Below are 144,179 nucleotides of genomic sequence, written 5' to 3' on the forward strand. Positions count from 1 at the left end.
CATCTTCAAACTCTACAATTGTCATCCAGAAGCTCTTAAGGAGCCAATGATTCTCCCCACCTAATCAGCTTTCATTTTTAGAGTGTAATTCTAAAATATACTTAAACTTAAAGGATAAGAGGTCTCATCAAGAGCCGGCTTACCATGATCATAAGGTTATAACTAGTTGACATTACCAATAATGCATATAAAAACAGGATAATGGCTTGAGATTGTATTAATCAGAAAGACAAGGGGTCCCATTACGAGCCATCTTGTTTAGTTAAGTTATAAATCAAGTGAATGGCATTGTCAATTTTGGTCACCAAACCAAGACATTGTCCTTTAAGGGTTAAAAGATAAAAAGAGTTGAAGAAAAAAAAGTATTTCAGAAAATAAAAAGGCAATAAGTATATAAATCTGAGCTTATCTCTAAAATTGCATTCTGACCAAGGTGGGATACTGAATCATTGTTGGCTAAAAGGTAACCCTATCGAGGCTATGAACGCCTACTGGCAGCAGAGGCTCTACCTATGACAACTAAGTATACCAAAAAATGATCTGAAAAGAGCCTCCTTGTTTTTATCTTTAAAACCAAGTAATGACTAATGTAGACAAAGTAACTTTCTTATGAGCTGAGGATAATCAAAAGGATGATGATTAAGTGGATATTGTTTAAATATTCAAAGAGCAGTATGAATTATCTTATATTTCATGTAAATTCTATTTTCTAAATCATCTTTATTTTGGAAGTTTTAGAAATTTCAAAAAACTCTCAGAGATAACTGGTTCTTCCAAGTGAATCGCCAATTGTTGTGCTATTCAACAACCCCCCATTTGTTAATAGTAGTAGTCAATATTACATTAATAAATGGGGACCCTTTAAAAAATATTTCCAAAAATAAGTTTAGCATTTAGGTATTTTCTTTATTAATTTTGGAATAAAACAAGATATCAATCAAACCCCTTTTCAAAAGAACTAGTAAATGCTTGCCTTTCCCGCATATTGCATGATTAAGCATGATTGAAAGCCTTGCTAACCCACCAAATCTAGTGAAAAGCAATCAAAGAAGGACTTCGTGCTAAAACGCTTTGAAACTACTAAGTTTCTTATATAAACTAGGTCCTTAGGTATTTCTCATCAAAACTAAGTCTCACATTGCATATCGCTATTCGTAGAAGGCACGCCTTAATAAGTTACCTCAAAAACAAGCGAAATGTGAAATTGTGATCACATCATTTCCCTTACCGCATCGCATTTCGAGCATTTAAAAGAACACCACAAACTTACCACCCATCGAAATTGCGAAATGTGATCAAGACCCGAACCCACTCCCTACATACATTACAAAAAAATGTTTAGGTACGTCGCTTAGTAAAAAGGTATTTACATAGAAAACCTAACAAATGAGCTATCTCTTAGAAATCATAAATGAGTGGCTCGCATCTCGCAGAAACATAAGAGATGATAAGAAAATAAAAAAGGGATAATGCAATAATGCGATCTGCGATATTGCTTCGCAAATCACAAAATTGGCATTATCGCAATTTGAAGGCCCGCCAACCTAGAAGCTTTCTTCGCAACTTACGATGCATAAATTTATGAGCATTAAATCTAAGAGATAATGAACATTAGTGGGCATTTAGTGAAGGTTAATGGAATTTATGTGTGAAAAGCCATTTAACGTGATATGATATCTTCTTACGTGCGTTCAAATAAAACTCCTTTTATCACCTTTACAAGTTATCTGTATCATTCCATTTCACGTTCATTATTATCTCTGTATATCCAATAGTTGTTGTTTTTCTCCACTTTCAGGAACAATCCACAAAACAAATCTTCGGGAGCGATGGTGAAGAAAGGCAAGGCAGTCACGTCTGAGAAATCAGAAATGACTCCCCTATTTTTGGATACTACATGCAGCAGAGATGGAGGAACCTCTACATGGGAAACCATGTATAATATCTTAGAAGAAGAGGAACCAAGACTTCTGGAAACAAAGATCACATTTGACGGTCGTGATTCCTCAGATGCCTCCATTTTTGAGACGGCATGCTTATTTTTACATCGCATAGCTGCGTGCCCAAAGATAATCCCTTATACAGATATGATTAAATGGGTTATTAATGAGGCTGATATCTCAGACAAAGAATTTAGGACAAGAAGCCAAGAGGTTATGGGATATTTTTCACCATATAACCTACGGCTTATGTATCACCTACCAGAGCCACAAGTCATCTACAACAAACAGTTCATTGAGAAGTTTTCCAAAGAGAATGAGGACCCAGTAGACTACACCCAGACCTAGTCAAATAATGAGGGAAAAATCAAAAAGGACAAAAACGGTATGTACTCTACTGCGTCTATTTATGTCCCTCATAGTTTTGCAGTGGCCATGCTATGTAGGATGTTTGGCAAGCCCAGTAGCACTAAATTTTCCCAAGAATGGTTGCCATTAAAATATGCAGCCGTAAACGCAACTATAATGAATTAGGCCTAAATTTTGTTTGATAATTTAGCAAAGGCAATAATCGATTATAGGAGGAAAAGGAGTGTCTCAACGAGGGTTTACCCTCCATTTTTTATGAGTGCCTATGTAATGGATGCAATTTGTTTTGGTTCAAAGTTTCTTGTCATGGGATGGAAGTGGACTGTCCAAGATCCACTTCCCATTCATATATACCATAAAGACATGTGGGAATCTCAGTTTCAACCACATTTTTACAAAATTTGTCATGGAGTCATGCTCCCTATCCATAAACAGATTTACAACTGAGATTCCCCCAGATTTTCCAAGGAAGTCCAGGTAGATATCCTCCCAGTGGCCAGATGGTTTGGAGAGGAAACATTCACATATATCAGGGTATTTGGCAGCATTACCCCACCACATGTCCTCCCATACTATGTTCCTGACAAATTGATGGCTAGAGAGATAACCTATCAAACAGCGAATGAGGGTGAGCTGAGCAAAGCATTGAAGGAAGCAAAAAAGGCAATTTTGCCTACATTCCCTTTGTAATGTGGAGCATTTGCACTACATGATTTGGGGCATGCATTTAAAGAAGCAGAAATCATGTTATCTCTACAATTACCTAAATTCCCAGGTAGGCAGTATGACCCATTTGGCACTGCTAAAGACTTCACTACCATGGTAAAAGTGAAGGTATTCAATCACGAGGAAGATCCATTTTATGACATCTTCCTACAGAAAGAGACATTCACAAAAGTGAAGCACATGTCATCACTACTTTTTGACCAAGAAGAGCTTGAGGCCTTTCATCAATACAGATTGTCAAAGGTCCCATTGGACCAATTGCAAATTGAACCAATAAAGGAGCCGACTCCGAGCATAAGCCTAGAAGGAAGTTCCATAGGAAACTCTAGAGATGACTCCCAAGCAGAATCCCAAGAGAAATCTCCCAGGGAGTTAGAGCACTCAGAACAAAAATCACAGAATGGGAGAATCATAAGTAAGGAGTCAGAAAGATATACAGCCCAGTCTACAGAAAAGACAGCTGATCAAACTTAAGATAAAAAACAGGCTGAAATTCATTCCACCTCCACCCAGCCAATAAAACCCCTGGTGATTGATTTAAACAAAGAATGGCAGCACTTTAATAAAAAGCTCCAGGCAGAGAAACAAACACTAGAGCTACAGACTCCACAGCACAGAACAACTCAAGAAATTATAGTAGAGAAAACTGTAAATACTCAAGAGGTAGAGCACATTCCTGTCACTCCTACCTCTTAAATTATTTTGTGGATTGAGGAGATTCCTCCTTTATATGTATTCTACAATCCTACCCACAAAGTCTTTGTTAAAAGACAAAGTAAGAAAAGGAAGTCGGATGCTACAGTTGCTACTACTCCCGATAATGAACTGATGGATATTTTCTGAAAAGACTCACCCATCGACCCATCTGCCAACCTTACGAGGCTATCACAGTTTGTTGGAGCCTATGCTACAACAACTATCAATAAAGCAACAGAGGTGCAAATGTTGCTAAAGGAAAGGGAAAATAAAATCTTGTTGTTAGAACAACAACTACAGCAAGAAAAATCTAACCAGCAAGCAGAATCACAGTTAGCTAAGCTCCAGCAAGAATTCGAGCAGATGCAAATAAAATATCAAGCTAGCTTAGCAGAGAAGGAAGCGCAAATACAAGGAATAATTGATCTGCATAAAGATGATCCAAAAATTGTTTAGTTTATTACTAAAGCGCTTAGCCTTAACTCCCAGCTTATGCACCAAAAGGAACTATTATGCCAGAAGATCTCGCAATGGAATTCCTATTGCAAGACAAGTGACAAATTGACGAGTCAAGTCATTGAGATGAGACTCAGATCTGATGAAATATTCAAAAGAGTTTCTGACTTCATTACCTGGCAGAATTCAGAAGATGGGAGAAAGGTCGACTTGCCTAAACTGGAAGAATCACACAAGCAAATTTTATTTGCACACTGGGATGCTAGGCTTAGACAGGTAAAAAAGGCAACAGCAGACACAACAGCAGCAGTAAACAGTGTTATCAATAACATCAATGAAAATTTACATAGCGCAAACCTGGTAGCAGAGTCCATTCCAAGTTTTCTTCCAAATGTCAAACAACTCGAACAACAGTGGAAGCAAGCAACAGAGGAAAAAGGAGAAGTAATTAGACAAATAACTAGGTTAAACTGGGAAGCATACTGGTGACATTTAGTGAAGCCTCATAGCTAGTGGATGACCTTGCGATGCCTAACCACTTCTAAGGATAAAATGGTGTCAGCACTGACTGACGCCGAGTTCACTCGGCAGTTGAAATCTGAAATCGGCCGACCATCACAGCGTAAGCTCATGACGGACATTTGTGATCTTAAGGATCAAACGTAAAGGAGTTAGTCACCATGTTCATTTCTATTTTTGTTTTATTTTGCATAATTTGAGGAAGGTCGTTTAAACCTCCTTAACTATTTTTGTAATAATCTATTTTTAGTTTTGTAGTTTAGTATTTAAACCCCTCTCATGCATTTAGAGAGAGGTCCAGAAAATTTATCAGAAACAATCTTCAAAACATGCACTTCTATCCCTTTGAGGAAGTTTTGGTGAAATGAATGGAACAAGATTTATTTTTATCTTATCTAGCATCTTAAACTGAAATTGCACTTTTGTACTCTTAGATGGTGTTGGATTTATTGGAAGTAGATCAATATTGTTGAATCACATGAGTAGGACTCATTACAAATGGTACTTTTATCTCGTAATTGTGTTTTACTTATGTATTAATCAATAACTTCTCTTCAAGTTGTTTATGTATGAAAGTTTGAATCTTGGTTATCATTTATTGCACTTTTGTATGGTGATGGCCTAGTTTTTATGTTGAATTACATGAATAATTTCTTATGTGATATATCTTTCACAATCGTTTCAGCTAACTATTTATCTGAAATGATTATTGTTAAAACGATTTCATTTCTTATTGCAATTGAATAATATTTATTACCAATTGCTTTCAGACATTATTGTAGATCGCGTACTTCAAATTTATTCCCGGGTATAGTCATAGCTAGATAGTGTTTAAATTAGGATATATACATGTGATTATTAGTTTAGATTAAATTACTTTTAGCTTAAACATTACTCCAAATATCACATATCACCCCATCATCACTATCATAAATTAGATTGGGAAACTAGTCCCATTATCCCAAGTTGAAGCCACTACACCAAACGGAAAAGGAACTGCCAACCAAGGATCGGACCGGCTGGTTTTCCCCCATGTTGTAAGCAACGAATTTCGAGGCTTCAACAGAACCATGGTGGGATTTTTAGCAACATCATCAAGATCAAATAACTATTCCAAAGGTATGAGACCTCATGGACTGTTATTGTCTTTCAGCTGCAATATTTCAATCTTCGTTGCTTCAATTTACAGATCATTCTCATTAGATGCATCATCAATATGGGAATTTAGAAATTCATCTTCCATCTGTAGAAAATTATTGATTTGTTTGTCATCCCAAAACACTTACCAATATCTCATATTATCAGGGACAGTTGGGCAGTGTTTAACATGAATTGAATACTTCTGATTGGAGTGAATGGGAATCTTCACCATACTAGCTGCAGTAGCAAGAGAATCAGCTATAATATTCTGAGTTATAGGAATCAAAGACAAATTATATTCTGAAATAAAAATAAAAATAAAAATAAAAATAAAAAATGTCAAGGATAGCATTGCAATAAGCTCTCATTCTTGGATGCCTGGCCTGGTATTCCCCTTTGACTTGTTTAATTACCAACTCGGAGTTTCCATAAACTGAAATTTTCTTTGCTCCCAACTTTTTCAGAATTTTAAGGCCAGCAATCAGTGCTTCGTATTCTGCCTCATTGTTTGAGCAATCAAAGGCCAACTTATAAGAACTCATTCTTACATTGCATGGAATTTTACATGAATGATGCAATGGACCATGAATCCACATGCCAATCCCAACTCCTTCTTTCCCCAACACACCATCAAACTCCATGGTCCAAAGACCATTTTCTTCATCCGGAAAAAGAACTTCTGAAGGCTGAACTATTTGATTTTTTGGATGACTTGTTGTCTCAATAATCTCTATTTTCTGCACTGACTCAACAATCTTTTCAAGAGAATTTTCTGGCTAAAAACACTCTTCATTATTTTCCTTTTCTTCAGCAATCAAAACTTTCTGTACACTACTTATAACATCTGAAACTTCTGAAATTTCTACAAGCTGACTATCATCATCTACTGAATTCATATCACTATACAAAATGAAAGAGTCTAGATCAATATGTACAGCATGGATGGGGTGATTAATTGGTTTTTATTTGCTACTAATCATGAATTTCATCTTCTTCTCTCGATAGAGTTTTCTAAGCTGCCCAAATACCGGTATAGTAGCATATGAAAAATCAAGCTGCAAGGTTCCTTTCAACTTTTCTCCCCAATACCGTGAGAGCAACATACCAAACCAAGGAGAAATATCGGCAACCACTACATCCATCAACACATTCTTGGCCGGAATTTGGTCCAGGGACACTACTAAGTCTTTGATAAGGCCAAGTCATTTCACTCTTCCCGGATCAAATGAATAGAGGCCATGATAATGTCGGGTGATACTCAATCCTAGTTTTTCCATAATAACTTTTGGCGTAAGGTTATGCGAGGCACCAGAATCTAGCATGGCATTATGGAGGATAAAATCATGAAGTTTCAGACAAAGATGAAAAGGTGGAATTTCACTATCTTTGGGACTTCCCTCTAAGGCTGGACCAAACGGGATTACAGGCCCATCATCGTCAATATTAACTGTGTCTGACATCTAGTCTATCTTGAACATTTTAACAATCTGAAACTTGTACTTATCATTTATTACTAATTCAGTGAGAGGAATTGAAACTTTCAATTTGGAAATTTCATTCTCTAAACTAAATAGATTTGATTGCTTGTCTACCTCTTTTGCAATGATGTCCTTCTTTTCAATCTACCCTTTAGCTTGAGACTCCTTCTTATGACTTTCACTTTGAACCTCCTTATCCTTCCTCACATTGCTAGTAGAGGCTTCATTGGTTTTATCCTGACTCAATATGACAATCTCCTTTTCTTTATTTTGATTTGCAGGGGCTGTTTCTTTTCTTTGTGTATCTTTTTGTGCATTCTGCCTTTTCAGATTCAATGTGATAGGTACATTTATGTTTATTAAATTTTACTGCTTCTACAAATGGTTGAGCACATTTTGATATCCTCTTTGGTATTCTTCTGTTTGCACTACCCATAGATCATCACTTTCAAGTAGAAGTTGTTGATCACTTGGTATAAAAGACTCGTGAGAAAACTGATCTTCCTCGGTCAGAAAAGTAGGTAGCTCATCTTCCTCAAAGAAATGATTTGCTTCAATAATTTTTTTCTTTAAAGACAACTTTCTTCTTAGGTTTCTCAGGTTTTGTTTTAGATTTCTTGATGAGCAGATTTTCTTCGACACTTACTGCATTTTGTTGCATTTCTTCTAGAGTTGTAGGGTCTCTCTCCTTGAGTTGATATGCCATGTCTGGGTCGAAGGCATCAGGATAGTGGAGTGCTAAACCAGGAGGAGGTTTCATATAGTCAAGAATGGAATTATACACCATATTAAACCTTGTTGTGAATTCCTACATTGTCTCATTTGGGTTTCTTTTCATGGAATTGTACTCAGCCAAAATTTGTAGTGGGTTTTTCTTTTCTTGCCATCGTTCTAAGAATAACTCTATCAACGCTGAGAGCTATTGATAGAATTAGTAGTTGAACTGCAAAACCATTTCTTGACATCTATAGAAAAACTCTGAGCTATGATTCTCATCTTTGCGTCTTCTTCATCAATCTCTTCAAGATCAATAAAATCTACCAATCTATCAACATGTTGTTGGGCTGTGATTTCTGAACTTCCATCAAATAGATGGAGTCTTTGGCCATAGTTTTGAGGTAGAGTAGCAAGTTGAGCAGGTAAGATTAGAGGGGAAAATCGTGCCATGACTACTGGAAGATGTAGTATAGGTACTACAATGGGCTGTGTAGATAAAGATGATGACACTAATGGAGGTGTTGTAAAAAGAGATGAAGTAGCTGACGAATTTAGAGGTGTAGTAGAGGATGAAGCAATAGTTAGGTTTTCAAGCTAATATTGGATTTAAGCTTTTTCAGTAGTGATTTGAAGTTGGTCAGCTAGACTCTGGAGTTTATCAAATTTTAACCGTAGTTCGTGATCTTAGAAAAGAGGGATTTAGAAGAAAGGAGGTGAGAATCAAATTGAAAAGGATCAAGTACCACTTCAAAAAGGCAAGAATCGGATTTTGATCTGAAAAGTGATATCTCAAACTGAATAAAAGAAATATTCTCAACAGTGAATAAATTTTCAGGCAAAGAAGTAGTCCTTTCTAATTTTTGAGTTGTACTTTCAAGAATAGGTGACTTGAGTTTCCTAAGTAGTTTTTCTGGGTCATCAACAATAGAAGGTGGATTTGGGTCAGGATTTGACCTAGTATGTCTTTTAGGAGCCAGAATTTTTACACCTTAAACTTGATATAATTTCTTAAATCAACCTTTCTTTAGATACTCGAAGCTTTCACCTACAGAACCAGCCTTGAATGCTCTAATACAACGAATCCCAGGAATGATATATCAGTCATTTCCCTAGAAACGGCACCAAAAGTTATGCTTTACAATGTCCCAGGCTAAGGAGGAGATCGAAAGAAGTAACTTCAAACCACTTACAGTTCAGTAGTTAGCCCCGCTAAACCAGAGAGGGATCTCTCTAAGGATTTCACAGTCAATGACTGGAAGAAAAACGAATTTTAGGCTAGATATAATAATTTTATATGAGTTTTTGAAAATTTAGGGTTTTTGGATTGTTGGACCAAGGATGAGAAAAAGCAACTAGGTCAAGGCCCCAAAGGGTTGCAGTAGTAGGCACAAGGAGGAGCAAAATAGCAGTGCCTTGTGATGAATCTGAGAGTTTGGTCAATGTAGTGTAGGGTCTGAAAAGATTAGAAGGTCTTAATGAGAATGTGTACCATGAATTCATTAATCTAGAAGAAGAAATACATAGAAATGATTTTCCACATAAATGGAGCTTTAAATATAAATAATTATGCCTATATAATTGTAAGGAAAATCATTGAGGAAAGCAAAACATTTCATTCATAAGAAATTGAAATAGAAAGAAAACAACATCACAAACTCACTGCACATGATATCCTAAAAAATAGTTGTAACTATTCCTGTGATTAGCTGAGTGAAAGCATTAGATACAAATTATCTCCTGTGATTAGCTAGGGTTTGTAAGAAGGTGAAGTAAATTGAAGGGAAATGATTTGTTTGGTGGATGGGATGGTGATTTGTATGCAAACAGAGGTCTAAGGATCGAAATTTCTAGGGTTTGAATGTTCCAGATGATCATTTACAAGCTTTAAAACATGAAATTCATACAAACCCTAGATGACTAAACTCACCATCGTTTATTTATTTTTCCAAAGGAAAAGAGGGAGTGAAATGAGTGTACTTACTTGCTAAATGGCTTAGATCAACAAGAAACTGGAATGCAAGATTAAAATTTTTATTTGGGTGATTTTCTGTGAGTTTTGGGAGGCTCTGTCATGTGCATAGCACAGTTCATCGGTGTGTGGTGTAGTGTTTGTAAGCGCAGTGCCTCTCCTAGAAACGCAACACAACGCCAAGCAAAATTTGCTAATTTGAGCTGAAAAACCCGTGTTTTCTCACCTAAGGAGGAATGAGTTGGATAACCAAATGATGTAAGGATGAAAATGAAATGTGTATGAGAATTTTTGGGCTTTTATAGACATGGAATGATTCTCCTTTGAGTGATAATGGGCCCTACATGTCTTTTTCAAACATGAATTTCATTCTTTTTGAACTTGACAACCTTGGAGATTTGTAACCTAGACTTCTTTTTATCTTTTCTAAACAGTGAACCTTCTTTATTTTGGAACCTTGAAATTGTAGCCATGAAGTACTTATGATATTACATCAGAATTTATTGAAAAGTGTTGCTTATCAAAACTCATCCTTTTGCTGGATTTTTATGCATGAAATGAAAGTGTTAGTGACCTTGAAACCCTAATGACCTAATGGAGACATTAGACTGAGTGAAATCATGATGTAGATGACTGACATGATGATGATATTCTCTTTATGATGAAACACTCATCTGAGAGATGTAAGCGACCGGCATGTGAAATTTTTGAGAGAATAGAGATAATCCTAGACAAACTAACCAGTGACCAAATTTTATTTTGAAAACCTAGTGACATGATAAAATTTGACCTTGAGACCCCTAACGAAACATGGTAAAAGCATATTTGATCACTGGTGACAGGTAGAATTGGCTGACACTAACGGAACCAATCCTCAAGGAGCTCCTATTGGGCTTGATGCGTAAATACACATGCTCCCCAACCTGAAACTCCTTGAATGCTCTATGTTGATCTACATAACTCTTATGCCTATCCTGTGATGCCTTCAAATTCCTTTTAATAACCAACATCTCTTGCTCCATCTCAACCAACGTATCTTTTCCAATCAACACCATGTTCACTAGATCACTCCAATAGATAGGAGTATTACAACTCCACCCATAGAGAGCCTCGAATGGTCTCATCTTCAAGGATTCCTGATAGCCATTGTTATTGGAAAACTCTACTAGTGGAAGATACTCCTCCCACTTCCTTTGTTGATGCATGACATACATCCTCAACATATCCTCAAGAATCCTTTTAACCCTCTCTGTTTTCCATCTATTTATGGATGATAAGTTGTGCTAAAGGCTAACTTTGTCCCCAAGCATGCAAACAACTCCTTCCAAAGCCTGGAAGTGAACTTGGCATCTCTATCTGATATAATCATCTTGGGAACTCCATGCAACCTCCTTATCTCCCTAATGAATATTTGAGCCACTTCACTGGCTGAATTAGTAGACTTCACCGTAATGAAGTGGGCTACTTTACTCGATCTGTCAATCACAACCATGATGGAATCATGCTGCCTCAATGTCTTGGGAAACTGTGTAATAAAGTCCATGGAAATGACCTCCCATTTCCATTATAGAATTGGAATAGGTTGCAATAGATCGGTTGGATTCTTGCATTCTACTTTCACCTTTTGATAGTCCAAACGCCTTGCAACAAACTCAACCACCTCTTTCTTCAAATTCGACTAATAGTAGAAATCTTTAAAATTATCAAAATCTTCTGGTATTGTAAGTGGCCTGAATTGATAGGAAACTCTCTAAAGATAAGCTTCTTCAACTCATTGATATCTGGCACATAAATCCTGCTCCTTAACCTAACCAAGCCTTCTACTGTGAGGTGATACTCCTCATCCCTATCACCTTCACCCTATTGTTGCAATCTTTGCTTTAGTTGTTGATACTTGTCATCATGTTGCCCTACATGAAAGATCCACTCATGTAAATTTGTCCCATAAAATATCACAAATGAAATATGATTCACTTACATTCTCCTACTAAGAGCATCTACAACCCTGTGCTCCTTACCCTTGATATTGTACTTGATCTCAAAATCAAAATCATTGAGGGTATCCAACCATCTATCTTGCCTTATGTTCATATTAGGTTGGTCAAACAAATAGCTCAGTAAACTATGATCGTTCATCAAGATGAACCTCCTGCTAAGGAGATCATGTATTGACATATTTAATGCATTAATGATAGTTTCCAACTCAAGATCATGAGTCACATATTTCTGCTTGTGCTCATTCAGCTTTCTTGATTCATAGAAAACCACCTGCCCTTCCTGCATTAGGACTCAACCAAGTCCTTCCTTGCAAGCATCTATACAAACCACAAACTCCTTATTAGGATCTACAATATTCAAAACTAAAGCATTAGGAAGAAACTACTTCAACTACTCAAAACTAGTTGCACACTCCTTTGTCTTTTCAAACTTCTTCCCTTTCTCCTACAAAGATGTAATAGGATATTTGATCTTTGAGAATTTCCTAACGAACCTCCTGTAATAACTTGTTAGTCCCATGAATGAAATGACCTCATCCACATTCCTCGGAGTTGGCCACTCGATGATAGCCTTAATATTTTATGGATCCACTGCTATCCCTTCCTTGGAAACAACATGTCCAAGGTAATGAATCTAAGATTGAAATAAACTCCACTTGTTGAGCTTGGCATACAACTTATTCTCTCTCAACAATCTCAACATTGTTGCTAGGTACTCTACATGCTCCTCCTCATTCTTTGAATATACCAATATGTCATCAAAAAATATTATCACAAATTTATCCAGATAAGTGTGCAACACATTTTTCGTCAAATACATGAAGGTGGTTGGAGCATTGGTAAGACAAAAAGGAACCACCACAAACTCATAGTGCCCATACCTTGTATAGAGTGCAGTCTTGTAGATGTATTCTTCCTTGATGTGCACCTGATGATATCTTGATCTCAAATCAATCTTTGAAAACACTACTACTCCCTTCAATTGATCAAACAAATCATCAATTTGCGGCAATGGATACATGTTCTTGATAGTCACCTTGTTGAACTACATGTAATAAATGCATCTTATGAGAGTACCATCCTTCTTCCTTACAAAAAACATTGGTGCACCCCAAGGTGACACACTTGGCCTTATGTATCCCTTATCAAGCATCTGTTTAAGCTAACTTCAGTTCCACCAACTCTGAAGTGCTCATCCTTTATGGTGCCTTAGACGGTGGTACTACTCCTAGCATCAACTCAATATAAAATTCCACCTCCATATGAGGCGGAAGCTCTGGAATCTCTGTAGGAAACACATCCTAAAATTACTGCAAGATAGTATACTTTCTCAAGACTTCATCATCCTCACCCTCTTTCCCTTTTTCATTGTAAACATGAACTGTAAACAATACACATCCCTTCCTACAATTGTACTTGGCCTACATAGTTGTAACCATTCTCACTGATGTAGGCTTCTTCTTTCCCTACAAGGTTCTCTTTTCTCCATCATCATCCAGACACTCAATGGCCTTGCCATAATAGTCTACCTTGGCCCTATGAATGAACAACCAGTCCATGCCCAAAAGTTATATGAACCCAAAGGAATCACATTTAGATGTGTTGATGTAGGCATGTCATTAAGCTCAAATGCACAAGATCTCACCCAGTGATGAACTCTTCTCTTGGTTCTTGTAGCCAACTGCACCAACCAAGATTTTGCATGCACTTCTTTATTCAATCAACATTGATCCACCAAGTTAAGACTAATATATCTATAATTCGATCCAAGATCAATCAAAATGAAAACAACTTGGTCATAAAGCTTACCTTCCATCTCGATAATATATGTTTGATGATCTACCTACCCATTATCCGCAGTTGCATAGATATGGGGAATTCTATGACGAACATTCACAACTGTCTGCGCCTCCTGATCATTGTAAATATGAGGCCTACCACACAGATGAGATGGGCACTATCTCCTATGATGTTCTCCACCATAGGTCGAACACCTCAAAGGTTTTATTCCATCTCCTTTATTCTATTTCTCCTCATTCTGAGACCCATGTCCTCTCTCAACTACATTGAACTTCTTATGAGGTCCCACATTTTCCTTGTCACCTACATCTTGAGATCTTCCTCGCTTCTTCGTTCATTTTCCTTTAGTCTTCTCATTACCTTTCCAGTCCCACTTGAACCCAAGCTTGTGGTTTGACTGCTCATAACAATGCTTCAAATTTATAATGGCTTCCTCCAATGAATGAGGCTCATCAAACTCAATCTGGTCTTTGAATGTTACTGGCATCCCACTGATGAACCTTATAATCTTTGCTTTATCATCCTTAAGATAGGGCATGTTATCACTCAGAATTTTCTCTAGAAGTTATCAGAAGAAAGAAAATGACCAAGGTAACCTCAAACCAACTTTTAAGCATAGGCTCTAGCCAACCTATGGCTCAGAGAGGGCTCTCTCTATATGATTTAGCTTTGTTTGCTGAGATTTTGGGCTAGTTCTAAAGGTTCAAGGGGATTTTTTATTTGTATTGAAGATTCGGTGGTGGGGTTATTTAAACAGATGGATAGAATGATGACTCTAGACCATTGGGCTATGGATTCAATAGAAGGGTAGCAGAACTAGATCAAATCACTAAAGGGAATGTTCAAAGGGAAAGATAGCAGAGTAGAGTGCAGGTCTTTGGGCCAGAGGGGTGAAAAGGTTTTAACCAGGGTGAGAGAGAAATTAAGAATTCTCAGACCAGGATTGAAATGAGGAACAAAGGGTAATCAGAAATAAAGGGCAATTAAGAATCCTTTGCTATAGATTATAAAGAAACAACCTAAACTAAGGAGCAATTAAGAATTCATTAACTTAGATATCAGTAGAAAACATGTATTTGCCTAACTGTTAAAATAGAGTGTAATTAAACAAATTCTGAGATAATACTCCAGTTATAGCATTCAGATTCAGATATACATTATGGAAAAACTTTAAGAAAGATAACAACAACATGAGAAAATACTTGTCTGCACTTCGCTCAACACATGAATCCTGTGAAATATCTTTTCTCTATTCATTAATCCAGCTTGATGGTCCAGTCAGTGATACAATAGCTTTACAGTCTTTTGATCAAAAGGTCTATAGAAATGTCTAAGAATCCACCCTACATACTTCAAATTGTGAAGTATTTATACAAAATTTTATTACAAAATATCTCAAACTAACTTGAGATTTAATCTAGGAAATACAAATATCTTCTTGCAAGAAGATAGAGACAGCTATTGAACTGTTTTCATGTTGTCCCTTTTATTGTGGTGTTGTTGGCCTTTATAGTTTGGTTTGTAGCCCTTTATGCTGGCTTTCTGTTGTGGTCTTTTACGCTGGAATCTTCTTTAACTTTTAACTTTCACCTGATACTCTTTGGCATGCTGACCTGTTTTCATCTTTTTACCTAGTTGTTATACTTTTACTGTACAGTAACCTTTTTACTGTAAATTTCTTACAGTAAATTAGTCATCATTTCCCACCATTTATTATTAGGTAACTTGACATTCATCATTCACCTATATATCTCATCAGCCTCGGTATACTTGGAAAAATTGGGCTTGGTGATGAACAAGTGTTTTATCTCATGTTGGAGAAAAAACAAGTTCTCAAATGTATTATACAAAACTTTGCCTGTTGGCAGTGCTTTTATTGCTGAAGTGCTAGCTTGTTCTTTAGCCAACTGCCTGAGTCTCTTATCATAGTCCTGCTATTTCACAAGTTTGTCATTAATTACTAATGGACTGGTCAATCCTTTCTCCCTCAAAATTTGGAATTATCCATGAATCTATCAATAGCCACCTGCATGTTATGGCACTTTTCTTCCAAGTTTAGCATGAGGTTTCTCTTGGAAAGGACCTTCCTTATTTCCAAAATGGTTTCAGTTCTATCTTCTATATCCAGCTTATGAAGCTCATACCTGTTTTTGCTATTGAGGAAGTGGATGAGACTATTGGCATCCTCAGGCATGTCTCCCAATTCCTCCTTGATTTTTTGGATAGCTTTTGTAGCTATCTTTATCAATTTTGTCTGCCCAAAAATAACTTGAATAGATGGCCAAATATCCTTGACAGAGTCAATGATATTGGCCCATAACAGTTCCTTGGCTTGCCCAAGGGGTTTCTCCAATGTTAAGTTTTTCTCCATAAGTTTGACTCTTTCACTCATTATATTGGCCTTTTGTGCCTCTTCCTTTTGCATAATTTGGGCAAGTTTGTAGTCAGTTTCTAAACTTGCCACCTTTTCTTTCAGTTTGTTCATTTCTGTAGCCTGAATAGACATTTCCTCCATGGCTCTGACCAACTCTGCTGCTTTTTCTCCTGATGTACCTGCTGCTAATGTAGACTCTGTTGTGACTGGAAATGTTGTGGCAGGTGGAGCTGTAGGTGCTAGTGAAGCTGCTAGTGTGGAAGGGACTGCTGTAGATATTGTTGGGATGACATTTGTCAATGTAGTGGCAATATCACTTTGCTTCAATTGAATTAAAGTGTCTAATTCCTTCTCTGTCTCCCTTAACTGATCATTAAGCTTTAGGACCAAGTCCATCAACTCTTCATGTCTGGTTTGGCTCTCTAAGACCTCCTATGTTTGGGGATGTTGTAGCTGAGGTATCTTCAATTATTTCTTCAATGCAGCAATATCATCGTTTTTCTTCTTTATGAGCTGCTTTGTAGCTTTAATATCTTTGGGATCATGTCCCAACTCAATAACTAAGTCTTCCAAAGACTTAATCCTGGTATCCTTGGCCTATGAGGAGGCCTTCTCCAACTGAAATTGTGCCGAGATATTATTCAATGAGTTTTGTAGCTGATGGGCAGCTATGGCTTTACCTGTAAGGGTGGAGTATATCATCTCTCCAGCCTATTTATGCAGTTCTATTTGGTCTATGGGATGAATATCCCTTGCCAATACTTCAAAGTCAACCCTCTTGAAGTCTGATGATGTCTTGGGCTGTTGTGTTGTAGGTTTGATAAAGGACATTTGAAGCTTTCCCTCCTTGATGTCAAAAGCTGACATCAACCTTGTTTGATTTGTGGGAGTGATTTTCAGATATTGAGCATATGTTTGAGCTTTGAGCTTCTCATTTCTCATTTTGATTTCTTTATATCTATCCTTTATGTCTTGGTCCTTGTCAGCAGGCCTACTAAACGAAGACACTTCCACACTTAGCTGCCTTTCCAACATCTGAGTTTGTGATGTGGATGGTTCTTGTGTCTCCCCAGATGGGGTTGTGCCCTTGCTTCTATCCAAATCAGTGTTGGTCACCTATGTTGATCCTTTTGTATCTTCCTGTTCAGAAATAGGATTGAGCCTTTGCCTTTTGTTGTGACTGGTTTCACACTGTACATTAGATGTATCCATGCCTGAAGTGGAAGCTACCTCTTTGTTCGTCTTAGGATTTCTTACCTCATTCTGAGGAATCTGCATGATAGGAGGGGTGCTCATGGCTGGCTCTTGTTGTTTAGGTACCTGTAGAAACAAGCTCTCATCAAACTGTCTTTCTAAGTCACACAAGGTATTCTCTACATCTACCTTTGTATTGTCTCTATCTACAAGAGTGTTTTCCACCCACTTATATTGATTTGCATATCTTTCTATATGGGGTGGTGGATATAAGGTCCCAACTTGGCCTTTTTTCTCAATCTGGTCATGAATTTTTGAGGGTCATACCTCCACATGAAACTCTGTTGGAACTTCATTTGCTGCAAAATTTGGTCTGCTTCCTTCCCTGCCTCTCTAGAATTGCAGATGAAGGGGCCTAACTAGTTTTTTACTTTGAATTGAGATCTTTTCTTAGCCGAGACAAAATTTATCTCATCAAAGTTCATTATTTTCCTATAGTACTATAGAGCAAATAACCTCATGGGGAGGTACTTGGGTAGTTTATATGGTGCAAGCTGGCAACCATAAATCCTTATCTCTGTGTGGTTTTGGTAAAGGTATCAATCTCCCACTTTTCTTTGTTTAGACAACTGAAGGAACCTTTTGATCTTTGGACTTATCCTGGGAGGACGGCTTCCTTTTAGCATAGTCATGACTGGGTGAACAAAATAATATATGAAATCTGAATAGGTATCTGGTGAGTCATACTTATGGAACAGTGAGGTCCAAAAAATGACAGACCTGGGCTGGCCTTTGGTATGCAACTTCTGGAGGGGAAAAGGAAATCTGTCTGCATAATAATATAAGAACATATGGTAGAGGACAGATGAGTATTTGAACACTCTTTCATTGTTCATCATGGTGAATTGTTCATGCATTCTCTCAGCTATGAACTTAGCATAATTGTACACAACAGCAGGAGGTTGTCCTGGGGTATAGATTGACATGACAACCAGGACAAGTTCATCAACAAATTCATCAGCGGAGCAACCTAGGACACATGATATCATGGTGATGATTTGTTTTCCCCTTTCAGATAACATGGCATAAAGATATGGGGGGGGGGGGATTTTTAGGAATATACTGCGCTTCAACAACGAAATCTTGGAACAATTTGGCCAGTCTGGAGGGACTTAGTTTGGAATATTGGTGTAACAAATCTCTAATTGAGAGTGGAGTTAGGTTTGGTCCTGGTTGGAGTTGTAACATTTAATTGATGGATTCAGCTGTGATAGTAAACAACACCTTTTGGTCATGAGACATTATGGCTCTATGGCTAGGAATGTAGCATGCATGGCACATATGGACAATTTTTGGGAAGATATGTAATTGGGGCAGCTGATATTTGGGAAAATCTGACTCCTAAAGGCCAATATCATCAGCATGGTTGAGGTATATGTCCCTACTTTGACAATGGATTTTAAGCAGGTGGCCCTGGGTAGATGTATCCTTAATTTGGAAGTCCCTGTCAGCCAAGGGAAGGTGGTCAAGGTCCAAATGGGGAGTTGTGATAGGTCTAACGTCCAAGGCAACAGGGGCAGCCATTATTCAGTTCTTGTGGATTTGAATTAGGCGTTGGGGGTTTATTCAAAGGTTTTAAATGGAAATTGGAAACTTATCAGAGGGTTTGGCCACAAGTTTTTAAATTTAAGCTATTTTTCAATTAATTTTACTTAATGAAAATACTTGACAGGCTGAACGTTTCCAATTTTGAACGGGGAGTGGTATTCTATGGTGAAATACCTGGAATTGGGCGAATTGGCTTCAAGTTGATGGTTCACGGCAGCTACAGAGGTTTGTACGGTTCTAGTACGAATTGAGAGGTCAGTTGGGTTGTCTGCAGCATCTTCTGGAGTGAATTTGGAGGTCTATGGCAAGTTCGACATTTGCAGGAGTCGCAAAGGTTTTCAGAGTTTATAGAGAAAAATGAGTGAAAAGGGTGAAAAGAGGGCTTCGCAACCTTTTATAAAAAAACAATTATTTTTGGTGGGTTCATTTATGAATGAATAGTTGGCAATTTTTTTGGTTAAGCGGGGAAGTGGTTTTGCTTGGCCATCGCACTGCTTTTGTGGCGAGAGTGGTTTTTAGGAGGGATCGCCCAATCTACCTTAGAGCGCGACACATAGCATTCGGGGGGTTGGGAAAACCACCTTCTCGAGCAGGTAAAGGTTGGTGATCGAGTTCGGCTGATATGGATGTAGGCCATTAGATTTGGGCACTTGTGATCTGACGGTAGTCGAGCAGAGAAGATGCGCGAAGAAAATGAACGGGGGTTGAGGGTGGGGGCTCAGGGGTTTTAATCACAGCGGTTTTGGATTAATTTGGGATTTTATCTTGGGTTAAGGATTGGGCGGGGCTTAATCACGGGATTAGGGAATCGGGTGATGTTAATGACGGGATTAACTTAGGTTTACCGAGATTAGGTAAACTAAGTAAGGTTGTATCAGGATATGGGTAATTTATATAGTTTTTATTAAAACTAAGGGTTGGGATATTTAATTTAGGGGTTTAATTAATATACGGGAAAAAGGTAATTATAGGGGATTTATACAATAAAATTAGAAATTAATATGAAATGAATGGAGTGACTATTCCTTAAGCATAATGTAGCATGTAATATTTGCGCACTTTACATACACTTAATACTTAGGATAAAATTATTTTTGTGGGTTTTGGAATGAAATAGAATTTACATGGTGGTTTTTACTTTCCCTAGGCAAATGAAGTTTTTCCTTAGGAAAAGGGATTTTATTAAGCTAATGAGGGGAAATGAATGGAGATGGATTTTATGAATGGGATTCTAGCACTTGTGTCCATTAGTCATTAAGTCGAGGGTCCGGTCCCTCCAAAAGTTAGAGAAATGCTTTGAGCCTCTTTGACTTAAAGGATTTAAGTACTTAGAACTTATTTATGGGAAATTAGTAAGTAGAGGGGTGAAATGACTAAGGGGATGTTAAATAAACCAAGTTGTAAACCATTGTCCTTGCTTTGTTTACTACTTATGCACATTTGAAAGATGTATTTAAACATGACATAAGTGCTTTTGTGTAATCACTTGATATTTCTACAACCTTTCTTCTACTTACCCATTTACTCACCCTACCATTTTTTCTTCATTTTATTTGGGTGCATTTAGGCTAGCAAACCCTTATCAATCCTTTTCTTTTACAAAGTAGACTATCTAATTCTAACCTTATATCATCCAAGGGCTCAGATTAAACTAATGAGCTCCTTTTATTTTCTCTACCTATCTAATGATCTGCCAAGATTAAACTGTTTGGTCAGATTTTATTCTCTAACTATAAACATAAAATTCAAAGCATGGTATAATCAAGATTAAACAGTTTGATTACCATGGATTGTGGCATGAATAACAAGTTGCACACAATCATTATTATGCATAAAAGTAAATAGTAGTGGCATTTTGACTTGCACACTTTCATGGTCTCTTTTTGTTTTTGGGGTTCATATATTTTCATTTTTTTGACCTTTTTCATTCTTTTTGTCCTTTGATTTTTCTTTTAGGACATACCCTCTTTACATTTTTTATTTTTTAATATGGAAAACATTTGTAGAAAGCAAAGGTATGTACAATATTACAAGGCTTAACCTTAGTCATTCAAAATTATGACTCCTATTGGTATAGGAACCTAACAGGGCACATGTCTCAATAGCTCTATAAATTTGGTTGAGTACTCTTCATATGTCATGGAACCCATCCTAAGATCATAGAAGTCCTTGACCTTCCCATCATAATATGTCTCAAACATGTACTTCTTCCTAAAGAGTCTTTCAAAATCATCCCAAATTAGATCCTCTTCCCTGATGCCTTTGATGTGCTTAACATCTTCCCACTAGATATATGATTTTCCCTTGAGATTGAGGTATCTATCTTGGCTTTCATGTTCTCTGAATAATCACGCAATCTAAATAACTTATTCATCGCAAGAATCTTCTAATTTCTTCATTTCTTCTTCAAAAGTAGGAGGTTTGTATTTCTTGAACTCTTTTGGAAAATATCCCCTCTCACTCCTCTTATAAGGATTTTGGCGGTGATAGCAATGATGTCTCTCAAAACCAGAGCTAGACTAAAATCCATTAGTGCTAGCCCTCATTTCAGGTGCATCCAAGGATTTCCCACCCCTTACTTGTATCATCTTTTTCCATCTTGTACTCTTTTTGAGACCTACTTCCATCTGCACCATTAGTCTTTTCTTCCTGTCTATGACTAATCTCCAGTTGTCCCTACTTCAACAAATTTGAAAGGCTCTGAAGAATGATTGCATTAACCTCGGCTTGCTTTTCTTGAGCTCTAGCAAGACTTTCATGTGCCTCAATAAACCACTCATTGTTTTCCTTACAACTCAAAATTTATGCCTTCAAAATTCTCAATGTGTCTGCCAAACTAGGAGAATGTCCCTCTCCCTACTAGTCAAATGATCTCTCTTATCCTGCCAATGTCTCTTCAGGCTTGTATGGAGAGTCATATGAAATGTACTCAACTATTGTGCTCTTCATATCTTGGCCTTCTATTTCCTGCAATATGCAATTGTTAGCTATTTAAACATAATCAAAATCATACCTCAATGTATTTCAGGGGAGGCTATTTCATTTGCATAGGCCAATACAAATTAGCATGATACAACATCTCAAGCATACCATCTCATACATGGATATCATAATCATAACAATAATTAACATGCATGAATGACAAACAGATAGACAATTGACATTTAAGCATAACAATTTGCATTTACCTTGAGGTCTAGTGTTGCAACCTTGCTATAATACCACCCTGTAATAACCCCATCCCACATTTACCCACTTTCACAAGAGCTATAGGGTAAACATGAGTTTAGAGTTACTATGACATGACCCAACATCCAATTTCTAGTGATGGAAATGGGATATACTAACTGGAAACATATTGACACCTCCCGGGAGCATCACATCACCCAGATACCAGACAACATTTTTTTATGAGCTTTTCCTGGGCTACAACTTTATTTTTCCAAAGCCATACACCCTAGTCGCATGCATGCCAAGTTTTTCATGCGATTGGAAGGCTCCAGCCACACGCACAGGCCTTCCTCCGTGTGGTTGCAGCTAAAATATCTCAGTTCAAATGGTGCAACTAGCAAACTAGATCTGGATTTTCAAGGCTAGCTCCAGACTGGCTACCCAGAACAACTGAGAACTCTCCAGAACTTAGTCTAAGATGATAGTAAGTAAGAATGATAAGTACTAAGGCTAGATCTTGCTCAGGTTTTGCTAAACACATAGGAAACATTTCATCAAACACATGGTAAACATGATAATCTACAAGTCATGAATGCATATATGTTCAATGCCTTCTTAACTTCGTCAAAGAACCATCAAGAAGGATCCCATACATTCATATAACCATTCAATAACTTATCAAATCATGAATAAGATCCATAACAATAGAACAACATTTAACCAATCTTATAACCAACATATAACTAGAATGAATCCATGATAAACCAATCATAAAATCAAAACAATAACCAGTACATGTGCTCATTGATCACGATAATTAAATAACTCATATTAACTTATGTAAATGCCAACCAAGTCAGGGACTTCCATGTGCCACTTGACCATAGGTTGGGGTGAACCAAATCTCTCTTTCAGCTAATCAACCATGTGCCATATTCCAAGCATGAATGTGGTATCTCATGGGATAAATCAAAACAAAACCAACCAGGACTTCCAAAGGCCAAACCACCTCAACCCTAAACTACAATGATTTCACCTGAACCGGTCCAGAAATCACTAACACCAAACAAGCTTGGATGCCTCCAACTTTATTCACCGTACCTAGAGGAATTTTCCTATCTCTACCCATCCGTTGTTAGAATAATGTAGAAATGGAAGTGTCTAGAAATGTGATAGGTTTGTTGAGTTGTCTTCCTAATTGTCAGGAAATGATGTCGATCTATGTGAATTACGGGATGTTGTTCTGGAAGTTATTGTTTTCTAATGTAACTGAGTTTTAGTTGAGTCAAAGTGTGTGTCCTCCATATTGTTATGCCCATCAAGTCTAGTGATACCATCATTATATAATGGGACATATGGTGATGTATTTGAAGTAAGAAAGTGTGGATGCTTACACATGAATTAATAAAGTGTTATGTTGTGCTAATCTTTGTGTTTTCTATTATGGTATCAGAGCTAGAGAGGGAGATCTAGTGAGGCTTTAGATCTGGGAACAAGAGCGAGATATCGGTGAGGGTCATGAGACCATTTTGTGCTTCATGTCTGTAAGGTTGAGTTGGTGTTTGTATCACGACTTTAGTGAAATCCTAGTATGGCGTGCCTGAAGTGAAAATCTGTTTATTGAAGGAGTAGATCTGAAGCTATATCAAAATCGCTGGTAGGATATCTTTGATTAAGGAGTTAGTGTAACAATTTCGAAAGGGCTCCTTAGATGACTCAATCGATGGCCTCATCCAAGTTGATTTGGCAATGTTGATATAGATCGACTGCTGACTGCATCTTGTGATTAGAGGCATGCCATTTGAGACTTCTCAAAGCGTTTAGATAGTATATTGTTGGCACCCAATTCAGTTCGAATAAAAGGCATAAAATCTTCAAATGCTGAGTACAATGCTCACTTACATCATCTGTTGTATATATGTACAGATCTCCAAGTTTTTCGTTAATATATATTCAAGGGCCATGGACCAGAGGCAGAAGGGTTGTCTGAGTCAGCGCAAGAAGAGGATTTTTTTCATGAAAGAATCGGATCAGTGAATTGGTTGCGTCATTGTTTTCAAACCAAAGGAGAAGCTGCAGTGTGTAATCCTTTTCGTTGGAGGGCTTGCATTACAATTCACTTGAAAGTGAATATTTGTCCACCAGTGAATTTTGTTCACGACTGTCATTTCCACAATGTTGCCTGAGTTCAAAGGTATGATTTGATTTTTAAAGGAAGCCAAGCCAAGCCAACTTTCATGGTTTTTCTTTTTATGGAGTAAAATTAAGTTTTGTTTTTTATGAAGAATAAATTACGAATGGGTTAATGGAGACATAAGGACTTAAAACTTTTACGATGAAAAAATGTTTTTTTTATTGGTGAGAAGTATTTCTATCCATTCTTTTTGGGTGAAGAGAGTTAAAAATCAAATAAGAAAAGTGTCGGAGGTTTTTAATGGTGGAAGTAATTTTCATGAGGTCGTTTTTTTTTAATGAAGGGTAAATAGTAAAAAGGATTTTGTGTGAGAGATACAGATTTTTTTAAGATTTGGCTTGAAAAAAGAAAATGTTAAGAAAAGGGTTTAGTGGTTTTTTAATTAAAAAACAAAAGTGTAGCCTACCAAAAGAATAGGAAGCATGGTATGTTTTTATTTTAGGTACTGGTTGGTATCAGTTTATTATTTGAAATATTGCAGAGATTTGGCTCAAATCTTGTGTAGTGTTAAAGGAAGGAAATTTGTTGTCATTGGTGATTGTCATGAATTTTTAGTTGATTATGGTCAAATAAATTGTAGAAGAATGGAGAAAGGATAGCGGTGATGTGTTAGCAAAGGAGAATTAAATAGTTTCGGAGAGAACTAAAATAGCCGAAGCGAAAGAAGCAAAGGGCAAAATCTGTAGAAGAATATGGAATGTTTCCAGCTATGGAACCAATGACTAATGAAGACATGAATCAGCCTGAATAATATCAAGAAACCGGTGCAATATTGAAGCGATTAATGCCATTTTTCCATCTTTCTCAGGTAAAAAATTTAAGCTTTGGGAAATTGAAATGGAGGGATTGCTTAGCTTAGTAGATTTATGGGAATTTGTTCAAGAAAGTTATATAATTTCTGAAGATAATAGTAGAGGTGTAGTAGCATTGTTTCTTATTATATCAGCAGTGGATGAAAACATCTTGTCTAGTATTTTGCATGAATATGGTGAAGTAAACAATGCAAAAATATTTTGGGACATTCTTGAAACAAAGTACAGTGAGAAAAATGATGAAGATGAAGGTGAAAATTTAGTAGCAGATCTACAACTAGGTGCAGAGATTGCAGAGGAAAAAGTTGTGGATGACTCAGCAGCAACTGATGAATTGAAGAAAGAGGAATTTGCAGCAAAATTTGATGATGGATATTTGTGTTATGAAAATGAATTTCAGGTGATCTCTGAAAAGAAATTAGTTGATAAATTGTTGTTTTCTTTTGATGATCAAGTGGAATAACATGAACAGGAAATTGTAGTAGTAGTTAGAGGAACAAACAAGTTTGAAGATGTCAAGCTTGATTATGATGCAGAGATAAAGCTTATTGAAGAATGGCTTCAAAATTCCTTTGAACAAATTGATGAAGGTCTAAAAGATGCAGCTGACATTACATGCTTAAAGGTGAAGGCTCTTGAAAATGAGAAAAATGGTAAATCAATGAATGATTTAGATGATATGGAAATGGAAACAGTGGTGGATACATTTGAAGCATTTCATGGTATTTTGATGCATTGGATCCCAGAGGAAATAAGATATTATTATGAACTGATGAGGCAACGGTCAAGTAAAAAAGAAACTATTGATGATGAAAATGAACCTGTTGAAAAAAAAGTTGAATGGATTGGGATCATCCTAGTTACAATAAGAAGAAATATCTAGAGTTCATGATTTGGAGTAGGAAGAAGACTGAAAAGGTTGAAAGTGTCAGAGTTTGGAGTAGGAAGTCCAAGAAGAAATTCCATCAACATGTTGAAGCAAAGAAATTCAAGATGAAATATTTGAATCATATTTGTAAACCTAACTGAAACTAAGACCAATAGGCATTTTTATTTATGTTAAAGGAAATCCATTTCTCCATTAAGGGGGGGTGTTAGAATGTAGAAATGGAAGTGTCTAGAAATGTGATAGGTTTGTTGAGTTGTCTTCCTAGTTGTCAGGAAATGATGTCGATCTATGTGAGTTACGAGATGTAGTTAAGTCAGAGTGTGTATCCTCCATGTTGCTATGTCCATCAAGTCTAGTGATCCCATCATTATATAATGGGACACATTGTGATGTATTTGAAGTAAGCAAGTGTGGAAGCTTACACCTAAATTAATAAAGTGTTTTGTTGCATTAATCTATATGTTTTTCTATTATCCATAAAGAGTTCCAGGATAAAGCCCATCTCCACCCTTGACCCTTGGGAACTTTCCTGAGACCATCTCACTAGGATACAAATTCTGACAATCATCCAAAGCTTAAACCAAAATAAGGAACCCACAACACCATGGATACCTAGGAAATGGAAAGGCAAGGCTGAAAACCACTATTAATCCAGGAAATTCCCATGCTAATGATAGCAAGCAACCAATAACCAAATGCATGTACCATACATCCAAATCTCAACAATGACTTCACATATCCAACTTGTTACCTACAATGTCTTCTTGTTGTAGCTACTCGATTTGGACTTATTCAAGAACACAACATAATACAAATATAAACATAAACATAGAGATGCAACAAAAATAAATCTTCATTTCATTAATATCAAGGAACTGAAAGATGCTTAGATATAGAATGGAAATAAACTAGCTCGGACAACGGTAGCTTATCTCTAAGGAGAGATGTCGTGGATAAATGCCTCTGAATAGTGTTACAATGAGGCTCAAGGGCCTTTTTATTTTTGAATAACAAAGGAAAACTCTAAAAAACCAAAACCCTAACCCTAAGAGATGGAACACCAAGAGTTTGTGGGCCCCATTGGGGTTAGTTGGAGAGCCAACTTCCTAGGGCCGTAACTTGGTCACATGATCTCTGTTTTGCGCATACGATACCTCATTAGAAAGGTCTCTAAGTGCTATAGGATTTGTGATAGGCCTCTACCTATGGCTATGAGCCTATTGTGGACATTAAAAAAAAACATCGTTTAGGAGGTCAAAATCTATGGAAATGGTTTCCTAGGGCCGAATTTGAGCCAGCAGAGGATTATACATGCCTTGCTTCTTGATTGTAGGTTTAGAAATGGCATAGGAAGTGTAGGATCTGATGTACTTCCCAACATCCTGTCAAAGGTTCGGCCAATAAAAATGCTTCTGCAGCACTGCCACTATCTTTTCTACCAAAAAATGTCAAACAACCCAACTGTAATGTGCCTGCCAAATCATCTTGGCACACTCACTTGAAAGAACATGGAGGAGTCCCATGTGGCATAACAGTGTGTCCTAGAGATGAAAATATGGGACTTTCTTACCTTCCAAGAGAATATTCTATTTGATACTGAATTATGGATCACTCTTGTAAAGATGTGACCATCCAAAGTCTCGTGTCCATAAGAGTCGAGCACAGTGGTCACACCATAATCGGTAGTTGGCTGAGGCAATCTACAGCAATATTGGTGTTTACATTCTTGTACTTAATGTTCAAATGGAATTGTTGCATATTTGTGGACCATTTCTGATGGCAATCATTCTGCAACTTTCCTTGTGTATGTATGAAGTGCAAGGGTTGGTGGTTTGTGTGGATGACCATTTCCTCCCCCATAATGTAATGATTCCATTTTTAGCAGGCCTACACAATGGAATACATCTCCTTATCATAGGTGGGATACTTTCGAACTATATTTGAAAGTGTCTCAATGTGATATGCCACTAGATGCCCCTACTGGGTAAAAACTGCACCAATAGCATAGTCATAGGCATATGTCTCAATTTCAAATGGTTGTTGCAGGTTTGTTAATGTGAGCATTGGTGCAAAGTAGAGGAGATGCTTCAACTTGGAAAACACCTTCTATTGGGATTCAGACCAAAATAACTTTGCTTTCGCTCTGCCCTTGGTGACTTGACTCGAAGGCCAAGTGATATGAGAGAATCCCAACACGAACCTGCGATAAAAATTTGCAAGACCCAAAATGTTGCAGAGCTCTATTAGAGTGGTTGGGGTTGGCCAATCATGAATAAATTGTATATTGGTTGGGTCCACATGTACACCCCACTCATCAATGATGCACACTAGATATTGCACCTAGGTCATACCAAAATTGCATTTCTCCAAATTTGCACACAATTTTTGTTGTTGTAGGGTTTGAAGGACTCGTTGAATATGGTGTATGTGCTCTTCCCAACTTCGCTAAAGATCAGGATGTCGTACAAGTACACTACCACGAACGACTTGGTGAAGGGACACAAGATGTCGTCTAACACTTGTATGAAGGTTTTGGGTGCATTCGTCAAACCGAAAGGCATGACCATCCATTTGAAAAGGCCCTCCTTCGATTTAAAGGTAGTCTTCCACACTTCGGAAGGTTCAATCGGTACCTGGTGATAACCAAAATTCAAGTAATTATTGCTGAAAAATATTTGGCCCCCTTGTGCTAGTCTGGAAGGTCATCAATCTATGGGATTAGAAACCTATTTTGGATAGTGATCTTATTCAACACCTGATAGTCAATACAGAGCCTCCAAGTTCTGTCCTTCTTTTCTACTAACATGATCAAGCTCCCATAAGGTGATGAACTTGGCCTGATGTGCCCTTTCTGCAACAATTCCTGAATCTACCCTTTGATCTCATTGTTCTCCAGAATAGAGTTTCGGTAGATTGGTCTATTGGGTAATGATACACCTAGGGTCAGATCGATGGAGTGCTTGGCCTGACAGTGTAGGGGTACCCCTGTGAATTAGGTGAGGATTTCCTTGTACTCCTCCATGATCTATTGTTGCCATGTGGAGGAGCCATGTCTAGGGGTTGTGGATATGGCCACACTCTTCCTCTTGTTCTTAGAGTGAATCATAAGGAAGACAAATTTATGGGTCTAGGAAATGGTCTTACTGTATTGTTTAGTAGAGATAAAAGAAAGGGTGGTAGGCAGTGCTACTTCTAGTATCTTGTACAATTTCTAACCCAAAGTAATAATAACAAAACGAGGTCTAGATTCATATATAAAATGATGCTTCCATAGGTATGGATGACATAATAAAGCATCACAGACTTCCAAATGGGCAACATCGCACAATACCTCATATACAAGGGCTTGATACTATAAGGCAAGCAGCACTGTTGGCTGACACAGAGATCTCGCCCTTGGTGGAGCCACCCGATTGTGTACAGATGTGGGTGCAGCATTGTTTGCAGCTTCAATCTCTTAACAACCTCGGTTGAGATCAGGTTCTTCTAGCTCCCATTGTCAACATGAACTGCACCGGCAAACCCTTTACCCACATCTGCGAGTCGAATATCCACCCCCTCTCCTTTGGATCCTTAGGTTCCACCTTTTGGAGCTTGTTGGTGGCTACCACCGCAGTGGGTTCAATGTCAATGATCTGCTTTCCCTTGTCAGTTCCCTTGTCGGGTTTTGGCTCAGAGTCAGAGCATGCATCCATCTCTAGGTCTTTCAACTCAACCACCATCTCCTACTTCATGCAACATTCTTTCATGTTGTGAGTGGGAGTTTTATGGAAATCACACCACTTGTTGGTGTCTTTCTTCGCCTTCCCATTATTCTTGGCATGCGGCTTCAAGGAGTTTTTTTGAGGGGTCACAGCTTGACTCTTCCCTTTTCTCTATGGCTTGGGGGTGCCTTTGCTCTACTTTAGGTTAGCAGATCCAAAGTCTCACTTCTTCTCCTTGAATTTCTGCTCAATCTTGGCAGCATATCGGTATACTGCATCAAATGAGGAGATGTCCAAGAACTCCATTTCCTCTTGAATTTTTTTTTTGCAAACAACTGCGGTACTTGAGCACTACATGTTTATTAGAATATTTGATGCCCAACTTTGTGCACAAGGTATCGAAAATATTCATCATCTCATGCACATATTGATCCCTTTGCTGCCGCGATGTAGTCCATCATATATACTTGTCCTCATAGCTCCCCACAGGGTAATATTGTTCCTTGATGGCGTCTCAAAAATAATTCCAAGTGGGTGCGATGGAAAAAAGTGACAGTTCTCTCTCATCCCTCTATTCATAGTAGGTTTCCGACCATTCCTTGACATGGGGGTGGCTTTGAGGAGTGCAAAAGTAATCTTTTCCCTATTGGAAATATTATGAACTGAAAAATATCCTTCCAACAAATTTAACCATCTATCTATGGTATCTACATCTATATGGCCTTCAAACATGGATATGTCAAAGTTGTCTTGTACCTTGAAGGGAGTGGCGCCTCCAGAGTGGTTGTCGGGTGAATATTTGTCACTTGGCGGCATCTGTCGAAGGATCTAGTCAAAGTTATCCATCGTCGTGTTACTTTGTCGCTCGAGGGCTTCTTCAAGCAATCTTTTGAAGGGATATCTTGCTCCCTAGTCTTTCTTTTCTTCCACCATGGGAGGTCATTGGGGTTTGTGAGGCTGGCCTTGTAAAGGTTCAACCAATTCAAGCCCTAACTCCTTATACCCCGACCTTGTTAGGGACATGAAAACAAAAGCAAAGAAAGAGTAGACCGCTTTGACACCATTGATCCGGACTTATGCTAGAACGAAATCAAATATAGATATAAAAATAAACAGAGAGATGCAGCATAAATAAATCTTCATTTCATTAATATCAAAGAACTAAAATATGCTTAGATATAGAATGGAAATGAACTAGCACGAGCGATGGTAGCTTATCTCTCAGAAGAGATAAGGAGGCTACATGCCTCTGAACTATTTTACAATGAAGCTCAAGGGATTTTTTATTAGTGAAAAACCTAACCCTGGGATATGGAACACCAAGAGTTTGTGGGCCCCATTTGGGTTAGTTGGGCAACCAACTTCCTGGGGCCATAATTTGGTCATATGAGTTTCTTTTGGTGCATACGATACCTCATTAGAAAGGTCTCTCTGAGTACTATAGGATTCGATACAAGCTCCTAACTATGGCTATGGGTCTACTGCAGACCTCAAAAAAACATCGTTTAGGGGGTCAAAACAACTCTAGAAGTTTAGGACCCGAAAAACTGCTAAAAATAGTAAATGTTGCTATCATCAAGGAAATTAATGAAACAGATTGGAGGTCTAGGTGGAATAGGCGAGTGGTCACCAATATCCACCTGGATCACTACTCTTCGAACCTTTCCTTGTGCTCTCTTTCTTTCCTTTGCTTGCTTGCTTGTCCAAGTGCTTCCTCTTTCTTCTCTTAGAGCTCTATTTGTGAAAGTGATCAAAAGCTAGAACTGGTCAAAGCTGCCAATTGTTTCTCTGGTGCCTTTTTATCATTTATGTATAGCGTCTCTTCCTTTCCTTTTTTTATTTTTCTTCATTTTTCTTATTTTCTCTCTAATTTCCCTTACATGCATATTTGTGTCCCTTTGTCTTCCTTTACACCTATTTCCTTTATTTCTCATATTAAATTTCCATTTATTGTCTCTTTGCCTTTGCCAATTTCCTTGGCCATTAACTAACCACAAGTAATTTCCACTATAGTGTTTTTCCCTCCATTCAACTTGGAATATGTGTCCCATGACCTTGGTCTTATTTTATTTAAATGGAAAATCAACTTGGGGCTGTTACAGTTTCCATAGGTTGGAATACCCCCCATGGCTTCAATGACTTGGCCTTAAGTGAAAGGGAAACCATACTAAGGTGAAAATGTTGCATTTTTCAAGTGTGCTTACCTCTATAGCCCCTTGGTTGGGATTTTCATAAGTGTGTTAATTGGGTGATAATACTATCCCTTTAACCTCTAGAGAAGATATAGGCCTTTTATAATTTCCTCTATGATTTATTAAGGTAGTCTTGGAGTTTTTCTAATGCCATCTATTGGACCTCGTTACTCTCATAGTGATTGTTTAAGAGTTGCATCATATGAACATAGTTTATGAGCATAATTCGATATTACATAGTGATCAACTCAAATATCATGTTTATATTGATGGTAGACCATGGATAAATGAAAAATTACAATATTTATTAATAGTTCTAAATGAATGTGATTTCAACCAAATTACATATTTATGGTAGTTGAAAATGATAAAGAGTATTTTATGTCCAAAACATTTTCATGAACATAGATTGTTTTGTTGTTGAACATAATTTAAATCATGAGATGAGTTATTCATTAGATATAATTTTTCTATAAGTAAAATGCCTTCTCGCTTACAATGATAGGAAAGTGTTTTTAACACTAATATCCCTATGCAAGGAAAGAGAAAGATGCCATAGTTTGTTGGAACAATAGGTTCATATCACCTTTAGTTCTATTGGATACATTCATTTAATAGTCAATTTTTGACTTGGTGGTTGAGAGACAACTAGCTTAAATTTGGCATGATGCGTGCCTCGGGACTATTTTGGCTTGTAGAAGGTAAACTTTAGTAGCTAAGTGTGATTAACAAACTACTATATTCCATCAAATGCATTCGATCATATGGTAGAGTAAGTGCACAACAAATACAATGATTTTACTTCAAACTTGAAGTAAATGGGTGTAAGGACTGAAGTGTTATGAAAAGGCCAAGCTTGGCAAGATATTAATACTGAGTTGCATAAGGTTGGGCATATTTCACTTTCATCAATTTAAAAGATATGTCGCCCCAGCCAAACTCCCCACCTGACAATGTCTTCCACCCGTATTGACTCGCCAAAACATGCCTTAAGGCCAAAAACAGGGGCGATGCCTTGTCTCTGCCCCATCGAATAAGTAAAATAACATTAAAAATGGTGGTATTTCACTTGCACCAATTTAATTGACGATTAACATATTCAATTATTATTATTATTTTGTGTGGTTCACTATAAATGCACACGTGTCTAAGTGAGCTAGTTATCTTTTATGTAGAAATTACTCCCAAAGATCAATCTCGGTGGGACTAGAACCCAAGTGGGGGGAGAGAGAGAGAACAATGTTAGGCCAACCAACATATCATAAGAGTAGGAATTTAGAAATTTTACTTATATTCGGAAAGTTAATGCTACTTATTTGAGGAGCATCCCCTGTGAAGGAATCTGTGTTTTGATTTGAGGGCTTGTGTGGTGTCCAATTGGACAATGATAAGGGACTAGAGCATGTATCTTGAAGCCCTCTTTCCCACACTTTAAGATTTCATATGATGATTCGGTGGAGAAAAGAGAATGGTTCAAGGGCCTTTCAAGGATGGATTCTATGCCAAATCCCTTGTATACCCACACATTTATGGAGATAGGCCAAGTTTGAAGCCTTGTGCCCCTTATTTTTGTACAAGTGAATTCAAGAAGCCTTTCTTTTTTATATTTTAGATTAATTAATGGTTGAAGAGGGCCTTTTTTTCCCTCCATAAACTAGATTATGGAATTTTAGCCTTAAAAATGGATATTTTAATGTAAGGGAGGTTAAGAACATCCTCCATAAATGGAGATGCATTTCCTCTCATTTTCTCATGGTTGGATTAAGGGAGAAATTCCTTAGTAAGTCTAAAATTTATGATATTTTATGTTTCCTCTTAATTTTTGGATATGGAGGAATAAGTATAGCAAACTCTTAGAGGATTTTGTTGATGTGGATGGTTTTCTCTTCTTAAAGGATACTAGTAGATCTTGATGAGAAGGCCCTATTGACATGGATAGCTTTCTTTTGATGGATGATTATTGGTGAACTTTGATTATATGTGTTATTCAATGTGAGTTATCTTCTTCTAATATTGTTTATGGTTGATGGATAAGGGTTATTATATATTCACCAAGGTTTTTTTGATATTTTTATCTCTTTACTCTCCTTTGAACAAGGTTTTTCATTAAGTTTTATTTAGGTTACCTGAGTTAAGCTCCCTCCCTTATTTATCCTTGAAAATCACAAGATTCCTAACCCAAGCATTCAAGGTACATGAGTTATTATGCCCTAGTCCTTGAGACTAAACCTACCACAAGCCTCTTTGAACCTCTCATCAAGATATTTTTAAATTACCTAAGCAAAGCTTGCTCCCTTATCCCATCTTTGAAGATTGAAGGACATTACGGTTAAAGGTCTAAGGGATGCAAATTAGTCTCCTTTAGTTCTTTAAACCAACATCCAATTCCTTATTCTTTAATTATGTTGTTGCTTGACCCCATTTCCCTAAAAATATATTGTAAAGCTAACACATTGATATTCTATCCTTCATCACTTTATTTTATTTAAAATCCTTTAAATTGTTTTGTTGGGGTTTACTCTAAAATATCACATGGTAATCCCTTGATTGTGTGTGTTTGGGGAGCCTACCTTTTAACTCAAATCTTACAACTACTAAACCCTGGAAATCCTACCCTTGGGAGAATTCCCATTAAGATGAAAGAGAGTTAGCCAGTATTGAGAAGAGGTTACTGAGGTGATAGTGACCCCTTGAGGTATACAAGGTCTCACACTTGAGAATTTTGACTTTATCTCAAGAAGTGTGATATTTTCTGTAATATTGTTTGCATCATTATAGGGGATAAATCCATTTGACAGAACATGACATTAGATGAAGCTCAATCTTGAATATCTTTCCATCCAACTAACTCCATTTGAAGAATGAATCCCTTATTCTTATGGATTTTGAAGACTTGGTGCTTGTGTGGTGAGATGAGCACCATTGTGAAGGAATTTTATGGCTCACCTTGGAAACTTCATTATGATAAAGTATTAAAAATACCATTCGTTGTTGATATTTCATGTCAAAATTTGCATATGGTCAAAGATGTCTCCTTGGTATTTGCATATATTGTATCCTTCTTTTATATTTGGAATATTTTATTATACCCAAATTAGCCTCCTCCAAAATTATATGAGAAGCTTCCAAAATTTGGAGATTGATTCCTTTGTCGTTGTCCCATATTCTTGGCATTTATGAAGCATCTTACAAAGTTCAAGGAAACACTTGAACATGCCATGATGGGACTATTCATTTTTTCTTTGGGACAAGGTAATAATGTCTTGCTCAAACACTCATGCAAACCAAAGAGTATACCTTCTCTCAAAGATTTGATAGAAATTTTTCTCAAGCATTGTGGCCAAAGATTCTATAAATTTGAAGACTTGTATTAGGACCTATTCATAAAACTATTTCAGGAGAATTTTCTTGAAATTTTTAAAGATCATGAAGATCTTATTGAAGATGATACTCTATTTCAAGAAAATCAGTCCCATGCTTCTATTGTGGGAGTTTATCAAAGGGGAATTCTAGATTATATATGTGGGGAAGAGCTTTAACTCATGAGAGGGTTACATTCTTCAAACCCAATATCGATTGATGATGAGATTTTGACTATACAGGAGGCCCCATAAACTCTAAATGTAAAGGTAATCTCCTTGAATGAAAGCACAAAGGAAGAAAATAAGTCAAATATGGAGCTTTCTCACAATTACTGGTTTGAAAAATAGGCGGACTTTCAAATCATGTAATTTTGATGATTTTGATTTGACTAACTCTAGAAAAGGCCCATTTTGGCATTTGTTAGTGATGAGTTGTATTATGAGATGAGAAAGAAAAGAATTAAAATGAATGGCATGAATGTTAACAGCCTGAAAATTATGAAGTGTGTGGTATAAGTTTGAGATTTGTTAATGATGGGATCTTCATTTTCCCAAGGAAACATACCATATTAGGTTTACCTCCATATATGAAACAAAATAGTAATGAAACCATTACTTTTTATAACTATGATTGAGTGAGTAGGCATTAATTGACTTCTTTCCAGTGATATCAATGATCAATTGAGGGAACCTGCAAAGGAAATGGCTCTCACCTGTGCCTGTCAAACCTCTGGAGTTTCCCAAAGTAAGAAGTCTGAACCAGCTCGACAGTTATTGATCAACTCTGCACGGCCGAGAGCAAGGGTATCACGTTTTTCGCTGCAGTCAAAGGTTAAAAGAAGTGTTGAAGTGCAAATCCGGACGGATCTGCTACAAAAGACGGCGAATACTGCTGATAAACCCCCGATAGGCCCAACAGGGACGGCTCTGCCTACGAAATCCAGAAGGATCGAGCCATTGAAAGTCCGCTCTGTGGCAGCAACTGCATCGGAGGGTGCTGTCTCGAGTAAGAATGGAGATCTCAGGACGGTAGATCGCCGACAAAGCAAAAGGTATGAAGAAATTATTAATCCCTTTTCAGGTCAGAACTCCGATTTGAACTATCATGCAGATCGTGTCTTCCATAGGTCCAAACCACCGCCACTGAGCCCAGATTGGGCATCATATTCATCGATCAGCAGCATTGTTCACAGATCGGGTCATGGGCCCTCCGATAGAGACCTTTGTAGAGCAGATCTACCCCTATTATAGTCAGATCTGGAAACACACTCACCGGAAAAGCTGATCGAAGATAGAAAAAGTTCTCTCTTTATTAGATCCATGGGAGGGAACACAATATGCATCGAAATAGGGAAATGGGAGGCAACAAAAACCCTCAAACAGAGGATACAAGAAAAGACTGGAATCCCACCATGCAAACAACTACTACTCTACACAGGGAAAGTACTGCAGGAGGAGTGCAAGCTAATGGAATACGGTATAGGAAATGACTCAACCATCTGTCTCAGCACAAGATTGCGCGGAGGCTGCTCCAGCTCAAGTTCAAAAGGACCTGCTTCCTTCAAAGATGCAGTCAAAGGGAAGATGGAACCACAAAAGAAACCAGAACAGCAAGCTACAACACCAGGGGCCTACATTGTTGAGCAGACAACACAGAACCCTGCATTAACAATCTCCATACCAGAGGTAAATGAAATACATGCTGATTATTCAACTAAAGCAGTGATATGCAGGTTCAATGGATTTTGGCCCAAACCGGAAGCCCTTCGTCAATGGATTTACTCCATATGGACAGAAAACTGTGATATCCATCTCTGTTCAAAGGGATTCTTTATTGTCAAATTTGACACCATAAAGGACAAAGAATATGCTTTGAACGAGGGACCATGGTTTTGGGGAAACGCTGGCCTTTTCATGAAATCTTGGTTCCCGGATTTCGATCCAAACAGCATGGTGGTCTCCAAAATTCCAGTCTAGGTAAAATTATTTAAATTACCTATACACTTTTGGCACTACAAAGTATTGGAAGGAATCAGCAACACCTTGGGGACATTTTTAAAAGTAGACAATGAGCGCCTATCCAAGGATATCTACACTTTTGCCAGGATCTGTGTGGAGGTAGACCTCAGTCAAGGCCTACCAGATCACATTCTCCTAATCCATAATGGAAAGCAATGGGCACAGCCACTGGATTATGAAAACACTGCCTTCCGCTGCCGCATATGTCGACAAACTGGTCATCTTCAGAGTGCATGCCCACAAAACAAAAAAGATAAGAAAAGGAGACAACCACCAAAGCCGAAAGGATGGCAATTTACAGCCACATGGGCAGAGGATATAGAAGAGGAAAAGAATGTAGAAACCAGCAGTATACTTCAAGAAGACGAAGACGGAAGGAAAAATCCAGAAATCAGCAAAGAAAGCTATGTGCACCACCTACAAAATAATGAAAATCTTATTGAAGATGCAACAAATCCAAATGCAAGCAACCCACAGCAGCAATATGAGAACCCCAGACAGGAAATTGGAGGCAGCAAGCGAGCATACTCTACAACAAGCTCAGATTCTAAAAAAGACATCATGGCTGCCACAAATGAAGCACAAATGATTATTGTAACAGCTCCGCCTAACAATGAAGGCTGGCGGAAAGTGGAAAAAAAGAAGGGTAGGAAAGCCTAGATAGACAGTTGATTGATTATTAGCTCCTGATCTTAGCAGGACAAGTTTTGTTACAACATATGCTATTACAGCATCTACAACATGTAATTTTACTCAAAATGAATAAAATTACGATTTTTCCAGTGGAAAAAAAAAACTATGATTGAGTGAGTGAAAAATACCAGTTTGAAGGACAAAGAGTTTTGGGTGAACCAGATTGTATCATTATATTGTTTGTCGTTCGTATTGATTCTTTCATGGTGGAAAAAGTGGAGGAATTAACTCTCAAGGCCATTTTTACTAGCAGGACTCAGTTTGGGAAATTGGGGTCTAAAACCTTCCAGAAGAGTTATGAGGCATAAAACAATGTTTTTTGGGGGTAAAATTTACCTCTTTTGCGTAGCACATTTTTTTCCTATTCTTTATGTAGAAACCTTTCCAACGATCCAACAATTGTGTCAACCAGAGTCTGTGTATGAACATTTTTCCACTCATAAGTTGACCTTCTTGTTTTCACCACCATAATTTAAGAGGATGCCATGTCAGCCCCCATTATTCATGAAAAAGGGGCTAGCCATGTGATTATGATGTATAAGACTCTAGAAGAGTCTATGTTGTAACTTTAGTTAAGAGTTGATGTAGTCAAACCTAACCACTATTAGGCTATCAAGTTGTGTCATAACCAAGCCACTGGGAGGAAAGCGGGTTTCATTATTTTGAGTGAATTTTGTTCCAGAGCTGAGAAAAAATAGCCAAGAGGGATAGCAGATAGAGCACAAATAGAGGATTTTTTCACTGTAGTAGACCACAAACCACATATCATTCTTCTCTGTACTTGTAGACATTTTATTCAGAGAAAGAGAGGAAACTAGCCTCACCTTCTCGCTGGGTTTTTCTCCTGAAAGTGTTTCCCAAGTCATATCTTATGCCAAATGTGGGTCTAAGCTTTTATTTCGTTGTTCTCTATATTATATATAATTTTTAATTTGCATGCATGCATTATTAACAATATACTACAAATCCAGAAATCTAAAAAGAAATAAAATTGTAATAATGTAGAATTCCATATTTTAAATATAATTTTACTAGATCTGTTGTGACGAACTGTCAAGTGGAATATCCATAGCAGTTTAAGAATCATTGTGTGTCAATCACTTTGAATCTATATACAAAAGTAGTAAGGGTGATGGTACTATGTGCAATCATAGTTACATGGTTAGCAGTCCAAAGTTATTATTTGAGTTTGAGTAAAGAATACACAAAACCTACACTTTGTAGTTTGATAGACTTCTTGTCTATGAAATTTATAATGATGAAGGAATTGTGTAAAACTAAATTGCAATGAATAGAGTCATGAAGGTGCTTTAGAAAATGGAGACAAGGAGTTTTGTTAATAGCTCAACCCCACTACAAAATTCAACCTTTTCTTTGGAATGGATGAAACCCTAATATAGAAGGAACACCAATATTATTTTGTAAATTTTAAAAACCCTATGGCATGTGATATTGAAGGAGAGGATTATATGGAGTTAGTTTTTGTTAAAATTACATAATAGAAAATTTATTGAGAGAAAAAATAAAACAACCAGCAACAAAATATAAAATGCACAAGTTTTATTCTGGAAAACCCTAATATGAGGAAAAACTAGATAATATAATTCTCTTATTCCCCTGGCCAAAACCCAACCAAACCAGCCAAGTGAGCCTTCATTTCTCACATCACTGGCCCATTACAATGAAGTTTTCTTGAGACTTTTAAAGGTTTCATTACATGCAATGCATGGGCACAAAACCATATGCCCAAAACCACCATTGTTGATCAAGTGACTTTGACTCATTCACCAAATCAAGTTTTACCTAATAATCCCCCCTTAAAACTTGACTTGGGATTTGCCTTGACCAAATCCAGCCAAACGTGCCAAGCGAGTTGACATTGCTCACCTCCAAGCCCTACTGCCCTCAAATTTTATATCCAATGTATCTGATAATTCGGCCTGCCCCCTTATCACCTAGGTCTAACTCCATACTTTACTAGTAATTTCACATGGGTACACATGCCTTACCAGGTTTTATAGTCGTATGCCCATTTACATGCAACTTACAGGTTTTGACTCCACTATAATATTTTATTAAAACTATTGTTGTTTTCCTGACCAATTCTCTCACCTTCACACTCTCTAAGCACCTTATCACCATGAGCAAGCCATAGGTTGTTTCCATCCTCTAAACTAATTCAATGAAACATTCTTTGTCACTAACATCACATTGCTAAGGATAGACCTAAAATACCATCACCATATCAATTTTTCTAGGTGGTACTTGAGATTTTCCATTACACCAAAACATGCAGGCATTAGTAAACTTCCAAACCCTTACCATTACCCAGAGTGGGTTCCCAAGGTGGTGGTTAGTCCACATGATCGATTCCCAGAGGTGCAACAATTAGTCCAACACCCTCCCTCTAATGTAACTTAAGGGAATATAACCCGAGATGTTAGAATTGCCAGAGAGAAAATTTATTGAGAGAAGAACTAAAACAACCAACAAAAAATGTAAAATTCACAAGTTTTATTATAAAAAAACCCTAATTTGGGGAAACCAGCTAACATAATTCTATTTTTCCCTTAGCCAAAACCCAAGCCCATTATAATGAAGTTTTTTCTAGCCCAATACAATGAAGTTTTCCCAAGCCTTTTAAATGCTTTATAACATCCAACCCATGGGCACAAAACCATGAGCAACCAAAACCACCATTGTTGACCAAGTAACTTTGACTCTTTCATCGAGTCAAGTTTTAGCTAACAATTTTGTGTTTGCTATGGATACTTTCTTCTTTGCTATTATTAAGTGCATCAAATTTAAAGAAGTCCACCATCATGAGAGGGTTGGCCATGGTATGTTGCATGATACAAGTTCATACTTATGGCCAAGGGAAGACTTTGTTTCTACCCTGAAAATTCAGTCATATAAGTATGGTTTTATAACAAATTTGTATGATGAATAAAAAATGAAAAGACATTATCCTTTAGTCATAGACATGCACTCGAAAGAAATTAGTATCGAAAAATCATGTCAAGGGAAGCAATAGATTAGTATAATGGAAATAGTTATTAATGAGTCACCACATAGAGTGATGTGTCATTTTCCAATGCATTTTCCAAGGAATGAGGAGAACAATCTCATTGTTAGCATGATGCCAGTTATGGTGGTGTAAATAATGAGTGTTATATCAAGGACATAATTGCATAGAATAACCTCTTTTTTTGCAAAAAGAGTTTTGATAGTACCCAAGTAGAAATATTGGAGTTATAGAGGGTACAAGAAGACATTGAGTGGTGTGATGGAATGTGTAGTGATCCTTTCCAAGGGTGGTAAAATAAAGCATATGGCAAAGAACATATGATATTACAACCAATTGAAGGTACTCTCAAATTGCAAAGACTCTAAATTTTTCCCAACCCATAGATGATGGATAAGTCATCATATGTACACCATTGTTTTGGAATATCATTGTTCTGGGTGATGGTTAAACATAGAAGTCATTGTATCTTGGAGATCTTGAGGTGGCTCCACTAGATTACAATCTTCACTTTACCAACCTCATGTTGAAGCTTTTGGATTTCTCAAGTATCCCAAAGAAGGAAACTTGCCCCAAAGTTGGAGCCAAATGTTACTCACCTTTTGTTTGGTATCAAAAAGTGATAAAAAATGCTTATACAAATTGTTTTTTATTAAGGCTTCAAAGATATTCTAAGCACATATTTTAAATTTGGTATGTGAAAGTGTTCCCTTCGATTCTATACATACTTGTGGAAAGTTGCTAATGAAGTGGGAAATAGGGGATCATGTACTAGTATTTGAGGATGTTGATAAGGTTTAAATGAAGTATAATTCTCTTATAAATGTTGATAACAATAACAAAGGGTCTGAGAATTGGTTGCATTTGTATATGTCAAAATCACTAAGTCAGTTAGATGGTAGTGAAGAAATGAAGCACTAAAATTCATCTTCTCAATTTGTTCAAGATATCGGATCAAATGGGTAGACTCTCACATGGTGTACTTATAGCTACAAATTCTAGAATTCATGTACATCTAGAGGCCAAGGAAAATAGTTTGGATTTGGCATGTTGAGTGCCTCTATACTATTTAACCTTATAGAGGGTAAGCTCCAATAGCTAAGTGTAATCAATAAATGACTACATTCCATAAAATGCATTCAAGCATATGGAAAAGTAAGTGCATAGAAAATACCATGAGCTTACTTCATACCTGAATTAAAAGGGTGTAGGGACCATAGTGTTATGACAAGGTCAAGCTAGACGAGCTATTGACACTAACCTTCATAACGTTGGGAGTAGGACAAACATTAGCATGATGCAAAGAGATATACCAAAAGTTTGAGTTCAAGCACATAAAGGTGGATCAAAGTTGCCTATATTCACTACAAGCGGCAATGATAAGTCAAGGTCAAATTATTCACATTCCACGACTGATGTTAATGCACAGAACTAGGAAAACATTACGGCCACAAATACGGTGTATGGTACATCCCTTTCTTGAGACAAATGAGGGTCATTTCTCCAATGAGCAAGAAGTTGTGGTTATACCTTGACTTCAGACTAAAGAGGAGATATTGCAAAACACATAGGTCATAAAATTGAAGAGAGTTGGGGTAGATGGAAATAATTTTTAGTAAATGTTGATCCAAGCCTTGGAACGATTGAAGATTTATTATTGGTCAAATTGAAAGGGGTGGCATTAGAGGATGGCTTCTTAATAATTAGTGTTTTTGGAAACTATGTAGTAGAATGGCACATCACTAGGTTCAGTGTTCATAATTGTCAATATACTTGTATCAATATGTATATCATGTAAAAATAAAATAAGAAAAAGAAATTATTATTATTATTTTGTAGCATGTTCTTCATGCTTTATTTTTGGTCAAAATAAAAATTCAAAGGGCATGTTCTTCGTGACCCTGTGAAAAGAAGAAAATTTGAATATTGTAAGTATCATTTGTCCCTCCAAGTTTCCAAGTTGACCCTCCAAGATGACAAGTCAGCCTACCCAAGAGTCGTGTCATTTCGCATGAGGAAGCAACTATATATTGGCACCTATCATCCACCATTTGGAAACCAATTTGATGATATTTTGTGGAAAAGTAACTCGAGTCTGAGGCATATACATTCTGAAACATGCAAGCAACATGTGGAAGACCATCTCCAAAATATGTGAGCTACCTGTGAAAGACTATCTCTAAAGTGATATAAATTCTCTTTGTGACAAATATATCTCTCTCTGATACGAACCTGTAACAAATCTCTATGATACTCTTTGTGGTGCAAGTCTATGACAAAACTCTATCTAATATGAAATCTCTTTGTAATGCGAGCATGTGTCATATGTAATGGTGTGGAGCATATGGATATTTGTGGTATGTGAAAGAACAAAGTTTGGAGGGTTGACTTGGCACTTGGAACCATGATTAGTTTGACTTGGATTTCTCTTACTGATGAAGAATCTATAAGGAAAGGATTGGCGAGTTTTCCCCTTATGGCTTTTGCCCTGACCTCTGGCCTAATATTTGGTGTCTTTTGTCTCTTTTATGCATTGTATTTTTTTAATTGATTGATGACCTAATGAATGAAGTAAAAACTAATAGAATTTGTATAATCAGTCATAAGTAATTACCATGATTAATAAATTTTCTATTACTCTTGAATTTCAACATGGTATTAGAACTAGGATCAAAGAGCGGTATCTGGTCATTAAATTTTCTCTCCTTGTTTTCTTATGTGAAGACCTAGAAGGAAGGAATCAAAGGCTAATCTAGCATAGGAAGTCTTCTATCTATTCTTTCTTTCAAGTCAGATTTGATCCAAGTGGAAGTCCAATTTTTTATAGCTACTTTTAAAGTCCAAATTCTATATTCTATACTTTTGTAAGGTCGTAACGGTCTATTTGTTGATCGAAATTTGTGATTATTGTTGGAGGATCTGAAGTTTGAAAATTTGTGGTTCAAAAGTCTGTTATATCATAATTCTTTGTGGTATGAGATCTACTTGTGCAAGTTTTCTTGTTATTTGATATTTGTCTTTAGGTCGAGACCTATAGGGGGTTTCTTATGATAATGCTATATATTCTAGGTTGCTTAAGATCTGAATTATTGATTGTGGATTACTCCAAATTCTTGAAAGTATATATCACGTGACCTAAGCCTATATCTTAGCCCCAATCCAACTGTGATATTACTCAAAGTTTGAGCTTTTGAAATCTGTTTTCCAAGCCTATTCTTTTGTGGTATGGTGAGAAGGTCAGCGTCTTGGTGGTGAGCTCAGTGGACATATTGTTGGAAAACTCATTTACATTGCGTTGTAAACACTTACCTAAGTGGAAATCTAGTCACCTATACTTTAAGAAAATATATAGAATTGGAATGTATCTAATTCTTTGTAGAAACTATATGAACTTGTGGTCATATATGAATGTGGTACTAAGTAAGTTATCACTATAATTAAAATCAAATCTGCTTGGCATTAGTAATTTGATTTTTGCATTGGTGTATAATGATCTAAGTTCTCTTTGATGATCAAGTTAATATGTTCAAATAGGATCTGAATTACATCATCTCTCAGTGACATAACCCATTGAACCAATGACAAGTATACATGAACATGATCCCTATATGAAAAGCTTAATCCCTATGGTAGATCCAAAGGTCTATAATTAAAATGGCATTGTTGCATCTCAACATTGTACAAGTATCCTCCTTACTCAATAAGTTTGAACTCTCTCATAGAATTTTCAAGTTCATGAACATTATCGAAATTATAGAACAATGACAAGATATGTTATGTACCATTGATGCATTTCTTTCCACAAAAATATATATATATATATATACCAGATTTTAGTTTTGAAGTTTGAGAAGATAAAAGTCTAATCCAAATCAAATGAATACTAGAGGTTTGTACTCTTAACTCATACAAATTACCGTGACACTTATGCGAGAATTAAAGAATTGCCTTCAATGATGAAAAGCTCGAAATAGCCCAAGGAAGTTATGATACTCAAATGCAAGAATGAAGAACAAGTAAGGTTGATCAGGTAAGGTTGAAAAAGGTTCGTATAATTTCTTTTTATCGTATCTCAGAATCTAGGCATAGATCTAGACTGTAAGTTCATCTAGAACGTGATCTTAAATATTTATAATTTTATAAGTCTATCATACTGCATGGTTATGGTTTTGTTCTACAATGCATGTGTCTCTTGTTTTGAGGACAAAGACATAATCAATACGACAAGTTCTCTATTCTCTCTTTGCATTTGTAGACCAAAGTAAGTCAATCAAAATATCTATGAGCTCCATATCTAATTTATAAGGCATATAAATAGCATTTCTAGGTTTGTAACTAACATGTTAGCATACTTGTAGAATTTGCATTTTGAAAGTTGACATGTCTTGAAATATTTGAGGCATCTAAGGTTTGTAAACCTTAGCAGAAGTTTGAAAACCCTAGGAACAATTATTTATGCTAAAATAAGAAGTGTTATAGAATGATAAAACTGATATAAGGACTAGGATGATTACAAAAAAAGTACTAGATTAAGAGGTAGTTGATTATCTTGTCAAAATATAAGCACTCTACATCTCCTTTCTTTGATTATTATTGTTATTATTGTATTTATTTTTGGATATTCTTTTGTACCTTGCTTGATTATATTTGTTCTTTCATAGACTTTTCCTAATAAATTTTGCAGTTCAATGATAGGACTTGATAGAAGATTTGGAAGAATGTAGCAAAGCACAAGGACTTTCCTGAATCATGAAGAACATGGATGCAAGAAGAAGAGAGAGTTTGAAGTATGCATTAGAGAATCCAAAATCCAATGACAAGCATGGAAGCAAGAATATTCTCCTAGTAAGAAGGAGAAGAGCATGTTAAGTCGATCACTTTAGTTAGAAGAGTTACCTTAGATTTTTGAAGAAGCCTCATGATTAAAGAAGACCTCGTACTTTGGTAATGATTCATGAGCCAAAGGAAGAAATATTGACTTCAGAGAGAGCTGAAGTAGAAGTTGACATGTAGGATCTTACACTACAACTTGGGACTTGAGGATACATCATTTGGTTTGGCAGAGATATTGCTAATGATTGGGATCTAATATGATTTCCTAGAAGAATATGAAGTAGAATTTGGTTTCACTGTAGACATAGAAGATGTGGTTGTTGGTATTATTTTTTTTTCTCTGCAAATACTAAATTCTATTAACTGAAAAGATGAATATTTTTACATGGAGTTGAGGCCTCAGAGATCAGAACTCGAGGGCACTCAACATAGCAGAACTGCCCCCTTACAAAAAGAAGCTAGGGAGACCAGTTACATATAGCTAGACAACAGATATAAAACCCAGAGGATGACTTGTATAGCGAAGATAGAGACATTAGCAGCAAAAATCTTAAATTCTTTGCAAACCAGCTGGTAAGTGACCCACCACTTCCCCAAAGGGATGCCAAAACAACAGGCCAAAAATGTTGAACCTTGACTGTGAGCGAAGATGCTTGGAGGTGGTCATATGAGCAGTAACAAAAAACAAAAAGGAAAGAAGCAGGCCCAGGTGGCACTAAACTTCCTTAACCTTACCAGGAGTCTTCTCCGCAACCAAACACGCACTGCCAATCCTCAGACTCTCATTGCCATCTGTCTCGCTGACAGGGTTCGCCATGGAGTGACTTGTGGTGCCAAGAGTCCCTTCCCCATCAACTGGGCTTATGTCTTCAAGGGGCGGAATACCTTTAGAAATTTCCTCCTGACTAGACTTATCACTCTTCCAATTCTCCGGGCTATCTTTATCCATGGAATGCTCACTGCTTTGGGAAGGATCAGGAGCGATGCATGCCAGAGGGGAGATTTGATTTTCTTCTTCCGAAAGGATTATAGTAATGTGAGCAGTAATCAGAGGCCTGTTCAAATTGCTTTGAAATTTGAAATGCGTGGTTTGGAAAGCGCTATTAGGAATTGGCCTGTGCCCAGAGCTCAAAGGTGGCACATCCTCATGAGAGGGGGGAAGATTAATAGGCGACTGCTCAGGTTCCACAGAGTGACCGGCGGTTGAGTGTTTGCCGCTTCCATGTCGCCCCCCGGAGCGACTCCTTTTGCCCTGTCGAACCATTATGAAAGACGAAGGGTAGGGCGCAGAGAGACCAGAGAGACCAGAGACAACAATAGAGGGAATTGAACACACAGAGAAAGCACAGGGAATTGAACACAGAGATCGAATTGAACGCACAGAGAAAGCCCAAGACGGAGACACAACACTTCCAATGCTAAAGTCAAGAACTGTGGAGAGCTTACCCCTTAAAGCCGTGCTGAACCTCTTCTGGAGATACAGAGAGTCGGCCTGGAGCTTGCCTCTGTTTGCAAGTATCAGCCTGTCACCATATACCACAGCTAACCAGGGCCCGGCACAGTAATACTGAGCACATGGTGTGAGGAAAACATACAAGATCGACATGATTATAACATCCATAATGTTGCGTTGAACAGCGCACTCCATAAATGCAGATATCCTACAGAATCCAGCCTTAATAACTCCATCCCTCTTGCACGAGGTGAAGTCCTGGGAAGCCACGCTGCTCTGCAACTGGCAGTACCAGGATTTACTGTTTTGCATGATGAACATTTAAAACAATTGTGCCACCCGCATCCGGGGGTGGTTGTTGGTATTATTAATGGTGAAGCAATTTTGCTTTGTAAAATGTTTGATGAACTATTTGATGATTTTTGGATTTGATCGTGATTATGTACAAAGATTGTCAAGAAATTAGTTTTTTATAGAATATGGAAGTGATTGATGATCTGAGAGTATGGTGCAGATAGGAGTCGAGAAGCTACAAACAAGATCTCCATGGATGAACAGGTATCTGATGTAAGGGAAGGATGAGTACTTCTATCACAAGATTGGGCTTGTAGTTATCTCCTCCCTGGTTGAGGAGTAAGGATGGACATTATGTTGTCCATGTGTCACGTACTATGTCCAAGAATAACAATTGTAAGCCTAGTGAATGAACATTGTAGGGAGAATGGTGGATTGGATAAGCATTAGGGATGTACATTCTTGAGTCATGTATTGTGGTTGACTATGATTAGCATCCTAAGTTGGATACATGGACTCGGTAAAGAATGGTTCGGAGGATGTACTTTTCCTTATATTAGGAAATGGTCCTATGAGTTCATACCTTGGGAAAACCTGGTGGGGTTTGTGCCTTGAGAGGTTGTGGTGTCCAAATTTATGCCTCCCAACATTGTGCTCTGATCTAGTGGAGAGATAGAGTGTGCTTGTCAAGGCCTTGGTATTTTGACAATGTTGGTTATGAGGATGTTATCATCATTGATGCTTATCAATCTAAATCCTTTCTTATAGAAGTTCTCAACTTGAGAATATCTTGATAAGTCATTATGAAAACCTCCCTATTTAAGAGGGATTTTTGAAATTTTAACTAGGTTTGGTCTTCATAATTGTCAATATACATGTATCAATATGTATTTCATGTAAAAACAAAACAAGAAAAATAAATTATTATTATTATTTTGTAACATGTTCTTTATGTTTTTTTTGGTCAAAAGAAAAGGTCAAAGGGCATGTTCTTCGTGACTCTGTGAAAAGAAGAAAATTTGAATTTTGTAAGTGTCATTTGTCCCTCCAAATTACCAAGTTGGCCCTCCAAGATGACAAGTCAGCATGCCCAAGAGCCATGTATTTTCGCATGAGGAAACAACTATATATTGGCACCTATCCTCCACCATTTGGAAACCAGTTCAGTGATAGTTTGTGGAAAAGTAACTCAAGCCTTAGGCACATATATTATGAAATATGCGAGATACCTATGGAATACTATCTCTAAAATATGTGACCTACATGTGAAACAATATCTCTTAAGTGATTTGAAGTCTCTTTGTGACATATCTCTCTCTCTTTGTGATATGAACCTGTAACATATCTTTAGGATACTCTCTGTGATGCGAGCCTGCGATAGAACTCTATATGATATAAAATCTCTCTATAATGCAACCTTGTGACAGATGTATTAGTGTGGAGCAGAAGGATATTTGTGGTATGGGACAAAACAAAGTTTGGAGGGTTGACTTGGCACTTGGAACCCTACTTAGTTTGACTTGGAATTCTCTTGTTCATGAAGAATATATAAGGAAAGGATTGATGGGTTTTCCCCTTGTGGGTTTTTCCCTAGCCTCTGGCCTAATATTTGGTGTCTCTTGTCTCTTTTGTGCATTGTATTTGTGTAATTTCTTGAGGACCTAATGAATGAAGTAAAAACTAAATAGAAGATATATGTATAATCAGTCATAAGTAATTACCGTGATTAAGAAATTCTCCATTGCTCTTGAATTTCAACAATACCTTGACTTGAGATTAAGGAGGAGATATTACATAACACATAGGTCACAAAATTGAAGAGAGTTGGGGTATATTGAAAGAATATTTAGCAAGTGTTGATCCAAGCCTTGGAATGATTTATTGGTGAAATTAAAAGGGGTGCATTTAGAGGATGGTTTCTTCATAATTAGTTTTTTTGGAAACTATTTGGTATAATGGCACATCACTAAGTTCACCTTTGTTTGGAACTTTTACTTACATTCAGAAAGGTTTTGGTCATAACAAACACACCTATTCACACATGGAAAGAGATGTAGGGAACTTTTGCATAATCCTTTAAGGAAAACAATATTGAAGGGCTATTTGTTTTGATTAGTAGCCCCTATTAACGGCTCTTTCTTATGTTTTGAGGGCTTGTGTGTCTACATGGATGATGACATGGGGCTAAAGCATGTATGTTGAAACCTTGTTCCCACACTTGAAGATTGAAATTTCTCAACTGGTGGATAAAAGAGAAGCGTTGAAGGGCCTGTCAAGGTTGGATGTTGTGCCAAGCCTCTTTATCCCCCTTTGTTTGTGGAGATAGGTCAAAATTGGGAGCTTGTGCCCCTTATTTTTGTACAAGTGGATTCAAGAAGCATTTCTTTTGTATATTTTAGATTAATTAATTATTGAAGAGAGCCTTTTTCGCTCAATGGACTAGACTATGGGGTTTTAGCCTTAAAAATGAATATTTTAATGTAAGTGAAGATGAGCACCCCCTATATAAATAGAGGTTTTCTTCCTCTCATTTTATCATGGTTGGATTGGTGGAGAAATCCATTAGCAAGTCTAAAAAAAATGTTTCTTAATTTTGGCTATGGTGGAATAAGTAGAGTGAACCCTTGGAGGATTTTGTTGATATGGATGGTTCTCTCTTCTGGAAGGATATTGGTAGATCTTGATGAGAAGGCCTTGTTGATGTGGATAGATTTCTTTTCATGGATGATTATTAGTGAGTTTTGATGATATTTATTATTCAATGTGAGTTATCTTATTCTAATTTTATTTATTGTTGATGGATAATGGTTATTAAATATTCGTCATGGTTTTGTTGGTGTTTTTTTCTTTTTAATCTCCTTGAACAAGGTTATTCATTAATTTCTCTTAGGGTGACCTAAGTTAAGCTCGCTCTGTTATTTATCCTTGAAAATTATAAGGTGCCTAGCCGAAGCCTCTAGGGTACATGAGTTGGTCTTCCTTATTCCTTGAGGCTAAATGTACTCCAAGCCTCTTTGAACCTTTCATAAATCTCTTTTAAGGTAACATATGCTAAGTTCACTCCCTAATCCTTAAGATAAGCCCTATCCCCTACTTGAAAGATTTAATGAACTTATGTTTGGAGGTCCAAGGCAGATAAGTTAGTCTTCCTTAGTTCATTAAACCCACACCCAATTCCTTACTCTATGGGCATGTTGCTTCTTGAGCCCATATGCCCCAAAATTATATTTTTTTTTAGCAGGAACGGTTATGTTGATATATTGATTCTTGGCTGGAAAGCCTTAATTTAGGTTACAATGAGGTGAACAGAGATCAGAATTCTCAGCTACAGGGCACCACATGGCTTCCTTTCTAATGAGCCTACGACTTTTGCTAGCTGTGATTCTTGTAGCTTTGTCTATTTTTCCTAAATTACAAAAGAGGCAATAAAACATTTTGAACAGCTGGTTAAGGGATGGAGTCCCAGCCTTCGTCTCCGTCTCTTAGAAGGACTCCAGGAGGGAGGAGAACAGCTTTGTTGGCTTCAGCATCGGCATCTTTATTGTTGTCTCTCTTTATATGAAGAAATTCCACATTCTGAAAGGTATTTGTCAGGAATCCGATTCTACTCAGAAGTCTTGATAATCTTAAATCTGTGGGAGAAGAATTATCCACCATGGCCTTAATAATGGATTGGGAGTCTCCAAAAATAGTTGCTTCTTTGATACCCAGAAAAAGGAGCAGCTTGAGGCCCTGGAGAAGAGCTAGAGCTTCGGCTTGGATGCTGGAATTGAACCCCACTCCCCAAGCATATCTGGATTCAATTTTGCCATCTGCGTTTTTAATAACACCCCCTACTCCGGAGCTGCCGGGGTTACCTTTAGCAGCATCGTCGAAGAATAGAGTTTTTCTTGCCTTCTTTTTGCAAAGATCAATGAGCTCTGCAGCATTGAGACGGATTTGCCAATTCTTAAGGATATGAGGGGGACTGACTTTTTCAATGAATTGGAGGCCCAAAGCATCGCCCCAGACAACATCCTGATCGCTAAGGTCTGCTCTGTCTAGCTGATTGCCCAAGCATTCTTTCAAATGACTTTTGATTTTTGCCTAGATTATCCTGAAGTCACTCTTTTTTCCATTGAAGATCCTATGGTTTCTTTCCAGCCATATGTGCCAGAAGATTATTTTAGGAATGGCGAGCCACGCTTGTTTGATGTGCAGGTTCTGGGGTGATCCACCTGGGTATATGCGCTTCCATATAGAGAACAATTCTGAGCAGTGAACAGGTGGGGCGAAGTCAGTGTTTAAAGGCTTTAACACTTCTTTCCATAGATCGGCTGCAAAACTATAGGAGAGCATCATGTGGGCGGAAGTTTCTTCGTGGCCTTCACATAGCGAACAGAACGAGGGACCAATTACGCCTCTTTTACGGAACCTGTCCTCAGTCAAGATCCTGTGATGACAGAGGAGCCAGCAAAAAATGTCAATCTTGGGAAATGTTGGCTGAGACCAGACCCCTTGCCATGGCTTTGGATCTGGTGGCGCATACGGTTTCTGAGAGAGCTGATTGTAACCTTTTGAAACCGTATAAATGCCCGGGACCGAACCCCATCCCCGCGTGTCTACCTTCCTGGTATTCAAAGGGGCTTTACCTTTTAAGTGAGTGAGGAGGGAGGCGTAATCATTGGATAAATGCGATGGCACCTCCAGATTTCTCCATCGCTGCCAGCTTCTGTTCTCCCACTGCGAGAGATCCCACAGCATTTTAACGCTTGCTCGATCCATCCATTCTTTTAACTGAGACAGGGAACTATCATCAGCAATGGGATCACTGCTCATAATACGGTCCTACCAAATATTAATGTGCTTTCCGTTGCCAGGTATCCAATGGACGTGCTGTTTGATTAAGGCTGAGGCTTTCTCGAACAGCTTATGTATCATGGTACCAGTGGAGGAAATAGGGTTGTCCAGGCAGCGTACTCTTTGCCCACGGAAGTATTTTTTCCAGAGCACACGCTGAGCCCAGCCTGGGTTTGGGGAAATTATCCTCCATAACAGCTTTGCGCCCAATGCTATATTTTGATTGCTGATATTCTTAAAATGCAGCCCGCCTTCCATTCTGGGCAAGGAGATTGTGTCCCAGCTTATTAACAGAATTCTCTTCTCATTTGCTTTGCCACCTTTCCAAAAGAAGTTTCTGATATATTCCTCCATTTTCCTCGTGATGCCAATGGGAGCCATCGTCACTGCAGCCTGGTAAATGGGAAGGCTATTCAGAACAGCCTTTATAAGCACTGTCTTGCTTGCTAAATTGAGCCAGTTGAAGCCCCATGAACGAATTTTAGATTTGAATTTTTCCATCAGAGGCAGCCAATCTCTGCTAAGGACTCTTTTTTGGAAGACCGGGAGGCCCAGGTACTTGAAGGATGACCAAGTAAAAGAGGCTGCAAAACCAAAACAGTTAGATATGGCTTGGATCGATCTGATCATTGCATTCCAACAGTAAATATGGCATTTGCCTTTGTTGAGGCTGCTTCCTGAGTCTTCGCAGTAGGCATCCACCACTTCTTTGAATCTTATAGCCAAGGGTAAGGTGGCAGCACCCAGCAGGAGAGTGTCATCCGCAAACAGTGCATGATTTATGCTTCTAACACCTCTTGCTATGTTTAGGCCCATTATTTCTTGTTCAGTCTGCCTTTTATTCAAGAGGAAGCTGAGGACAGAGGTTTGGAGAACAAAGAGCAAGGGGGATAGGGGACACCCTTGCCTCAGCCCTCTAGAAGCTTTGAAGAAGTCAGTGGCCCTCCCATTCACCAAGGGGGCGATCCATGGCTCACTGATGCATGCCTTGATCCAGCTGATGAATTTGGCCCCAAATCCAAACTTATGCAGAACATCAAACAGAAATCTGTGTCTCACCCTGTCAAAGGCGCTTTCCATATCTAATTTGACCACCATTCCTTTCTCTTTCCAGGTCAAGCTTGTGTGAATCGCCTCTTGGACCAGGATATAATTATCCACTATCTGTCTTCCTTGAATGAAACCTCCCTGGTTCTCTGGGATAATGGAAGGAAGGATAGTTTTCAACCTGTTGGCAATCACTTTTGTTATCAGTTTGTAGCCGATGTTACAAAGGGAGATGGGGCGGAACCTGGAGAAAGTATTGGCACCTTTTTCCTTAGGGATAAGAGCCAGGAAAGCCGAATTGGTGCTGCCCCCTAATTTCTGACAAGCTTGGGATTTCCGGATCATTCTGCACAACTCTTTTTCCACAATCTGCCAACAGTTCTGCAGGAACCTGGCAGTGAATCCATCTGGGCCCGGGGCCTTATCCGATTCCATGGCAAAAAGAGCGATTTTGATTTCTTCGTTGGTGACTTCTGCTTCCAAGGACTGATTCTTTCTAGTCGATATCAGAATGGGCACCTCATTGACTAAGGTGGAAGTCTGCCCCAGGGTCTCTTTCTCATTGTACAGATTTTTGAAATGAAGGAAGGCAGCCTTTTTTATGCTTTGCAGATCTCTATGATTGATATTCTCTACCTTAATTTATGAGATGGAGTTGACATTTTTCCGTGCTTGAGCTTGCTTGTGGAAGAAGGTAGAGTTTCTATCTCCTGCCTTGAGCCAAAGCCTCCGAGATTTAACCCTCCAGTACTCTTCCTCAGCCGAGCTTGCTTTGAGAAGTTTATGCAAAGGATCTGCCTCCTTATCAAGGATTTCTTTTGTGATCACTTCCTTTTCAGATTTCAGGTGATGGTTCTCAAGGCATTCTTGAATCTTTTTCCTTTCCATTACTGGGTTAGGAAGGGATTTTGCTTTGAGAAGTTTATGCAGAGGATCTGCCTCCTTATCAAGGATTTCTTTTGTGATCACTTCCTTTTCAGATTTCAGGTGATGGTTCTCAAGGCATTCTTGAATCTTTTTCCTTTCCATTGCTGGGTTAGGAAGGGATTTTGCCCAGGTTTTCAAGGCTGCTTTCACTCTCCTAAGCTTTTCTTCCCAAACGAAGAAGGCAGAGCCGTTAACAGGATACTTCCAAGTGTCTTTTACTAATTACGAAAAGGACTGTTCCTTGACCCAAAGGGAACTGAATTTAAAAGGGATGGGGCCTTGATCCATGTGGGCCACAAGATCAAGTTTGATGGGTCTGTGGTCAGAAACACTGCAAGGGAGAATATGCATTCTACATTCTAAACCAAGAAGAAGAAAGGAACTTTGAACAAGAAATCTGTCTAACCTTGCAGCTATGTGTCCCGGGCCGAGCCTTCTGTTGGTCCAAGTGTACTTGCCCGCCGAAGGCTTGATGTCGATCATATCCCAGTCCTGGAGCAGATCCTCCACCCATTCGCACGCCAGATCCCTTACTATGCTTCCTCCATGTTTTTCCGCTAGAGATAAAGTGAGGTTTAGATCTCCAGCAATGATGATATTTGCTAAATCTTCAGATTCTGCCAGTCCTCTGATGGAATCCCAACAGATCTTTTTCTCTCTTGCGCTGACTGGAACATACACATTAAAGAGGTAGAGGGTCTCCACTGAGTCTGCATGTTTCAGCTTAGTGAACAGCCAATGTGGGTTGGCGACCTCTTTAACCTTTGAGAATTTGTTTGCATTCCAGAGAGTGCCTAGGCCTCCTGAGGCCCCCCTGGCTGAGACTACTTGTCCTTCACTTATTTTCCATAAGTTTTTTCCGATATGGAGGAAGACCTTATCCTCCATTTTGATCTCCTGGATTAGGAGTATGTCGAGAGAGTCGGATCTTATCAGACTTTTGACGGCTTCTTCTTTTCTTTTGCTTCCCATACCCCTATAATTCCAGGAGATGATCTTCATCACTTACTTTTGGAGTGGGGAGCTCCTTTAGAGCTCTGGAGCTAATTTATGGTCATCTTCGGGGTTTTAGCCAATAGTTTCTCAAGGGTAGGTTGGCTTCCTTGCAATTTGTCCTTGTAAGTCTCTTGCTCCCTTTTTTCGTGGGCAGTTTTTCGGCCTCTCAATGATCTTCTGGCCTAGGATTGCGAGCCTGCTATTTCACCTTCTTCTTCTGAGTCCTCCGAGCTTTGCACTTCCTCAACTTCTTCTGAGGGTATCTCTTTCGTTTTGTCTGCATTGTTTTCGACTTGTTTTGGATCCAAGGGGGGCTCTTTGTGAGGCGATCCTTCATTCTGTATCTCTATACTTTGAGTGTCCTCTGTTACTGAGCTTAGCTGGATGTATTTGTTTCCTTGTTCTTCCATGTGAGGAGTTTGAAACCCAGGGCCTGTCTGGGGAGCCTTGGTATTATTGTTTCCATTTCTTGGGGCTTTGCTTTTGGATCTTTTGACCTGCGTCCATCCTTCCCCCTTGCTTTTCTCTGCTTCACTGTTTTTTGGACAGTCCCTAGCAAAATGGCCGTAGACCTGGCACTTCCTGCACTTGAACGGAAGCTGTTCATAGTCCAATTTTTGAACATGCGACCAGCTTCCAACCCTAATCTTTATTGCCTCAGGCAGACCGACCTCAAGGTCCACTTCGACGCAGATTCTAGCACAGTCAAATTGATCTCTGCTGTTGGCGCGGTCAATGAATTTGCCTAGGATATTTCCAATGTGTTTGAGGGATTCCCAGTTCCAGCAGTGCATTGGCAGATTGGGCAAACGAACCCACATAGGGACAGCTGAGGGGACGTCAATTGATGGATCAAAGTCGGGCGTCCACTTGTTGAGATACAGTCCCTGAGGGCCCATGAAATAGGGACCATTACGGAATATCAGCTCCTTATCTTCTTTTTCAGCAAACTCAAACAGGAAGAAACCCTTCCCCAGGAAATACGAGGTGACTCTATTTTTAATGAGCAGCGCCCAGTTCCTTGATACCCAGCTCTCCATGGTTTTGGGGGAGCCAGAACCCGATGAACTGCCCAACCAAGGCTCACTCTGCTAATGAAAGGGCGACCTGGATCGGCTTCTCAGGGGGAAGCGAGATCTCAGGGATGTCATCCAGCCGCTTTACAAATTTCGCGGCCTCGGTCGATTTCTTCTTTGGAAGAGAGTTCAGCAGGTTGACAAAAGCCTCGACTTCAGAAGAAGGGGGTGAGGGGGACCCCGATGAGGCATCCATAGCTCGATCAGATCGAGCTCACCCAGAACCTTCGATCATATCCCCCAGAGCCGCTCAGAAGGAGCCCCAGGAAGGAACAAGGGCCGATCCACCGATTAGAGTGACAGCCAACTCGCAGAATCGCAGAGGAGGGAGGCCCTCCAAAACGGCCTCAGGACCGAGATGGCTTCAGGCACAGGGTCAAGGCGGCTTCAGGCGCAGCAGCTCCAAACGCTCCCGACAGGAAATCTTGTATTTTGAAAATGGGACATATGCCCCAAAATTATATTACCAAGCTAAGGCATTGATATTCTATCATCCATCAATATCTTTCCTTTAAAATCCTTTAAACTATTTTCATGGGATTTACTCTCTAATATCACCTAGTAATCCATTAATTATGTGTGTTTGGGGAGCTTCCCTTTGAACTCAAATTTTATAATTACTAATCCCTTTAAATCCTATTCTTAGGAGAACTCCATTGAGCCAAAGGAGAGATTTTCATAAACAAGAAGAGGGTGGTGATGTGACATTGGCCCATTGTGAGGTGCAGAGTCTCACACTTGTGCTTTTGGACTTTATTTGAAGAAGTGTGAGATTTTTTTATAGAATTCTCCATTCTAAAGGAGTAGTTATACTTTGGGTTGTGTGTGTGTGTATGATCCTATGGATCAATCGATCATATATGGAATTTTTTGTGTGTTATCCATCATATGTTGAGATATGCTCACTAGTGACTTGGTGATGCAATGGTATCTTTAGACACCACCTCTTCTTGGAATTCATTGTTATTTGCTTCCATAATTCTATGGTTCTCTAGCATGCTATTATAGCCCTTGGTATGCCATCCATCTTATCATATAAAAATCATTTTGGAGGTTTAATCTCATAGTCTCCTATCAAGTTTCAAGGACTAAACTTGTAGAGTGTATCATTGTTTTGCAAAGTGATTATGAGTTCTAAGAAATAACTTGTGGTTTTTAATGGCTATAATTATGACACGTGGACACAAGATGTGGAATAGTATTAAAAAGTAAATTCCTTTTGCATTTTACAAAGATTGTAATTTGTAAGTTTTAAAACTTATATACACAAATTATTAATAAAATAGAAAAGTAAAAAAATAGCAATCACATATTACATAGAGATATACCTTGGAAACCCAAATCGAGAAAACCTACTAACCTTTTAGAGTTGCACCTATAATTTTTATCATCAATCCATTTCATTGTCTACAATAAAATATATATGATTCTACAACATTGAAAATCCCTAATCCATTTAATCATATTAGATTACAAGTATAATTCTTTAACCAAAATCATAAAATTGTCTTAAACCACAATGCACCACAAAATTGCTAAAAGTGAAAATTGTGTGTTGAAAACCATAAAAAATGGAAGAAAAAAGCCACCCAATTTTTTTTCAAGGGCTTTTCCTCCCCTACAACCCCTCTAAACAGCGGGGATGTCCTCCTTTTGACCCCCCTATTGTACCTAGTGTATATGAATCATGTGTGGGGTTAGTCATGCAAAGAGTATAGGACATATCCAACATTGTTCCCGACCACAAGGATGATCGATAGAAGTTTATCATTGATGGAAAGAGGAACAAGGCTATAATATTTATAATGAACTACATATCCAAGGAAATTCACCATTATATAAGCAAAAATGATTGTCTAAATTAAGTCTAGAAGAAGCTGAATATTCTAATAATTTGACAAGATCGAAGAAAGTCAAGTTATACATATTAAGAAATATTTGATCTCTATTAATCCTCTACTTTGATAGGGTTGAAGACTATTTTGATCAAGTGAAGGGGCTACAATTTAAATTAGGTGAATATGGAAAATGTTTTCCAAATGAAAATTATTCATCTTAAATAACTAATCTTGATAAATCTAAAAACACCATATGATGTGATTTTTTTAGAATTTAATGCTAGTTGGGTTTCTAGAAAAGAAGATGGTAAGATCTATATCTTTGATCCTTCGTATGATTTTCTAATAATGGAATAATAGAAGTTTCTTGATGAAGGTAAACTTGAGATTAAGAAACAATCTCATCTCCTTAAGGTTAAAAGTTTACAAAACTATAAAGAAAGAGATTGATAATAAAATCAAGGGAAAGATCATAGAGGTTATAGTGATAAGGATTGTGTCGACCAAATTGACCAAAAGAAGAATGGTGATCAACCATAATCTAAGAAAGTTAAGAAAAAGAAGACTTGTCAATACCATGGAAATTTAGAACATGTTCTTAAGACTTTATAGAAGAAGACTACTTGAAGGTGAAATGTAAACTAGTTAATTACTTGACGTACAACATCAATTTTTAGAAGGAAAGGGGGACAATTATACTTTATTCATTGACATGTTTGGGTAAACTTAACTCGGTAAAAAAGTCAAAGTTATTAGTTTAACAAGGGTGGTTTCAGGCACATGGTTTTGGTGGCCCATGGTATTAGAGCCCATGGATTACATGTGATAAAGCCTTTAAAAGGCTTGGAGATTCCTCATTGTAATGTGTCTGATCAAAGAAAAGGGCTCACTTGGTTGGGCTAGGATGTTGTTCAGCTTGGCTACTTTTAAGTCAAGGCATGGCTATGTTTAAGCCATATGATAATAATAGATCTATTGTTGATTTTTTTGGGGTTTTCTAAGGTAAATAATGGTGTGCATCATTTGTGTGGTATTATTGCTATGTATGTGATAATAATCATTATTTCTCTCCCATTGTCTTTATTTCTAACATTAGTATTAGATCCAAGGGATCATGGCCTAAATAAAGAGATGGTTGTTGCAAATGCCATCATTGAGATCAAAGTTGAGAGACGTGAACAAAATGACCATCTTGCATGGACCCACTGTGAGTTTATTATGGATGTGGCAATATGCATAGAGATTGAAATGTAAATAGCTTGAGAGGAATAGAGGTCCAACAAAGTGATATGCAACCACGAAAACAAGATATGAAGAGGAGAGATTAGGTGTGCCAAAGAGAGATGGTGGTGGAATAAGATTTGGGACAATAATAACAAAAGAAAATTACTTTGGAGATGAAATCGGTAAAAGGGAATACAACTGTAATACCTAGTTAGGCATGTATACCCCTATCGATAAAGTCATGGAGTAGACCTAGGTGATAGATGAAGAGAGCATGAAAAATTCCCTAGTAAAGTTTAACTTGGGGAATTTTGGGAAAACTTGACTTGGTAAAAGAGTCAAAGTTATTAGGTCCATAGTGGTGATTTTAGGTGCATCGCTTTAGTTTCTCGTAGTATTAGAGCCCATGGATTACTTTTGATAGAGCCTTTAAGAGGCTTGAATATTCTTCATTGTAATGTGCTTGAGTTGAGCATAGGGCTCACTTGGTCGAGCAAATATGTTGGTTGGCTTGGCTACTTTTAAGTCAAGGCATGGTTGTGTTTAAGCCATATGATAATAATAGATCTATTATTGTCTGGTTTTTTCCCCATTCCAAGATAAATCATGGTCTGGATGGTTTGTGTGTGATTTTTCTATGTATGTGATCGTAATCATTATTTATCTTGCATTGTCTTTATCTCTAACATGGAACTTATCAAGCAGTACATTCTCACCAATCAAAAAGTGAGTGGATAATTGAATTTAGTTGTATCCATCATATGGATAAGGATGCTTCTCTTTTCTTCGTGAAGTAAAGCTATAAGCATTACATTCTCACCAATCAAAAAGTGAGTGGATAATCGAATTTGGTTGTATCCATCATATGGATAAGGATGCTTCTCTTTTCTTCATGAAGTAAAGCTATGAAATGTTTGTTGCAAATGATTATGCACTTATTATTGCTAGTTGTGGGATGATTGAATGTTAGAATGGCATGACTATTGATGTGTATCATGTACCAATTTTGAATGCTAAATTATTGTTGGTACTTAGCTAACCTAAACTAGCAAGAAGGTTGAATTCTTTCCTAATAGGTTTGTTATGAAGGATATTTCATAGCCAACACTAATGATCAAACCAAAATTTCGCTTGAGTGACTCAAGCATTCGAATTTCCACGGTATGAAATTGACGGTGAAGATTAACATGGTTAAAATATTATCTAGGATAGTGCCTTATAATGGTGTATGTAGAGGTTATATGCTTGGAAAGCATCACTAGGCAGAAAATCAAGGAGAGCAAAAACTCAGTTGAAATTTATCCATAGTGATATCCATACAATTAACCATCCATCTTTAGCAAGTAGAAGGTAATTTTTTACCTTCATTTATGATATTTCAAGGTATATTTCTCAAGGAATAAGGATCGTGTATTTGAAAAGTTCAAGGAATTTAGGCTATCAGCTAAAAAGCAATGTGATTAACCCATGAAATCTTTAAATCTAATAATGGAAGAGAATTTATCAAGACTTTGAAAACTAATTTTCATGTATGGTATCTCATGGAAGAAATATGTATGTTACATACTTTAGCAAAATGATGTTGCTGGAGAATCAAACCTTAGTTGAAATAGGACAATTTTACTTCAAGCCAAATGCATGCCAACAAAGTTTTGGGCAGAGATTATCTACTACTCAAATAACCTTATGAACATGATTCTGACCAAAGTTGTGCAGGATGTGATTCTTCTTGAAAAATGGAGCAAGAGGAAACCATGATTAGGAAACCTTAGAATGTTTGGATGTATAGTGTGGCTTCATATTCCAAATTATAAGATAAATAAGCTCAATGAGATTCATTCTTGTATTATGGTAGGCTACTCTGGTGAGTCGAAAGCCTATATGTTGTTTTATTTAATCAAATGAGAATTTATTTGAAATAGGGATGTCTTTATGGGTAAACTTGAGGGATTACTCCATTGAAATTATCTTTTATATTGTTAAAATATGATACATGAAAAGTTGTGAGAATTTATAAATGAACTAACCTTTATACAAACATTGTTTAGTGTGTCAACTAACTTATCAACTATACAGTTGACCCACGTTGTAGATCTACCTTACAATTTATCTTCTACAGCAAAGATAGCTACAAGTTGTGGCTTGTCTTATCGTTTAACTATGAACTCTCATGGTGAATTTAATGCAATAACTCCCTCTATAAGGGGCATTCTTCTTTTATGGGTGACTAAGAAAATAGAGATTGTTAGTGTTGAGGTAAGAAATGTAAATGATTCAAGGAATAATAGAGGACATAAGCAACATGGAGTCTTTATTTCATGGCATTTATGCCATACGCTTGTGACCTTAATACATATGAAAATGCAGATGGCCAACCTAAATGGCAGAATGTTATGGTTGACAAGGAAAATTTATTGATGAAGAATAAAGTTGGGACTTAGATGCTCAACAAAAAGGAAAGAATATGGTGAAATGTTGACAGGTGCAGAAGATTATATTACATTTGAGGTATCATTGAGAGACATAAGGTGTCACTAGTGGAATAAGAATTTTCTCAGCACGAAGGTATCAACTACATTAATACTATTTCCTTTGCTACAAATATGAAACCATTTCAACTTATTATTTCACTAACTACTCATTTTGGATGGGAGGTACATTATACAAATATAAAGAGTGATTTCTTATGTGGTGATCTGTTTGAGGAGATTTATATGATAAATCCCCAAGCTTTGAGAAGGATGGAATTCTTTTGTGTTGACTAAATAAATCCTTATAAGGTTTGAAACAAGCGGCTAGGTATGGTATGAGAAGATCAACTAATTCTTTCTTAACTTTCATTTCAATTAAAGGATATCATTAAAATGAATGACCTTGGTCTTTTACATTTCCTTTTAGGAATAAATTTATTGTGAGTTAGTGATGATATCTTTATTTCTCAACCTAAATGTTTGTTGAGACTATTACACATGTTCAAGATGGAACACTATAAAGCACATGGTACACCTTATTGATTCAAAGTGAAACTAACACAAAGAGTGTGATTCTTCAAAAGTTAATGCTACTCTCTACATGAAACTTATCAGTAGCCTCATTTATTTAACTCATAGTCGACTTGATATATCCTTTAATGTTAGTGTGGTTTTTAGATTCATGCATGATGCAATGAGAGCCATGCAAAATTTGTGAAGAGGATTGCTCATGGAGATAATAAGAAGTCGACTTTAGGATAGATGTTTCATCTTAGATATATATCCATAGTTTGGTCTTGTAAAAAGAAGAAGGTAATTCCTCTTGTTATATTCCATTTTGTCGCATCTGGTCAACAGGTCTGCAAACTAGATCAATCATCATCCATGAACATGTTGTCATCATCCCTACACAAATCCCTAAGCATGACCTTTCCAAATAACTGAGTTTCTGGGTCTAACTACCAAAAATCAGAGCTTTTAAGCCCCAACGCACCCTGCCCCTTTAGAGACCTACGTTCAACAACATGTTGCTCCTTTCTACACCAGCACTAATCAACATCAGCTTGCTCCTTGTTGGGGGTGTGTTGATTCTAGAAATTCAGGAAAATTAAAAAGAATCTCGAAGCTTCCTCTTCTAGAAGCTTCCAAGGGTTGTTTTAACCATTTACCTTGGATAAGAAGCTTGAATCCTATCTAATCCTACCTTGGAGATATCACCTCTTGTCCCTCTTATCCCTTGAGTTCATCCTCCCATATTAAGTGTATATTAAGCCTAAATTGGTAAATGGATAAGAATTCCTTTACTACGATCCCTCTCCTATAAAGTTACTTCCATCTACAACATCAAGGTTGGCTTTTGGAGATTGATCATGCCCTCATGTTGCTGCCTTGAATCTAAGAGAGTCATCATCTTCATGCATTAGGGTGACATTAAGGTGGGATTTATGACAAGGAAGGACAAGTCAACTTGGGGAGATCTCTATAAGATCAACTACTATTCTCGGTTGTAAACTCTCTCTTATTTCTATTAATACAAAGAGAATATCGTTTTCCTATATGTGTTATGTTACATTTGCATTCATGTATTACAATGCTTCATTGATCCATTGAATAGGGTAATTGAATTATGCTACGTAGATTTTGTGGATCTTTGTCTTGTTGTGTGTATGTGAAAGGTCTATTTAAAGCAACCAGAGCTACAATTGGAGCTTACAAATCGGGAGGAAAGTAAAGATTACGACAGATTCCAAGTAAGCTTATCTCATATTCTTCAATTTCTCTAAGGGAAACTCTATATTCTTTGATTTTTTTTGTTTTAGACAAATCCATTAGGTATAGGGAAGATACTTTTGTTTGCAATCATAAATTTCCATGTCCCTATTTTTATTCTTCTTCGTAGTATAGCCAGGGTGGATTTCCAGGGCAGGAGATGGCCAGGTCAATGGAGCAAATTTATGTCATCAGGGGCCCCGATGGATTTTTGAGGAGTTTTTATGGGATTTGATGGAATTTCTTGGCATATTCCATCATCTGTACAGTTTGCCTTTCGTTCCGTCACATTCCAAAAACTTTCAGAAATCAGTGTTATTATTGGGCATAACTTAATTATTTATGCTCGAGGTGGAATTCCAGGAAGATTAATTAATGGAATGCCTCAATGTAATAGCTCGTTGGAACCGGAATGAGAAGATCTATAGGATGGGATGCTTAGAAGAGAATTCCAGTGGCTGAAGAGAGTATGGTGGGCGATTTTCCATTTTCCTTAATTAAAAATGACTTTAATTAGTCATTTAATTAAGGAAAAATAATTAATTGGAGAAAAAGGGCCAAAGTGACTTAACTGAAATAAAATAAACTTAAAGGTCACTTAATATAAATTCAATGGAGGAGCTTCAAGAATAATAATAAAATAATAAAATAAGATGCTTCTAGAGGCTTGGAGATCTATCCATCAAATCTATAAAAGGGGAGGAGGAGATCATTTGGAGACATCTTGGATTTGGTATTGTTTCTTCTATGAGAGGTTGAGAACCCGGTTCTCTACTCCAACAGTCGTCCTAGGACAGAAACCCTCGGGTGATTTAGAGAGATTGGTCAAGCACCCATCTCCCCTTGGTGGATTCATTCAAAATCCACGGGTGTAGTGATTGTTTTCCTGTTTAAATCTGGAGACCAGAGGGTCATTCCCAAATATTATATTGGCATATATCTATATATAATAAAGCTGGATTTTGTTGTTGCATTTCTCATTGTTCCTCATGTTGTGATCTTTTAGTGATACTTTCGTGCAATTTGTGTGTTTATGGTTTCAATCAACTTTCTGGTGTTTGGGTTTTTCATGGCAATTCTCTGTTAAGTGCTTGATAATTTGATTTGAAGGGTTTGTTCCAAATTTTTCTCATTTGGGACATTACAGTGGTATCAGAGCCAAGTTCTTGGCTCAGCCTGTGGGTTTGCAATTGCAAGGGTTTCTAATTATTTACAGTAATTCGCAAGATTAATTTAGCATGGACAATTAATTCAAATTGGAGCGACATTACTATGGAGCTAAAATTATTTTTGGGAGTCAATTATTCAACTAAGACACCATCTTAGAAATCTAAATTGAATGATCAAGACAGCGGCTTTAATTTCAGGAGGATTAACCCATTTTACAGAGTTTGGGCATAATTGCTACATAGCTAGCGTAATTGTCAAGATGGGTCATGGAAAAAAATAAAAGGACAGTCCAAAGTTTTGTGAAAAGGCTTCATGTTTGAAGGGATGCGTATGAATTTTGAAAGAGACGAGGGTCCATCTCATAGGTGGCCGTGGCAATTTCCATTAAACCTTGCCGACAAATTTACGTGGAGGCCTGTGATGTAGGAAATGTTCCCTCTACGAACAAAGGCAACCCCTCTAGCCCTAGAGTGGGTCTAGTTACAGCAAGACAAAACAACAATCAATTTCCTTAAACAGTCATTGTTGAAAGAGCCTACCTCAAACTGGTGTTCGATGGAGCTCTCGTTATACCGCTTTAGCTATCGTTTCCTTCTCCTCGATGAGCAATTTACCTGAAACAACATAAGAGAACAACAGAACACGTAACGAAAAAAAAATGATCTATTTATTTACAGAGTCAAGGAACCATAAGCTATCAAGTATATTTTACACAAGACATAGGAAATCATCATTGATTGTATTAAAATGAATCAAAAGCAAAGCTTACAACCAATCCTTGACGTCACAAGCCTTCTCGAAGGGTCCAGTCGGTATGTTTCTTTAAGCATTCACTCTCAAAAGGATCTCCCAAATGGATGATAACTCTCTCTCTCACTCACAAGCTCTAGTACAAAGCTAAGGCAATCCACAACCAATTGCTATACTATCAGCAATTCACACTGCAAACTCACACCACAGCTAGCTAATTTGCTCTGTTAGGTCCCTATAATACTAGTGATTACCCCATTACTATTGTAGTTGTATCCCTTATTAATATTTTTGTGCCCCTATTGTCCCCATATCGTTATTACTGTGCCCCATAGAATCCTTCTATTGTTATTTTTGTGCCTTTATATTATTATTGTTAGGTCGGCTGGGTTATATTATGACTCCTTAGACTCCTATATATAGAAAGGAGGTTTTGTCATTTGAATCATAAAAAGAATCATTCATTTGTGTAATGTAAAGGAGGTTGCCCCCTCGAAGAGGCTGAATTCTAAGGCGTTGATCTATCTTTTCTATCTTTTTGTGAGATGGTTTCATAACATTTGGTATCAAAGCTTTGGATTGTAGGGTTTTGCTGCTCCAAATAGGTCATCGTGGTATTTTCGCTATAACTTTTTTTCTGCGATGTTTCAGAAGTGAAAAAAAAAACCATTTGAGAGGAAATCGTACTAAACCTTGGGTCCAGATTTCAGAGATTTTCGCACTATATTTGAAGAGATATGATCTGAGGAAGTTGGTCTTTTTGCAGAATCCTGAATTACATTCCAAACAGGTGACCTAGGGAAAATCGTCATAACTTTCTCTCTGAGTATCGGATTGAAATTTCGTCAAAAGGCACAGAAAGAGGACAGACTGTAGTTTCTTATATATATTTTTCAGAGCCAAAGTTTGAAACAAGGAAACGTGGCACGTCATACAAGTTTGCTCCACTGAACTAGTCTATAATCAGGTCACTGTGGGAGATTTGGAATAACTTTTCCTTGGAGAATCCAATTTGGATCAAATTGGTGGCATTGGAAAGAGGACATAGAGGGATACTGTAGCTCACAATTTTAGAACTGGATGATCTGAAATTACAAAGATACATCAGAGGCAATATCGAGCTCCTACAAAGTGAAAAAAGGTGTGTAGATTTTTTTAAATTTTTGCTTAAGCTTGGTTTGAAAAATTATTTTGAAGGAATTCAAAGGGCATAGTAGAGAATTATTATTGGTAACTGATGCCCTGAGGAAAGAAAATGAAAACATCTGGTAAGAAACCTGAAATCTCTAGCATGACTGGTGAAGAAGAGGAAGAAATGCTACATGATATATCAAAATTACAAGACCAAGTGCAACAAATGTCACTCTCACAAAAGCTAACAGAAGCTAAGATAAATGCGTGGAATCTAAGATAAAGGTTGTGGAAGCTAAGATGAATGGTTTGGAAGCTAATATGGATGATTTGAAGATAGATTTGAAGACAGACTTGAAGACAGGCATGGCAGATTTGAAGACAAATTTGATAAAATTTTCTACAAGAAATACTTACTAATGGTGAAAGGGTAGTAAAGGAAACTCATGATGCGAACAAAAGAAATGTTAATCATGATTTCAAAGACTCTAATGTTGGATCGAAGACCCACCATATTCCAAAAATCAATATGAGGAAGTTTGATGGCAAGGATCCCACAACATGGATATTACAGATGGAGCAATTTTTCGATCTCAATAATGTGCAAAACACACAAAAGGTACGTATTGCAACTTTATATTTGGAAACAAATCAGTTTGTATGGTATCAATGGCTTTGCTCTCATAAACAAATTATCACTTGGGCAATTTTTACGGAAGAATTGACAGCACATTATGAGGATACAAAAAGCAACACTTCTTTTAGCCAATTGATAAGTCTCAAACAAAAGGGTTCAATAATGGAGCACGTTGAGGAGTTCCAAAAATTGAACATAAGGGTAAAAAATATTCCAGAGGAACATATGATTGATGTGTTCATAGGGACTTTAAAGGATAATATCCAACATGATGTTCACCTTTGGGAACCTGATTCATTAGAGAAGGCATTCAGATTAGCAAGAAAAATGGAAAGAAAAATTATGGCAACCAGGAAGCATACCACTCACAACTATAAAGATGGAAGTGTTGTTGCCCCTAGTCTTCCACAACCTATCAGGTTGACACCACATCAATTGGAAGAAAAAAGAGCAAAAGGGCTTTGTTACAGTTGTGATAGAAAATACACTAAAGGTCATAAGTGTGCTCAGAAGAAATTATTCTACATCGATTGTGAAGATGAAGAAGAAAAGAACCAAGAAAGGTCAAAAGAAGAGGATATACTCTAGGAACAAATCCTAGATAAAGAAGAAATGAATCCGACCATATCTTGTAATGCATTGGCTGGAATTACCACTCCTCAAACCATCAAGATAGAAGGACAAATCAAGAAGAAAAAGGTAATAGTGTTGATTGATTCAGGAAGTACCCACAATTTTATTCATTGTAAGGTAGCAAAAAAATTGAATTGCTTCCTATATCCAGCACCAGAGTGTCAAGTGATGGTTGCAAATGGAGGAACAATAAATTTCTCTATAAAGTGCCATAATATCAAGCTATCCATGGGAGAATATGTATTGACTAGCCCAATGCTTTCCATTCCAATGGGAGGTGTTGATGTTGTATTAGGAGTCTAATGGCTACAATCCTTGGGTACAATAGCTTTTAATTTTCAAGAACTTTTCCTGAAATTTTCTGCGGAAGGAAAGGAAGTTGAATTAAGGGGTCTTCCAGGGAAACAAGGAAAGATAATCAGCTCTAGCGGTATGACAAAGCTTCTAAAAAAGGAACAAAGAGGTGTAATTGCACAATTATGTTCGCTAAATGTTTCCACATCGAAATCATCTATTTCTCAAGATCTCCAAAAAGTCTTGGACAATCATTCCAAGGTATTTGAGACTCCCAAAGGTCTCCCACCTATTCGTGATCATGATCATGCTATTCATCTGATTCCAGGAAGTGTTCCTCCAAACATCAGGCCGTACAGATATCCCTATGCCTAAAAGAGTGAAATTGAACGTATGGTTGCAGAAATGCTAGAGGCTAGTATAATTCAACCGAGTCAAAGTTCTTTCTCTACTCCAGTAGTATTGGTGCACAAGAAGGATGGACCATGGCACATGTGTCTGGATTATAGGGAGCTCAACAAGCTCACTATTAAAGATAAGTATCCCATTCCTGTCATTGATGAATTATTGGATGAATTGCATGGATCAATTTACTTCACCAAGTTGGATCTTCATCCAGGATATCATCAAATCATCATGAAGACTGAAGACATTCCGAAAATAGCATTTAGAAATCATGAGGGTCATTATGAATTTTTGGTCATGCCTTTTGGCCTTACCAATGCACCTTCTACATTTCAAGTTTTGATGAATTCCATTTTCAAACCCTTCCATAGAAAATTTGTGTTAGTATTTTTTGATTATATACTAATCTACAACAAGTCTTGGAAGGATCATGTTGAACATGTTGATAGGGTTCTACAACTATTGGAGGAGAAACAATTATATGCAAAAAGATCCAAATGTTTCTTTGGAGTACAAGAGGTGGAATATCTGGGTCATATTGTATCTCATGAAGGAGTTAAGGTAGACCCTACCAAAGTTAAAGCCATTAAGGAATGGAAAATCCCCACATCCATAAAGCATTTGTGAGGATTTCTCGGGTTGACAGGGTATTATCGCAAGTTTGTTAAGAATTATGGGAGAATAGCAGCACCTCTAACAACATTATTAAAGAAATATGCATTTTCATGGACTCCAAAAGCAACAAAGGCCTTCAAACATCTTAAAGAGGCAATGTGCCAAGCACCGATCTTAGCTACACCGGACTTCACAAAAACCTTTATTGTGGAATGTGGTGCTTCGAGAAATGGAATTTGTGTTGTTTTAATGCAAGATGAAAGACCCATTGCTTTTGAAAGTTGTCCAATCAAGGGAAATTTTTTACACAAAGCTATTTATGAGAAGGAAATGTTGACAATACTACATGCACTTAAGAAATGGCGACCCTACCTAATGGGAAGACACTTCAAGGTAAAAACGGATCATGATAGCCTTAAATACATTTTAGAACAAATATTATCCTCTGAAGAGCAACAAAAGTGGGTCACAAAGATGTTGGGTTATGACTTTGAAATCATCTACAAAAAAGGGGAGCAAAATGTGGTGGCAGATGCACTCTCAAGAAAGGATGAGGATGTGGAAGCATTTTTGTGCGCCATTTCTATTATCCAACCAGATTGGATAAATGAAGCAAGGGAGGAATGGAAGAATGATGAAGAAGTGTGGGCACTTATTCGAAAGTTACAACAAGATTCCAGTACATCTGATACATTTAGCTGGCAAAATGATTCGTTATGGTACAAAGATCGCTTATACCTCTGTAAGAATTCCCAACTCAAACAAAATATTCTTATGGAATTGCACACTTCTCCCTTAGGAGGGCACTTAGGATTTTTAAAAACTTACCACAGGGTTAAGAAGGAATTTTTTTGGAATGGCCTTAAATCGGATATCCAAAAGTTTGTGGCGGAATTTTTGGTTTGCCAACAAAATAAAGTTGAAACAATTAAGACCCCGGGTCTATTACAACCTTTATCCATTCCAAGCCAACATTGGGAGGAGGTTTCAATGGATTTTATCACAGATTTATCCAATTCTGAGGGAAAGAGTGTCATCATGGTGGTAGTTGACAGACTTACCAAGTATGCACACTTTTGTGCATTATCACATCCATTTAAAGCCAGTACAGTTTCTACTGCATTTATGGAAACAATTCAAAAGCTACATGGAAACCCAAAGATTATTGTAAGTGACAGAGATCCCATTTTCACTAGAAATTTTTGGACATAATTATTTTCTTGTCTCGGTATTCAGTTAGCTCATAGCTCATCTTATCATCCTCAATCCGATGGGCAAACTGAGATAGTAAACAAATGTTTGGAAGGATATCTTCGTTTCTTTGTATCTGATAAACAAACACAATGGGTCAAATGGTTGCCTTTGGCTGAATGGTGGTATAACACTTCCTTCCATACAGCAACAAAAATGACCCCATTTATGGCACTTTATGGATATCAGCCACCATCCATCACATCATATTTAAGAGAAAATTCTAAGGTTTAAGCAGTGGAACATCACATCGAACATCAACAACAAGTCCTCCAACTCTTAAAGGATAACCTCGTGTTGGCGCAGAATAGAATGAAACAACAGGCAGATCAACATCACATCGAAAGAATTTTTGATGTAGGTGATTGGGTATTCCTATGGCTACAACCATATAAAAAAATGTCCCTCAAGTAAGCTAAGAAGGATAATAAATTATCACCAAAGTATTATGGTTTGTACAAGGTGTTGCAAAAGATTGGTACTATGGCATACAAATTGGAGCTTTCTGCAGCTTCTCGAGTGCACCCAGTTTTCCATGTTTCATGTTTAAAGAAGGTTATAGGCGACAAGCTCCCAATTCAAACAATATTTCCAGAACTTGAAAAGGAAGGAAAAATTATATTGGAACCGGAAGCAGTCACAGAAACAAGAACTTGACAGCTACGAAATCGATCAATTTCGGAGTATCTCATCAAGTGGAAGAACTTATCTACTGAAGATTCCACATGGGAGGATGAGAATTTTATACAGAAGCATCCAGAACTACTCAAGCGTTGAGGACAACACTTTTTTGAAGGAGAGGGGCATGTTAGGTCCCTATAATACTAGTGATTACCCCATTACTATTGCAGTTGTATCCCTTATTAATATTGTTGTGCCCCTATTGTCCCCATATTGTTATTACTGTGCCCCATAGAATCCCTCTATTGTCATTTTTGTGACTTTATATTATTATTCTTAGGTCAGCTGGGTTATATTGTGACTCCTTAGACTCCTATATATAGAAAGGAGGTTTTTTCATTTGAATCATAAAAAGAATCATTCATTTGTGTAATGTAAAGGAGGTTTCCCCCTCAAAGAGGCTGAATTCTAAGGCATTGATCTATATTTTCTATCTTTTTGTGAGCTGGTTTCATAACATGCTCCAACCCAAAAACCAAGAACCAGCTAATCATAGCAATAGGGAGTGTTTTTTATAGGAGGAGGAGCCTCCATGAAATGAGGGAGAAGGATCTTATCCTCAAGGGAGGTTTCTCAAAAGGTGGAACCACTGTCCGAGAGGAGGAAAGTCGAACCAACTTTACCCAACAACCAGTTCTATAATCACCCGGAAGGCCAACTGTTTGAACTAATTCGCCATATCTAGATCATCGCAAGTCATACACTAGGACTCGGCGACGACGTCTCAAGGAAACAGTGTATTCAGACAAATCATCGTAAGAATGATCTTGAGAATTTGCGTCGAGCCCTAAAATCTGACCGTCGTAGGAAACTAATGTACCCCTGCGATGATGGTGCAACCTTATAGTTCAACATATAGAATCGTCGTAAGAATAATGATGCTTACTTGCAACGATGCAGAAACATAGGTAATAGGGTCAATCTTCAGGATCATAGAGCATTTTCTTAGTCTTCTTGAATGAGTGGGAAGATATGGACATGTTTATTTGATGTATGACACAGCGGAGATGTCGCTCAGGGACTGACATGAGGTCAATGACAAATTACTATGTAACAGATGCCCCCTAAAGCCTGAAGCCCGAGAGAGTGGGAGGGGTGAAATGCTTTATGAAATCATAACCGAACCGAAACACCATAGTGGAGAGCTTGCAAGCGCAAATACAACTAATATCTCTGATAGTGAAACACATGTAGTCTAGGCATGGGCGCAGCCATCCAAAAGACATATGAAGCTTGGTCTGTGGTATGGACGCAGCCACCCAGTTGAGAAGACCATATATAAAGATAGAGGTATGGTCGCAGCCATCCAGGAAGACTCAGGTATGGTCACAGCCATCCGATCAAAGAGTCATATATGTAATCACGAACCAATCCACACAACCCGAACTTATGTAATCTTAGTCCAGGGTCTTGAATCCCAACTGATCATAGTACAATTTCTAACATCTGAATAGATGTGCTGATGTCGAGCATGGTAGAAAATCGCTTGATTAGCGTCAATGATGTAAACCGTTAACAAGCACGAGAGAGACCACAAGTAATGTCAATGGTTCTCAAGGTACTGCCACTACAACCAACGAAGTGTGAAAAATGAGCTGGAGTCGAACACTCGTGGAATCACCCGATCGAAGACCAATGATGTAAGTCTATCGTCGAGTGCGAAGAACTCGCCATTGAGGCATGCAAGCTCCAAGGTACCGAAAGGAATCTCTAGATCAACTCCCTGGATAATGAGTTGGTGTCGACAAGAAGCGATCCGTCGTAGGAGGGCCATAAGGTTTCCCTCATCAACAACATGAGATATGGAACAAGATGAACATGCATGAAACAGAGAAATAGAGGAGGAGGTAAGGGCGTGAACTGCAGAAGGATTATACTCTTGAACATATCGGCGACATGACTTCGGAATGCGACAGCATTTTGGTATCAAGGGACCGGAGGTCTGATGGAGCCAACAAGTGTTGTTGGGAAAAGTATCCAATACGGAATGACCCTATCCCACTCTAAGGGTGATAGTACCTCAGCAACAATCGAAGTAAAGCTATCTAAGATTTCTTCTTGATGAAAGTAAAACAGGGGAGAAAGGGATCCACTAACCGATGTCTTCCGCTAATGATTGATCCAATCTTCTCCCCTTACTGCTTGCTCCCAGCTCCTTGCTCTTTCACTGGCCCAGCTACACCAAGATCCTGCAAAATGACAAGAGAGGGAAACTACAAGAAGCATACATTCATAATTGATTTAAGGATTAGAATAAATCAAATACACAAGCATAACAATACATCATTGAACACATGCATATAGAAGAACCTCAAATGCTTTATTAATGGAAGAAGTAAAGTTCAGGAAGTGATACAACCATAAGAGGCCCAATCCAGCATCACCTCCCAGCAAAAACAAATCTCCTCTTCACCTCCTTCAAAGCAAATCACCCAATAGTTCTATATTCAAACCAACAGCACTTCCTTACATTCACAAGATTCCCGCCCCCCTAGACCTCATGAGAGAGCTCTATATATAGGAGTTTTGGAGAAAGGATGAGTCAGCTTGAGGCTGGCATGAAGCTGACTAGTGTCCTCTCCCACTTCAGTTATTCTTCAGTTCTTGAGTCCACTTGGAGGTTCTTGCTTCCACTTGGAGATCTAGACCCTCTTACTCATCACCAGTCGAATTCTCTGATCCAAGTGTCATTTTGGAAGCTTCCTGGGCATTGACACCTTGAGGAATGACTGTGCCACTTGGCCAAACTCGCCCAGCGCATGTAGCCTTCTTTGCAGTTGACATTCAGCGCAGGTACACAGTGCAGCAGTTGACATTCAGCGCAGATGCTCAGTGGAGCAGTTGACATGATCCAGAATTAGCTTGTTTTTGAGTGTTTTCAGGTGGAGAACTGATATTTAGTGTTGTGGTTTGCTGACCTTGTTCCTCTAGGGGTAGGAACAACATGTTTAGGGACTTTGGATCCCTTAGATTATGGACATTTCATGCTTCATGCTGTAAGGCACAAAAATGTCTATAACAGTTGCCCCCTAAAGTATGAGGTCGTTTATCGGGTGAAATGCTTTATCAGGAGGATCCGAAGTTCATTCAATCGCTGAGAGGTGACCTGTAATAAAATACAATACAATACATTATGATTCATTCTGCTTTCATGATCTAGCTGAGGCGGGCATTCCCATGCTCAGCTTTATAAATTCATTTTGGTACATAGAACAGACGATCGTCTGATGGTAGACTGATAATTCTCTGCTGAAATTATCATCCTTTGAATAGGATGATCATCTGCTGCAATGATGTACATGTCAAATGTCTTTATATTTCCTGAATATATCTCGCAGCCCGGATGGATGAAACTAGATCCGGGTCTTCAAACTCGTTCGATCTTCACTCTAAGTACAAGTCGATCCATGTGAGAATTGCGCTGAAGTCGAACATGGAAAGGCATCGCTTGATTACCGGTCAATGATGTAAACCGTTAACAAGCGCGAGAGGAATCACCGATAATGAAAATGACCCTCAAGGTACTGCAGTACAATTCACGTGGTGTGAATATAGGACTTGGCGTCGAACACCACGCAAAATCTTCTGGTCGAAGGTCATTGATGTATACCTGTCGCCGGAAGTGAGAAACTTGCCATTGAGGCATGCAAGTTTCAAAGTACTGAGGGGGGTGTTCCTAGATCAACTTCTTGGATAATGAGTTGAAGTCGACAAGAAGCGATCCGTCAAAGGAGGGCCTTAATGAATCCCACATCAGTGACACGGAACGGAGCTAATGATTTTAGTGGAGGTGAAAACAATCTGTGACATATGATTCAGGGTGGCGATCATGGGTGGATGAAGGATAATGTATGGCAGTGGATGGGACACGGTTGACTCTTTCTGAACAACATCTCTTGAACATATAATGACACTGATGCGATGGATCGGTAGCATTACCCCAAATGTGGATGGTTTGGCGAAGACCATGGTGATGAGACTGGTGAATGAAACAACCCAACCCGATGTGATACGGAGGAAAAGTGTCATGTTCAAGAGCGACTTGCTACCATTAAAGCTTTTGAGGTTCTCCCAATTTTTCCCCAGTCATTTCTGACCAGTACCTCTTTATTTTTGTCAAGCTTGAGGAGGATAACATATGCTTGTTCTATAACCTGCCCTTCGGGCAAGCCCATCGCTATGTTTTAACGAGCTTAGCGATAGGGAAACTCGTTCTCATCTAAAGACAAGTTTGTCGCTATTTAATCATTTTAACGAGTCTAACGACAAGGAAAACTCGGTCCTTTTCATTTTTAAAGAGTCTGAAAAGGTACCTAAAGTCAACTCCAAAATTCCTTTTTCGTCATCTAATCCCTTAAGTCCGAAAAAGTATAAAACAATACAAAAGGGATGAGTTTTCGATATCTTTAACGAGCCGAACAAAACAAGCGCTCGATCTTTTTGTGCAATAATCCCTCAGGTCCAAAAAGATTAAAATCTAGAGGAGGGATAGCTCTTCCGGTCCTTTAACGAGCTGGAAGGCCAAAACTCGGCAATCTTTTCACATTTTACGAGTCAGTTGAAAAGAGCTTAAAGAAGACTTGTCTTTTGAGGAACGAGTGATAAACAGGGATAGCAACTGATTCCAGGTACAGGTTGGAATTTTCCAATCAGGGCAGTGTTACAAGGATGGCTAGGTGAAATCACTCTTCACAGCTGTTCCTCAAAATGGGTAAACAATCATATGGAGGTGAACGATCGGCCAAATGGAAAGTGGAGGTGGCAAGTGCAAACACGACCAAGGCTTTTATGGCTGATTAATTTACGTACACAATGGTTATTTACCGAGATGGGTTCATTTTTTAATGAGCTTGAATGCACCAAAACACTGCTCAAGCTTATGTTTTATTTTTTAACGAGTATGAATTCCGCGTTAAAACTGCTCGGATCTTGCGTTTATTTTTTAACGAGCATGAACTTTATGCTAAAACTGCTCGTTTTGCGTTTATTTTTTAACGAGCATGAACTTTGCTAAAACTGCTCGTTGATAAGTTTGCATGCCCCCAGCATAATAACGCAAATCGAGGTGCATGCCCCCCAAGCTTCATTGCATTCAACTCGTTGGTTGGAATGAAGGTTTACCTTTGAGATTTGGAAAGGGGGTTTGTTTCATTTTTTAATGAGGTTGACACAGTAAAAGAACTATCCTCATGACTCCTTGTTTCATTTTTTAACGAGGTTGACACGAGATAAGAACCATCCTCGGAGCCCACTGTATTTACAGTATTTCTATTAGGGCGATGATCCATGCCGACAAAATATTTAGGAATCTTCCGAATCCATTAGATACAGAAGATTTCATTTTGTAGGTTTCCACCGTGGCCACTCCCGCCAGATTACTTGGAGGCGGTAGGGCGAAAGTACCCATTAAGGCAGGGTCTTTTAGGAGGCCTACCCCAATATTTTGAAGCGAATGATCGCTTCCATGGATCATTGGAACGCTTCCCGTAACTTGTGAACTGTCAGGGAGGAAAGTTTGTTGGTCGACGACTGTAATTCTTCCTTGAAAGGGAAATGCAATCTTCCTGAAGTAGGTCGACACAACTGCGGCCATGGCATATATCCAGGGCCTTCCCAGTAGGATGTTGTAATCGAGGTTTCCATCAATTACTTCAACATCAATTCCTACTGTTTTGCCCCCCAGTTCAACTTGCAAGTTACTTAAAATCCCGTATGGAGTGTATGATCGTCCATCAAATGCTTTTAACGTAGTTGATGATTTCGACAAGGGTGGTGAGCCTAAATTTTTCCAGCAACTCATTGACATAAGACATGTAGATGCCCCCTCATCAATAATTGTTCGATGAACAGTTTTGTTGAGGGCTTTCACTTGAATAAGGAAAGCTAGTTGAGCTGGTAACTGAGGGTCATATCCTTTATGATCAAAGGCCACAAGATTGGAATCCATTGGGCCGATCCCACCTATTGCTGATAATAAAGCTTGCTCTTGGGAGGGGCAATTTTGCGGTACCTCAAGTGTCGACATAGCGGACGACGATTGAGCCAGGTCCTCTATTATATTATAATTCTGTGCTATTTTCGCACAAGGATTAAATGTCGATTTGTGTACTGCTCCCTTTTGCGACTTTATCATTGGCTTAGGAACGATGGGTGGCACAACTTTGGTCAAAGTTGTTGTCGAACTACTAGGTTGTTCATTAGCCTTGTTGTTCGACAGCTTTGGATTCCTGTAATCTTTATTCCTTGTCAAAGCATCATTTTGCTGCTTCGATACAGACAACATAAGCACTTGGGATCGGGAAGCATTTTGATTAGCAACCAGATTTTGACCTGGGTTGGGAAACGGATCAGTCAATACTGCTGGGGTTTTTGAACTCTTAAAGAGTTTCTTAACTTCAGCTATATGTGGACAATCTTTCGTCCAATGATCCTCATCGCATATATGACACCCTGCCGGGGGTTTCCTTTTTCTCCCTTTCTTTTTCTTCTTGCCCCCTGGTTGCTTCAGTTGTTTGCCCTTGTCGGTCGACATGGCATTTACTTCTGAGGCAAGAAGTTCTTCATTTGCATTTTGACTAGAAATTTTGTGTTTTCTAATCACGCCATCGCTGGTGTGAGATTCATTGTTTGATTTAGGAGGAGGAGGAATTGAGAATTCCGGTCTAGGGGCGTCAGGTATTTTGTCATAGAGCGTGCCAGACTAAGTATAGACCAAGTCCAGATATTGCGCACGAGCGATAACCTGCTCTTCCGTTACGACTCCCCCCTTTGCCACATCTTCCGTGATGGCAGGAAGTAATGACTTGATAAACCATTCAGCTAATAGCTGATCGGGAACGTACGTTTTTACCATCCTACGACGACGTCGCCACTCATGTATATGATCAGATATGTGGGTGGTAGTCGTCTGTTTGAAGTTGGTAAGGAGTTCTGTTCCTGTCTCATACCTTATTGGTAATTGAAAATGGGTTAAAAAGGTTGTGGCTAAGGTACTGAAGTTGTCGAACGAAGCTCTAGGCAATTCAATGTACCATTTTGTCGCTGGACCCGTTAACGTCCTCTGAAAGAGGCAAAGTCTTATCGAATCATCATTCAGGGTGTTCGATGAACACCATAGATGGAATGTCATCACATGATTCGACGGGTCTTCACCCGGATTTCCATTAAATTTAGGAATATCTGACGGAAGTTTATGTGGAATCGCTGGCCACCAAGGGGCATAAGCAATTGGATCATTCGTCAGCCGGTTTAGATCTGGTAATTCTAGAGTTGCTAAAAAGGGGAACTGTTGGTTCAGGTTAGGCGAAGCATATCCAGGATAAGATGGTATCGCCTGAGCAATGGGTCTTTGCAGACCAGCATAATGCTCGCAACTTTGACAAGGTTGATGGGCATAACCATTATAGCATGGTTGCCCATTACTTACAAAGACTTGTTGCTCAGGTCCTTGATATGATTGCTGGAATGGCGGTTGTTGAGATTGAAGCAGCTCTGGTTGTTGGACCATTTGCTGTTGACCAATACTGGATGATTGACCAGGATGAGGAGTCACAGTACTTGTTTGAGCCTGAGTCGCTCCAGATAAGGAGGCACTACCCTGAGATTGTGATTGAGTCGTTGAGACAAGAGGTTGTTGTATTGCAACCTGAGAAACTTGGGGTTGACATACAACAGGTGGAGTTTGTACTTGCGACACATTCACTATAGCAGGTATGGTGGGAATATTCGACACAGGGTGTACTGGTTGCATTGAATATACAACCCCTGGTTGTTGAGGCAGTATTGGTACCCAACCGCTGGATGTAATTCCAGTTTGACCTGAACTATGTTGTAAACTCCCATATGGTTGTTCTCTGTGAAACAATGAAAGAGCATACTGCCCTCCATATGGTGGAAATCCAGTACTTAAAGGGTAAATTGGCCTTTGAAGACACATTGGATCAATTTGTTGAGTTTCAACATAAGAAATACCAGATGATAATCCGGATGAAGAAATAGGAACTAACCATGTCGTCGTCCCTGATTGGACTCTGGCTTGTTGTTGACAATTTGCCGGGACAGATGGTATACCAGCGAACATCGTTGGAATAACAGCAGGAGGCTCTGCTGCTGCTGTGTCGGACGACACAGTCCTAGATGTCGACGGTTGTTCTGACATATCTAGTCTATCCAAAAGATTTCTTAGCGATTCTACAAGAACTTACGATGCCAAAAGACTAACTTCGAAGATCAACGAGGGAATGGTGATGATTATCCCGTTTAAAATAAATTTTAACGACGCTTAGACGCAACTTGCTTTTTCACTTTTAAAGAGTCGAGAAAAAGCTAAAGATGACTCTAGTCTCCTTCGATGTTTTAACGAGCCCGAAGTGACAAATGCTCGGATGGACTTTTTCAGTTATAGAGTTTGAAAAAGGCCAAAAGAAACTGCTCTGGAGATCTAGGCAGAGGGTGTGCCAAACCTTTCGCAAAACCACAGAATACGTTTTACGGTACGGGTGGTCGATCTTCGTGAATGCTGTGTTCACTGCATTGCGATCAGTAGGGCGGCCGACACGGCTTCCTAAGGATAAAGGCTTTGTTCCTATAGGGGTCTCCCAATATATACGCGACGGTACGTGGGAGCACAAGTCCGTATTGATACTTATCGCTTCACCGTGGAGGAATCACCCAACCACTCAACGCTAAGATATCACGTTTAATGACGCCGGAACACGTCTCTAGCTTAGACCTCTATGTGTTTGCGTTATGTTTCAATGCGTTGTTATGTAAATTCAATTTATTTTAAGGTTGATCTTGTTTAGCATTTTGCCTTTATGGATCACCACGAGATGTATAATACAACTTCCTGAATGCAGTCTAAGATGATAAGCAAGCTTTTCAATCTTTCAACTTTGAAAATCTTAACTACTGAGGGAAAAGAAAGACATCATCTTTTCACACAGATCATAGAGCACACACTAATGCACTTTTTCCTAAATCAACATGCAAACTTATCAAAATGCACATGCACAATGCAGGTATTTCTTTTCTCTTTCTTAATGTTGATGTAATACAAAAAGAAAGCTATTGTATAACTTTGAATTCAATTTCAAGTGAAAGCAAACAAGCTTGTCCAAAATCAAAAGACACCTTAAGATTTACTTGTTTCGACACTAGAAATATATAAATTCAAACCATATGACGAAAGCAAAAGCTCAATCAGCTATGAACAGCAAACAAACTAACTCTTAAGATCAAAACGACACTTTATCACAGGTCTAGATCTAAGAGGTCACAGCAAGACTAGTTCACTTTCGTTATGGGAAACTGCAAATGATGTAAGAAATACACAAAGAACAAATACAGTTTCTTTATACAACTGAGGCGGAATAGTGGCAAGGAAAGTTGGTTTCAGATAGGTACATTGACTGATAACAGGCTGCAAAAACAAGGATGAAAACAGGGCAATAAACAGCAGGGAACCCCAGTAGCACAAGGCAAAACTGGTTCAGCGCAGGTGGTACACTGTCAGTTTGACATTCAATGCAGGTAGCCCCTTCGGGATCTGCGCTGAAATGCAGACTGCCTTCACAGTGCCTGCACTGAAGAGATAAACTTTCGTTTTTCTCAGTTTCTGGGTCACAGATTGCTCAAAAATTCACAGTTTTTGGCCAAATCAGAAGCTATCAATCAAGTACACACTAAAGGATGAAAAGGAGGATGAAAAGCTGTCACTAAGAGCTGTTCAGAGTCCTTGTGGATCAGCTCTTCAAATCATAAACATGCCCAGAAACTGAGCTAGAGTAGCTGCCCTCTACTTTGCATTTGAAAGCTCCAAATGCAGTTCGATTCGGTACTCCCTGTGTTTATGAAATGAATAGCAAAAACACAATCAACCAACAAGATACGATCCCCAGTGGAGTCACCAATTTGTTGTTGGGAAAAGTATCCAATACGGAATGACCCTATCCCACTCTAAGGGTGATAGTACCTCAGCAACAATCGAAGTAAAGCTATCTAAGATTTCTTCTTTATGAAAGTAAAACAGGGGAGAAAGGGATCCACTAACCGATGTCTTCTGCTAATGATTGATCCAATCTTCTCCCCTTACTGCTTGCTCCCAGCTCCTTGCTCTTTCACTGGCCCAGCTACACCAAGATCCTGCAAAATGACAAGAGAGGGAAACTACAAGAAGCATACATTCATAATTGATTTAAGGATTAGAATAAATCAAATACACAAGCATAACAATACATCATTGAACACATGCATATAGAAGAACCTCAAATGCTTTGTTAATGGAAGAAGTAAAGTTCAGGAAGTGATACAACCATAAGAGGCCCAATCCAGCATCACCTCCCAGCAGAAAGAAATCTCCTCTTCACCTCCTTCAAAGCAAATCACCCAATAGTTCTATATTCAAACCAACAGCACTTCCTTACATTCACAAGATTCCCGCCCCCCTAGACCTCATGAGAGAGCTCTATATATAGGAGTTTTGGAGAAAGGATGAGTCAGCTTGAGGCTGGCATGAAGCTGACTAGTGTCATCTCCCACTTCAGTTATTCTTCAGTTCTTGAGTCCACTTGGAGGTTCTTGCTTCCACTTGGAGATCTAGACCCTCTTACTCATCACCAGTCGAATTCTCTGATCCAAGTGTCACTTTGGAAGCTTCCTGGGCATTGACACCTTGAGGAATGACTGTGCCACTTGGCCAAACTCGCCCAGCGCAGGTAGCCTTCTTTGCAGTTGACATTCAGCGCAGGTACACAGTGGAGCAGTTGACATTCAACGCAGATGCTCAGTGGAGCAGTTGACATGATCCAGAATTAGCTTGTTTTTGAGTGTTTTCAGGTGGAGAACTAATATTTAGTGCTGTGGTTTGCTGACCTTGTTCCTCTAGGGGTAGGAACAACATGTTTAGGGACTTTGGATCCCTTAGATTATGGACATTTCATGCTTCATGCTGTAAGGCACAAAAATGTCTATAACAACAAGGATCAAATGGAATGAGGCAAAATGACAAACCCAAACCTGGAAGGCCAACAATGATGTGAGGATGTCCCAAACTCGGCGAGAAGAAAAAGTGTCGATGTTCAAGACTGACTAGCTGTCGTAAATAACCGATGAAGATTTCCAAATTTTTCCCCCACCATTGCTGGTGAGTACCCCGATTATTTTTAAAAAACAAGCTTGAAGGGGATAGCATATGCTTGTGGTATAAGTTCGTCCTTCGGACAAATCCAACCTAGTAACATTTTAACGAGCCCTAGGGAGGAGAAGCTCAAGTCTCATCATGGCAATGAATCCAATGTCGTCAAGGTTTAACGAGTTTGAAAAAGAAACGGAAAAGAAAACTCCAGGGGGGTCATTTTTCGTAAATTTGTGTCCCTAGAGCCTGAAAAAGTAGAAAACAATACTCGAGAGAACCGCTTGACCATTTCAATCAAGGAGTATTTTTCGTAATTAGTGTTCCCGATCCAAAAAAGTAAAAAAATTGATCGGAGACACGACGTTTCATAACCAAAAATGAGCTTGAAACGAAAAATCCTGGCCATCTTTTCGCGTTTTTACAGTCGGAAAAGAGCTGAAATTGGACCGCCTTTTTATTTTGTTTTAACGAGTTAAAACGGAAAAACTCGGCAACCGTTTCATTTTTTATATGTCAGAAAAGAGCTTAAATAATACTTGTGGAAAATTTCACGGTATAGACCAAGCATGTATTGACAAGAAACTGCATCCGTCACCGTTGGTCCTACACAGAAAACGAAGTGTAAGATCCATTCGACAAAAATATGCATCGTAATATTGAAAAACTAGGTCAAAAACCTAAAACCATAGGTAGAAATCAAAACATGTTGTAAAACCCAAGTCCTATAGTTTAAAAAACCCTAAATTTGCAAAAAATATCTATATAAGACCCATGGTAAATCATTTTTTACATTGCATTTTGAGTTTTAACCTTTGGTAATTTTTCAACTACGTACCTGTGCGATTTTTGGAGCTCAATTCCATCACCTATGATCAACCATCCCACAGGAGACTTTCACCAAGTAAGTACACCAATCTTATCCCTGCATTTTGATTGTTTTTAAGTCGAATTTCATGCATTTTGGGTGGTTTTGGTGGATTTTTTGTTTCACAACCACGCCTCTGTCATCGCCAAAGTCCCTCACGGGTCTGTGATGATCAGGGATTTTACACACACCACAATCGACATCATCACAGGAAAAAAGTGTACTTCTGTGACAATCCGACAAAAAATGAACTATAAAATGCGACGACACAGCAAACATGAAATTTTCATTTTTAACAGCATTTTAAACCAAGAAAACGGCTCAAAACAATTCTAATCAATTGCTATTTGCTTATGCAGGGTGCAAAAATGGTGTATGTGTGGCAGGAGCGAACGCATGATGTTGATGATGAAAGAGGATTTAATGACCCACAATGCAGAAGAGTCTTGCGGAACTACGGGTTACTAAAATTTTTCCTCACACCTCTTCTTCGGGCACAACTAGACTTGCTCAAGTTCTTGATTCGCTCATGGAACCCGACAGAGGGCAAGTTTATCATTCGGGGTTAGGAGATTGAGTTTGATGCGACCGACATATATTTCCTGACAGGCTTATCTCGTTGAGGTGAGATACCCTGCATGGAGGGCATGCGGGTTGCCAGAGAGACTCTCGACATGTTGATTGCACGAGCGTGCCCGGGGGCACGCAAGTCACCCACCAGTGGGAAACTGCAGATCCCAACTGTTATCACAAAATCATGCCCCTGATAGGCTACTGATCAGGAAGACTTTGAGTAACTATTTCAAACCAAACTTTTGGCTGAGGCTTAGCCTCCTCAGCCTGAGAGGGCTCTCTCAAAGGGTTAAAGATTTTGATTAAAGAATAAGATAGATGGCTAACTCTATGGTTTGTGGTTGTATATGTTTATAGGTTGAAAGATGAAGGTTGGCTACCATTGGGCTATGGAGTCAAAGTATGTTCAGTACCACAGCAAGATCAGCTTAACATGAAGTCAGGGCATAGAGAGTTTTTATACATCAACAAAACAAAGATACAATGCAAGGAAACACAATTTATAAATACATGAAGGAAGTTAGAGCATCATTGATGAGTTCTAAGTAACATGTATTCATACCACTGCAAGTAAGTGAAAGAGGAAAGCCATGAGACAATAGGACATTAAAAACCCTCTTTGAATCCTGAGTAGTGAAGCCAAAACATTCTACCTAGCATGGAAGTCAAGGCATTATAGAGTTCAAGTGCAGAAATGCAAATATAAAACAGTGAAACACAGTTAGTTTATCTATGAAGGAAGTCAGAGCATCATTGATGAATTCTGAGTATCATAAGTAAACCTCACTGCAATGTAAGTATTGGAAGATGCCATCAAAACAAGAACATACAAGAACTCTTCATGAATCTTGAGTTGTCTAAGTAGAAATTCTGCATTAGGTTGAAAATATACACAGTCTGCACATAGAGCAGCAGTTGAGCCAAAAAGTCTCCAACCCTTTGCTAATTCGACCTCTTGCTCTATATAAAGCATTTACAATTAGGATTCCATCATCCCTCCTCAAGAGAATTCGAATTTGCCATCAGTGACACCTATTCTAACCATAAAACAAACCATTAAATGTATTTGACACCTAACTAGTAGTCCTAGAGACCTAATACAACTAGGAGTGTAACTCCTTATTATGACTAAAACAACCTTATCTAGACATTTGAAGCATTCTTTGACACCTAACACTCCATGAAGTCGAATTTGATGAAGCCTCCCACGTGGTCACCCAACTGTTGATGACAAACCCTAGAAATTAGGGAATATGTTTCCTTGTTTTTAGGTTTAGGATCCCTGAAAATGGCACGTGGGACAGAGCCTTTATCTCCTCATCCATGACACATTTTATGAAACTGAAGGAGGTTTTTGTAGCCCATGTTGTCTAGAACAAAAACCTCTCCTGGTTTTTTAAAACATTCCTCCAGCTGTTCAGAATCTGTCCTTGAAAAACACGTGTCAAACAAGAAACTGTCCCTTGCTCTGTTCTGGCTGAAAAATAGGTCTTGGGACAGAGGTCATAACTTCTCGTAAAAAATGTATTTGGAAAAACTGAAGGAGGTTTTTGTGAAAAAATCCATTCTGAACAAAAACCTCTTTTGGTTTTTTGAAACACTTCTCCAGCTGCCCATAATAAGTCTTTGAAAAACAGGTGTAAAACAGGAGATGAAAAACTGAACCTACAGCAGTTTCGTAGCGCAACGTTGACCACACATTTCTCCAACCTCATAATAGAATTGAAGAAACTGAAAGAGGTTTTTGTAATTCAACATGTTAGGAAGAAAAGCCTCTTTCAGTTTGAAAAATTGAGTTCTCAGCTGCTCTGGAAAGCTTCTGGAAGTTACCTAGTAAAACAGTTTTCTCTGCTGAAACAGGCTGCTACAGGGGTTTCGCAGCGCGCTGCGAAAACACTGATTTCGTAGCGCAAGGTTTAGCATGCGTATGTATCTTCATTTCTTGAATTTTCCTTTTGATTAGGGCTCAAACCTTCTCAAGTGATCTTATTACACCTCTGCAGCAACATCCCTTTCAAAATAATCTTCTTTTTCTTTCAAGGTAGATCCTCAAAAAACAAAACTGTCACCTTCAACAGTTTCGTAGCGCGCTACGAAACTGCTGAGTTGTTTCAAAAATCATAGTTTCAACCCAAAACTTTTCTATTTGAGAAATTTTCTATTAAAAAATTCTTTCAAATGTTTCAAGACCCTCCAAAACTGAATGGAAATGTTTGAAAAGATTATACCAAGCATAACTACCAAAACTTTGAAGCATATCCTTACTTGAAGTGAGATTTCTTTATGGAGATCCTTTTTTTTCTTTGAAATTTTGTCAGTGATAATAGTGGCTCCACTTGGGATAGTGTGCCCTTGTGGTACACTAAGAACCTGCAGTTTCAGTGCCTTATCCTCTTATCATGAACAAAAATTTATTTGACAAACATCTTCTTTAAGTTCCTTGGGCCTTCACCTCAGGCTTAAGCTTGATGATCACTGTAGGAGAAAGAAGTCTATATCTACTGAAAAATAAAAATGCTTAGTCACCTTGAGCTTATTTGCACTTTCCTACCTACCTACCCTATCAGCTGCAAGCTCCACTTGTAGCTCAAGCAACATGATATTTCCAATAAAGCCAATCAATTGTCTTCTCTGATATTGGAGGCTCTTGACTGCATTCAACCTCAAAATAACCATGGTAGTGAGATGACCACATCAACTCATAATATACTTGATCTTCATAATGCAAATGAAAATGAAAGACCGGAGTACAAAGCTTGTCCATATATTCACTTATAGGGTCAAAGAATACATGGTTATGTTGATGATCATCATAACATTCTACATCTCTGGACAACTGATTCTCAACCACACCAGATTCTTTAGATATGCTATCCAACTGCCTTTCTAAATGATGCCCACAAACAATGTAATTTTCTTCATTATAAAGATCATTCTTTGATGCAAGCTGCTGCAAGGAATCACAAGAATGAACAACCTTTTCCTCCGCCTGAGGGTCATAGAAAATTTCCTCCAATATTTCTTCTTGCTATTTGCAATCAATTTCATACTCATAATGATCTGAAGCCTGACAAATCTGCTGCATCTCTACATCAATATCAGAGGATTGAACATGGTTTTCACAAGTAAACCCCTGCTGATCTTCATGTTGCGTTTCATGAGATATTATACCTTCTTCTTGGTGCTGGAATGCATTGTTATGAAGAGCCTCTAAAATTTCTTCATCCATAAATTCATCATCATCATAACAATCCTCCAAGTATTGAATAAGATTTAAAGAATGTCTACAGCAATCTTTGAGCAACAATAAGGAAGGATGACATTCTTTATACATGTCATAGAACACATCATGGAAAACAGCAAGAGAATATAATGAACCATTTTCCAAACTTTTATACCAAGACCATGCTTTTCCTTCTAGAGTGGTCATAAACATCTTCATGAGACAATCCTCAGGAAAGTGAACCTTAAGACTGCGTACATGCATATGAAACCTAACCAAATGAAGACCAGCATTGTCTTTCTTTTCATCTTTGAATATCGGAAGATCCTCTAACCAATCAACCTTTGGCATAGGATTTGGAAAACCAGGGATATGAGACTGATTCATAGGAGCATACCTGGCATTCATTCTTGCAGTGGAACTCATCTTGAAACTTCATCAAACTACTGATCTTCTAGCAGTGGAGTCACCTTCCAATTTCTTATTCGATGTGTGGAGTCGCCAAGGTAGTTTTGCAGCCTCAAAAAGATGTCTGAGCTCCTGCTACCTTCAGAAGTTCAACCATTGATTTCGGGAATGAATAATCTTCAGGCTCCCGGCAGATGCACCAAAACCAACCGTGGAGGACTTGACACTATGTGTCTTACTATTTACGATCACGAGAGCAACAGGCTCTCAAGCACAGTGTGAGGCAACTAAGACCCAACTACGGATGGCTTTAGATTGCCTTAACCCGACCATGTATGACTGGGCCGAGGTAGTGTCTCTAAACATAAAGAGACAGTTGACCAAGTGCCAACGTGGAGAGACCAAACAGTTTGGATATGGGTCCATCCTGGTACCGCTCATGCTAGAGCAGGTACCACTACTTCAGCTGCAGGACATGGATGTTTCATTGCTAGGACCGCGAGAGACCCGTATCACCAGATGGGCACATGTGATGCCATGAGGGGGTGGCGGTTGACCAGTCTCATGGGGAGCACTCTTCATGGAGTGGCTAGATCGACAGCAGGTTTTCATTGAGGATTGGCCCTATGCGGGCACAGACTTCCGAGGAGATCCTAACATGTTGCTCCCCCCAGCGAGCAATGGGACGAGAGAGGTAACACACTTGGTTAACCACCACACTATTTATATGTTTTTTTTTAATGTTTTTGGATTTTTAAATGTATATGTCTTAATAATTGTGTTCATTTTTCAGATGTGGGACCTGAGAGACCTGTGGGTCTCGCTCCTACAGCATGGAGGGAGGAGAACAAAGAGCTGGCCCTGCCACCCCCAGGTGGTAATGCAGAGGAGGAGATAGCCCAGAACCTCGAGGGTTTGACGGAGGGGATCCCGGACTACAGGGGGTTCGAGGAGGTCCCACGAGAGTACCAGAGACATACTGCTGGTGTATCACCCAGGGTCCACAGACTACTCAGACGAGTAGTGCGGGCAGTGGTCTGCTATAGGGAGCAGAACCTGCCACAGTAGATGCCTAGGTTTCTTTTTCTGCTATTTTGAGAGACATGTGTCTCAGATGTATCATGAACATATACCCTATTTTTGACATACACATTATTTTTTGAGCACCTCGGTGCACCACATGATATATATATACTATCTATGGTTTATTACTATGTCTAAATACTTGCATACAATGTTTGTTTATAAATTGCGTAAATGTCTATCTAATACATGATTGGCCAATGCATCAGTTAATGTGTTTAATCTTCTAGGAATGTGTTGATATGTGATAAAATCAAAATTTATTTCCAACAAGCGAACACGCAAATACAACCTTAAAATTTGAGGGTTTCTAACAAAATAATGTCCGTTAAGTTGAAGAAGAACAAGTTGAGAGTCCATATTCACAATCAACGCACGAATATCAAGGTTAACAGCCTTGGTCAATAGTTCAATGACAGCGCTATATTCAGCGACATTGTTTGTGGTACAACCTAGACAAACACCTTGAAGGTCTTCTAACTCACCGTGAGGATCGTAGATCACCCATGTCGCGGAGGAAAGATTCTGGGTACTGCGATAGGCACCATCAGCGAAACCAATGTAAGGTGCATCAGACATCTGCATAAGAAATAAAAAGACACAATGAGTGGAAATAACGCCTACACACCAAGCCACACATGCACACACACTGAAAACACACGTATGTACACAGCAAATGCATGAAAATTCATGCATAATATTTTTCAGATAAAGCCAATTCAGGGGCTTATCGAGAGGATTTCCTTCATAGTCAATTAGCTCATAGGCCCCCTTTTGCAAAACACGTTTCACAATATAAGGCCAATTCCACATTGGTTTGAATTTGCTTGCCCCCAGTGTATCATTCACTTGATCATACAGCAGGACTAAATCTCCCTCAACAAAAGAACGAGGAGTAACAGTTTGATCAAAGTGAGTTTTCACACTCTTCTTCTGTGCTTCGATGACTAAAGAGGCAAGTCGATGGGTCTCATCCAGCCGCTCTAGGTAAAGAAGGTGTTCTTCTACCAGAGTAGTATTCAGGAGCAATTCGACAGCTATCTTGAGGGAAGGTATTTCACATTCAATCGGAAGGGTAGCCTCCAGACCATAAACAAGATAAAATGGTGTGAATCCAATGGCATCCTTCACTGAGGTACGGTAGGCCCATAAGGCAGAAAACAACATCAAATGCCAATTAGACTTGTGCATTCCAATGGTACACTGAAGCATTGTGACCAACACCTTGTTGATGCCTTCAACTTGGCCATTGGCCTGAGGATAATAAGGCATCGAACTATCGTGACGCAGGCCTAATTGGATCGTTAACTCAGTCATCATATGACCATGGAAATGAGAACCATGATCAGTGACAATAGCCTGAGGGACTCCGAATCGAGTAATGACATGATTGAATAAAAACTGAGCCGTTGTCATACTGTCATTTGATAATGTAGGCATCGCCTCGGCCCATTTCATAAAATAATCGATGGCAATGATAATATACCCATGCCCCCCAACCGAGCGAGGGTTACAGTCATAAAATCTATGCCCCATTTAGCAAAAGAGCCTACAGTAATGATAAGGTGCAAAGGGGATGGTGGCGCACGCATCTTCCGTTGGTAATTTTGGCACGCGTGACAGGAACGGACAGCAAGAATGCAATCCTTGAAAATAGATGGCCAAAAATAACCAGCGCAGAGGATCTTTTGGGCAGTAGCATAACTAGACATGTGACCACCACAGGCACCAGAGTGGCAGTCATTCAAGACTCGTTCAACTTCCTCGAATGTCAAACAACGACGGAGAACTGAATCAACGCTGAGACAGTACAAGGTGTCCCCAACAATTTGATAAGGCTGAGAATGATGGCAAATGCATTGTCGAGCATCCTTGGACAAATCAAGATGGAAGGAGGGCGTCTGGAGGTAGACGATAATGTCACCATACCAGGGATCGAGGGTACTGATCAAGAAAAGGGTATCATCCGGAATGCAATCCTCTAACCGACAGGGAGCGATAGCAGATGGTAATGAGCAAATCAATTCAGCGAAGACAAGGGACTTCTTTGACTTGGTCGTAGTAACTCCAAGTCAAAATATTGAAGGATAACGATCCATTTCAAGTATTTTCCCCCCAGCAACTAACGGGACAAGATGTACGTCATCGGGTTGTAATCAAAAATCACTGTCGTTGTGCGCAACAAAATATAATGAAGAAAGCGCTGGACAGCATGAACAGCTGCCAAGGCGAGATTTTCGACATGTGCATATTGAGTTTCAGTGTCAAGGAGGTTGCAACTAAGATAATAAATGATGTGCTCGGAACCGTCGTCGTCTTCTTGAACCAACACCATGCTAATAGTGCTATTGGCAGCAGCGAGATAGAGAGTGTAGTCACGATGATAATCAGGTGGGCACAATAAGGGAGTAGAAACAAGAAAGGCCTTGAGTTGCTCGAATGACTCTTGAGCAGTGGCATCCCAAACAAATGAAGTGTCATGCTTTAAGAGCCGTGTATAGCCTTTAGAAATTTCGGCATAGTTAGGAATAAAGCGACATAAAAAATTAGCTTCACCCTGTAAACTCTGCAATTGTTGCAAAGAGGCAGGAGGAGGAAGATTCAGGATGGCTTGGACTTTGAGGGGATCCAAGCAAATGCCCTCTTTAGAGACGACAAACCCAATAAGCTTGTCGGATTCGATGCAGAAGACACACTTATGGGGATTAAGATGAATACGGTAGTGTCGACAGCGAAGAAAAATCTCGCGAAGGTGGCTCGGATGGTGAGACTGCTTTGCTGAATGAGCTGGAAGGTCATCCAGGTATGGCTGAACAATGTGATGAATGTCATGGAACGCGTAGGACATTGCTCACTGGAAGGTAGCACCGGCATTTTTAAGGCCGAAAGGAAGCTTCTTATAACCGAAGGTACCCATGGGCAGATGAAGGCAATTTTGTGTTGATCGGCAGGCGAAATATTAATCTGGTTGTAACCAGAAAAGCTGTCCATAAAAGAGTAGATCTCATTCTAGCGCAATTGTCGATGAGTTGGTCAATAAAGGGCATAGGATAATTATCTTTTGGACATGCACGATTGATGTCACGGTAGTCAACACAAACCCTAATAGTGCCATGTTTCTTGGTCACAGGGACAATATTAGAGACCCAATCAGTCAGTGGGATAGGGTAAATAAACCCGGCCTTGAGAAGTTTTTCAACTTCTCCGTTAATAGTCACAGCCTTTCTCGGGTGCACGGGGCATGAACGTTGTCGAACAGGCTTGGCACCAGGATACATAGGGATCTCGTGTACCATGATACTAGGATCAATACCGGGCATTTCTTCGTATGACCAAGCAAAAACGTCACAAAATTATTTGAATAGATCGGTATAAAGTTGAATCTCCTCTGGAGTACAAGTAACTCCAATGTAGATATTCTCAAAAATCCCTGGTCTGACAAAGATGTTGATGGGCATCGTTTTCGTAATGTTCCCCATATTGCCTTCAGAAAAAACTTCATGAACTTGAATAGGCATCTGAAGGGGCTGTGAAGGGATACAAGAAGCAAACTTCTCTAGATAAGTAGTCATGGCCCCATGGCTTGGGAGAAACGAGGAGCGATGGTGATGATCAAACCAGGGAGGCTCCTCAAAATACATAGTCTCTATAATCACTTCATCGGAAGGAAAGATCTCCTTTAACGGATCCAAAGAAACGCTATCGCCGAGCCAAGGGGATTGTACATACGCGTCGAGAGACCTACTCGATGGAGCAGGATCAGAGGATGAAGCCGATGTGGAAACAATTTCGACATAGTTGAGCTCAGCAGGACTCAACGGCATGACGTCACCCCAAGAGTCTACCTGATCGACAGGAGGGAGGACCCCAGGATCAGAACGGAAGGAAATCATATTAATGGGGGTGACGTTGGGGGGTGGGAGCAAAAAGACACTCATAAGGGACTTTGAAGAGTCTAGCGCCCACGCTTTCATAAGGAGTGGAGGTATGCTCCACAAATGGCACATTTCCATTCGAAGAAGAAGAGGCGAAGAAGGACAATTGATCAATTGTGACAATATTCCCTTGATGGGGAAAACGAAGGACACAAAATACAGATGAAGCCACAGCGCACATGGCATGTGTCTAGCTTCGACCTAAGAGAAGGTTGTAAGTCAAATTTGCATCAACAACTTTGACTTCAACTTCAACTGTCTTCCCTTCTAGAGTGATAGGAAAATGCGGGAGGATACCAAAAGGATGGGAATCTCTTCCATCAAAGGCTTCCAAGGTATTTGGAGATTGACTCAACGTCGGGGAACCGATGGCCTTCCAAAAAGCAACAGACATGATGCAAGTGGAGGCGCCTTCATCAATAACAGTGCGATGAATATTCTTTGAGTTAATGATGACTTGAATGAGGAAAGAAATCTGATGAGGCAATCGCGGTACATGATTATCGAGATCAAAAGTGATTGGATCCGAATCGACCGGGTCAATGCCACCAATGGCTGATAGTAGAGACTTCCTTTGGGAAGGACAACTCTGGAGGACTTCCAAAGCGGACATAGCCGAAGAGGCTTGGGCTAAGTTTTCAATGATGCTATAGTGCTACACAGCATGAGCATTAGGTTGTAAGAAGATTTCCGGAGTACTCCCTCAGCAGGAGGTCGAATGACTAACTCGATAATAGGTCACTCGATATGGAGAGGACCAGTACTAGACGAAGGAGCACCTGAAGGGGCTTCAAGTTCCTTCCTAGCGGGAGGAGGGTATTCTTTCGATTGAGTACTGATATGAAAGGGACTAGTCCCAGCCATGAAAACTTGAGAGCCAAAAGTGGAAGAAGATTGAGGTTGATCGACCACCATTTGAATCTGTTACGGGTGGAAAAGGCTCCTTGAGCACAACAGGAGTTCCAGGGGTGCCCTTAAGCAAACGACTAACCTCAGACCGTCTGGGACAGTCTTTAGTATAGTGATCCTCATCACAGATGAGACAAGGGTACTTGGGTTTGCGTTTGGTACCTTCATCGGCCGGAGGCTTAGGAGCGTCCTACTTCGGTGGATCGACTTTATTTTTTCCTTTACCCTTTTTCTTACCTTTCGAAGCCTTGTCTGCCACGGTGGACTAGATGGCATTGACTTCGGAAGTTTTACCAGGATTAGAAGGGGCCTGAGAAGCATTTTCATTTGGAGCAGTAGATTTTTGCTTCGCAGGGGTCACGGAAGACTTTCAAGAGGATGAAGTAACGGAACCAATGACAATGTCGATAGATGGTGTTGGCGGTGCCTTAGAAATTCTGAGTCGCAGAGCATCAGGCAAATAATCATACAAAGTACCGGACTGGGAGTAAACCAAGTCGAGATACTAAGCACATGCAATAGCTTTCTCTTCAGTAACACATGCCCCCATGGCGATATCACGGGCTATTGGACCGACAAACAAGGTTGTAAACCAGTCAGTCAGAAGCTGATCAGGGATCTAGAACTTAATCAAACGATGACGCCTTCTCCATTCATGAATATGATCGGAGATGTGCGTTGTCATGTCCTGTTTCAAAGATGTAAGGAGGTGTGTGCTCGTTTCATAACGAATTGGTAACTGAAATTGAGTAAGAAACGCCATAGCCAGTGAATTGAAATCCTGAAAAGTCCCACGAGCAAGCTCAATATACCATTTCGCGGCAGAGCTAGTGAGAGTCTGTTGGAACAGACGGAGCCAGATAGAATCGTCAAGCCATGAGTTAGATGAGCACCAGAGGTGATAAGTCATGACATGAGCTTGAGGGTCTTCTCCAGATTTACCGTCAAATTTAGGACAATCACCGGGAATTTTAGTCAGAACTGGTGGCCAATACGGATTATGAAGGATTGGATCATTTGTCAGTTTGGACACATCAGGCAGTTCCAAAGTTGCCAGGAAAGGTAATTGAGGATTAAAGGACATCATAGGCCTCTGATAAGAGCCAGCATTAGGGTTCCATCCAGCTCCTTGTTTCCCCCATTGGTTTTTCCCGGACGGATTTTTCCCATAAGGGTTTTGTCCATAAGGGTTCTGTCCATAGGGATTATAAGTATAAATGGACGGTTGACCCAGGTTTTGACCACCAGCAACCCATTGATTACCGGCTTGACCGAAAGGTTACTAAAAAGTTTGATAGGGATGTTGCTGATAATTTTGATACGGAGTAGTCTGAAGCTGCCCTTGGGGTTGCTGAAGTGCTTGAAGACCGTATTGCGGCTGAGCTCCAAACTGCGCTTAAGGCCTAGGCTGCATTTGATAAGCAGGTTGGGTTTGAAATCTAACTTGATTTTGGAGACCAGGTTGGGTATGGAGTCCAGCCTGAGTCTAGAAAATGGGTGGGGCTTGAGAAACAACGGGAGCTTGAGCGCCCGGTTGACCAGGAGATGGATTGATTTGACCAGATGGATGTCCTTGCTAAAATTGAGATTGACCCGGCTGGCCAGAAGGCTGGCCCTGTTGATATTGAGGTTGACCTATTTTCCCATAAGGTTGAGCTTGTTGGGCAATAGGTTGACCTTGCTAAAGCTGAGGCTGGCCTGGTTAACTAGAGGGTGGAGCTGACTGAACAGTAGGTTGGCCTTGTTGAATCTGAGGCTAGCCTACCTGTCCAGAGGGTTGACTAGGTTGGACAGTAGGCTGGCCTGGCTAGATTTGAGACTGGCCTACTTGTCCATAAGGTTGACCTTACTGAGCAGCAAGTTGGCCTTATTCGATTTGAGGTTGACCCGATTAACCAGAAGGTTGCCAGAAGTAAGTAAAAGAGGAACCTGTAAAGGCCGAAGGTTGTCCCTATAAGGGTTGTCCTTGTAGGCCAACAAGTTGTCCATAAGGTTTCCCTTGATACGGCTACCCTAGGTATGGCTAACCTTGATAAGCCTGACCTTGATACGGCCGTCCTTGATACGGGCGACCTTGGAAAGTCGAAGGCTGCTCTTGGCCACCATGGTAAGTAGTACAATCCCAACCAACAGACAATGGAACGGAGACCTCAACCATAGGCTAAAGTGGGAGGCATCCAGTATGATAGATATGAGTCCCTCGAGAATCATAATAATGCAATTGATTATGCGTATCCAGGTTTTGAAGAGCATACATGTATTGCTCATACGTCCACCCTGCTGGAATGGAACCGGAAGAGAGTGGAATACTACTGGTGGGATTTATGACTCTGGATGTCGAGGCTGAAGGACCACCACTAGTGGGACTGACAGAGGGCCCAGCCACAGTGGTAACCACCGAGGATGTAGCAATGGCACTAATAGTAGGAGTTGTAGAGGCCACGCAGACAATAGGTATGGACGGAACAGACGTGACAGACACATTGTGAATCTGAGGTATGAAAGGTTCTGAGGTAGGGGCTATAGTATGAGACGACATAGAACTCGAATTAAGAGACAGGGAACTCATGATGTTAGACAAGGCACGATAGCGTAGGGGCAATGTCACACCAAGAGAGGTGATGCGAAAAGGCTCTGTAGAGAGAGGAATTTCGCCAGTCGACACGAGATTCTCTTCACTTGATACGCGGGTCGTCTCATCCATATCAGAAGAAGACATTGCAGTGGAGACGCCAGGGGGAGTAACCGGGAAGTCCTCTTCTGAAGGTTCCCAAATAGGATTCCAATTGATATCGTAAGAGTCCCCTCCCGGAGCTCGAGAGTCAAGAGGTTGAATACTCGGGATAATAGGAAGGGTATCACTAATAGCCGATACCTCAGAAGCGATAGGAGATGCAGAGTCGTGGTCACTTAGTACAGGGGACGAGATTGGTGATTCCGCCAGGATGACTTAACTCAAGATCCTAGAAAAGAGATAATTGAGCAGGGTCACTAATCAACACGAACCAAAACACAGTCAAGATTAAGAGGGAATAATGTGAACATGGTCGAATAAATTTTAAGACACGGGAACAAAACTTGATCTTTTCATGTTTAAAGAGTCGAGAAAAATGACAAAAGATGACTCTAGTCACCTTTGAATATTTAATGAGCCTGAAAGGACAAGTGCTCAGATGATCCTTTTCTTTTAAGGAGTCGAAAAGGAACGAAAGTGACTACTCTAGAGTACTAGACAAGAGGTTTACCAGACAAACCGTAAAACTGCATATACACCTTGGTGATCAAATGAAAGAAAAAATGACCAAGGACTTTCCTTACGGCAGTCAGTGTTCCTGAATGCTGTGTTCGGTGCATTTGGTGTATTATAGTTCATAAGGCGGCAGACTCAGCTTCCTATGGATGTAGGATGATAACCTAGTGGGTTCTTCCAATATATACTCAACGATACGGGGAGCACAAGTCCGTGCTAGCAGCCATTGAATCACAGAAGGAGGAATCACCCAACTTTAAGCGAAAACAATAGTGACTAGGTTTAACGACGTCGAAGCATGTCTCTAGCCTAGACCTCTAGATAATGTGTGTTAAGTTCCAATGCATTGTTAGGTTAATTCAATTGATTTTAAGAGTTAATCTTGAATTAAGTTTCAGTTTTCAAGCCCTACCGAATGTATCACAACAATTCCTAGGATGCAGCTACAATGAGTAAAAATTCATTCATTTCGATGAACAACTACCTAAAGGAGGGTAAAGAGTCCAATACCAACCGAACTCAAACCAATACAAGAAAATGCAAGCACTAAGAAACACAATGCATCAATACACTTATCTCACAATGCATCGATACTACTAATGAAAGATTTAAAGTTCGCTTTCCAATTCTTCAACCATGAAAATTCAGTAATGCAAATGCACTTTCACTTTCGTATGCTATATGATTGCAATATTTTTTATTTTATGGAATTTTAATGACAAACAAGCAAGTGTAAAACTGACTGATCCAACAAATGTAATCTATGTTTGATAGTGTGGAAATCGAATCAATATGAAGAACTGGTTCAATAACCAAGCACTAAAAATCAATTAGCAAGAAAACAAGCAGTAAAACGGCCTCAAGCAAATCAATCAAATGATTGTGGATGAATCTTGGACAGACGAGTAACTCAACAAACAACTTCTTGATGAAAAATTTAACAGAGCCAGGTCACACAGTCCGAAAACACAAGACTCACTCAATGAAACCAAAGAGAGAATACCTTAACCAAACACAGCCAAAACAAGTTGATGAGAGGCAAGAAACAGCAAGGGGCAAGCAGTACTGGCTGACACAAGAGGAAAAGTTGTAAAAAAAACTTGTACAGGAATCGTCGCGGGTCTAAAACCAGCAACGTGAGATGAAAAGCCAATCATCGCAAGCACAGAGACAGCAACTGGGCGACGTCGTCACAGGTGTACACCTGTCTTCTGTGACGATCCAATTTCAAGAATCGTTGCAACTGTACGACGAGTTATATGTGACGTGCAGGTCTGCTAAAGAGGACAGGTGCGACGTCATCGCAACTGTTAATCTATCTTCAGTGACGATCTTAATTACGAAAGAAGATAAAGTAAAGACACCTGAAGGATACCAGACTAATCTTCCAGACAGTAAGAGGGACTCCCAGATTGACCCAGGTAACCCAGAATATTGATGGCTCAGCCCCGAAATCAAGAGATGCTATATCAAAAACAAAAGCAAGAGAAAACAAGAGAAAACATACAAAGGACTCCCCAGCGGAGTTGCCAACTTATGATGTAGGAAATTTTCCCTCTGCGGACAGAGGCAACCCCTCTAGTCCTAGAGTGGGTCTAGTCAAAGCAAGACAAAACAACAATCAATCTCCTTAAACAGTCATTATCGAAAGAGCCTACCTCAAACCGGTGTTCGATGGAGCTCTCGTTGTACCGCTTCAACTATCGTTTCCTTCTCCTCGATGAGCAATTTACCTGAAACAACACATGAGAACAACAGAACACGTAATGAAAAAAAACAATGATCTATTTACTTACAAAGTCAAGGAACCATAAGCTATCAAGTATATTTTACACAAGACATAGGAAATCATCATTGATTGTATTAAAATGAATCAAAAGCAAAGCTTACAACCAAGCCTTGACATCACAAGCCTTCTCTAAGGGTCCAGTCGGTATGTTTCTTCAAGCATTCACTCTCAAAAGGATCTCCCGAACAGATGATAACTCTCTCTCTCACTCAAAAGCTCTAGTACAAAGCTAAGGCAATCCACAACCAATTGCTAAACTATCAGCAATTCACACTGCAAACTCACACCACAGCTACCTAATTTGCTCCAACCCAAAAACCAAGAACCAGCTGATCATAGCAATAGGGAGTGTTTTTTGTAGGAGGAGCCTCCGTGAAATGAGGGAGAAGGAGCTTATCCTCAAGGGAGGTTTCTCAAAAGGTGGAACCACCATCCCAGAGGAGGAAAGGCGAACCAACTTGACCCAACAACCAGTTCTAGAATCACCCAAAAGGCCAACTGCTTGAACTAATTCGCCATATCTGGATCGTCGCAAGTGATATAGTAGGGCTCAGCGACAACGTCATAAGGAAACAGTGTATTTAGACAAATCGTCGCAAGAATGATCTTGAGAATTTGCGCCAAGCCCTAAAATCAGACCGTCGCAGGAAACTTATGTACCCCTATGATGACGGCGCGACCTTATAGTTAAACACAGAGAATCATCGCAAGAGTAATGATGCTTACTTGCAACGATGCAGAAACATAGGTAATAGGGTCAATATTTAGGATCGGAGAGCATTTGCTTAATCTTCTTGAATGAGTGGGAAGACATGGACATGTTTATTTGATGTATGACACAGCGGAGATGTCGCTCAGGGACTGACATGAGGTCGGTGACAAATTACTGTGTAACAAGGCCATATGATTAATCACGGATCAGTTCATGACGGGTATCCCAAACTGGATAATAATAATAATAATAAATCAATATTGTATTGTTGTCAAGCTGCTCTTGTGCTGCCATTCAAAATTTAAATATGTGCTTGCGCCCAAGTATGATCTGCTGCCCAGGACAAACAAAAATTCAAAGTTGAATTGGTTTGCCCAGGTGTCGAGGGTTGAGGACCATCATTCAAGACTTTTAGAGGATTTATTTAATCCACAACGAATTCATTTCGCAACAAGATGATGCAACAATATAAACTCTCTGACTCTCAACCATAGACAACTCAGTAGTACTTTGACCCATAAAAACATCTATACTCAACTCAAACATGACAATGGCAAATTGACTCGTGCATAATTCCTACTTCATGATTTAAAAAACATATATAACTTTGGAGATAATATAATAGTATCTATAGACTCTCTCCACTCCAAGCGTTAGCAACAACAATTATGCTCACAAACTCGGGACACTACCAGTCTCAAAACAATAGCAGCATACACGATTTCATTGCCTAACATCAGTGAGGATACTACACATTCCCAGTAGCATCTCACACCACAACTCCTAAATTACATCTCCAATAACAGTTTACATAAAATCTCTGCAACATACCTTAAAACATCTTGGGGATGTGAGATATCAGTGGCGATCCAGCATCATAAGCACATAGGGGAGCTTGAGCAGCCCTGTAGAGATATTGATGACAACCCAAATTTATATTCGGGTGTGTATGATGAGCCACCAAGAAACCCTATAAGAGACATTCAGGATGATGAGTCACCAGTGATGATTCAACATGAGCAGCATATGGTGGAGCATGAGTCAGCTCAGTAAGATGATATGCATAGTATGCATGATGAGCTTTTTGGGGAGAGAGATTTGGAGGTTCATATTGAGCCTGTGATGGCTGAGGATGGGAAGCCACTCCTAGGGTCAACCATTGATTAGGAGCAGACAGATGTGTAGACAGTTGCTAGGGTGACAGTATTCACTGACACTTGCCCTCAAAAGATGTTGGAGTGTGACAGGATAGTTTGGCAGGAGATTGGTGGGCTGGAGAACGGTGGAGATTCCTATCAGGCGAGGGAGATGCTAGTGCTTCCATCTTTGGGTCTACCCATTTATGAGGTGCAAATCGATGTAGCGGCATTCAGCTGAGCTGCAGCAATTTCAGGTAGCATCCCTCTCCAGGAGTACATAGACAAGTCTTGCAGCACAGTTTGGCCACTTGTACCCATTACAGGGAGAGAGGCAAGATTTTCTCAATGGATATTGATATCCAACCAGGTAGAGCAGCATGAGTTCAACATGGACCAACATCAGCATAGTAGACTTGTTCCTTACACTGGAGTCCATGACTTAGATTGGTGGGAGATCATGAGTTGTTATACTAATGATAGTGTGATATCCTTAGTCAGGGGCATAGTAGAGCGAGGATCCCCAGACATGTCAGAAAGTACATGCTACAGTTTGCAGTGGGATACAGGTCAATGACTCTTTAGCATTCCTTCTTGGCATCAAGGGACTTAGATTAGTGGTGGATTGAGTCTAGGGTTGGACTGTGTTGAAAACGCAACAAGATGATGGAGCTTAGTGAAAAGAAGTCGCCTTCACTAAGTGGGCCCGCAGGTTATTTTTGGCGCAAAGTCTATTTTTAGACTATGTCTATTTTTAGACATATGGATCATGGTCTATGAGTTGCGGGATGTTATTTGTGGATGATTGGTCATGTTGGTAAAAATAGATGGACTTCTACTTTTAGACATATGGGCGGAGTCTATTTTTAGACTGCCAGGCTAAAAATAGAACAGTTGAATATTATTAGCTCTTAATAATATTTGGACTATAAACATTATCTTATCCTCTTGGAGCACTTCAGTTCGAGCTACGGATGTGGCACATGCAGCTATCAGAAGGAAATACACTTTTCTTATGAGTTAGTTGAGCTATTGCATGATGGACTTCAGTTAGAACTCATGTGGTTGAGTTTGGTGGAGTTGATTGAGGAGTTGATGGAGTTTTGTTCAGTTTGACTTGGTTGAACTAGTTGTATTTAGTTTAACTACAAATACACTAGTGATGAGTGTTGTGAATTAATTATTAATTAATTCACTAATTATTAACTCATAAAGCAACTAAAGAATACATCAGTTAACTCAGTGCATGGACAGTTCAGTGGAGACAGGTGTTAGAGGTTGAGATTGCTATCAGTTGTGACTATAGTTGTGCATGAGATATTGCACAATCAATGGGATTGAGTAATGCCAATGAGGATTGCGTGGTTCAGCCAAGGAAATACGAGTTTGGTTCAGCCATTCATCATTATTCTCATGCAAGATTGCGCAGTGGAGGCAGGCAAACAGTGGAGGAGATTTAAGGCATCAGATCTAAGCTAGTTTGTGTGTAACAGGTGGAGATAGTACTGAGTACTTGCGAGGAGTATTGTACTATGTACTGTTACATGTTCTCAATCATTATAATATATAGATAGTGTGGGGTTTTCAGCTGTATGCTTTCCCCGGGTTACATATTGTGTTAATGTGTGCATGCAATTGATGTTTCATTGTTTTTAATACTGCAAAATTGATGATCAATGTAGAGGAGGTTATGTATTATGCATGCATTCTGCAATAGTGTATAATCAGGATAATCTCTGTGAATAAGTGTTTATTATTCAAAATTTCTATAGACTGGAGAGAGGTGATGAGTTGACACGCAGTTGGTGGGGCAACATTCACATCCAGAGCTATATCACAGTAGGAGTCGTGGAGCATTAATATTCCTTCTTGGTGGCATTGGGATGTAGGAGGATTTGTTGATGATAGGTTCCATTGGAAATCGGTCTAGGATCCAGGCAACGAGGAGTCTATTCATGGTGGGTTGACATAAGAGTAGAGCATCGCCTAGTGGTTCATATGGGATCTTGGAATTGGGTCTCAGTTGCGTCGGGCCACCAGATTGGTCCACAAATTTGGATTGCTTGAGGGTAAGCAATCTTGGGGCAGGAGGACTGTCATGTCCCCATTTTTATTCTCCTTCATAGTACAGTTATGGTGGATTTCCAGGGTAGGATATGGCCAGGTCAATGGAGGAGGTTTATGTCATCAGGGGTCTCGATGGAGTTTTGAGGAGTTTTTATGGGATTTGATGGCATTCGCCTAGCATATTCCATCATATGCATAGTTTTCCTTTCATTATGTCGCATTCTGAAAAAATTCAGAAATCAGCGATATTATTGGGCATAACTTAATTAATTATGCTCGATGTGGCATTCCAGGAAGATTAATTAATGGAACACCTCATTGTAATAGCTCATTGGAACTATAACAAGAAGATCTACCAGATGGGATGCTGAGAAGAGACTTTGAGTGGCCGAAGAGAGTATGGTGGCCTATTTTCCATTTTCCTTAGTTAAAAATGACTTTAACTAGTCATTTAATTAAGGAAAAATAATTAATTGGAGAAAAAGGGCCAAAAGTGACTTAACTGAAATAAAATAAAATTAAAGGTCACTTAAGATAAAGTTAATGGAGGAACTTCTAGAATAATAATAGAATAAGATGCTTCTAGAGGCTTGGAGATCTATCCATTGGATCTATAAAAGGGGAGGAGGAGATCATTTGGAGACACCTTGGATTTGGAATTTTTTCTTGTATGAGAGGTTGAGAACTCGGTTCTCTACTCCAGCAATATCCCCAGGAAGGAAATCCTCGGGTGATTTAGAGAGATTGGGCGAGCACCTGTCTCCCCTTGGTGGATTCATTCAGAATCCACAAGTGTAGTGATCGTTTCCCTGTTTCACTCTGGAGACCAGAGGGTCATTCCCAGCTATTGTATTGGTATATATATATATATATATATATATATATATATATATAATAAAATTGCATTTTTTGTTTCATTTCTCATTGTTCCTTATGTTTTGATCTCTTAGTGATATTTTCATGCAATTTGTGGGTTTATGGTTTCAATCAAATTTTTGGTGTTGAGTTTTTCATGGAAATTCTTTATTAAGTGCTTGATAATTTGATTTGAAGGGTTTGTTCCAAATTTTTCTCATTTGGGACATTACATAAATTATGCATAACAAATTAATGACCATACTAAGGAATGTTTCTTTCCCTTAGTGTTTTCCTTGACCTTAGCCCTTGTTTCACCTCTTGAACAAACCTTCATTGCCTCACTCAGTTTTGGATTGACCCTAGCAAGACCTTTCCCTGAGCTTGTATTGATTTTTTTGTTGTAATTTGATCGGATCTACATCAACACTCCCTTTGGTCTTGAGACAGAGCACTACAGTGCACCCTAGCCTTCTCTTTACTTGCACTGCTAAGCATTGGTGCCCTTTCTGCACCCGCGCTAGCCCATATAAGATGCAAAAAGTTGCATATTGTGCCATGCTCTCTGATTTTCTTGGTTCCAGCTGGTTTTCCCTCTATCCCTAAGTGTGTCTTGGTCTTTGAAAAACCTTCACTTGGCTTGCTCTTGGTTTTTATAACCTTTGATAAGAATTTGTTTGCATTTTGTTTTATTCTTGGCAGTTGGGTCATTAGCAAATTGTTGCTTGATCATTGATTGTTTGATAGAATTGTTATTACACTCATCAGTTTGTATAGTTTCTTTTATTAGTGATTTAGAAAGCATCTTAGTTTTCATCTCATTTGAAAATTAAGTGGATCAAAAAGAAAAATATCATGCATTTTGCATTGCATTTAGGGTTTTGGTGTGTGAAATTGGAAATTGGAACAATTGCATTAGGGGAATTGACTTAATAAATTTTGTTTGTTGCATCACTCTTTTTTGTCTTCCATCCTCTACATACATTTTCATTGAAAAGAAGATTTCATTTATTCATGCTAGATTGAATATTTATGATATTCAGGTGAAATTCGCGGTGAGCCTTGAAAATTGAAACATGATTCAAGATGAACTTTAAAATTTATTGAATCAATCTTAAGGAGCATTTGAAACATTAATGCAAACATCTATAGGTCTAGGCTAGAAATGTGTTCTATAAACATAGGAGTTGTTGCTTTTTGCTAGCGTTGCATTTAGCTGATGATATCTCGTTCCATGTAAGTGTATCAAACCGTTCTTGGCGTACCTTCAGGTATATCAGATGGCGCTCCAAGCATGAAAAGCATATGGGAACACTCATCGTACGGTTACACATTAGACAACACTAACACGGACTGCACTTCCACGTATCATTGAGTGTATTTTGGAAGATCACCATAGGTTGTTATCCTCACCTTAGGTAACCAAGTCGACCGCCTTGTATATTGTGATACACCGAACACATCATTTGGGGAGATTTCCTGCCTGTACGTAAATCCTTGGTTCTCCAAGGTGGTATATTGTAGTTCACAGTTGCTTGGTAAACCTTTATGCCTAGATTACCCTTTTTGATTTATTTTTGTTCTTAATTTTTAAAATTTATTAAACCAACATGGAAGAACAACACCCTACACTCTATCATTCACGTAGAATGAAAAATAAGCCTCCTCTTCTAGTTGAGGCAAATCCTAGTCGTCGTTAGAAGTTAAAAAAATACAAACTATTGAATCTAGTACCTCAGGGGCTACTACTTCTGGTCCTCCACCAGAATCATCCTTTCCTGTGAGTACTGAACATGAGATTAAGTCTTCATTTGTTGGTGAGTCTGATACAGTCGAAACAAAAGCACCTGTAATTTCATTACTGAGGTTATTGAACCTGACTATACTGAATCAAAAAAAACATAACCTGAGGTTATACAACTTGATACACCTCAGTTATCTACACCTATTACTTCATAACCTTCCTCTTCTCTTCCTTTGTCTCAAACCCAAACACAACCTATCTATCTTGGACCTGAAAGTGAACCCCTTCCACCTATTCTTATGAGTATTGAAGAGATTCCTCATGAAGAGCCTCGACCCTTCTCTCCTATCCATTTAGGAGGGACTCATTTTTATTAGGCGCATCCTTTTCCTTCTCCTTCATAATCCCCCTCTGGATCATTCCCCCCATTTACCTGGATCTGAAAAATCCCCCTATTGACGAGGGTTCGCCACCATTCGCGGAGCTAAAAATAGTTGACTCGAGGAGAATCTCCCATTCCAGGCAAGCAGAACGGAATGAAGCAGCTTTTCTCATAAGCATTGAGCAACTCATGGCCGGGGGTCAAAAAGCCCGAGGAGTGCAAATTCGTTACGCAAGCTCTCATGAGCTTGTCTAACTCTTCTAATCCCACAATACTAATAGGATAGGAAAATATTTCTATATGACATAAAGGTCGTTTTCTTGAACTTACCTATTGATCGCTAACTCCCATGCTTTTGTCCATTTTCGCCATTATTTCTAGCTATGAAATAAAAAGGAGCGAGAAAAGACAAGTCTTTCGATCTATCTCGCTCGGGAGTAAGAAGTACAGGAAGGAGATGAAATAAAAGTCTTTATTACGCCAAACAGCCCACTTGAGCAATCTGCCATTATCCCATTGATTCCTATGAATATCGGAAACTTGTATTTCCCATTCACAAATCCATCTTTGTGCATGTCGCTAACTATCAGTTCAGTCTTGCTCTTGGTTCATTTCGTTACTAAGAATGGAGGGGGAAATTCAGTACCAAATGCTCGGCAATCCTCGGTAGAGCTTATTCATGATTTCGTTTCGAACCTGGTGAACAAACAAATAGGTGGTCTTTCTGGAAATGTTAAGCAAAAGTCTTCCCCTCGCATCTCGATCACTCTTACTTCTTCGTCATTTCGTAATCCCCAAGGTATGATACCATATAGCTCCACAGTGACAAGTCATTTTATAATTACTTTGGGTCTCCCATTTTTTATTTCCTTTCAACTCACCCTTGAGTTTCTCTCGAAACCCTCTTTGGGACAATTAACCATGACTGAATTTTCTATGGTTTCTCAACCAGTATCTACTACTATGACCAAAATAACCCATGTTGTAACGTCATCCATGTTTGTAATTGTAACACTCTCCTCCCACATTTACCCAAGCTAATCGATCCACTGGGGTAAACATGTGATGAAGAGTTACTATGATATGATTCAACTCCCTAAGTGCAGTTAAGTAAGTGGAACCAATGAACCAACACTTTACAGACCCCCATCAAGTGTTACAGGACCCCTAGGAGCTAATCTACCACTCCAAGTACCCAACCCCTTATTTAACCTAGCCTTTCAATGAATTAAATCCCCAGTCGTTCCCATGACATGGGAATGCATGCTACTGGGACCCTCTAGTCGCTTCCACAATGCCTGCAAGGGAAAGGTTGCAGTCTTTTTCAGCTAGTTTTGTGCCAGAGACTGCAAGATTTAAGCCACTTTTTCAGGGCTATTCTCCAAACCACCACTTAGAACTTAATGAGACTTTCCAAGACAATAAATGACACCAAGAAAAAGCCTCTAACACAAAAATTGATCAGGTACTTGACCTAACCAAGCCTAACCATGACAGTCATTTCGTCGAACACATTATGCGCATGTAATCTATAGGTCATAACAATAGATCTGAGCATAGGGATCTCATACCTATCTGAGATTCGTAAGGAAGCATTGATGCATTATCACATTAGCCGATTATCATCTATTAGGTCATTTACTCATTGTTCATTCATTTATCATCTAAAACATGATGAGAGCCATACATTATCATTGTCATAAAACATGCTCATAACCAGCATATAACCAACAAAAATAACAAGGATACAACAACCATAAATACCACATATGAACTAGTACATTTACACATGAAATACCAAGGAGAAGGAAATCTTATTAATGAATGCATAAGCCAACCAGGTTTGGGACTTCCACGTACCACCCGACCATAGATTGGTTGAACCAAATATTTCTTTCAGCCAATCACCCCCATGCCATATTCCAAGTATGAATGTGGGACTCAAACCAACAAAATTGAGGCTAAACCACCTCACCCTCATCAATAGAATATGGCTTTACTACGACCCTCACTGGATCACTATGCCCTAAACAATAAACACATAATACCAGGCTTTATTGTAATCCCCACTAGGTCACTAGCCATAAACAAGCATGGATGCCATTGGAGTTATCCACCTACACTGTGAGGAATTTGCATGTCTCCTAGTCTCTAGGCTTTACCACAATACACAGTCTAATTAAGGGATCACTGGGCCATAACGAAGACACCAATATTTGGGCTTTACCGCAATCCACACAGGATCACTAGGCCCTAACCGAGACTCCACCCTCCATGCTTTACCGTATATCCCATCCTAGGATTCCTAGGCCTAATGGAGAACACGTAGCTATAGGATTTACCGTATATCTCGTCATTCATAGGTCAAGGATTCTTAAGCCCACCAAGGCACACAATACTTGGCTTTACGACAACCCACAATTTGATTCAAGGGTTACTAGGCTAGTGGCTTTACCGCGTTCCTCAATCGGTTCAGGGATTACTAGACCATGTGTTCTTTTCTTTCAGAGGTCCACCTAACTTAGTTTCGAATCCATACGGAAATCCAACTCAACCAAAACACGAGAACCCATCACACTATGGTTATTTGGAAATGGTAAGGCAAGGCTGAAAAACATTGTTACACCTGGAAAAACCTATGCCCAAGACAACAAGAGAACCAAGAACAGACATGCATAACCATGCATGCCAGATCTAGCAAGGAAATCACACATGCAAATCGATACCTGCAAATAATCCGTGGCTGCTTGATCCTGCTCTTCCTTGCTTGATATTTGCTTCCTCTTTCCTTCTTTGCTCTTCTTGATCCAATGCTGAAGTGCTCCAAGAAAACTCTAAGTGTCCACGAGTGAGAGAGAGAGAGAGAATAGAGAGATAGCTCCAAAACTAAACTGACAAAATCTATGAACTAATCCTCATAAGCCTTTTTATTAATGTGGCCTCTATTTTCTTCATTTTCCATTATTTATCCTTCATTTTCCTCCTCACATGCAACCTGTGACCTTTCACCTCCCTTTTCTCCTAATTTCCATTTTTGGATAAATAAATGCCACTTTTCCTTTCCAAGTTCTTTTCCATTGCCTTTGTCAATTTCTTTAGCCATAATAACTAAAATGAACACCCGCACTAGGCTGTCTTTCCCACCATTCAGCTTGGAATACATGTCCCATGTCCTTGGTCTTACTTTTGCCTTAATTAACTTTTACGTGGAATTTTGACCAGGGTTGTTACAGAACCCTCCCCCTTGGGGGAACAATGTCCTCGATGTTCAATGACACCTACAACGAGCGAGACTGCTAAAAAGTAAAACATACTGCCTATGGAACTTTATAACACAGCTCATTGTAGTATTTACAATGACCACTATTGAAACATGACAAACATATCGTTTACTGGAGCTTTATAACACAACTCATTACGGTATTTACAATAACAACCACATGTACTCATGCACATTTGCTTCAACTAGAAAATGGCCATATTGTTTATGGAGCTTTATAACTCAGCTTGATACAATATTTACAATAATTTACACATATACACGTATGCACATTTTCTCAACCAGCAAATAAAAGGATATGATACCCATATCAACAACAAGGGAATCCAGAGGCTTACACCTCCACCCTCAAAAGTAGTACCAGACTTCACCTCTTTCCCAGGAATTCTATAATCCACTGCAAAATTCAAAGATGCATCCAATGTCCAACACTACAATATTACTTTTGGGTCCTCTCAATGAATAGTTATCGACTCATTGTTCAAAGGCACACTCCCAATGTGCATCTGATTCCATCTAGAAATGTTACTGACCAAAACAAATCCATCCTTGGCCTTCCCTTCTCTACTATACAGTCCCTGGGGCAATCCGGTCACCTCCTTTCATGCAGTCACTCACCTTCCAAGTTCCCTGGCATCCCCTATCCTGGGCGATCCATCCCTTAGAAAGGCTTCTTCACATCGAAAGGTCAACAACCAAGGAATATACATGCCTCAAAACCATCATACCAGTTATAACATTCTCATGGCAATCAATGGACACTATTGGGCACTAGTGTCCCACAATGGCCCTGCTCTTGAAGTGCTTTACCAACATATTGTTGCCTGTTCAAATTCCTTTTGTTTTTGTTGTTAATCCTTGCAGTCAGTTTCAACCAGCTAACCAAGCATTTCTGTGCTTCATGTAGCAAGCACATGACTTCCATTAGATCTAAAATAAATTGAAATAAATTCACATCGTACCTCATTGGTAGCTCTTCAATAAGGTACACTTGCAATCATGTTTACTTCCTGTCACAGCAGATCAAATCATTATGCATAATCATATCACATTCGGTTAGCTCGAAACACAACCATCATAGATTAAAATAATGAATCATATGCAATCATCATAAACAAGAATCATAGATCACATGTATAATAAAACTAAAATAAAATAATGATACTTATCCTTTAATCAATCCTTAGCTTCTACCTTTATCCTCTGTCCTTTCCGTGCGCACACCAAATTGGTTTCCTCACCCAGTAACACCCAGTTCCTTTTATTTTCTTCAATCTTGTACACATACACAATGTACATCACAACACATACACCTACACTCGGTGTACAACACGACACATACACCTACACCCAATGTACAACACCACACATACATCTATAGCCAATGTACAACACCACAACATACATGTACCTACACCTGGTGTACAACACAACATAATACATGTACTACACAGAGTACAACACAAAAAATACACATGTCATGATACCACAACTACACAATAGACATACATTGTACCACATGTACACAAAATAACATGTATAACATGCACACAATATCACATGTACAACATGTACACATTACCACCTATGCACAACACCACATGCACAACATATACATAGCACTACCTGCACAATGTGTACACAACACCACATGTACACATCACCACATGCACGACATGTACACAACACCACATGCACGATATGTACACAGCATCACCTACACACAACACCCCATGTACAACATGTACATGGTACCACGTGCACACAACACCACTTGTACAATCATACACATAACACCACATGTACATAGCACCATATGCACAACATCCACACCACGCCATATGTACACAACATTGCCTATGCAACACGCACAAAGCACTATATGTACGTAGCATTGCATATCCAACATGCACACATCACCATATGTACATAGCACCACACATACAACATGCGCACAACACCATTGTACATAGCACTACATAAAAAACATGTACACAACACTATATATACACAATGTCGCATGTGCACAACATCCCAAATGCAACATGTACAACATATACAACATATGCACAACAATAGTACCACACATCCAGACACCACACTGTCTCTACGAGGAAACCTTGCTTCCAGTGTCTCTTTTCCATCCATGCTTGCCCCAACATGCTGCAAATCACACTACTTTCATCCCGCTAATGTATCCCTCAGCATTACCTGCCATAACATAGACATAGTATAATCACATAATGTCAATTAATATCCACATGATACTGACCTCATAGATTTTTCAAGGCTACTCTTCCCACTTGATTCTTTCCAAGACCAAGAATTTCTTCATGCCATTCACCTGCATGAGCAATCATTTATCCATAAGAATGATCCCTGAAAACCTTGTCATACAACGACTTACATACATACATATATATACATATAAACATCAGCATGAAACAATCATGATCCTTGACCACCTAGTCAGATAATTGCATGCATACACACACACAAACATACATAGGTATGTGAACACTAGTACAAAACAATCCTAATAACCTTGTCAATCAACGACATACATACATATATGAATATATAAACATCATCATAAAGCAATCATGATCCCGTCAGACAATGACATACATACATGCATATATACATATATATGCATTATCATAATCATGATCACAACATAATTACCAGATATCATAAGGTTGAGATTAAGAGAACTCCCTTTATGTGTGTATAGTATGCACAACATTGAGAACAACAATTCCCAATATAGCCATGGCATATGACACCACAATTCTATTCACTTTACCTTACTTGATTACCTTTCTCATGATTGTCCTGCCACCATCCATTTACACCAATGGACCCAACCAATCCAATTCACTATCATACTCTTGCCTTCAACTGTCCTTACTCATGCACCGAGCTTTGTCTGAGTCTTGCATCACCTGTTGGGTTTCATTCAGCTCTCCCTGAGCTCCATTAACTTTCCTCCTTCCCAACCAATTCCTAAGACCCTCAAAACATAAAAGATAAGAACAAAAGTAAACAAGAAGAAAACCATGAAAACCAATAGCAATATGACACCACAAACAAAGTGGCAAGGCCTTGCACCATACATAAACAAAGCCGCAAATCAAGTGCAACAAATCACAAAATACCAAAAGCACAAGACTGGAAACAAACACCATGACTCAATCCCCATGGTTCCCAGTGCTTCCAAGGGAAATCTCAACCCAAGCCTCCTTCAATATTTCATGGCAATGTCTTGCCATGAAATCCCATACATCATACTACCATAAACACATAATTGTTAGTGCATAAATAAATATAACAATATACAAGTTATCTTACCTTGTTGTGCCAAACACATTGCCTTGTAACTAAACACACATGTCAGCCACATGTTCCAAAGATCAAGACAACATATCTATCAATTTGAAACCAACCTTTACCAAGTCTAACAACCATGTCATAGTCAATAATTATCTCACATTCTTTAGTCATAATACATAATGCTACAACTATCACCTACTTACACTCAAGTACATATCAATTGTCTCAACACATATGTGTTAGTAAAACCATATTAAAACAATATCATTTCTTCATGCAATCTTACAGACACATACTCATATCATGCAATTAATCAAACATTCAAAAGGACTGTAAACGTACCATGTTAGATAAATAAACTAGATGACATAATCAAACACTCAAACACCAAATAAACAACATAATCAAAAAATCAAGCGCCAAGTATACGACATAAGCAAACTCATACCTTAATGTATCTCAGGGGAGGCTATTTTGTCTGCATAATCAATCTAGATTAGCATGATATAACTTCAAAACATATCAGCTGGGGAGATGACTCTGTGCGAACCATTGGAAATGCAGTCGGCAAATATATTGACAGAAGCGAACCAAGAGACAACATGCAAGCATGCGCTCGTATCTGCGTCGAGGTCAACCTGGGCAAAGGACTTCCAGAAGCTATCAAGATCAAAGTCAATGAATGGTCGCACATACAATAGCTTGATTACGAACAGATCCCCTTCAAATGTAAGGTATGTCACGAGTATGGTCATTTTGCCAATCGTTGCACTAAGATTATTAATGTGGATAATAATACTCAAGATCAGCAATGGGAAGTTGTAAAAAAAAAAAAAACAGCCCCTAGTCCCTCTTTACCCAATGAACCTGGCCCCTCCTCTCATAAAACCTCTGCCCAAATCCCATCTCCTCCGCCTTCCCCTCCTCATCAATCTCATTCCCCTAGACCTGGAAACCCCCTTCATTCTCCTCCATCCTCCAACCCTTTCCATGTTCTTTCCCTCCTTGAAGGTGACCCTTCTCCTTCGAACCCTCCTGATCAGCCCTCTTCCCCTCATTCTATGAGTGCCCTTCCTCCCCTCTTACTTGAACCACTCCCCCCTGGAATCACCCGAAGCAATTCCAAGGACCAGGGCTCTTCCTTTGATGGTCAAAAGAAGCTGGGGAGAAAGACTGCAAAGCAGCATAGGGATGAAAACACACAGAAAGACATAGCCCTTGGTCTACAACATCTAGTAGAATCTTACATTCAGGCCACAAAAGATCAAGAAGTAGCAAGCAAAGACAAGGGAGGCAGAGCACCTCCTCGAACCACAGGTCTGAAATGATTAAAATACTTTCTTGGAACAGCAGGGGACTTGGGCACCCCGCTAAAATCAATGCTCTAACAGACCTTATAGTGCAGGAGAAACCATCCATCATACTACTAAAGGAAACAAAGCAAAGAGAATCAGAAATCAACAAAATCATTGGAAAGTATAAAAATTACAAAGGAAGCATATGCGAAGCAAGAGGAGCTTCTGGAGGAATTACCACCATCTGGAATCAAAATGACTGGCAAAGTGAAGCTGAGTTAATCGATCAGCATTGGATAAAAACAGTCCTGAGAAATAATATCAGCAATCAACAGATTGTCATCTTCAATGTATATGTTCCCAATCACTATAGGGATAAAGGAAAATGCTGGGAAGCTCTTAGCAATCACATCATGGAAGGAGACAATAGCAACACCATAGTAGGCGGCGACTTCAACTTAATCCTGCATGCTAATGAAAAGCGAGGGGGGAATTTTCTGCCAGACCCTTTCAGGAATCAAATGGAAAATATAATGCACATTGGTGATCTGATAGATATAGCTCCAAAAAATCGCAAGTTCACATGGAGCAATCGAAGGCTGGGCAGCCACAATATCATGGAGAGGCTGGATCGATTCTTGGTTAATATCTCACTCCTGTCAACCTTTTCATCTGTTAACTCCACCATTTTGCCCTTTGCTGCTTCAGACCACTATCCAATCACCCTCGCCTTCAATACTCACTGCGCCCTTGGCCTGCTGCCTTTAAAATATAATCATATCTGGAGTGATCAACAAGCTACCCGAAACATCATCCAGCTCACCTGGAGACAGCATATTGAAGGTTCCCCAGGCTACATATGGGAGAGAAAACTAAAGAATGTGCAAAAAGCGCTTAGACAATGGGCCAAATCGCACTATAAGGAGCCAGAACAGGAAAAGCATGAGCTAAAACTTCAAATCGCTGAACTCCAATGCACAATAGAACAAAAGGATTACTGCCACAGTGAAAAAATTCAAGAAGAAGAGCTGTACAATAAACTGAGCAAAATTAAAAGGCAGGAGGAAGAAAAGTGGCACATCAAATCAAGACAAATATGGCTGGAAATTGGGGATAAGAACACATCATACTTTCATAAACAAGCCACCGCAAGACAAGTCAGAAACACCATAACTGCCATCTCGGACAGCGCAGGGACTCAACATGTGGAACAAGCAGATATTAAAGAAGCAGCTACAGAACATTTCAAGGACCTTTTAACCGATGTACAGGAGGAAGAATCTTATGATGACTCGCTACAGCATTTGCATTCTAAAGTCACAGATGATCTGAACAAAAACTTGACAGCAGAAATAAAAGAGGAAGAAATCGTTGAAGCAATCTGGAACCTCCATCCCAACAAGGCACCTGGTCCGGATGGGTTCCCAATTAGCTTTTACAGGGATTACTGGGAGTTGATAAAGAAGGACCTCATAAAATACATCGAGTGGATCCAAAAAAAAAGGCAAAATAGCTGGATATACAAATTCTACCCACTTGGCTCTCATTCCGAAGGAGAACCGGCCATCCAATTTTTCTCGCTTCAGGCCCATATCTTTATGCAATTCATCTTACAAAATCTTCACTAAAATCATAGCCTCTCGGCTCAAACCTCTTCTACCGATGCTGATCTCAGAAAACCAAGGAGGCTTTATGGCAAACAAACAAATTTCAGATTCTATTCTTTTAGTTCAAGAGGCCATACACTCAAGTCATGCAAGGAATGAGAAAGGCTTCATTCTAAAACTAGATATGGCCAATGCCTTTGACAGGGTAAGGAATTCTTTTTTATTTGCAGTTCTTCAAAGGATGGGATTCTCACCTCTTCTTATTAATGTCATAAGATGCTGCATTTCTGGACCTTGGATCGCCCCCCTTATTAACGGAAGACCCGGACCTTCCTTCCAATCCTCAAGAGGACTAAGGCAAGGTTGTCCCTTATCCCCTTATCTCTTCATCCTCATGGCAGAATCATTTAGCTGTGCCCTTGATCAAAAGAGACAGTCAGGCCTCATTACGGGCATCAAGTTTGAAGATGGCATTATTGCAAGAAGATTCAAGTCCCTGCTTGACAAGTTCATGAGATATTCAGGAGGTAAAATAAATTACCTTAAGAGCTATATTTATGGATGGAATGCTTCATCCCAAATGATACATAATATTGCCAATATTTTTGGTGTCCCTTGCAAGTTAGATTGGGACTGTTTCAGTTATTTGGGAATGCCGGTAACCATAGGGAAAGCAAAGACTGGAGTCTGGGACTTAACGCTAGACAAAATGAAAAGGAAACTTCAGAGATGGGGAACTCTGTGGCTCAATCCAGCTGGGCGACAGGTTCTACTAAAATCAGGGCTCTCCTCCCTTCCTTTATATCAGTTTTCTCTGGCCCAAGCTCCAGCTTCATTCCACCGAAAAATGGATAGCATCCTCAGATTTTTTCTCTGGCAAGGGGGCAAGAATGAAAAGAAAAAATTCAACCTAGTAAACTGGAAACAGGTTATACAAAGCCCTGAGAATGGAGGTCTGGGCATCAGGTCCCCATCTCTTATGAATTTAGCATTCGGTGGGAAATTGATTTGGAGACTTATGGACAATCAACCTGCATGGTGGAAGTCCTAGAATCAAAATATCTTAATCAGCCCAGCTCGCAAATTCTCAATGCTGAAATCCCCAACAGACACTGTACAAAGATATGGAAATTTTGTAAAAAAGCCATTTTCTTCATGGCGCAAAATGTTTCTAAAGTGCCAAAAGGAGGTGAAACGGTGAACTTTGGTTCGGACAAAATCATGGGGAACCCTCCCATAAACAGTCTTCCAGATATCGACCCTATTCTTCATTATCTCCACAGTAAAGGCATATCTAAACTGAGTCAAATCTCTCAATGGAATGAATCAACTAATGCCTGGGTTCAATGGGAATTCCCACCCATACCCCACCATCTCAAAGGTAGCTTTGACTCTCTTTGTAACTGTCTGCACAGTATTGCACCCACCATCAAAGGTGCAAAGGACGAGTATCGTTGGGACCCTTCAGGAACAAATTATTCCATCAAAGCAGGTTACAGCTACTTGAGTAGCAAGGAATACCCCACTGTTGTCTGGGCTCATGGGAAGATTTTAAAAAGAGCTGAAGCAATTCCAAAGATCAAATTTTTCATGTGGACACTTCTCCATGGTAAAATTTTAACTGCAGAGAACCTTAGGAAAAGAGGCATTTTCGGACCCTCTAGGTGTCCCAACTGTCAAGCGGCGGAGGAAACCATACAGCACTTATTTATCTCTTGTCCCTTTGTTGCCTCATGCTGGAACAACATCATCCCTTCAGCTCCCTCCATTTTGAATCCCCAACATTCTATTGTGGAAGCCTTAAACAACTGGACGAGTAGCTATCCTTGGCATTCAGCGAGTCAAAACCCAGCTAAAAGAGTTTGGAACGCCATTTCTTTTGTTCTTTTATGGCGCATATGGATCACCCGAAACAGTATGATCTTTCGAGACAAAGCAACTACAATCAAGCACATACTCCTTAAAGCTTCAAGTCTTGCATCGGAAACTATAGCATCTAAGATAACAAAGAGAATCGATCCCGTCAGCCTATGGACAGAGGAGCGAAACTTTATTTGGAATCTTATAGACAGGTCCAGCACCATTTCAGCAGCAAAGATCAGTAAGTTCAGTGGCAAAGCCGACAACCCAGAATGGAAAATCCGCCTCACAAAAGATGATTTCGTAAATGGCTCCTTTCAAAGAATTCTCACTCTTTATTTTTTGACGGAGCTTCCAAATCTAATCCGGGAGCTGCCGGCGCAGGGGGCATCATTCTGGATCCTTCAAGCGCACCGGTGTCCTCCTTTGAATGGGGTATGGGAAGACTAAGCAACAACCGAGCTGAAGCTCTAGGTCTGTTCCAAGGTCTCTTGTAGCTTCAGAACCAAGGGATTAACAAAGCCCTCATCTTCAGTGACTCGGCTATAATAATCAGTTTAATGAATAGCAACAGACATGCATCCAATCTCTTTCTCCATCAAATCATCAGTCGTTGTAAAAATCTGTTGTCTCAGGGCTTGGAGTGCCAATTTTTTCATGTCCTTCGATCCAACAACCAGGAAGCGGATAGGAGAGCTAGTCATGCCAGCTCACGAGAAAAAGGAACCCTCTTATGCAATCAAGCGAGCCTACACCAATTCATCCCTTTGATTGCCCCAAATCGCCACTCTCCAAGGAACTGCGCTTCTATTATCAAGGAGTCTCACCAAACCTCCATCTACAGCAATCTCTGTCTACGCAGTTTATTCTCATTCTTGAAGACTTTAAAAAAAATCAAATTGGATCTTATTCAGCAGAACTCGTGACTTTTGATAGCCATCCTGAGGCCTCCATCGACTGACATATCAGATATATCACTATTGTTTTAATGTATTGAAAAACCAGTCTTCTGCTGTCCCAATTCATAAGAATCTATACTTGTTCTAGGATCTTACAAGTGAACAGTAAAGGCACTCATGTGTACTGCCACAATGAAATACAAACACAAGCAACTACTGTAACTCCATCTCTTGTAAAATCGGAGCTTAGACTCCTCCAACTTTTTTGAATATATCAAGCAACCGATTTTGTAAAAAAAAAAAAAAACCTTCAAAACATATTAACTCAAACATAAATAAGGTCATGATATCCATAATAGTAACTAGCTAACATGTTCACATCATAAACTCATAAACAATGTCATTCATGCATAACAATCATATCTACACAATCAGTCTAGATTAGTACAACACAATAGCGCAAATATGTCGACTCATACTTGAATTTCATAACCCTAACCATCTGCATATGTAAATCCAAATTAGCATGCTACATATAACATCAATATCCTAAGTACAATGACCATAAACATCATGCATATGATCACAATGCCTATAACAACAAGCTACTATCCTTCATGACTAACTGACACATGTACATATGATCACACTGATCAACTAGCATTCATCACACATGTAACCACAATAATAATGGAATTACAAGCATATAAATAACCCTAATGCTTATAACAACCATTAACTGACATACCTGCATACCAAACATACAAACCTATATGATGATTTTCTCGCACCCTGAAGTCTAGTGTCGCAACTTCACTTTGATGATCTGCATCCCTTGCTCTATCTCAACCAACACATCAACATCATAACATACCAACAACATCATGATGACCCAAAATTCCTACAACGACCTCATGGACAACAACTATAACCATTACATTGCACGCATAACATGGTATAGACACTTACATGCATAACAAATGCATATACAACTCACATGCATTCATGAAAAAAACATCATCAACTTCCACATGGCGACACAATGGTAACAATGACCACCACCATGCATACACAATAAGCACATATTCCACAACATAAAGAACACATATGCAACTGACATGTATGCATGACAAACACATTCTACCCATCTAGTCCAAGTGTTGAACCATGCTCTGATGCCACTTTGTAACACCCTCCTCCCACATTTACCCAAGATAACCAGTCCACCATATTATAACATGTGATGAAGAGTTATTATGATATGATTCAACTCCCTAAGTGTAGTTAAGGAAGTGGAACTGATGAACCAACACTTTGCAAACCTCCCTTAGGTGCTACAGGACCCCCAGGAACTAATCTACCACTCCAAGTGCCCAACCCCTGAGTTAGCCTAGCCTTTCTATGAATTAAACCCACAGTCATTCCCTTGACATGGGCATGCATATGACTGGGGCCCTCCATTCGCTCCCACAATGCCTACAAGGGAGAGACTGCAGTCTTTTTTAGCTAGTTTTGTGCCAAAGACTGCGATATTTAAGCCACTTTTTCAAGGATAGTCTCCAAACCACTGCTTGGAACTTTATGGGAATTTCCAAGACAGTAAATGACACTAAGACAAATCCTCTAACACAAAACTTGATCAAGTAATTGACCTAACCAAGCCTAGCCATGATAGACATTTTGTTGAACACATTATGCGCGCGTAATCTACAGGTCATAACAACAGATCTAAGCATAGGGATCTCATACTTATTTGAGATTCGTAAGGAAGCATTGATGCCTCATCACATTAGTTGCATTATCACTTATTAGGTCATATATTCATTTTTCATTCATTTATCAACCAAAACACGATGAGAGCCATACAATATCATTGTCATAAAACATTCCCATAACCAACATATAACCAACAAAAATAACAAGGACAGAACAACCATAAATACCACATATGAACCAGTACATTTACACATGAAATACCAAGGAGAAGGAACTCTTATTAATGAATTCATAAGCCAACCAAGTTTGGGACTTCCACGTACCACCCTACCATAGATTAGCTTAACCAAATCTTTCTTTCAACCAATCACCCCATGCCATATTCTAAGCATGAATGTGGGACTCAAACCAAAAAAATCAACCAGGGCTTCCCGAGGCTAAACCACCTCACCCTCATCAATAGAATTTGGCTTTATTGCAATCCTCACCAGATCACTATGCCCTAAACAAACACATAATACCAGGTTTTATTGTAATCCCCACCGGATCACTAAGCCATAAACAAGCATGGATGCCACCAAATTTCTCCACCTACACCATGAGGAATTTCCATGTCTCCTAGTCTCTAGGCTTTCCCACAATCCACAGTATGGTTCAGGGATCACTAGGCCATAATTAAGACAATAGTCTCTGGGATTTACCACAATCCACACCAAATCACTAGGCCATAACCGAGACAACGGTCTTTGGGTTTTACTGCAATCCACACTGGATCACTAGGCCATAACCAAGACTCCACACTCCAAGCTTTACCGTATATCCCATACCAGGATTCATAGGCCTGATGGAGATCACCCACCTCTAGCCTTTACCGTATATCCCACCATTTACCGATCGAGGATTCCTAGGCCCACCGAGGCACACAATACCGGCTTTACTGCAACCCTCAGTCTGGTTCAAGGGTTACTAGGCCAGTGGCTTTACCGCAATCCTCATTCCTATTCAGGGATCACTAGGCCATGTGTTCTTTTCTTTTGAAGGTCCACCTCACTCAGTTTCAAATCTATCTGGCAATCCATCTCAACCAAAACATGAGAACCCATCACACTACGATATCCGGAAATGGAAAGGTTAGGATGAAAAACATTGTCACACCTAGCAAAACCCATGCCCATGACAACAAGAGAACTAAGAACACACATGCATAACCATGCATGCCGGATCTAGCATGGAAATCACACATACAAATCGATAGCTACAAATAATATCATTGTAGTTGCTTGATCCTGCTCTTTCTTGCTTGATCTTTGCTTCCTCTTGCCTTATTTTCTCTTCTTGATCCAATGTTGAAGTGCTCCAAGAAAACTCTAAGTGTCCAAGAGTGAGAGAGAGAGAATAGAGAGAGAGCTCCAAAACTGAACTGGCAAAAACTATGAACTAATCCTCATAAGCCCTTTTATTAATGTGGCCTCTATTTTCTTCATTTTCCATTATTTTTCCTCCTCACGTGCAACCTGTGGCCTTTCACCTTCCTTTTCTCCTAATTTCCATTATTTTCATAAATAAATGCCACTTTGCCTTTCCAAATCCTTTGCCATTTCCTTTTCCAATTTCCTTTAGCCATAATAACTGAAATGAACACCTGCACTAGGATGTCTTGCCCACCATTTATCTTGGAATATGTGTCCCATGACCTTGGTCTTATTTTTTCCTTTATTAACTTTTACATGGAATTTTGATCAACGTTGTTATAGTAACATTGCTAGAGACACATTTGTATGGTGGCCCGTCTGTCCTGCCTAGTTATCAATCATTTTCTAGTACCTTTTCTGGCGTAGCATGCAGTCCATGGACCTTTCCCATGTCATCCTCTTCTCGAATCCTATCTGGAACTTATTTGATGAGCACTACATAGTTTTCTCTTCGTACTCTTTTTACACCCATGATTCAACAACATATTGGTCCTTATGTAAGTGGGTATGGACACATACAATATCCCAATCTACCTCCTATTGGGAACCCTCTTCTTAGGGGGCAGTTGCCTCCGCATTCCCCTCCTCTTTCAGCTGGGGGGAAACCTGTTGCAGGAATATTTCCATCTCCTCAAGTTAGTGCTCAGTCTCATCTGAGTCCTCCATATTCAGGAATGGTTGCTAATGTTTGGCAACCTACCTCACTCGTATAACCTGGTTCAATTGTGGCTTCATATTTAATCTCTCAACCTATTCCATTTGCGTCTCAGATTCGTGTTCATCAACCTATACCCCAACTTATTTAATCTCAAATTAATGTAAGACAATCTTCATAGGTTGCATCTTTAACACAACCTATTCCACCAGTATATGGCACCTCTCAAGCCACATATACCCAGCCTCTTCAAGGTGTCTTACAATCACAACCACTTGGTCAGGCCATTCCTCAAATTCAAGTGGGTCAGAATGTATATGGTATGGTGCAGATACAACCTAACCAAACTTATGTTGTAATGATGCAAAATCCCATGGGGCAACCATATCAACTGGATCAAGGTATACCTCAAATGCCTTACCATGGTCAATAAACCCAAACCCAACCATTTCAACCTTTACAAGGTTATCCTGGAGCTGGGAAGTAAGGTTATGTGTATTCCAGTTGTCAGAATCCTCCCTATCCCATAACACAGATACTTGTTACTTAGGCCATCCCATATTACCGAGGGTATCCTCCACTGAACCTCAATATCAATTTTCCATTCATAGAAACTCTTGAATCGCCAAATCTGACCCGACTCATCAATGATCCCATTTCCCATTTTCCTTGCTTCCTGATTATTCCCACAAAATTGCCTAGTGATATCCATAAATTCATTGGAAATCCTAGAGAATACCCATCTACACACTTTATGACTTATCATTTGTAGTGTTCTTCGAACTCTCTCAATGATGACTCTATTTTTTTACGTCTTTTCCAGCACACACTTACTAGTACAACAACAAAATGGTATACTGAACTACCACGAGCTTCATTCGATAATTTCAATGTCTTAGCAACCACATTCCTAACACATTTCCAATTACCCATTCGATATAAGATCGGAACTGAACTTTTAACTAATTTCAAACAAACTGATTCCACTCACATTTCTGATCACATTCATGATTCGTGACGTCATCATCATTTAGTTAAAACTTTTGTTCTTGATCAGTTGTTAATTGAATGGTTTATTAAGTCTTTGTTACCATCCATCATATAATACATCACTAAAGGCGGAGTGGTGACCAAAGGGTAGGTAATTACTCATGTCATTGTTTGGATCTTATTTATATCCAATCTGACACGCTCTATGATAAAATACCAAATGCTTCGTTACCTTCCAATACTATTCCACAACCTCCTAGTAAAGAATCACATGTCATTGATGGCGTGATAGATTCTGCCAGCCAACAGTCGATGAGTAAACCATCTGGTTCGACTCTTGTTGTGGCTGCCCAAAACCCTCCTTCCACTACTCTTGTTGTTTCTACTTCAGATATCAATGTCGTTCAATCCTCCAAAGTCAAATCTCAACAACCAGGAAGTAAGAAAAAAGGTAAAGGTAAAAAGGAGAAAGATAATCGTCTGCGGGATAAACAAAGTACTCAATCTTCTGAAGAAAAGTGGAAACCTCGTTATCCATGCTTCATTTGTAATGATGATCATTTCACTCATGACTGCCCACATCGGATGGAAGTGAATCAATTCCTTACTTCATCCGTTGCACCCACTGTGTTAACAGATCCATTTCCGAATCAGGAGACCAATATGGTTGCTCGCAATCCTGCTTCCTCTAACTTGGTTTTGATTCTTTCCTCTGCTAAGCCAAAAAATGACATTATGGTGGCCACTTGAAATAAAGACTATGGTAATGTGAATCCCTTGAATAATCAAGCTATTTATCAACCTACTAGTTCGACCACATCTCCATTGGATCCTAATCCAAATGTGTTTCCTATCGAATTGACAATTAATCCTCCAATAGGCATTATCCATAACTTTGTGTTCAACCCTCATGCAAGAGTTGTTTAGAATTATAACATAGTTGAGGATCTAGCTCAAGCTCCTTCAACTATGTCAACTCTTGAGGTGTTTCAAAATTTTCCTTCCAAGAAGAAGTCTTCGCTTTCCGCAATTGGTTGTATTGATCCCTCATATTCCAACCATGTATTTTTTAACCATGAGAATTATACGCCTCGACTTCCAGTTGCAATTAGATTTCACGATTCAAATTGTTATTCGAGGTAATAATATTCATCGTTCCGTTATGGACAAAGGAGCATCAACTTGTATCATGTCACTTTCTTGTTGGAAGGCCATTGGTTCTCCCCAATAAAATTAGTCATCGACTACTCTAAAGTTTTTTTATGGAAGAGGCTTCAAGCCTTGTGGATTCTGAATTCGTTACAAGTAGAATTAGGTGGCAATATGGTTCTAGTAGAAATCAAAGTTCTTGATGGACCATTATATTATAACCTTCTACTAGGTCATACATGGGTTTATGCTATGGCTTATGTTGTTTTAACATATTTTAGAATGATTGCTTTCCCTCACAAGGGAGGTATCGTATCCATTGATTAACTCACTTTCTTTGCCACCAATTCTGAAGGTACTGGAAGTGTCCCTCTTGTGGGAAAATCCCCACATCCATATCAGCATGCTGGGGTGGGATTACTTAAGGCTTCTTTCCTCATGGAAACCTTTTCCCTTCCTCCTTCTCCCAACGACTCTAATTCGGTTGCCTATGTAAACATGATATCTTCTTGTACTACTTCATATAATCCTTGGATAGTGTCAGATGCATCTAATATTGATGCTTTTGGTGACCGTATGTCACTTAGTCCCATTGAGCTCGATTATGAAGCCATTTATTTGGCATGTGCAATGGTTTCTACTCTCTCCTCTTCAATCAATTGGGTTGATCATTCTTTAGATTATTGAGCATCTTCTAATCCCTTCTCTCATACATTTTCTACTTACGAGAGCATCATAGAGATCATGATGTTGAATGATGTGATGTGGGATGATCATCATCATCATTCCTCCTTGATAGATTCCTTTGAGGATAATCTTAGTGAACTATATTGACCCAATGTCGTTGAGATGTCTGCGAATTTCGTATTCGTCCTGGTATCGATTCTGAGAATAATTTGTTGAATATTGAAGAGACTATCCCTCTTGATATTTAAATCAAACTCAGAATTGTTGAGAACTTACATATCTGTGTGTCTTTCTCTCTCGATGAGATCAAGACCTATAAATCCATTTTCCATGAGTTTCGAGACGTTTTCACCTAGTCTTATGAATAGATGCCAGGTATCGGTCCAAACATCATTATACATGAAATTAAGACATATCTCGATGCTAAACCAGTTTGGCAGTGCCTCCATCTCGTCCATCCCAATAAGGCTACTGCTATTAAAGCTGACGTTGAAAAACTTCTACGCGCTGGTTTCATCTACCCAATATCTCTAACTGATTGGGTCTCAAACATTGTTCCTGTCATGAAGAAACAGGGAACAATTTGTGTGTGTGTCAATTACCAGGACATTAATCGTGCTTGTCTTAAAGAATATTATCCTACCTCGTTCATTGACCAGATTGTTGACGATTGTGCTGGTTGCAAAATATTTTCGTTTATGGATGGTTGTTCTGGCTACAATCAGATTACTATTCTCCCTGCATACCAACATAAAACCACATTTATTTGTCCCTGGGGCACATTTGCATATTGACAGCTCCCTTTTGGATTGAAAATTGTTGGGGCTACATTTCAGAGGGATATGAATTATGCCATCCATGACATAAAACACATCGTACAACCATATTTGGACAACCTACCTTCTCACTTGAAACATCATGTTAATCATTTGATGCACCTTAGGGATATATTTTTACATTGTTGACACTATAAAATTAGGCTCAATCCACACAAGTGTGTGTTTTGTGTTAGCTTTGATCGACTTCTTCGTTTTGTTGTCTAAAAACATGGAATTCATATCGACCCATTGAAATTCTACATGATCATAGATCTGATTACTCCTTCCTCCCTTCTTTAGCTTCAACGACTCCAAGGGAAGGCTAACTTTCTACAGAGATTTGTTCCCAACTACACCAAATTGACCAAAGTATTTACTCGCTTGTTAAAGAAAGGGGTTCCCTTCCATTGGGATGACATTTCCCAAAAGGCGTTTGATGCCTTGAAATATGTTATGATTCGGGCATCCTTGTTGTATCCCCCATATTACCATTGTGATTATTTCTTGTATCTTGTCATTGCAATTACTACCATCACTATGGTATTGGTCCAAGAGGACAATGTATGGGTTGAACATCCTATTTATTATTTTAGTTGGAACTTGAATCATACTGAGATAAAATATATACACGTCGAAAAGTTAACTTTGGTGGTTGTCCAGGTTGTCCAAAGGTTTCACCACTATATCCTGCTCTGCAAGATTATGGTTGTTTCCAACTACAACCCCATGACATACATCTTGTCACGACAATTGTTTGAGGCTAAGTACTCCAAATGGATTGTTATCCTCCAAGGGTTCAATTTGGAGTGCATCAAATCCAAGTCGAAGAAATCCCTAGTTTTTGTTGAGCTAATTTGTGACCTTCCCACTATTCAAACTGAAACAACATCTAGTGATTCTATTCCAAACGATTCATTTTCCTGACCATGTCATCTAAACTATGGTATGGAGACATTATCATTTATCTCCAAACCCAGACTTTCTGGTATGATACCTATCACTCTGACCAATGACGTATCTGATATCAAGCTAAAAACAATATTATAATCAGCGACACCCTCTATCATTGTGGTATTGATACGATTTTTTGAAGGTGCCTCACTCATGCGGAGGCCGAGAAAGTCCTAAATGAATGCCATGTTGGGGCATGTGGTGGACATATGTCTGGTTATGCCATCGCATAGAATAATTTGTGTGTTGGCTACTTTTGGCCTCCTATATTTTGTGACTGCATCCTTGCAGTCCAAAAGTGTCATGCATGCCCGACATACGATCGTAAAACTCGTGCTCCACCCACTCCTTTGCACCATGTTATCTCCATTAGACCATTTGAAAAAAGGGGCATTGATTTCATGACATGTAACCCTCACTCGGTCGGGGAGCATGGCTACATCATTGTGGCAGTAGACTATTTTGCCGAGTGGGTCATGGCGATCCCTACATACAATAATACTAGTCAAACAACCGCTCTCTTCCTTTTCAATCATGTCATTGTGAGGTTTGGTGTACCACAGGCTATAGTTATAGACCATGGGAAACATTTCCGTAACCAAATGACGTCTGAACTGATTGTTAAGTTGGGTCTCTATCATGAGAGTTCAACTCCCTACTACCCTAAGGAAAATGGGCAAGTTGAGGCCATCAATAAATTTTTGAAAACAATGCTTCAATGCATGATAGGGGTCCACAAATCAGACTAGCATATGATCCTTTATTCAACCTTGTGGGCATATCGAACCTTTGTTCAGACTGCTACTGGGTTTACACCATTCCAATTGGTATATGGTCTAGAATAAATCCTTCCTATTGAGTGTGAAATTCCATCTCTAAAACTTGTTGTCAAACTCCTCCCCACAACTACTACAGAAGAAGAGTGTCTCTTACGTCTGACATGCTTAGATGAAACCCAACATGATGTTGCGATGGCTAATGAAACTCATAAGAAACACATTAAGGTGTAATATGACAAGAATTTCAAGCCTCATGTCTTCTCGGAAGGTAACCTTGTCTTGATCTACGATCAAGAGTCTGAAAAGTTGGGATCGGGGAAGTTCGAGCCAATGTGGCTAGGCCCATACATTGTTAAACAGAATCTTGTTAAAGGGGCCTATGAGCTTGTTGATTTCAATGGAGTTCCATTAGTGCAACCTATAAATGGGTTGTACCTTTAAAAATACTATTCTTGAGTGATTTTGCATAGTTCATTGTGTACATTTTGTATGTGGGTGTGTTGAGCGTGTTTGCAGTGTGATTCCCTTCAGAGTTTCTTACAATTTATGTTAATCATGTTTGAATTTGGTTTGTAGATGTCAGCATCCCTTCAACCATATGTTGGTTATGCTGATGGTCCTAGTTGTAGTACTCGAAACCTTTCTTCCGCAACACAGGCTATATATGCTCTGAATGGCGAGCTACTGATTTTACAAGGGATTTGTCTCGGTCACTTTAAAAATAATATCATTGAGTATAGCGTCATGATCGAGCTATTGTTTGATGCTATTTCCCATGGTATTCGCCATATAGTTATCAGACTTGACTCACAACTTGTAGTATTACAGTTCACTAATGTCTATTCAGTCAAAAGTCCAAATATGCTTCGTATGTTCTTAAGGGTTCACCTTCTAGAAAGATATTTTGATTATATCCAATATCAACACATTTCTAGAAGTCTAAATACATTGGCAGATGCATTGGCATATCACATTTTAGACAGATATTTGTGACATATGTAAATTCAATTCAATTCACATCACATACATTAAACGAGATAATAGAATATATAAGAAACACTAATAGGTAGATATTTGTATATATATCAAAGTTTGGTTTTACAAAACTTGTACTTGGGACACATATGACCACATGACCTGTCATATCAAAAAATATACATGCAGTCAAAATATGGCTATATATAGCCTCCCCGTAGATTAATCATGATGCTCATGATAGCAACTGTGTGATCCATCTTGCATAGTAGTCAGTTGATATGACCAGGCACACCAATAGTATGACACTGCAATCTCATAGGGAAATGGTCGAACTTAGTTTCGACTATGCCCTAGGTCAACCCCTCCATGTGTTGCTCGACCTCTGCAAGATTCTTTGCCACATTGAGCTCCTACAATACCTCTCATCCCCTTGCAGCAACCTGTACTCCTACTCGTGCATGTTGTGGTTCTCCCGCACGATGAAGATAGGAGGAACCCCATCGCTTTCCATTGGGAAGCACAATATCTAGGTCTCTCTAGAAATCCATCCATGCATATGGATAGTCTTCAATCATAATGAGTTGCATGTGCAACCATTGGAATAAGAATGGTGTGAAGCTCATAGAAGATGTACCTGCATGTGCAGACATGAGATCCACCCATCTCCTCATCTATGGGACTCTCAGATCTACAGGATCGAGTGAGATATGTCATGGTTAGAGTAATGGAATCCTCTCCAAGGAAAATGTAATCGAAATCAAACCATAACCAAAGTTCTTCAACCGTCCATCATTTTCCTTGGTCAAATGTTCTTTCATATTAGCCAATTCTCCCTCACTCCAGTTGAATATTGTCAGCTCTATACACTCTAGAGCATATTGCATATGAGACATATTGGCCAAATGTAGAGTAACACTACTAACCAATCTAGGAATGATAAAGCCTATGCCTAAACATCCCATGCTCGAACAAGATACTCCAACAGCTCCATCTTTTGCCTTATCCCAGGAAGCCAAAAGAATTTCAAAGTCCAAAATCTCTCAATTCTTGTAGAGTGGCTGGATCATTAGCTGCATTCATATCTTGTTCCTCATGTTCTCTTTCTCAACATATCAAAGCCATTTTGTTCCGATGGAAACCTGAAACACAACAAGAAGAATCATTAGGATGAATTTCATGCAAAAAATTGAGAGAATTTTGAGTAAAATAGGCAAAACAAATTTGTGAATTGCACCCAGTGCACCCTCCTAAAGGCAGACAGTGTGCTACAGCACCCTGGACAGTGTATTTTTTTCCTTCCCAACACACCATTCGACACTGCTGGGGTGCACTGCAACTAGGGCGAAAAATCAAAGCCCCAGGTCCCTCAAAACTAGAAAAAAACATGCATGAAATGACAAAATGGAACCGTAGAAACAACGAGGAAGGTGAGATCTCCTATCTGGAAGTGACAACACTTGAAATGATCCACCAGATTGGCCGCAGTCAGCTATAGAAGATCGGGGGAAAAAAACACTCCAAACTCACTCACCAAGAGGTAAAATGTGAAATGGTAAAAATGCATTACTTTTTTGCCCATTTATGGTCATTTTCATAATTATTTTAATAATATTCTAATAGTTTTGCCTAAATGTGGCACAATTTTATCATGGATCAGGTATTTTTAATCTTCTGGTGGTATTTTGAGCAGGTTAACAGTTGTTTAACGAATTTGATGATGTCTGAATCAAAATAGATCATTTTGACCGAAGATCATACTTTTATCATTTTTCAGGCTTTATAAACTTACAAAAAAGGAACTCCCTAGAGTCCTTTTTCATCTATTTTCAGACAACCAAAATATGAAAATATCTTCATGCAATTGTCTTTTCAAACTCATTAAAGTAAATGAAAAGACGTCTACTCAGTAAAGTTTAATCATTTTTTGGACTGAGATAGACTATTTATGAAAAAGGAATACCTTAGTCGAACATGGCTAAGAGGTTCTCCTAAGTATCGTTTTCTGCCTTATCGGACTCAAGAGAATATTTACGAAAAGGAACCTTTGGATTTTTCTTTTTCGCCTCTTTTTAAAACTCTCTAAACATGAAAAAAGGAGTTGAGTTAGACTTTCATTGGACTCGTCAAACATGACGGAATTGAGCCACTCCTTCTTAGGGTTCAATGAAAATACTCAAAGGGATTCATTCGAAGGATGAACTTACAAATCAAGCATATGTTATCCTTTTCAAGCTTGTTAAAAATAAAGAGGCACTAACCAGATGTGGTTGGGAAAATTGGGAAAACAGGGCACTCTATCTATTAATGGCAGTGAGTCACTCTTGAACATGACACTCTTCCACTTCATTCCTGTGGTTATTGGGTTGGGAAATTTGCTTGTCTTTTTGGTTCATCATACTATATCAAATCCACCGCTTTCGGTTTTGGGTAAATGTTTCCAACTCCATTTAGTGTCCCCGATATGTTTAAGAGAAGTCATTTAGTTGATATTTGCTACGATACTCTTAATCCTTCCTTCCATGTTTGTTGTTCCTGAATCGGTTCCACATCATCATAATTTTGTCTCAAATATTGATACTTGTTTCGTGTCATTGATGGGGGATACATCAAGGCCCTCCTGTGATGGATCGCTTCCTAACAAAATAAACTCATTATCTAGGAAGTTGACTTACAAACTCTTTCTTTAGTACCTTAGAACTTGCATTCATCAATTGCAAGTTTCCTCACTCTCGGAGATAATTTTTCATCATTGGCCTTTGACCGGCATATTCTGTATGGTTTTCAAATTCAGTCATTCATTCACACCATACGAATTTGTTGAAAATGCAACAAGAAATTCCTAACTTAATTTTCCCTTGATTAAATTAGGAGAAATTCGAATTTCAATTTCAGCAGAATACTTGGAGGTAGTTAACTAACGTGACATGGACCTTGTCACTCAGTTAATCATAAAATTTGATTTGGAAACACTTGAGTTCATTTCTACATGATTGATTGCTAATTTGTAGCTATCTATTTCACTTAATTTGAGTTATTGTCAGTGTAACTAGTTCTCACTGTCAGTAGAACTAGTGGAGGTTTAGTCAAGGGTGTGTAACTTTTTTTCACACTTAGTGATAATTGATCAATCAACCTAAAATAATTGTTGCATGCAGAGAATTTGAGTTACCCAGTTGAGATTAGAATTCAAGGGTAGTGTACTATCAGTTGTAAACTATTCCAAGTTTTGCAGGTCATGCATGCAGTCAAAGAAGGACCTATAAGAATTGTTAAATCCAGATTGCGGAATTTCCTAAATAATAGGGGGCTAATTCCTTGAGGAAAAGTACAAGAAAATAGGAGCTTCGAGGCTTGAAATTTTGGCCAATTATTGGCCAAGGTCATTTAGTCAATCAGGCATAGGATAGAAGATACAGGTGTAGATTGAGCTCAAGCTTGAGCAGAGCATATTGTATTCATCCAAATTCTTTGATTAAGGGGTTTTGTTTAGTTTCTTTCACCTAGATAAATCTATGTGTATGTGTGTTAAATCTTGATGCATGTTAATGATTTGTGTTCTCGATCGTGAATTTACTTCCGCGTATCAGTAGAGTATCTTCTAGTCTTGTGATTTAGAAAATCTCATGAGCAGTTTAGAATTTACATATTAATTTTTGCATCGTATCAGAGCTAGATTCACAGTAGAGAAGAGATTTATAAGTTGTCATTGTAGGCGGTTTGAATTTGAAGATCAATGTTACAGGTTTTCTCCAAGACTAAGAAGATGGATTTAAATGGACTCAAGCTCCAGTATGCTTTGGAAGGAACCACAAATTTTGTGGCATGGAAGATCCGAATGGAAGTAGTATTGGATGATAATGGGATGCTAAAATACATCAAGACAGATGTAGTAAAACCCCCAGCATATGATGCCCAGGATCTTGCGAAGTGGAACAAGGATGTGGCTAAATTGAGGAGGATCATATTGGATGGAGTTTGGGATCATATTGTCTCGAATCTCCACAGGAAAGAGACTTCATTTGCAATGTGGAAAACACTGACCAATATTTTTTAGAACAATAGTGACCACAGGAAGCTGGCACTAAAGGACAAGCTTCGAAGTATTAAGATGCAAAAGAATGAAACAATTTCGTAGTACCTGAGCAGGTTTACACAATACCATGATGAACATGGTGGGGTCGGTACTACTATCCCTGAAGAATATCTAGTAGCTCTAGCCCTCTTGGGCCTTCCCAAGAGCTGGCATAGTTATCAAGATTTGGTAAATGGTAGAGAGAAACTACCAAGATGGTGTAGATTTTAACCCTGTATATAAATTATCTGCATACGAATTCTAAAAACAAAAAATAAACAATGGCAAGGACATAAAACAGATATATACAAAAATTTTCCCCTGGATCCCAAAATCGGGACTACTAGATTGATTTTTCATTATATTCCTTTGAATGTTACACACACACACACACACACATATATATATATACATGATGAAGCATTCATAAACTCCAATCCATTAACCCTAGATTAGAACATAATTGTAGTTGCCTTGACCGGATCTACAAGATGCCATGGGCAGAAAACGATCATGCCCAAAACCGTGTGCAAAACCCATGCACAAAACCATAGGTAGGTATGCACACCTTATATAACACTATGTGGGGCTAGTCATGGAAAGAATATAACACACACCCAACATTCTCCCACTTGTTGTTTTCTTTCCACATAGGGGGTCACAAGAGAGATTATTCATTAGTCCAGCCCTGGAACGCCCATTATTTCTCTACACCAAGAAAACTTCTCAATGATCACAAGGTTCATCAATGCATCTGCAACATTCTTCAAATTGCCCACCTTTCCTAGCAACACCTTTCTTTCCTCAACCATATCACTCACAAAGTAATATTGGACATCAATGTGCTTTGTCTTTGAATGATAAGATGGGTTCTTTGCCAAGAAAATTGCACTTTGGCTATCACAGTCTATCGTTATAGCTCATTGTACTAACCCCATACTTGAACACAATCTTTGCAACCAAGTTGCTTCCTTGCTTGCATGAGTGGCTACCATGTATTCTGGCTCTATAGTTGAAAGTACCACTACAGATTGTCTCTTGCTCATCCAACTAATTACACGTCCAAATAGGTTGAACACATACCCACTTGTAGATCTTCTCTGATCTAGATCTCCATCCTAGTTTGCATCAACAAATCCATGGATGCAAAGATTTTTTCCAATCCTGGTCTTCCTTTGTAGCACAAACCATAATCACTAGCGCCACGCAAATACCTGAAAACAGCTTCACTGTTGTCCAATGCTCCTTCCCTGGTTTTGACATAAACCTTATCAATACTCCCACTGCATGTGCAATGTCTCATCTAGTATGCACCATTACATACATCATGGTACCGACTACACTTGCATATGGAACATGGGACATGTCCTCTTCCTCTTCTTGTGTCTTGGGACACTATTCACTAGATAACTTTACATGTATAGGAATAGGAACCTTCACTGGTTTACTATTCTACATATTAAACCTCTGCAATATTGTCTTGAAATACTTCCTTTGGTTTAACCAGTGCTTCCTCTTTGCCCGATCTCGTTTAATTTCCATGCCCAAAATATAGTTTGCAGCACCAAGATCCTTCTTGTCAAATTTGGAGGACAATTGGGTCTTCAAATCCTAGATAATTTCTTTATCATTTCCAATCAGTAACATATCATCCACATACAATACCAAATAAATAACACGATCACCAATTAATTTAAAATACACACAGTGATCTGCTTTGCTTCTGGTGAAGCCAAGTCCCTGTATAAATGTATTAAATTTCTGGTACCAAATCCTTGGTGACTATTTCAACCCATATAGAGACTTTTTTAACCTGCATACTAGATCTTTCTTTCCCTTCACCGCAAAGCCTTCAGGTTGCTTCATGTAGATCTCTTCTTCTAGATCCACGTGAAGAAATGTTGTCTTCACATCCATCTGTTCTACCTCAAAATCAAAAGCAGTAGCAACAGATAAAAGTAATCTAATAGAAGCTACCTTGGCAACAAGAGAAAAAATATCACTAATATCAATTCCCGACACTTGGGATTAACCTTTTTCTACCAACTGATCTTTGTATTTCTACACCTTTCCTTCTGCATTCATCTTCTTCTTGGACACTATAATACACACCCAACAACTAGGAGTGGTTATGGTTTGATCTAGTGCAGGAAGAAATAAGGTAGAACAACATAGACGGGACTTCATCCAAGGGTGAGGATGAAGAGAATTGTTCCTTGGATGGAAAGGAAAAGAAAGGGAAAGGGAAGAAATCCCAATCCAAAGCAGAATCTGGTCAAGGGGGAAGAAGAAAGACTTGTCGAAAATCAAGTGATTTAACTGTCATGAATTGGGGCACTATGCCATGAAATTTCCACATAAGAAGGCAAGCAAGAAGACCACAGTAGGAGAAGTGGGTGAAGCCTTGGATTCACAGTTCGAAATTTATTTTACCCTCATTGCATGCATGAAAATAAAAATGATGGGTAGTGTGTGGTATCTCAACAACAGTGCCTCATTCCACATGACAAGAAACAAAGAATTTTTCAGTGACTTGGAGGAGAAGGATCTCCATATGCACATCAATATGGGATATGATGGAAGGTATAGCGCGATTGGTATTGGTACCATTACTTTTCAAAGGGAGTCTGACTCCCCTCTCAGGCTCAAGGGTTTGATGTATGTACCAGGCCTGAAGAAGAATCTATTTTCCATCGCAGTGTTGGAAGACCATGGCTATGATGTGATATTCAACAAAAGGAAGGCTTTTTTGAGACACATCGCCACAAGATAAGTGAAGAAGATATGGGTTCAAGTGAAGAAACTCTACAAATTATATGTGGAAGATTGTGTAATATTGAGCACAAAAGCAGAGAAGGTGCAGAGTCAAGATGTTGGTGAATTATGGCATAGAAGACTTGGCCATTTTCATCATGACGCTTTGAAGATCACACAACAGATTTCTACAGGCATTCCCAATGGATCACTAAAGTAGCAGGATACATGCAGAAGGTGTACATTGAGGAAGTACACAAAATCCACCTTCAATGATCGGGATAGAAAGGTGCATGAAATCCTTGAAAGGATTCACTCTGATGTATGTAGACCACGATAGACCCCACTACCAAGCACAGGTATTATATTATATTTGTAGATGATTTCTCATGGAAGTGTTGGATCTACTTCATGCAAAAGAAAGACCAGACATTCTCCAAATTTGTTTAGTTTAAAGCACTTGTTGAGAAAGAGACTGGCAAGAAAGTGAAGGCTCTCAGTAGCGATAATGGTGGTGTGTATGTGTCGAAAGAGTTTTAAAAATTTATGTGCAAAGGAAGGCATTTGACGGGAGTTGACAACAACTTATAACCCACAACATAATAGGGCGGCTGAGAGGAAGAACAAAATTATGGTGGGAGAAACACGGGTGATGTTGCATGACCAAAGCCCACCTCTACACCTATGGGCTAAAGCATGCAACACAATGGTCTATTTGCATAACAAGAGTCCTCACAAGATCCTTGGCATGAGTACACCAAAGGAAGCTTTTTCAGGGAAGAAATTAGATGTGTCACACTTCAGGATCTTTGGATCATCAGTTTACTATCGTCTTTCCAAGGATGCAAGGAAAAATATTGAGTTGACAACAGAGTTGTGGATATTTGTGGGGTACAATGATACACCTCACAACTATCAGATGTACTTGCCATCCCTCAGGATGATAGTGGTCAGACGAGATGTGAAGTTTGATGCGGAGAAGGCAATGAGGTGTTCTCTTGAGAGGGAGCTTCAGTTGCAGTCTGATCAGGAAATTTTGGCTCCAAAGGAAGAACCTCGGGAAGTTGTGGAATAGCCACAAGTAGAGGAGTTGAGAGTGGAGACATCCACTCAAGCAGAGACATCTAAATAAGGAAGGAAGCGAACAAGGGAAGCTGACAGATTATTGCAGGATGTTCGAGAGAATGTGGGAGCACCCACATCATAGTGCAGGTAGAGGAGGTCACCGGAGCAATACACGTTACATGGCTCCGATGAGTGAGTTGGTAGATACAAAGCCATCCTAATTCTAGGAATATGTAAAGCAACAAGTATGGGTTGATGCTATAATAGAGGAATATGATTCCATTGTCATAAACAATGTTTGGGAAGTGGTTCCAAGACCAACAGACAAATCAGTGGTTGGTTCAAGATGGCTTTACAAGGTAAAGCATGCAGCATATGGGAGCATAAAGAAACAAAAGGCCATATTTGTGGCCAAGGGGTTCTCTTAGGTGGAGGAATTCACTGTTGAGAAATGGCAGCAAGAAATTCCAGTTTAATTTGTCCTTGAATTAAATTGTGAATTAAAATCAAACTCTATTCTCATACCAACTTGTAAATAGTTAATTAAGTTTAACTGACTTAATCAACTTAGGAATTTTGAGTTGGAAGTCTTTATGGAGTCATGTATGTGTGATCCCTAAATTTTAGTTGTCCAAGATGAGTTTATTTGAGTTGTAATTAGATAACTCAGTTTGACTGAGTTATAGTCAGTTAAACTAGCTCTAACTATTGGAAGAACTAGTAGAGGTCTAGTAGTGAGTTGGTGCACTCGTGGATCCTCAGTGCTACTTCAGCTAACTAGAGATTCACTCAAGAGAAACTCATGCATGTCAGTTCAAAGAAAGACCCAGTTGATTCTTGAGTGCAGGGACAGTGTACTATCAGTTGTATGATTTCCCAAGTTGTACATATCATGCATGCAATCAGTTCTGGACCTAAGTTTGGATTGCATAGTTTTGGAAGAAGGATTTCCCAATTAAATATGGACTGATCCTCTAAGGAATTGTGCAAGGAAATAGGGGCTCGGCAGACAACAGAATTGGCTAAGTGTTGGCTAGAGCGGGCTTGTGAGGCAAAGAGTTGAATATACTTGTGCAGGGATTGTACTAGTGAGAACAAGCATTTTATTTTCATCTTGGATTTCTAATTAATTCAATATAGATAGTCAAGATTTTCAGTAGTTGCTTTCCCTAGAGAAATATTGTGTTATGTGCGATTGATTATCTTCGTCTTCCTGATTATTGTTTTCATCGATCTATTGGTTTCCGTTATTGAAAGTAGAGTAGATTCTTGTCTTGTGTTTTAGAAAATTACATGAGTTATTCAATATATAGCAAAATATACATGGTATCAGAGCTAAAGATAGTATACTAGAGGAGATTTTGAGCTTGGGGCTACAAGTGAAATTTGAATTTGAAATTCATACATCAGGATCACCAGATGGATTTCTACGGGATGAGACTTGAGTATGCCTTGAGAGGCAACTCGAATTACATAGCATGGAAGGACAAGATGGAAGTGGTGCTAGAGGACAATGGCTTCGAGGAATTCATTGATCAAGACATTCTGAAGCCACGAGCATCAGATGCTAATGATCTGGATGAATGGAAGAAGTGTGTGGAAAAGGCGAGGTGGATTATTCTTGAGGGAGTTCTATACCACATTGTCTCGAGTCTCCACGACAAGGAAACTCCATACTCAATGTCAAAGACATTGATGGACCTATTTCAGAATAGCAGTGACCATAGGAAGTTGGCACTGAAGGATAAACTCAGAAATATCAAGATGGAGAAGGGCGACTCAATTCAGAAATACTTGACCAAGTTTACTCATTGTCAAGATAAGCTTGGAAGTGTTGGGATTACCATTGCCAAGGATGATATGGTGAGCCTAGCTCTTCTAGGACTCCCCAAGATTTGGCATAGCTATGAGGACTCTCTCAATGGGAGGGAGAAGCTACCAGATTGGGAACAATTGTGGTCGGATTTGATGTAGGAAGAGATCAGAAGGAACACCAAAGGCAGTTCCTCATCAACGACCGATGATGAGGAAAATTGTGCCTTAGCGGGTAAGGTAAAGAAATTGAAGGGGAAGGCTTCCCCATTCCAAATTAGATTCTTGTCATGGGGGCAAGAAGAAGGACATGTCGAAAATCAAGTGCTTTCATTGTCATGAGTTGGGACATTTTGCTACAAATTGTCCGCTCAAGAAGTCCAAGAAGAAGTCCTAAGAAGGAGCAGCGGGTGAGGTTCTTACCTCTCAATTCGAAATGGACTTTACCCTCATTGCATGCATGGTGTCATCAATGATGGGTATTTTATGGTACCTAGACAGTGGAGCTTCATTCCATATGACTAATGGCAAGAAGCTATTCGGTGACCTTGACGAGAAGGATCTCCAGATGCATATCGAGATAGGTGATGATGGGAGGTATAGTGCTACCGGATTGGGTACGGTTTACCTTTTAGAGGGAGTCAGGTGCTCCACTCACCTTGAGAGATGTTATGTATCTTCTCGGGTTGAAGAAGAACTTGGTATCCATTTCCATGCTGGAGGATAGAGGCTATGATGTGATCTTTAGTGAAGGAAAGGCGTTCCTTCGTCACATAGCCACGGGACAGGTAAATAGGATAGTGATTCGGGTGAAGAAGCTCTACAAGTTGGAGGTAGAAGATTGTGTTGCCTTCAGCACGAGAGCAGAAAAGGTGCAGAGCCGAGACATCGGTGAGTTGTGGCATAGGCGGTTGAGTCACTTGCATCATGGGGCTTTGAAAATCATGTAGTAGATTTCTACCGGTCTTCCCAAAGGTATGCTAGAGCAAGTTGATACAAGCAAGGGGTGTACTTTGGTGAAATTCACCAAAGCTTCCTTTCATGACGGAGACAGTCGAGCACAGGCGATTCTAGAGCAAGTCCATTCAAATGTGGGTGGACCATTCTTGACAACATCCATGACCAAACACAGGTATTATGTTATATTTGTTGACAATTTTTCTCATAAATGCTGGATCTTTTTCATGCAAAATAAAGATCAAACTTTCACAAAGTTTTGTGAATTTAAAGCATTGGTCGAGAACGAGTCTGACAAGAAGGTCAAAGCTCTGAGGAGTGATAATGATGGTGAGTATGTCTCAAATGAGTTTAAGAAATTCTATGCGACAGAAGGGATTAAACAGGAGTTGATGGCGCCCCATAACCCACAACATAATGGGGTGGCCGAAAAGAAGAACATAAGAATTGTAGGGGAAACACGGGCAATTTTACATGATTAGGGCCTACCACTACACTTGTGGGTTGAGACATGCAACATAGTTGTTTATTTGCATAACAGAAGCCCGCATCAGATTCTTGGGATGAGTACACTAGAGGACACTTTCTCAGGGAAGAGACCAAATGTTGGTCACTTAAGGATTTTTGGGTCAGGGTATATTTCCATGTGACAAAAGATGCATGGAAGAAGCTTGAGCCAACAAAAAAGTTGGGGATATTTATGGTGTACACTGATACACCTCACAACTATCGTGTATACCTGTCGACTAGCAAGATGATAGTGGTTCACAGGGATATCAAATTCGATGAGGAGAAGGCCATGCAATTTTCCCTTGAGAGGGAGCTTCAACTACATGCGGTTGATGAGATTTTAGCTCCTAAGGTTGAGGAGCCTCAAGTTGATGTGGAGTAGCCACATGGAGAGGATTTGGGAGTGGAGACATCCACTCAAGTAGAGTCTTCCAAAGATGGGAGAAAGCGCACCAGAGAGGCTGACGGGTTATTACAGGATGCGAGAGAGAATGTGGGAACTCCCACATCACAACACAGGCAGAGGAGGTCACCTGAGAGGTACACTGGATACATGGATATTATGAGTGGAAGTGTTGAGATAGAGCCATCTTCCTTTGAGGAGGTAGTGCAACAACCGGTTTGGGTTGATTCCATGGTGGAGGAGTATGACTCGATTGTTCATAACAGTGTTTCGGATGTGGTCCCAAGACCAACAGACAAGTCAGTGTTGAGCTCCTGATGGATTTATAAGGTAAAGCAAGCAACAGATGGTAGTATGGAGAAACATAAGGCTGTGTCTGTGGCCCAAGGCTTTTCTCGGGTAGAAAGTATTGACTATGATGAGACCTTTGCTCTTGTTGCAATGTACTCATCAATCAGATCCATATAGGCACTATCAGCGCAGATGGGTTGGAAGATACATCAGATGGATGTAAATAAAACCTTCCTTAATGGCAAGATTGAGGAAGAGGTGTATATTGAGCAACCTGAAGGTTTTGAGACCTTTGACTACGAGTCGCATGTGTGTCGACTCAAGTGAGCGTCGTATGGACTGAAGAAAACAACTCGTGCTTGGTACACCAGGATCGATAGCTACTTCACCAGGTTGGGCTTCACCAAAAGTAAAGTGGATGCGAACCTGTACCATATTGTGGTGGAAGGTAAATTATTGATTATTGTTTTATATGTTGACGATTTGATTCAGAAAGGTGATGATAAGCTAATCAAGTCTTGCAAGGAGGATCTGCAAGAGAGTTTGAGATGAAGGACTTGGGGCTCATGCATTACTTTCTAGGCATGGAAGTATGGTAGGGTGATGGGGAACTATTTGTGTCTAAGGGAAAGTATACCAACGAGATACTCAAGAGGTTCCACATGAAGAGCAGTAAACCCATGGAGACTCCTCTAGCAGGTAACTGGAGGAAGGAGGATGCTACTTCAGGTGAAGTAGTGGATGCTGCCATTTACAGGTAGCTTGTGCGTTCACTCATGTATTTAGTGAATACATAACCAGACATGTGCTATGCAGATAGATGTGTTGGCATTATGACACTGGTTTGACGCTATGACACAGGTGTTGTCCTTGATGGCAACTCACTCAGATGACAGATCATAGTTCAAGCTCTCAGAATGAAGGAAAAAGAGATATACACAGGTTCCTCTTATCCAAGTCGAGTATACTCACGGGATCTCAGATCAAAAGGCGCGTATACGTATGCACGCACTTTCATGCAAGGAAAAGCGCGTACATGTGGGAAAACTTATTTTTGGTCCATGGTATTTAGTCCTTGGTATTTGGACCTATGGTTTTGGACCATGGTATCTCATCCAAAGTGTTGAACCCAGGTATTGGGTCCATGGTATTGATTCTTTATGGTTTTGGACCGTGGTATTGAGTAAGGCCTAAGACTATAAAAGGGAAGGAGATCATTAGGCAAAGGCATTCACTCAAGCATTGAATATCTTATGAAGAGCAAGATCTAGAATTGGGTTATGGTGCATAGTTGGATCTGAACCAAGGAGGAACCTGAGCGCTAGAAGAAGGATAAGTTCTATTGTTGGGTCAAGATCTTAAGGCTTGAATAGTAGTATCTTTGTGTGATTTTGATCTGTTATATTTGGTGCATGACTTGATCTATAAATCTGATAATCTGGGTATAACTCATGTCTGAATAAGTGAAAAGGGTAAATTATCTTTTATAGATCTATACGCAGGTTCGACACAGCAGAGGCGTGTATACACGCTGGTTCAGTAAGTCAAAGCAGCGTATACGCTGGTTGGTCTTAATACAGAAGCGTATGTACGCAGGTTATACATATTGAAGTAGTGTACGTCTCATGAAATATGTTTTAGCTACTTTTGTTTATTGCTGCAGTGTTTTGGGTTCAGGATTGGTTTCTGGTTACTGTCAATGTATTATGGTTACAGCATTTAGAGAAGTAATTATTTGATTTAGTTTTGATTGAAGGAAAGGAGATTGGTTGATGCAGACGTATTTGATGCTTGATTATTGTCATTCATGGATCCAGTCTAAAAATTTATGAAACGTGGTCCCTGGAAGAAAAGAGGAGGTTGTAGCCTTCTGTAAGTCAGCACCTACGTACTAGTGCATCAGCTAGTACAAGAGCTAAGGGGGTTTGTAGCTCCCTTCCAGGAGAAGCTGGAAAATGAGAGAAGGTTGTAGCCTTCTGCAGGTAGAAGCCTGTGTACTGGTATAACACTGCACCAGTACATATCCATTGTAAAAAGAAGTTTCTAATTGAAAGAAGATAGAGACGAATTGCAGCAGGTGGTTTTCACCCACATTGGGTTTCCACCTTATATCTTGTGTTCTAGTGTGTGAATGTTTGATCTGTTTTACTGTTCCTGGTTACTGTTTATATGGTTCTGACACACAAATTAATGATTGACATCTGAAGAATAAATTAAATTACAAGTCTGCAAGTTATACGTGAGTTTCCTTAACTGTAGTTGCGTATATACGTCGTTTTCACTAACTGAAGTAGCGTATGCAAATCTGATTATGAAATGAAAAATAATTGACTTGATAATACTGATTCACCCCCCCTCTCAGTATTATTTCCAACAAGATGTCTTTCAGATTAATCACATAATCAAGATTTGGTCGACGTTTCGAACCAACTACTGTGGTCCATCCTCAGAACAAGGTGAAGAATCAATCAATCTTAAGGAATAAATAGTATGGATGCATCATTGCCTAGAATTAGCTATTGAAAACTAGTCGTTGGTAAATTAGTTAAATTAGTTAAAAAGGTAAGTAAAATAATAAAATATATTTGGTTAAAAACTAGCTGTTAGGAATAAAAATAAATATAAATTATTAAAATAATTAAAATATTATATATTGGTTTAGAAACTAGCTGTTAGGACTAAATGAATATTATATTAATTTTAAACATTAATTAAAGTGTTAAAATAATATATATTTATTTAAAACTAAATATTTTAAAATATTTTATTCATTATATCAAAGTCTTTAAATCTATTTTTGAGTCAATATTCTATTTTAATGTTTTAATAATTAATTAGATATTATCAGTTTATAAAAAATCTTGGGGACTACTTTAGTCAAAAATATACCTAAGAACCCAAGCTAAAGAGATCAAAATATAAAAATGAAAAAGGGGGGGTTACTAAAAAAAAAGTGTATACATTTATTAGATATATTAAGAGACCTAATAATAATGCTCAAAATAAAAGTAGGAGAAAGACTCAAAATTAATAAAATTCAGAAAATTGAAAGAAAGAGGGGAAAACAAGGTAGAAGCGTAAAATGAATGAAAAGGAGGAAACAAGAAAAAAGATTCATGAAAACAATAGAACAAATAAAATGAAGAGCTAGAAATAAAAATAACCACGGAGAGGAGTGGGAGGAATCAAGAAGTGAGAGCCGGAATCTAGCTCTTACTTAATTTCCAACTGTCATCCCTATTAAGATTTTTGGCATGCCTTTCAATCTCAATCGCTTCCCTAAGCTTCCTATGGTGGAAGTGATCAACCCTCGCAATGACTTTGGACTCTTCAATGCAGACATGGTGTTTTGTTTTCTCTGCATGCTCGGCTAGGGCTGATGAGCAGGATCGATTGTGTCTAATATCTGCAGCATGCTCATGGATTCTCTGCTTAATAGACCTACCTGTCTCCCCAATATAGGGAATACCACAGGAGCAGGGAACAAGGTAGACACCCTTCATGTCTTTAGGGTCAATAGGGTCTTTAACAGATCCCGGAAAATTCTTAATGGTATGGAGAGGCTTGAACAAGGAAGCGACATTAAAATTCTTAAGGATATGGGCAACTTCCTTATCCATTATAGGATTGCCCATATCCAATCAAATTCTATTCTCATAGCAACTTGTAAATAGTTAATTAAGTCCAATTGACTTAATTAACTTAAGAATTTGAGTTGGAAGTCTTTTTGTAGTCAAGTATGTGTGATCCTTAAATTTTAGGGGTCCAGGATGAGTTTATTTGAGTTGTAATTAGATAACTCAATTTGAATGAGTTATAGTTAGTTAAACTAGTTCTAACTGTTGGAGGAACTAGTAGAAGTCTAGTACTAAGTTGGTGCACCGGTCCATCCTCAGTGCTACTCTAGCTAACCACAGATTCACTCAAGAGAAACTCATGCATGTTAGTTCAGAGAAAGACCCAATTGAGTCTAGTATGTAGGGACAATGTACTATCAGTTGTATGATTTTCCAAGTTTTACAAATTATGCATGCAATCAATTATGGACCTAAGTTTGGATTGTGTAGTTTTGGAAGAAGGATTTCCCAATTAAATATTGGTTGATCGTCTTAGGAATTGTGCAAGGATATAGGGGATTGGTAGGCAGCAGAATTGGCTAAGTGTTGGCTAGAGCAAGTTTGTGAGGCAGAGAGTTGAATATACTTGTGCAGGGATTGTTCTAGTGAGAACAAGAATTGTATTTTCATCTTGGATCTTTTATTAATGCAATATAGATAGTCAGGGTTTTGAGCAGTTACTTTCCCTAAAGAAATATTGTGTTATGTTCAATTGATTTTCTTCCTCTTGTTGATTATTGTTTTCATCGATCTATTGATTCCATTGTTGAAAGTAGAGTAGATTC

The sequence above is a fragment of the Pinus tabuliformis genome, chromosome 6 (assembly GCF_031772625.1).
Source record: "Pinus tabuliformis cultivar Carrire ecotype Pingquan chromosome 6, CPIR1, whole genome shotgun sequence".
Taxonomy (NCBI): domain Eukaryota; kingdom Viridiplantae; phylum Streptophyta; class Pinopsida; order Pinales; family Pinaceae; genus Pinus; species Pinus tabuliformis.